This window comes from Chroicocephalus ridibundus, chromosome 7 (genome assembly GCF_963924245.1).
Source record: "Chroicocephalus ridibundus chromosome 7, bChrRid1.1, whole genome shotgun sequence".
NCBI classification, from domain to species: domain Eukaryota; kingdom Metazoa; phylum Chordata; class Aves; order Charadriiformes; family Laridae; genus Chroicocephalus; species Chroicocephalus ridibundus.
The window spans coordinates 12,623,398-12,749,938 of NC_086290.1; the positions used below are offsets into that span (position 1 = coordinate 12,623,398).

General features: G+C 42.9%; 1 protein-coding gene across 1 annotated transcript; it reads right to left on the reverse strand.

Moving 5' to 3' along the window:
* Positions 1-12,464: 12,464 nt before the first annotated feature.
* PDIA5 (protein disulfide isomerase family A member 5) lies at positions 12,465-115,593 on the reverse strand. The gene is made up of 17 exons (XM_063341875.1): positions 115,461-115,593; positions 103,687-103,813; positions 100,427-100,514; positions 86,466-86,549; positions 85,630-85,675; positions 79,373-79,465; positions 78,037-78,097; positions 74,140-74,207; positions 69,223-69,314; positions 69,047-69,118; positions 64,473-64,609; positions 46,429-46,499; positions 45,204-45,367; positions 42,533-42,663; positions 26,416-26,486; positions 17,607-17,741; positions 12,465-14,578 (listed from the first exon to the last, which is right to left on the reverse strand). Exons 1-17 carry the CDS (start codon positions 115,527-115,529, stop codon positions 14,498-14,500), a joined length of 1,590 nt encoding a protein of 529 aa, XP_063197945.1. The 5' UTR covers positions 115,530-115,593; the 3' UTR covers positions 12,465-14,497.
* Between the last annotated feature and the right edge of the window lie 10,948 nt (positions 115,594-126,541).

Sequence of the window (126,541 nt, forward strand, 5' to 3'; positions counted from 1 at the left end):
AACAGGGTATTCCATCCCCTCTGCATCGTGCACAGTATAAAAGCTGAGGGATCAAAGGGTCAGCCCTTTCTCTGTGGCTAGCATCCAAAGAGGACTCTCTGTTAGTCTACCTTTGCTCCCAATCCTTGTGTTCCTGAATCCACATCCAGAATCCCAAACCAGAACACCCCACCACCTTGAACAGGGCTGCCCAGCCAACATTCATCAGCTCTTTAAACTTCCTCCCTGCAGCCCAAAACGCCTGCTGGGTTCCTGGGGAGGTGGGTTGGGTTTGTGGCCTTTGGTCAAACCAGTTGAAGGGTCCTGGCACTGCTTATGTTGCAGAAAGCCCGCAGTGTGTCAGGGTGGGGAGGCTGCCTTGCCATTGCTGGTTTTCTGCTTCACGCATCTTTGGCTAATTCTTAATTAGCCTCATTTTCAAAAGAAATGAGGTTTGGTAATTATCCTCTTTGGGTTCTCGTGTGTAATAACTTTTAACTATAGTTGGCCAGTTTCCACCAGGTTTAATGAAAGCATATAGAACTTGGCATATGCTCGATGCTCTATCAATAACAATATACGTGTTATGTGTTTTCTGATGGGGCAGCAAACGTGGCTGCTGATGGGGAGGATGTACGATGGTGACCTAGTTGTCACCAGGACAAGGGCACTGAGATAACGCTGGCTGCTAGACTAATTTCACTCAAATCCAGACAAATCAACTGGGCATGTTTCGACAATAAATGACAATACAAGAATGCAAGTTTGCAAATCTCATTTCCAATCCCAAAGTGAGGTTCCTATTTTAGAACTACTTTCTTTACAGATACAAGAATAATTTTCAAGCTGTATTGCTCTTCAACTTTGCTGTTTTCCTACCATATCATACAGTTTTAGTCTGTTGGCTCAAATCTCAAATGAAAGCAGCTTATTTCCTCGCTAACGCCTTTTAATTTCTCCTTCCATCTGTTACTACTTCACTATCCAAGTGCTTGTAGCATTGCAAAGAGTGTTGGGGTAGAGGTAATATACCTCACACTTTTGGGCTCTACTGAGCTTCGCTCAGGAGCAAGGTAATCAGGAGGATGGTACTGAAGCACATTATTAGTCTCCAACCTCAAGTCTGCCTTCTCTAAGCAGCATAAGCTATTTTAAGTGGACACCTATAGTGACCCCAGATACGGGTGGAGTATTGCCTCACTCGCTACCCCTGAGATAGTATCTTTGAATGCCAGTGATCCAGGTGTGGTAAAATGATCTCTTGGACCTTACAACCAGGTGTAAATTGCTATCACTGGAAATTAATTTTGCCCTTTCAGCCTCCAGGCTTTCTCCTCCGTGCTTCAAGCAAAGCTCAGCCAAGCTGAGGAATTGAGCGCTCCGTGTCAAACGAGGCTGCAGCAAGGGCTACAAGGTTAATGGTGGCCATGGAGTTGAGTAACAGAGGTGGAGGGAAGACTAGCAAAAGGAGAAAAACTGTTTTCAGGGGAGACTCAAAATGAGACAGGGAAGTGGTGAGGCAGGGGGTCAGGAGACATGGGTGGCATGAGGATGTGGGAGAGGAAGGCAGGTGCAGGTGAGCAGAGGAGCCGCTGCCAGAGAGGTCACCTGCAGGTGCCTTGTGAGGTAGTTTTGCTCTGAATGTAAAAGCAGCAGGGAAAAAGTCATATCCTGGAGAGCACAGGGGAAGACCCTTTCCTGAGCAGCATTCTTGTGGTGAAAGCTGGTTGCTGGGGGGAGCTGCCAAAGACATGCACCACGACCAAGTCTTGCTTAAGCCTCGCAAGGGACGGAGGGTCTGCATGTTTGAATAAGAACCTTCGCATCTCCAAGTCAGTATCTTGGCCTGTCAAGAAGAAACTGTGTTCTCTGTCGGGCTTTTGTAGAGCTGAGCTTGGGAACATCTCAGTCCTGACTGACTAGCATACATTTGGAAGATGATACACTAATCTAAATAATTTCCAGAGAGTCCTTATCCTGTATAAACAGAGTGAACAGTATTACAAGCTGCTACACAATTTAACAGCTTATGATAGCATCTACTATAATGCTGAGAAGTAGTGATTACTTAATTAGAGGCTGCCTAAAGGTTTGTAGTAAGTGCATACGTGTGTAATTTTAATTTTTCTAGTTCTTCTGAACTGTTTATCTTTCAACCCTAAAATTCTCTTGACCTTTTGTAAATGTTTTGAAGGAAAAAAGTTAAGCATTTTGCATTTATATAAACAGGACTTCAAAAATTACATACACAACTATTAGTTAAGACTTACACATTCCTAGGGGAAAAAAATGTAATATTCTTTATTTTCAGGTGAACCTGGCCCCAGAAGGTTAAATAAATTGCACAAGGTCACTGAGGGAGGTAGTGGCAGAGTCAGAAGTAGGGTTACAGCTCCAGCACTCCAACCTCTCATGGTGAAGTTAATTCATACCCTTTATTCAAGAATTTGCATGGCTAACAAGCCAGTTACACTTAAAATAGCTTTTTTTCTTGTCCCATTGACTCCCCTAAGACACAAATGCAGTAAAACGTTGTTAGAGGGGCACACAGCGAATAAATTAGTGAAAGCTGCAGCCAGAGATAAAACTGAGATTTGTAAGAAGTAAATCCAGGAAAGGGAAACCAAAGTGGAGGAATGTAGGTGTTTCAAAAGGAGGAGAAGAGATGAGGAGATGAAGAGGAGTACGTTGAAGAGAGAGCTGGACGGGAAGGATTGGTGCTAAAGAAGTCCCTGTGGTGCCAAACCCCTCAGAGATGGCAGCGAGGTGCATCTTAATGAGTACAGCAAAATAATGAAGCCATGTGCTTGCTCAATATGTCATCAGCCAGCTGAAGGCAAAACCCAACAGTGAACACTCAGAGACAAGTTAGGACAGGGTTTAGCTCAGCAAAGTTTAATGATCTGGAACTTGCCCACTGTGAAGCAGCTCGTTGTTGCTGTTTCTCCTCAATCACTGCAGGGGGAGTAGACGTGTCCGGCCGCATTTATACGCCTCGGGTTTAGGTGAGTAAAGGTAGGGAAGATAATCCCTTAGGCTTTGTTCAGCGGATTTAAACACGACTTTTAAATCAAGTTTCCCCAAGGAAAAATGGCCAGCCTGAGGAGCTGGCAGTAGTTGTGCTTGTCGGCGATGGAGTCACAGGACTAGTGCAGAGGCAAAGGTCTGAAATGACCCTCAGAAGGGCATTCAGAAAATTCAACTTCAGTTTTCTTTGTAGCATATTAAACTGTGGAATATGTCAGACTGCTGATCCACTTTTAACCCATTTTTATGGGGAAAATGAAAACCTTCTCTGATTTAGACTAACTAAACCCAAAGCCTTTCATCTTTAAAAACAAAACAAAACAAAACAAAACAAAACAAACTTATGTTTACTAAATGCCTTTATAATTCTGTTGCTTCTTTCTCTGGACCTTTTTTTTTCCTATGTCTTTCTTAAAGTTTGGTGATTGAAGCTGGAGGTATTATTCAAGCTGGGACTTTAGCTGGAAACTAGACTAATAATCCATTAGTGTGCTTCCTGTTTCCTGAATGGTAATGCCAACTCACAGCTATGTTGAATCAGTGAATTTATGTTAAGTGCAGCCCAGCTTCATCACGAGGGCTTTCCACTCCGAATCAGGGTCCTGAAATCACAGCGCTGGCTAAGAACCTGTGACTTTCTAGCAATTCTGCACTCTAAAAAAAAATTGCATCTGATTTTAGAGGTTTTAGAGAAACCTGTGTCCATAATCACAAGACCTAAGATTATATTCACTGGAATGAACTGTTCTTGCTAACACAGCATCAGCAAAGTGTGAGGAAGGTCATAAAAATAATCAGCAGAATATTCAGTTTATTTCCTTGCTTGTCTTTTAAAAGCCTTTTCTGCCGATTCGCTCATACGGGCCTGAGGTGGGCAGAAGAGTTTCTTTCATGGAACAATAATGTTTAACTCTCAAGGGCTTTGCAAGTCTGAAGCCACCTCGTAATGTCACATAAAGTATCTCACTGGTAATAAATGCAGATATTAGAACAAAATACAGCATTATCCCAATGGCTCTTGATGCAGCAGGGCCCAGCATGATCTCCTGCATAAAGAACATCATATTTCTGAAAAGTAATCTTCACACTGCATCTCAATTAGTTTGAAAAGCAACATGTTGTTAATGCATTTTTTATTTACAGGGCCATCAGCAATGTGGGCTTATGGAAATAACGCAAGTGAGCTTCTCTGATGATCGTGTCCCAAGCCATTCCAACAGTAACGTTCTCTCTTTGGGGCTTTTCCTCTTGCTTTATTCCCTGTCTGGTAGAAGCCACATGAATATACTCCTAGTACGCATAATCCCTTTAGTTCCCTACATGACTGTAATTGAACATATTGGCAGACTTTGTTTGTATTTAAATATTTTCATAGAAGGGAAAGTCATTCCAAGCTGATCGCTTCATAAGGCCAAAAATTTCATTAGGAGCCATTTAAACAATTACAATAAATAAGAAAATCATTATTTGTAAGTACAGTTGTGCCATAAACACTATAATTTATATTCAAAGAAATCTTGGTCCCTGAAGAAATTTGTCTTATAATAATATATATTGTTTATAATAATAGCCACAACAAATTTACTTGAGTAAGAAAGAAGACACATATGGCTTTGTAATCCACAGATAGGATGTTCTATTTGAAAATTAATTCAGAAGGATAGAAAGGTTTCTTAGGACTGAAGGGATTATTAGGCGCTGTAATATCTAATAAGATTATAAGATGGAGGTGGTAGCTCACTGTAATAGAAACCTGCTAAGGCACAGGAATATACTCGGACATAGGGACAGGCAGGAGTTTCTGGGTTATCAAATCCAGTCCCCGGATACTGCACGCAACTGGATCACGTAATCCATTTCATACATTTTGTGAGCTTCACTTTAAAACTAGGTATGGTTTTGGCCCTGTAATTTTTAGACCCTCACTCTGCAGGTGGATAAAGAACATCTAATTGATAGTCTAAATTATTCACGGCCAATTTATACTCATGTGCTCATATGCCAAGATTGCCTGTCTTTAATATTTCCCCCACTTGATGTATTTACAGAGAGTAATCAAACCTCATCTCAGTCTTTAGCTGCTAGGCTAAACGAGTTGCGTACGTACACTTCCCTTTCATGAAGGGTTCTCCAGTCTCCTCCTCATCTTAGCAGCCCTTTTCTGTACCCTTTTCATTAAGAATCCAACTTGCTTTAACGTGATTGATCAGGATCATGCGTTTTATTCCAAACAAAATCTTATTGGGGTCTTATACAAGGGTGTTCGTGCTTCCCTTGCTTGTCTGGAAATGTCGTCTCTCCTATTGCATTTTAGAGCTTCAGTTGCCTTTTCCATGCCCACATTGCACTGGGATAAACCATTAGAAATCTTTCTGTGCCATTGCTGGTTTCCTGCAGAATTTTCTCTGCTGCCAGCTCTCTTACTACTTCTTTGGCCTCGCTCTTCAAGGACATTCTTCTTGCTGTGGGATGTTCTGAACTTCCTCTACACCAATGATACCCCCTAACGTTGTGACTTTGATACATTTTAAAGATCAGACACCTCTGTTTTCCAAATGGGTCATTAATGAAAATAATAATAATAATCAGTCTTAAGACTTACTTCTTAGGAGCTCTGAATAATTCCCTTTCAACACCGCTCAGCTTCTCTTCTTCTAACACCCTGTATGCCTTGCAGTTCCTCTATAAATCTCAGACTTCTCTAGGTAGCAGATACAATTTTATACACGGCTCCTCATCACTTACTTTATTGAAGTCCAGCCAGTCAGATTTCCCTTCTTTGTCTACCTAATTAATTACTGTATCAAAGAAAGCTATTGAATTAGTCTTGTATTATCCAGCCTTAGTAAATGCCAAATCCATTTTATTGTTTTCCACTGACTGTCATGACTTCTATAATTCTATCCTCCCACATTCTTTCCTAAAGCCCTACATAAAACGCTGATGTACGCAAAGCAGAATATATTGTGCCTTTTGAGTAAAATCCGTGTTTTATTTGTCTTTGGTATAGATTAGTTATTCACATCAATATGTATTTTTGACTAGCAGTTAGGGTTGAGCAGCAGTTATAAACGTATTGGATGCCTCACTTTATTCACTAGCAGAAATGTATATGCTTCCTTTTTTATTCTAAATATTGCTAGTACCACTTTTTAAAGGGACTGGAATATAAATTCAGCACGTTGCTCCGACTGAGACATGGCCCCACATGGAACAGGGTCTTTTCCTGAGCACGTTTGTTGTCCAACTCAAACATGATATACGTTGCAGAAAGTCAGAGGACAACATGCACAGTGACTTGACATGTAAGGCAATCACAGGTATTGGGCATGGAAGAAATACAGCTTTTGAAGAAACAGGGAAGAGTTGGGGAGGATTTGGCTGAGAAGTACTGGATGATTGTTCCAGATAGAGATAAATTACACATGGTATTGTCTTCTTTGTGCTTAATTTTTAATTATGTTGTGGGCAGTACACAAATTGAAAGAAGAGCTAGTGAGAAACTAAATGAGACTTGAATTTCAAGTCCAGCGCTGACCCGCAGACTTTGCGTGTCCTTGGGCAAAATGCTTTCTCTTTTTTTTTCCCTCTCACTGCCTCATCTGTAAAACGGAGATAACACTACTTCTTTTTTCCCAACCTGACTATTTACATAATAAAAGCCTTTCCATGCATGACAGTCTCTTATATATTTGTACAGCATCTAGCATAATGAGGACCTGGATCTTGGGACTACAATACAAACAATACACAACAATTAAGATTATACATCCATCCAAAATATACCTAACGCACCTAATACTGCGGTACCTCGCTGGAGAGACATGACTTTATTACAGGGTGAACTCTGCTGCTCTGACGTCTGCAGCCCCTCCTTTTGTTCTGCTCCATCGCCTACAGAAGGCTTTGGCAGAGAGGTGGGTTTTAGGGAAGTTAGGAGTCCTGATCCTTTTACTGTCTCCTGCAGGTGGAAGGAGTGATGGACCCCAAAGTCCGAAGGGACCTGCCAGGAGCTGGGCAGCATCACGCAGAGGCTCTGCAGAAAAGACTGAGAGGGGATCTCATCAATGCTTATAAATATCTAAAGGATGGGTGTCAAGAGGGGGGGTCCAGACTCTTTTCAGCGGTGCCTGGCGACAGGACAAGGGGCAACAGGCACAAACTGGATCAGAGAAAATTCCATCTCAATATGAGGAAAAACGCCTTTACTTTGAGGGTGGCAGAGCACTGGAACAGGCTGCCCAGAAAAGGTGTGGAGTCTCCTTCTCTGGAGGTATTCAAAACTTGCCTGGATGCGTTCCCGTGCAAGCTGCTCTAGGTGGCCCTGCTCTGGCAGCGGGGTTGGACTAGATGATCTCTGAAGGTTCCTTCTAACCCCTACCATTCCGTGATTCTCCATGGCTCCATTTCCTCCTGCTGTATCAGGGAAGGTCTACCTTGAAGGCAGCTTGTTCTTCTCTGGAAAGGGAAAAAAAGCCTCAACCCACAGTGTCTCATCCATGTTGCCACTGCAGAGGACTGCATACCAGCACTGCAGGACAGCCCAAGCACAGGGCTGTCCTTTCCCTATCTCTCCGTAAGCAAATCCTGCACTCTGGGACAGGTCTCGGTATGTTCTGGGGATGCAATAGGAAACGCTGGATCTGATCACCCTGCTCCACGCTCGTGGGGTGGGGTACAGTAATAAGTGTCCCCTCACCAGCAACCTGGAGGCTACAGGACGGGACCTTCATTATTATGCTGCACATTTTCCCAGAAAACGTTATATCGAGAATTTATGCTAAGCTTGGAGACAGACAGCTTACCATGCTGGAACTTTTGGGAAGTGGGAAGCTCTTTCCCCATCACCTGTATGGCCAGAAGGTAACGCCAAAATACTGCTCTTGTCGGAGATCAAGCTGGGCCTGCAGTTTCTCTGCGTGCCAAGAGAAAGTAAACCGGAGGGCGCTTGGCTGGCCTGAGCTGGGGAGTGCAAGCCTGGAGGCTGGGTTGGCTCTGCAGCTACTTGGCATGAAGGGGAGTAAAAGCACGCATAAATTAGAGGCTCTTAGGCCAATTTCCTTGTTTTGTCCCAGAGTAACTCACTGAGGACACTTAATGTTTGCAGCAGTAGACCAGACCCTTCCCACAGGCAGGTGACACCTTTTATGCTTCCCTAGTGCTGGTAGATACACTATTACATTCATTTAATTGTGTGACACTGCCCTAGCTAAGAAATACAGACATTAAAAAAAGCCCCCTAATTTCATCCCCCCCCCCCTTCTCTTCACAAGTTTTTTTACAAACAAAAAAAAGAAAAAGAAAAGTGACGGCAACCGGATTATTAATAATACATAGTAACTGATTAATTTGGTTTCACGTACTGTGCAAGGACGATTGCATTATGTGGTGGCTATTGTTGTTTTGTGGGAACAGAGACTAGATATCAGGTGTCTGTTACAAATGTTAGGCACAAAATTAAACACCCACACATACCGAAAGGACTATCAACACCACAGGAAGAATTACTCATTTTGCAAGCAGAAAAATGACAAAGCAGAGGAGTGACAAATGCTCTAGATAAATCCCGAGCTCCAATTTAATGCATGGGCTAAGGACCTTTTTTCCCAAGTAAAGACTCCCAACTTTGCAGCATTTCTTACTTCTCCATAATTTAGCTGTGCACATATTTGGCATTTAGACTGTGACGGATTTACACATTTGCTACCAAATGAGCTGCAAGAGCTAATCAGCTCGGGCAGAATTGCACATATTAATGAAGAAGGCTCTTCTGCATGCCTGCGATGTAGACACCCACTTAACTGGGGCACCAGAGACTAATTTGAAAAGATTTTTGTTCACGTAGAAGCTTTTTTGCTATGATGAATGCTTGCAGGGAATCATGTGTTGTAGAGAGGGAGGGAGTAGTATCTGCGAAATCTGACTAAATGGTTCTCATTACTGAGTGATGGAAAAGCAATAGGAAAGATAATTTATTAGTGGCTCAAAGCTAATGAGAATAATTAGCACTGTGATGCTTTCTAAGCAAACACAGAATAACTGTTCCTTAAGGAGCACCGCTGCCCTGCAAGAGCAGCAAGTGCCCTGGGCAGGGAACAGGTCGGGCAGCTGGGTGGAAATGCCCGGACATCCTCCTGGCTTTAATTATGGGCCAGCACTGGGGCTGTGGTTCCCTAAATTTTGGGCTAACAGACCATCATCTTGCAGACCTCAAAACCAGCTACAGTGGGCTGATGAATACAGAGTTCAGCTTAACTCCTCGGAAACCAGAGTCCAGAAATCGCTGCCTTAGATACTGAGATTTTTTTGCAACATTGCATCATACAGTGCCTGCCAAAACCTCGGAAAAGCCGAGTCAGTCGAGGGTGCTTCGCAGGGAGTATTTCAGCAGTGCTGGTCAGTCAGGCCTTCCAGGAGTCCTAGTTGCCAGCAGATAAAATGGTATTTGGAGTCCTTTCCTTTGTGCAAACACCCAGCTACCCTCCTTCCTTAATCGGTAAATAAAAGCAGGACGCACAGAGAAAGTGTAGCATCTTCTCACAACCGGCCAAATAAAATAGCGGGAGAAATTCTGGTTTCCAATCAGTTCCAGCACAGAGCAGTTACGTACACAATTGGATTAGCCGAAGGGCTGCACACCCGCGGTTCCAGCGGAGCCACAGAACGCTCAGGGATGCTGGGCTGCCAAAGGCAAAGGAAATGCCAGCCTTTGGCCCCGACGCTCAGCACCTGCTGATAAAAGCTAATGCCTCCCCTCCCCCCGCCTCAGTTTTCAGAATTTACTCCTGCAATCCCAGAGTACTGTTACAGACCCACTCCCACTAAAGCAAGCCTATTAAATTAAAATGAGGTGCACGTGGACAACAGTCCCCACTCCCCTGAGCGTTGTTTTGAGCGAATGGCTTGTTTCATAGTTCGTAAAACACAGTTGGCAGTGGTGTAGTATTATTCTAGGAAATCCATACAGGCAACGTTTCTTTCTCTTACTACAGCACCATAAAGAATACGGACAGTGATTTTGTTTTTTATTTTTAAAAGGAAAACAGACTATGAAAAGATCTGTAGACTAAGTCACCAGGTCTTGACTTTTCTTTTGAAAAGCAGTAAGCCTCTAAAATCAAAATCACCCATGAAGCAATTCCATCTGAAATGAGACTCTGGAGCATTCTCTTAGAGCTTACTCATGACGGGAGTTGCATCTGCTTTTTTACTCCCCAATTAAATGCTGTAAGGACATAAACCTTACCCCTCTAATCTTTTTTGACCGTTAATATCAATCTGTCTTTGTGGATGACTACTGAGAGAATTTTAAGTCAGCAAGATTCAGGGACCTAATTTAGTCTGGGTGGAAGTTTAGAGAAATTCCCAAGGCTGTTTTCACCCAACTGCACCAAGTTAAGGAGGGGCGTGGGGGTCAGTGGGGCTGTCATATCCAGAATGCAATTTTACAGGGGGAGGAAAGAAGAAATGGAGATTTGCTAGGCTGCTTTTCTTGATTCAGATTGGAAAGCAAGTTTCTTCCCGTCTCTGCTCTAGGAGTTCACAGAATCATAGAATCGTTTTCTTTGGAAGAGACCTTTAAGATCACTGAATCCAACCGTTAAGCCAGCACTGCCAAGTTATCACTAAACCATGTCCCTCAGCACCACGTCTACCCATCTTTTAAATACCTGCAGGGATGGCAACTCAAGCAGTTCCCTGGGCAGCCTGTTCCAATGCTTGACAACCCTTTTGGTGAAGAAATTTCTCCAAAAATCCAATCTAAACCTCCCCTGGCACAACTTGAGGCCGTTTCCTCTTGTCCTATCGCTTGTTACTTGAGAAAAGAGACTGACACCTACCTGGCTACAACCTCCTTTCAGGTAGTTGTAGAGAGCGATAAGGTCTCCCCTCAGGCTCCTTTTCTCCAGGCTGAACAACCCCAGTTCCCTCAGCTGCTCCTCACAAGACGTGTGCTCCAGAGAAGGACACAGTTATTGAACCAGAGGTAGATGGGTAACTCCTTTACAACAGAAGCCAAATTATCCTTGTGGGCTGCAAGGGACTGGGATACAAGCTCATGCTTATCTTCGGACTCCAACCTAGGTTTTCCATAACCCAGAGTATTCACTCTCCTGGGACATTGTCCGGGCTCCCTTTTCACTCCTTTTCGCGGATGAAACAAATCCAACATTTCAGGCTCTGTCATTAGATGGGGAAGCCATTTCCCATCCAGCGGCTGCTAGTCTGCACAAAACGCTTGGTCCTGCTACCAAGAGACTACCTGTAGTCTGACTACGCAATAGGACTCGGACTTGCGGGCTATTTATATCATGTTTAAGCCAACACTGGGGAACAAAGCGATACACAATCCCTGCTCAGCCTCTCTGCTATGTACACATTTTACGCCTTCTCAACAAGACTTAATCTGTTTAGGGTTAACGGTGTAGCGGATGAATCCCAGACCTTTGAATCACACCTTAAAAGGGACCCGTAATTGCAAGAGCAGAATCTCTGATTCACTGCAAGCCATTTGTTATCAGCAATTAAGTTTCTTGCTGATAAATGATTCACGATTTGAAAGCCCAAATTACTCACTCTTAACCATGGCAGAAATTCCTTTGTGGTTATCAACGCCTGGGCTACGCAGCTACTACGATGGGCTGGAAAGCCCGAATGTGTGAAATGCCCAACCATTTAAATACACAAAGTAAGAGCTCTTACATGTAAGATACTTTTCATTTGCAGTTTGCAGAAAAAAATTTTAAAGTATTTCAACTTGACTGAAGCAAATACAAACATAAACTGACTTCCCTAGCAAATATAAACACCAACTTCTGCTTTACCGGAGGCAACAGAATTACAACTGTGTAACTGAGGTCCAGACCTGGTCTACTAATTAAAAAGGCTTGGAAGCAAAGCTCACAGTACACTCTAGTTCACAGTACATAAGGCTTTTGTCAGCCATTTGATGTAATCGTTTATGGTGTTCAGAACTGTATTTTTCAAAAACCATTCAGACTATAAACCAGATGAGTCATGACCCTGTAACAGAAGGTAAATTATTCTCAAATATTTTATATTTGTGCATTAACACATGATTAGCCAAGAAAAAATGAATGCCCAAGTCCAAGAAGTAACTGACAAAAGACTGAAGGGAAAAATGAGAATCCTTAATTTTAATTTTATTATGGTGTAACCAGCTGTAAGGAATTACTGGTCTGAAGCACAGTGTGCAATTGTCCTATCCTAAACATTTAGTAAAGCCTATAATTCAGAATGATCCTGACAAGTGATGTCACCATTGGCAAGCTATGATTTTTTTTTTTTTTTTTTTTTTTTTAGGAAGTCTACATTTCTCAGCAATTAGCACTAACATTGTCACAGCCTATGCACAGAAATGCGCAAGCATTTCTGAAGATTGTATTTCTTTAACGCCAGCTGCTTTGACTCTGAGATCGAAAAAAAAATGCAGTAAGTTCTGGACTGATCATTCTTGATAGTTTGCTGATAAGCAAAAGAATTTCTGTTTCAAGTCAAATGGCATCAATATACATTATTTCTTAAATGCAGGGCAGTTTGCTACTGATAGCTTGAAAGAAAGAATTACCATGGTCTTATGCAAAAGCACTAAACACAACGTGAAATAACTATGCTAACAGAAAAGAAAAAAAAAAAACCAACCCACAGTAAGAGACTTTATAAATTAAGCTACTTTCACACTAGGATATTATGTACTACCAGGCAGCTGATTTTTTTAAGTGAAGGGACTCATCAGGTGCCTAATAAGAGAAGATACTTGGCACAGCTCCATTGCTGTTCAAACTGATGTCATGGTTAACAAGCTGGCTACCATACAAGGCCAATCAAGCTACCGGTATTCCAGATTACTCACTAATGGCTTCAGCAGCTTAACGAGTGCCAAACGTACTGTGCCATGAATTGGGCAAGAGAGAAAAAAGTATTGAGAAAAGAGGTAAGATGCCATTCACCTCCTGAGCAGCACAGCACCGAGTTGTCCATTAGCACGGCCTTCACCGAGGAACCAAACCACCAAAAGGAAATGAGATGGGCGGACTGAGGAGCAGGAAGAAGATTTGAGACCCAAAGCGCAGTTCTTCACTGTAAAAAGCTGTTTCGTCCGCCCGTTGAGTGCCAAGGCAGATGGAGGCCAACCCTTACGCTGCTGAACCCCCTGCCACAGCACCCAGCACACCTGGACACCGGGCTGTCCCCAGCGAAGGGGTGGTGGGCACCCGTCCTACATGCGCTGGCTCCTCCTAAACCACCACCAGCTGCAGTCATGCACCCAGCGGGGAAGAAGCTGAACAAGGCTGATTAATGATAAAAATACTTGTCTTTTTTAAAATTTATTTTTAGTTCAAAGTGAATCACAACTTCCTGCCCCTCCCTCTCCCCTCCTGTGAAGACATAAGTACCTCCAGATCAACATTTTTACATATTTTTTTTTTTAAAAGTATCAAGAGTGTAACACATTTCAACTGCTGCTAATACAGGTTTTACAGTGATGATTTTGTCAGAGAGAGATTGTTTATGCAACTCCTGAAAGAGCTAAAAGGAAAAATCCCACGTACAAATGCTGATCAACTTTTGGCATGTAAACACATAATATATATAGTTACTGCATTATCAAAAGTATTATGCATTTATCAAAGCAGTTGAACACTTTCCAACACGCATTTGATATGGGCCAATCGTAATTTGAAGGGAGACTATACCCTCTAATGGTGACTGTATACCCCGACAGGGTAATCACGCCTGCCATAACTCACAGAGGCATTTGACAATATTGATGCCAAAAAAGGAGGGTTTAGTTTAATTTTACCCATGCTCTGTTGCTTTTTGATACTTGGTTTAATTAACTCAATACATTCTATAAAGGTACGTAAACAGTCCTGATTTAAAGACCAGAGAGATTTAAATGAAATCAATAGATCTGGACTGGTCAATGTTAATGTCTTCATTAACTCAGATACTTATTTATCCCTGAGCACCTTAAAATTGTTCCCCCAAATCTCACTGAAGAACATGTAACTATTTCACAAGAATGTAAAACTGCATTTGGATAAATCTGTGTCTTACAAGTCCCACTTTCCTTCGCTGGTTTAAAAAACAAAACGAAAAACGTGAACCCTCCCCTTTGTTTTTTAACATGTACTGCAATACCTTTAAAAAAAAAAAATCACCCTATCAAACAACATCACCTACAGACACACTACAGACTACAAAAATATTGCATAGGAGTGTCAGTGGGCATAGTCTCACAACATGAGAGAAAATGCTAAGTTTTCTTTAAAACATTATGGCAACATTCTAATTTATTTTCCTTTTAAAAATCAAGTGGTTTCACTTTATTTCAAAATTGTACAAAATGGCCATGGCTGTTTATAAAAAAAAGTCTCTGTCTTGAGAATATGTGAAGTCTCAGGTGCATTAACAAAAGACCTGGAACCATTCACAGTGCAGCGGAAAGCTTCCTTTGAGGCAGAAACTACAATTCATCCTTCTTCTTTCCCACTCTTTCATGGTCTCTTTCTCTCAGGGTTCGCATGAAAGTGGTGAATCCAGACTCCTGGTTTTGAAGAAAGAAAAATATGGGTCATATTTTTACAAACAAGCCAAAACCATGCATCAAGAACACTTTTAGCTGCTGTATCCCATGGCAGAATATAAACTAAGGAACAGTTATTGCTTCTGCATTGCCTCATCATGTAGTGCTCTGGTCTGCAATTCCAAGGGGAAAATATCCACACAGATGCCACATGTCAAATTTTGAAGAGATCGGGCACAGAGAAAAAGGCCCTAAAGCTCACAGGACAATGTAAAATCTGTCCCTAGAAATGCCACCAATGCCTGTTCGTCAAAATCGCTCAAAGACATTTTCACGTCACATTTGTGTGCTACTTGTGTCATTTTGAAAGCAGTTACTGGTTGGCTATAGACACGTCTGCCACTGCTCCTCATTCCTTAGCAGTTTTGGTAATGACCTTCCTCCTTGTCTACACATTCAGATGAAGAGAACTACATTTTTTCAGGTTACTATCAAAATTATCGTCAAACAGTTTCAAACCTGGATGCCTAGATGCTGACCTCTGTATTTCAACAACTTACAGTTTCTGATTTCTAAGGCTGTCAGATGCCAGCAGTTTCCTTTTCCAAAGAAAGCTCTGGGCACAGAACACAACTCGCGGGCGTTTCAAAAGGTTTAAATAGGTGGAGGTGTGAGCACCTGTGCTGGAACACACTGTCCACTGGTACAAAAGCGCTGTAGTTGTCTGGGCAAATTACACCATTTTTACTGTTAAGCAATCCAAAACCAAGCCAATCAAAACTGGTGATAAAGATGGAAAATACAAAGAGGTAGAGAATAACAAACAGAAGCCAAAAACTGACTTTAAAAAAAACCCCAAAAAAACGAATTAAAGAAACTAAACCAAAAAGGCCCAGAGCTGGGAAGCTTTTGAGAAGGTTGAACAACAAAAAGACTTCTAAAACTACTCACTATTCTTCCATTGAAAAAAACCGAAGCGACAAGTCTTGGCCATACACCATCTGAAGACATCTGGCAATCACTAGGTCCCACTGGAGGACCCCAGTTTCACAGCTGTGTGTCTGGAAGTCATTTAAAGTACACTTGGATCAGAGGGTATCCTGACTCTTCCTTGCTTGAAATGCCTGGGGTGAAATGCCCTCAAATCTCTGCTGTGGAACTGCAATTCCCTTGGAGGTGTGGAGGACCACTTACAGGCTACCGCTGGGGGACATGCTCTTCCCCATAGACAGTGCTCCAGCGTGGGGTGGCAAGGAGCTGAGAGCTCCTTCTTCTCTACTGGCTATGGCTCCTGCTGCAGCAGGTCATGTTACTCCCATGGCAGCTGACATCGCCTCTGTTCTTCCCTGCCCACGTGAAACGACGATACAGCAGCTGGACCGCACTGAACTAAATGCTCATGGACATCTACTGATTTAGGGCCAGAATCAGGAACAGAAAACACGTCCCCTGGCTCCCACCGCTCTCTCCTGAGATTTGTTTTGCAAGGTAGGAGGTGGTTGGCCAAGGTGGTTCAAAAGGTGTTGTCATGCTGATGGTAAGTCCTTTAACAACGCAATCCCTTGTTGCCGAAACAGATGTGTGAACAGACCTGGAAACTCCATGGAAGGCACTGTGTTAAGCACTGCATCCAGTGTTACCACGATAGGAGATAACAAAACCTAATTTGATGCTGCACAAGCAGAAGACCATAGGTCCCAGGAGAGGTGGAGGAGGAACCGTTGCCAGCAGCAGAGATTGCGATGTTCCTGTTGGGTAATTTAATTCTACCCAAGAAAGGGTTGGCTGCATGCAAGGGATTAGTCAGTCCACTTTCCAGCACAGGGATAATCATCTCCCAACTGCTGTGGCCTCAGAGCACTCCTGTTTTGCTAAATTCTATTTATCAGCCACCACAGATCCTTCCTTTCATATATCATTTCTATAAGTATGGGTTAGAAATACAAAGATTGCAGCTGAGATTTTACTTAATTGTTGGCTACTACACCCATCTTTACTTTAAGAAAAGATCCACAATCGGAACTAAACACAGTATCCATAACAACGCCTGGATCGGCACCGCAAAATGGTAATTACGGGGGTCCTAATGCTGGAGAAAACTGGGGGGATGAAGCTTCGTGGAGACTTCCCTAAGATCCTTACTGACAAAGAACCTCAGAATTTGGCTTTTTCTTCATGCATCTCTGTAATTTGGTGAGCTGTAATAGCAGCAATAACTTTCAGGCAGGGTTCTTTTATCAAAATACTGGATGGCTTGAAGACCCCAAGTTTTCCTTGCATACCCTAGCTCCTCCGGGCAATCTATCACTGCTGAGAAGTAACCTCCCTCTAGGAAGCTATGACAGAGAACACACACAAACAATTGGATTGCTCCCTTATTTTCAGGCACTTTACAACCATGGAGGGCATTATGCCATTTCTGCCCCTTATAGCATATAATTAGCTGGCCACAGCAGGACAAGAGAATGAAACTTCAGCCCATGGGCTAGATGGCACAATTGGTCTTTCCATCCTGAGTTCCAGGAGCGAATCTGATTCAGGGAGAATGGGATATTTAGCTTCCCCCAGTCTCCAAAGGACAGCTTTGCCCCTGCTATAAAACCAATGGTCTGTCACCCTTTGGCAGCCCGGTGGACCCGTAACATGTTTGCAGTATACACGCTTTCCAGATCCAGGACTGACAGGAGCAAGCTCTGTGTTTTCTGGCATTTCTGCACCTAGCAGCAGCCCATGCAATAAACCCCTCACTTTCACTCGGTCCAAATTCACTTGCAGACTTCAGCTTAAAGAACAGAACAGACAACAAAGCATTACCGAATCTACTCCTTTTTCCTCTTCTCACATTCCTAAAATAGACCAAGTATGTTCCTCATGCAGAGATGTACAGGGGTGTGGTACACAATGATTCATCCATGTAAGACAGTAACAGAAGCAGTTAAACATCCTTCCAGCATGGTAAAAATTTACTCTGCAGTTTTTATTTGCAAGGCAGCGTAGGCAGAGGAGACCTTCCTCCCTGTAGCAGGTGATGATTCTTGCTTTCACTTACCCCTCTTTCTCCAGTATATTTTTCCACAAATTTCCCGTAGTTGTAATAGTTGAAGGTAGGGTAGCCGTCAACCCCCTCCTGCTTACACAGGTCATGATTCTGTTCTTTGGCACAGTCCACTGCAGCGTAGGCAATCTGAAACGAAAGAGATCGGCATGAGAAGACAAAGCAAGACTTCACAGTTATGCTGCTGCAGCTTAGATTTAACACTAGGAGAGACCCAAGTCTTCTGCCAAAAATGCAACGGCTTTTGTAATGGCTCAGCTGTGGAGGAAGATCGGAGGGTGGTCATCAGGTCAAGCCATGCGAATGGAAGAGCAGAAGCCGGTTCCCTCCCGATGAAATGCCGCTCACACAGCACCCGGCCCGCGCAGCTGTAAGGTGTGTTCAACTCACACAGCTGAAAATCACCTTCCCGGCCTCCCCGCTGAGTGCTCCGTTAGGCTCCAAATGGGAAATCCAGAGCCTGTGTTAGTAAAACCAAATCCAAGCACGGCGGTCACAGCTCTGTCACGCTGCAGTATTTTTCCCGCACTTTGGTTTTAAGTGATGAACAGTGACAGGGTGACTTTAGTAACAGTAATGACCCACCTAACCCAACCTCCTTCCTGTGCCATGGCTAATGCTCGGAGAAGTCACCTCTTCTGTTCTTGGACAAACATGGCTGGTCACCTATGCAGGCTATTAATAGATTAATGATTTCTACCCCAAATGGCTTTTGTAAACTCCATTCAGTTCTCCTAAGGTCAAACGGGGATGGGTGAGAGGCTGGAGCACTGTCATAGAGAAGAAGGTTGCTTGCGTGCCATCTCAGCCCGAGTTTATGTTTCCTTTCCTGTCTTTTTTCAGTCTATCCTTTCAGGTAGGGCCTGTATGTTATGTGCAGCCATTAGCCAAGCGGGCTTTAATTCCCTTTGAAACCTCTAGATGCTACTGTCACACAAACAAACCCCGAGCAGGAGAGCGGCTGCGTGCTCTCAGCCTGCCGGCAGCCCAGCAACACCCTCGGTGCCCGCCGGCTTTGGCACAGGCAGAGTGAGGAAGCGCAACCTCGCGGCCCCAGAGCATCCCTTCAGGCTAACCCTAGTTTAGACTATTTGACATTTGAAACCTGAATCTGTGGAGTACTAAGGAGGGGCTGCCCTCAACATTTCTGATAAGGAAACAAACCACAATTTATAAGCTTCCACTTAAAACTGCCAAGCCCTCTGCTGTGATTTCGCACTGACGGTTCCCGCGAGCGGCAGTTCTTGCTCTGAAAGTACAGGCTTGCCTTCACAGCCCTGTTACGTGCTTTGCTGAAGAGCAAGCAGGTTTAAGTACAAGCTATGTAAAAAACCCAAACAAATTAGAGGAACGATGTTTGCAATTGTGGGTTACAATGTATCAAGTGCTAATTTCGGAGCAGCCACATCTTAACTTGAAATTTCCGTTCCAGGAGCCTCCTTCAATCAATCTGATCAAAATACCTTTTGCTTGCATGACTTTAGGGTTGCAGTTGAACTGTTCTTCCGTAATTAAAAGATCACTTAATATTCCACAATGCCCTCCAGTTTCATGGTGACACTGTCAAAACGAGAAAACCTGATCTCATTATCCTAGCAGTAATTAAAGAGAGTGGCAAAGCCAACTTCAGTTAATTTGCTTGTTTTGTTTTGGCTTTGAAAGCCTGACAAGACAATACTTGGTAAGATCTCACTTGAGCCTACCTGCCAATGGAAAGCACTATATAAAGTGAGCAGCGTTCTTACCTTAATTACTTGGTTTCTGTTTCCCTATTTTAAACATTAATAAGGCCATTACAGAAACAGGGCTCTTGAGCTGTTAAAAACAGGTATGATCACAATTTTTTTTTTTTTCCCTTTTTGTAAACAGGAAGACTCCTACTCATTCAGGGCCAGTTAAAACGAAAGGTTAGGAATAATACACTGTAAAGGAGTTTCATCTAAGTATTTATGCCTTCCTGACCTTAGCAGCCAGCCAAAATTTAGAGCCCTGTTGGCTACTTTTGTGTAAAGGAAAGCTTACAATGGGGACAAACGTTTATTTCATGTCACGGTATTAATGTAGGAAGAATAGAGGAGGTCCTGGTTCCCTAAAACCAGGAAGAATAAATAAAACTGTTTTTTTCTCACTGCTCTAAATATCACGCAGGGAGAAATTACGGCCAGAAAAAGGGGAGGGTATATGTGCACTCATCCAGATCTTAGTAGCTAGCCTGATGCATGAAACTTTTGTGACTGATGACCCGTCTGTTCTTAGACAGTGTCTTGGAGATTAGGAAAAGTACACTGGATGGAAGAGAAGCCCTCTTTATCTGTACCTCTCTGGAAACATCTAGATTGGCTTTGGTTGGAGCAGAGAGCCCTATTTCACTTAAAAAGGCTTTTGTGGGAATAGCCCCCAGTGAGGAGAGGGCATGGAGGAACGCAATGCTATATGCTACTGTTAACCTTGTTAAAGCACATCTTCATTTGTTGCCTCAAAACAGATGACTGATGGAGGTGGCTTCTGAAAGGAATGCTTAGTAGTCAGCTTGAGATGCAGCTCTCCTCTACAGAACGTGGAAGTCTAAGCTGCGCATTTGTTGTGCACTGAATTAATTCACAAAGATCCCGGTCTAAGTGTGGCTGCAACAGTCACGTTAGCCTAACGCTATGCCTAATCTAACAGGTCTAATGACGAGGGACGTGTATATCTGGAGTAGCGTCTGGAGGATATGCCCATGGTCTGTCATTCTCTAAAATGCTCCTGATGCAAGCTCCCACACAGCCCCACGGACTCGTCGCCGCTCCTGCAAATGTCATTTTGAGCCCAGCTCTTCAGAACATACACTCCCGTTCAGTTATTTTTACAGCCAGTGAGAGAAGAGAAATGGCAATTTTCAAAAGCCTTGTAACTCATACAGACCCAAGAAAAATTTCATAGACCGGCATCTAATTCCCAAGACTGTATCTGAGGCTGCATTTCAAATGCCGGCTGCCAACAGTAGCTGAGTAAGAGTACTTAGGAGAGCTTGAGTGATTACTTCAGAGTGGAAATGTTAAGGCAGCCTAAATATAGAGCTTGCTACCATCTCTATGCACTCATTACCATAGCATCACAGTCCTAATTGTCTTGCCTGTCTCACAGCGGAAGATCAAATATAGCGCACTGCAAAAAGAGAAAAGTAATGCTGAAAAACACTTGTAGCAAAACACGCTTCCGGACTGAGGACCAATTCCAATCTCAGTTCTGTCAACTTCAGACAGCTGAACTCCGAGACGTACCAGAATTTCAGCAAACAGCACCAATGCCCTTTGGTTTGTTCTGTTTGTGTTACCATGGGCTGTGAATATTAACCTCCATTTTTGGTAGAGGAGTCTCCTACACTAGTTCCCAGTTAGGGTGAATCACTCCATGACTATACTGAAAGGCTGCACATAAAACGCAGCAGCCCACGAAAAGAAAAGCTTTGCTTGAGTCCTGGCTCAAGTTAGCGGTGATATATTGCAGAGAGGTTTTCCTCTCACTCTCAGTCTTCTTATCAATGATTGTTTTTTCTGCATCATTAAAGAAGAAAAATGAGTCAGGAAATATAACAATCAAAAAAGACTCTACCAAAATCTGGTTAAAGCTTTCTGGAGAATACTGCTCTCAGAAATGATCTTCATATTCAACTTCCAGCAAGAAGCTACATGAAGTTTACTGGAAAGCATAGGTTAGCAAGACCTATATATATGCTTTGCCTTGTAAAAACACTAACTTTATTCAACCAGAAATTTCAGACAGATTAAGCATAAGACATCCCTGAAACGTATCCAGAAGCCAAGACATAATCTCTCATTAATTCCCTCTCATTAAGAGGGAAAAAACCCTTTAAAAATCTGTGAGAGCAAGAATCTCTCCACTCTAGAAAAACCCAGAGTAACAGCTTTCAGAAGACAAGATTGATTTTATGGAGATTTTGATTGTTAGGGCTAAAATTTAATTTCTTGAGCTTTTCTAACTTTCCTATAACCGGGGGGAAAAATCCACTGAAAAAACATTATAGGAAGAAAAAAACCTTAAGTGCTATATCTGTGCTGCCTTACATATTGACAATACATCATTATATACAAGTTCCCTCTCCAGAGGCAATGCCGTTGAGGTTTATCACCATCCTGTTCAGAAGCTGTAGCAAGGATAGAATAGTTATCAAATGAAAAGACAGTCAATCAGAGACTGTGGACCCCAGAGGAAGTTCCTTGGAGCACATCCAGCCTTCCTGATGTTATTGGTAGTTCCTCATGACTACTATTCAGCTTATAATAATGAATAATACCAGGTTAGTATGCATAATAATAATGCATAAAAATTAATACCAAATTAGTATGCATGTCTCCTTTATTCCATAGTTGGTCTACTTTAACACAACTCTAACAACATCTGGGATGTGAAAATATCTTTATCTTAAAAGGGAAGTCCCACAACAATGTTTCATGGTTTTACCAAAGAAGTGGGAGCTTAACTATGGAGTTGCAAAGTTAACTCCACACGGCATTAGAATGTGAGCAATGTATGACCAGCTCTGAAGAGCTCTTAAAAAAGGAAATAGAGCACGGCATATTGTTCAGATGAAGTGGTCTGATGGTGAACGCTGACCTATTGCAAAAATCAGAACTTTTCATTTAGGTGCTTAAATAGAAGTGGAGCTATGCTGAAAGTGTGACCATTGATCTCCATGGGGCTCAACTGTAACAAAAGGATGATGCCTTATTTTTTACTGCTTAAGTTTTAGAAGGGAAAAGAAGTACTTACAGTATCATCTAATCATACATCAAGAATCACAGTTCCCTTCCAACAGAATTATGAAACAACTTTTTGCTCTAGAAGGATCTTGCAGGTAAGGAACACAATTACATCCAGCGGTTCAAACAGACGTGCAGAAAATTGAAAGTGGGATCCCTTGACCTTCCACGTAACTCCTCCTTTCTATTCTTAAACCTCTTTCACTTTAACAGTTTGTCTCTCAGTCACCATATGATGATATAGTAAAAATATCCCTGCAATCCTAGTTGCTCTCCTGTTAAAATATGTACTGCCATACACTGGTTTATTGATTCAAGGAAATAAATCTCTGCTGGAGCTAATATTGACTTTTGTTATGAAAATGGAAGTGAATAACTAACTGAATATTGATTTGAGAGAGGAATGATATATGATAAACTCAAAAAAAAATTAAAATAAAAGTAAAATTGCAGCATGAAAAAGAATGCTTCCAAACAACATTTTTAAGGTATAGTCAATTCCAGACAACAATTACCTGATTATTAGAAAAAAGTCTGTTGTTGCCAAATGTCTTAAAAGCACCTAGGAATGAGAGAGATGTGCATTCTTCTCTATGATTACTCCATAGGTTTCTGTTTATATTAGCTGTTCTGGATCCTAACGGCAGTTACGAGCTGTTCTGCTAAAGCTTGTTTCAATTCAGCTACTGTTCTCAACGTGAGAGGCTTTGCAAATGGAAGATTCATTATTAGCTGCCCCGATGTGCCACAGCAGCATTACCATAGCTGCAATTCATTAGCTGTTCTCGAAGCAGGCATATTTGCAAAGGGAAGATCCATTAGCAGGCACCATGACGTACAGCACTAACATCACCATATTTAATGAGGCTAATTAAAAAGAAATTCAACTCATGCTTTTTAAGCAAATAAGGATCAAATTCTTGGTCAAACTCAGATATTTAGCTCATTTGGATAACTCTGTACAGTGATTTGGTTGGTACCATGATTTTAAACCATGGTTCAAGCCCAGAAACACGCCGACAAAGCCAATGCACGATACACCCTGGGGACTCACCAGTGTCACTGCTGACTTGCACCCCCTGGCTACCACCCCAGCTCACCCCATCGGCTGCAACCTCTGCCATGGCTGTTTCTGTACAAGCTCACCAGAACCCAGCTGCAGTGCTCTGCTTTAGTCAGTGCATTTGTACAGGAATAGTCTTCTGTTAAAATGGAGAAGACTAGTCGAACACCAGCCCCCTGGGGGGAGTTCCAGAGATTTGTTACTGAGAGGCCTTGAGGAGTCAAGAGCTTTCCTTCAGCAATTCCAAGCTGGAGCATCACAAATCAGTTCCTTCAAGCTGAACTTTAGGATCAGCCAAAAGGCAGAATGCAGATTTTTTTTGAAGATTTAGCTGGTGCCCTTTCAAGAGTCTCTGGAGTAGCTAGTGAACACGCCTTCCTGCTCTTCAATCTGTTCAGCAAAGTGACAATCCTCACATTTGCATTTTCTGACGTACACTGGTCATTGCCAAAATTCAAGCTGCGGAGCACAGGCCAAAGGCAGCTGCATGCAAAGGCCACGATGCTTCAAGGCAAGAATGCTTCAGATAGCTTTTTTTTTTTTTCTCCTCATTTTTCTTCTTTTTAAATAACTGAAAGCAATATGCTAACTGCTTCGCTAGAGTAGCCTCTCCACTGATCTGGTCTTACTGGCACTGAATTTCTCCAGGTAGATGGAGAGATGCAGAGGCTCTGGTTTAGGGGTTACACCCAGAGCAGTGTTTCGCAATAGCCACACCACTGCCCCAGGCGAGCGTGCAGGCTCCGCATTTCTGCTCAAACCACCAGCAGTGATGTGGCCAACAAGAACTGACATTCGGGGCCGATGTTCCGAGCATTGTGTTTTTAAACTCTGACTCCAGCAGCGCAGATGATGAAAAAGTACACGGCATTACACACCACCCCGGGGCGGGGAGATGTCTTCTGCGCCAAAATCACCCCCTTGGAGCAAATCCGCAGAGCCAGAGACACGTATTTAACAGCTTCAAGCTCTGCTCATCTTCAAAATTCCAATGTAAAGACTCAAAGTCTCCCAAAGGATACCTTTTAAGATACCATTTATAACAAATCCAAGGCTGGAATGTTTTTGATTGTTCTTTGGCTTCTGCAGAATTAAATGTTTAATTAAAGGACCACCCCTATTGAAGATACAGTATAAATGCTACCATACTCTGTTAAAGCGAAAAAACCTTTCTCTGGGGGCGGGGGAGGAAGCGGGGGGCGGGGCGGGGGGGGGGGGGGGGGGGGGCGGGGAGGACAGACATTACTACAGATTAACAATGAAAATTAGTAATCTTTCCCTGTTTTTGAAAGTAATACTTCTTCCCTCTTAAGCAGCAATTTTACAGAAGTTTAAAACCATACAGAACTATGCATTAGCCAAAGTTCGAGGGCTCGGCCCAGTTTGAAACACGGTAATGTTCCCAGCGCTGCTTGTGGGAACAGGCATATGCCCTTCTGAAGTCTTAAACAGGTTTATTTTCTTTTCCACAAGGGCACAAACTGGCAGCAAGAAGCATCTTGGCAGATTATGGCTATACACAATTAAATAGGGCTCCCCGATAATCAATCCCTGGCACTTTCACAAGTCACCAGGGTGGAATAACATCATTTTCCCTAACTGCTCACACCTCTCTGAAACTGTACCAGCCTTAATAATCCCTACTGGCTCTCCTGTTTCAACTCATTACATTTTATACCTCCCCACTTCAGCCTTAAACTGAAGTCAAGAGTTGCAACCGTCAATCACTGCTCTGCTCTTGGAGTCCTTTCATAACCAGCAGTCTGAACCGAAAGCTGCACAACCCTGCATTTACCACCACGTCCAGTGAACTGCGCCATGATTCTGATTGCTTGTTAATACATCCTGGAGCTCTAATAAGCAAGTCTCACATTGTTTTGTACATTTGCTTCATCCCCTCTGAGTGAAATTTTAATGAGTTTAGGAAAGAGAGGTTTCACTGGGAACTACCAGAAAAGTGGAAAAACAAGGATAATTTTCTCAGAGATCTGAGCACACAAATTTCCAGCAGTAAGAGAACTGAAAGCTGCACGCCTCTAAACCGTCTGTGTGCCAGAGGGCATAAGTGATGGACTTCTAATTTTATGCAGTCAGTGATACAGAATGATTTGTTTCTTGTCAATCTGATGCATCGTCTGTGAGTTACAGAAAAGACAAGAGGAAAAGAAAAAAGAACACCACAGAAATTCTTCCCTTCTGGTAGCAGGCAAATTAATAGGGGCGTAACTGTTTCAAAATTACCTCTTCTAATTAAATTGCCAAATCTTTTCCATGCCACACCTAAACACGAAGCAACTGTGAAGTCAGAACAAATTTGGAGATCAGAATGAAATACAGTTCACTCAAAGATAATAAGCAGGTTTCTGACTAGTCATCTGGTTAAAGCCAGTAGCTCAGGTGAGTTTTTTTAAATCCCAGATATGCACAGACTCAGTTAAAAAGGTTCGGCTGATGCAAGGAAATTAACTGGTGTGCTTCAGCCATCAGATGTATTTTCAAGGCGGAAGCACGAGGGTCCTAGAAGGGCCCAACATCCCGGCCTCAAGTCAGCCAACTTACAGAAATATATTATATTTATGCTATGCAAGCAAAGATTAGTTACACGATTGAGGTCTTCAGGACTGTCACACAACTTGTGGTTTCTCCACACGCGCCCCACTTATGGCTGACAAAAGCTGAAGGGGAATGGAGATGTCGTAAATTAACTTTTATTAATCTTCCAATGAGAAAGAATGTGTTTTGCTTCCCAGAAAAGAACTCTTCCACAAAGAATTACAAAGAAAAGACAACAAGTAGTAGAAAACAGAGTAACTCAGTTTGACCAAAACCATACAATGCCTAAGATGCGGATACATTTCTATTAGCATAACAGCAATTTTATCTACAAGCCTAACACCCGATCAATAAGCAAAGCCTGTAAAGTACAAGTGGTAGAAAACGTTCTTAAGTATCTCTGAAATTATTAACAGCAAGTTACCTTTCGATCTTCTTTAAAGACTTCAGCAGCAGTTGTAAAATGCGGAATGGCATTTTTACAGTGTGGGCACCCTGTTTGACATGGGAAGAAAGAAACGGCATAAACATTAGTTGTAAATAAGATACTGGGACAAACTCAAGACACAAGGTGAATTAATGGAAAATTTGTATCGAAAATAATTCTAGCCAAGGTTCTTCAGTTCTGGGAAGAGCAGGACAAGGCATCTGTAGACCATGTGTCAGCTACATGAACTTAAGCACGCCTTTAAAATCCCTCTCACTTCAAGCAGTTTAAGTGTATACTCTTAGTTCAGTGACATCCCACAGAGGGACCACGGTGCAGGGGACTTTGCTCTACCGCCTGTCCCATAAGAGCACTGACAGATCACCAGCCACAAACCAACGAAATGTTTCCCTGCTGCTGTACCTCCTCATGGGCATTACCATGTGGGTTATTACTGCTGTTGCTTCAGAAACAAGCTGCGTTTGGACACAGGAATTAAGATGGCGCAGTTGCGGACAGGAGACTGGAATTTGGAACGCAAGTCACCGGATGAAAAACTCCAAGTTGAAGACCAAGGGGAGTGTTTAGAAGAGTTTGGCAACTGTCTGCATTAAGGCTAAGCCATTGGGATCACAAGGGAGGGGAAGACGAGCAAGTCCAACAGGCCACACATCTTTCACGTATGCAGAGCAGATGTCCAGTCCTGGGTTAGGCTGGCTGCTGCTGGCCTTCCTGGAGACCTTCCTCCCGTCCACCACAAAACAGGCAGCCCCAGAAGACTTTTACAGATGCAGCACACAAGAACCCCACAGCTTTGTGTGGGAGACGGGCTGACGCTGTTTGTTACCACCACAGCACTGAACAAAAGGCCAGTTCATCGCTCCCTTAAACATACACTAAATTCAGTCAAACATTTTAGAAGCAGCCACAGAAGGGGAACAAGAACTGATCTCTTGATTCAGGATTCAGATGTGGGCGCTTTTAATTCAGAAGTAACGTTTATTGTCTGGGATTAATCTAAACTGCTCTCAAAATATCAATACTAAGTAAGGCTTTGAAGAGGAATGTACCTGCCTACTTTTTTCAAACATAGCATAAAGAGGTTTTTCCTAAGCAAAGACTCGGGAGACTGTTTTTTGCTTAGATGCCAGGAAAAAAGGAAGAGACACACTTCTGTCAATCCTGTAAAATGCTAGCAAAGGCAAAAGAGTTCATCCCACTATTATTTCTGGATAGGAACAGAACAGAGCACAGATGAGTTGCTCACAGGCTCCAATTACAGCTTATGCTACTGCTGTTCATCATTGTAAAATACTGGTAAACAAGTGGCTGTGTTACTTCTAAGTCAGTACTGAACAAATGCCCTCTTAGGAGGCTTGCAGCCACCCTCTCATAAACTGTACTCACTCTTTTAGCTGACAAGAAAAACCCGTATCTGTGCATAAACACTGCACGCTCCTTTTCACAAAGGAAAAGCTGCACACCCCTTTCATCTTCACGAAAAGGCAATTTCATTGCTTACATGCACAGCTTTGAATTTTTTTTTTTTCTTTCTTCAGAATGGGATTTTGAAAGCACTGCAATGACAGACACATGTCTAAATACAAGGAGAATCTATGCAGTAACTAACAATACCGAAAAGTCAAGGGGATGTTTCCTGGGAAACTGAGGCACTTCTGCAAATCCATCTTAATGGCTTTAAACTCTTTACGCAGCATAATGGCAGTCTATCTTGATGGCAGCCGTGTTCCACAGGGCGACAGTGCAGGTCCTCTACAGCTTATGAACTATTAACTTTGTTGAGCAGTTTGGTATTTGCCTGGGAGAAAAAGGTCAAGAGAAGGAGGAGGCGGTGATGGCGGCCAGGGCTCCAGGCTGCTCGCGTGTCCATCAGCCCACTTCGATGACCCATTTTCTTTCTCACCACTTGCCTGTCCTGTCTGCCTGATACTGAAACGCCTTCGGGTCGGGCCTGTCTCTTGACGAATTTTAGATAATGTCCTGTACTGTGGGGTGACTGCCTCGGTTGACTTGTTAACGCTGTTCTACACAAATAAATCAGAACTGGTGACATCATCTAAAAAGAATTCCAGAGACAAGAAATGAGAAAAATCAGGCACCCCTAGAACAAGAACACTTGTTCTAGTCCACATGCTTACACGCTGTGGTTTACTCGAAAGCACTTCCAACTCTTGAACCAAAACATAAAGGCTCCTAAAACACTTAAACCTTCCAGGTTCCCCTTTCTGCTTATGATCTTGAGCTTAAAATTTAGATTTCACCAAACAGTAACTTTCAGACCCTCAACAAAAGATATTTCAAGAGAAATACGAGACTTCATGGCTTCTTTTTCCCCTCTAACACCTTTATGATACATCAGTCAATGTGTTTCCCACCTCGCAGATGCTGGGCATTCAGTAAAGCCTCTCTCCAAGACCCCACTAAAGTAGCAGCACGTAAGAGCTCTCCATAAGCCACGCTCTTCACGAAAACCAGAACATGATTCAACAAATGACAAGCATATTCTTTCAGACACAGAAAAGTCCAATGATTATTAAAAATGCAAGCTGCCATTTTACAGGGGCCAGTAGATGGCTGGTAAGAAAAGAGCTGTTTAGCTGATAACGACTCAGAGAAGCACCAGTGATGTCCCTTCCAACCCAGCGAGCCACTGCTGCACACGCTGCTGCACTGCGTTCTATAGGTGGCATTGAGAAGGCATGGTGGCATGGTTCTCAGAAAAGATGCACACCTTGTAAGGCCAAAAGAGAGCATCCGATTATCTAGACTGTTATGGAATTTTGGAAAAGACAGGCAAAATCAAACATGCTTTGAGGTTACGGCCAACAACAGCACACAGAGGAGTGCCATGTAATCCAAAACAATGGGCAGAGGAACTTAAGCCCACAGCTTTTATTTCCTCTTCTTTGTGACCTCATCTTTTCACTCCAATACTAAACGACAAAAAGTTACCTTCATTTACTGAACTGAAGCTCCATCCCTCCTCCCCTCAATTCTCTCTTGGCCCAACCTCCTTTCTTTACTGCACTGTGCTTGCAAAACTAAAACACAACCATATGGCTTTTGGCAGAGCTGACTCCAAGTCCAGTAGGCATTTTGTTAGCCTTGGACATCCATCCATGGAACAGATGTGAACGCTGTGCTGAATTCCCAAGGAGTTTCAAGGAGTCACCGAAAAAGGGGAAGGAGCACATCATATGGAATAGCAGAACTTCATCTGTTACAACTTAGAAGGATTGCCAAATGCAGCAAACACTTGGAAGTCACCCAACCCAGTCATTCTATTTAAAGCACACATGCCAAAAAAAATAAAAGCAGAGGTTGATGTCTTCATTTTGACAGACGGAAAACTTGTTCTCCCCATTCCCTCTTCACACCCACTATCACACGTTTATTTTAAGTGTTAACACTATCTTCCAGATTGGAAAGTGCAAAGAAAGGAAATGTACTGAGCACTTTACATGAGGATAGGAAGTGTGCAGGCTCCATACAAAGGATTTTCCAGATGGGCTGCAATGGAAAGAGATTAAACTAGTGGCATCTGAAGCTGCGGGTAAGGTGTCAAGAACCAAAAGGTCCTGCCCCCTTCTCAGTAGTATTTATAGGACAGTAAGTTACTATGGACTAAAGAAGTGGGAAGATTCATTCTATTTCATTTCAATAGAAAAATCTGGGTAGTATGGTAGGCGCACAGACTTCCTACAAAGCCAAGAGGTGGACTTTCAATTGAGCAGCATTGGAAGCAGCACTTCTGGGAGCAGAGCCTTCTAACGTAGGTGCAGGGCTTTGCTTTACCAATCTGGTTTCTTTGTTTTTACATCATTGTCAAATTTGATCTTAACAAGGTTAACAGCAGATGTGAACTGAACAGTAATTTCCTGTCCCTGACTTGAGAAATCTGAAAGAAATCTGCTCCTGGAACATCCAGCCTTTCCACAGGATCCCAGCACTGGCGCTCAAAACCTCTAATCACTTCTGCAAATCTTGAGCTAACTTCATTTCCCAATGCAGAAACACACTGGCACCACCTGGCAGGAAAGCAAGAGAGCTTGACGTCTGATCCGCGTGCGGTAGTGTGTGTTAAGGCCACTCTCCGTTCACAATCAGCAAACGATACACCTTTATTACAGCTCTGGCCAGACATCCTCACCTCTCCGTGCTCGGAATTTTGCACTTCAGAGGCCCCCCCATGCAGCCCGGGGTGGTATCTGCTCTGCCTGACCGCTGAAGCCTGCCAATGCCAGGGTACCAGGGCTGCCTGCTTAAACCACAAGTCTGTGGATCCATATGGTAACACATCTGCAATACAGGAGTTTTAAGCTCGCTTTGCCTTTGCACTACAAATTTAAAGTTTTACAGGAACCCAGTATTCTCTACGGAGTTTTTCACATTGCGAAGTTGGTAAGGGCTGGGAAAGCACACTAGAGAACAGTCACGGCAGGCACCGTCACATTCCTCACCTTGAAAACCAGGTAGTTCTCAACTGATCCAGTACCTGAAAAATATGGTTTCCGTGGGTAAAAAATTCAAGAGGAATGGCTGATGAACAACAGACGAGGGAAATCAAGCAAGCAGGCTTCATTCAGACCCATTAGCACTGAGGGGCTGGAGAGGGAGTCAGATTAAATCTCCTCTAATTAGAGAGGCATTTAAAGGAAAGATAGTGGGTCTTTTGGGAGATGAAGTGATGGAAAATATATAGCCCAGCTTATTTCCTGTGGACTGAATTTACTGATAGCAGGAACAACCGCATGGTACAGCGTCTTCTCTGGGTGTCTTTGAGGAAAGAACCAACAAAGCTGGCTTTGATTTGGGCACAGAAAGGTGTGGAAGAGGCCAGCACAGAAGCTGGATTCATCCTCATGGAAACACAGGTTTAAGGATTCTGAAGAATTTCAGAAGAAATAAAGAAATGAAGAAATAAAGAAGAAATAAAGGTTGAGCTAGATGTGGTTTCCAATGGAATGCCACAAAAAGTTTGAATACATGATGTAAAACGAAGACGATATCACATAGGGAAATAGAAAAACTTCCTAAGTGCTCATATCACTTTGCAAACTGCCTTTTTTTTTTTTTTTTTTAAAAACGAAGATCAGACTGAGGAAAAAACAATACAAACCCATTTGTCAAGTAAGGTAAGAAAGACACAAAACTGATATTAAAAACCAAGTGCACGTTGCCCCAAACATAAGAGTAATCAAGCATACATTGTGGTAACAATTCAATAAATCCACAGAAATATCATCCTCTATTCAGAACTGTAAACATTTCCCATGATTGCAGGGTCCCAAGGGATGCAGAAGGGATACAAAGAGGATTTCAAAGCCACGGAACAATCAAGTGAATAACTTACTTATCTTTATTACATTCACATGGAGAATTTTTCATTGGACAGAGTTTCTTTTTTTAACCAAGTGAATTGTTTAGAGATGATAGCAAGTCAAAAGAAAAACGTAGAGATTCTTAAAACTCCAGTGTACAAAAGTAATAGAACCAGATGGCAATTATAAAGATGTCTCCAGAGTAGTGCATGAAATAGATGCACCCTGTTGGACAACAGTCACCTTATTACGTTTAAAATAAAATTGTGTGAAATTTTCAGAATTGCCCAAAGGAATCAAATTCTCTTTCCAAAAGACACAGGTTTCTACTTGCTTAAATATGAAAAACGTCCTGTAAGTTACTTCATGCTTTGTTTAATTTGAAACTACAAAGCCCGGTGATATAATATAACCTCTCTACAGCTGAAAAGTACAAGGTTAATTCAGTTTTCTTAGAGGAGTGGAAGCTGTATTAGCATAGCACATAGAAGAAAGGTGAAGCTGTTTTTAATGAATATAAATCAAAAGCTAACAATTTGTATAAAATAGATAAAGGAAGCAAATGGACATCAAAGCAGTATCTACAGTCAGCAGAGGTAATAATGATGTTTAAGTATAGAAGGGGCTTTAAATGTATTAGAAGCAAAAGAAATCCAAACAATATAGCTTTGAAAGAAAATGATGGAGTTGTCAAAAGGAAATTCACTGAATATATAAATGAAAATATTAAGTGGGTGTGGAGAGGGCCTCTATGTCTGGCACCTCCAAAACGCTGTTTGCACTTCTGGGTCAACAGATGAAGAATGAGTTCAAACTGGAGGGGGCTCAGAAGACCCACAAGAAAAATAACAGGACTGGAAGGCACGTTTCATGGCAAAGGGAGTCAGGAAGCTCCGTGTGCCAATAGCTTAACTCCAAAGATTAAGAAGTGCTAGAAATCAAAAAGAGTCAGTCTAGTTTTCATTCTAACAAGCTATCCAAGCTGGGTGCCAAAGGCTAAGTAACCTCCAGAGCCGGCTGAGAGCTGAAGCCTGTCAAATTCAGGCAGGGAATTCACACTCCCCATCACTAGTCATTTTTAGTCTGAAAGGAAACTGTTTTCTAAAAAAGATGCTTTCACACAGTGGTTCTCCACCCTGTCCTTGACTCCCATCGCTGAGCTGATGCTTCCACAGAGGTGATACGGTTTTGCTGTCCTTGTATCGTCCCCTGAGCAGCTGGGGGCTGCATCGTGCCAGCCCCTGGGTCAGGAGAGGACAGCCCCCACTGACCCTAACGTCAGCTTCCCAACCGAAGTGGCTCTATGTGCAGATCAGGCATTTTGACTTCAGAAAGCGCTACCTGATACTTTTTGCCCACTGCTAATACAGAATGATGTATAACCCCTCCCATGTTTTTTCTGTGTGTGCTTTTAGCATCTTGTACATAATAAAATCCAATAAGTAATGTAACAAAGTGGCGTGCATGTATTTTATGTGAGATTTTTCAAAGAGAGACTTTAAACATGCATATATTGTAATGTTGTAGGCTGTTTCCATATCAAATATGCTAACTTAAACTATCAGTATTTTCATAGTAAGTCCTGGCAAATCCTTAGAGATTTGAAAGCCCAGTGATTTGTGAGACCGTGGCATTTGTGCTGTCTGTGCTCTACCCTCAGCATGAGGAAGGGCTTTACTCCTCCTTCAGCCCCCAGCTTCCTTTAGTACCTCTCAACGGGTGATCTCAAACGCTTTAACTAATATCAATTAATTATGCTTCAAATTGCCCCTAAGAGAGACAGACACAATTATCCCCCTCTGCCATTACACCCAAGGTTAAATGGAGTCAGGAAGAGGTTAAGCGACTCCCGGGGAGCACGGCGGCAAAGTGCTGACTCCATTCACTCAACTGCAAAAGCATCGGGGACCCCGAGGGCTCAGCACATGGCAGGATGGAGCCCTCGGCGTGCAAAGTGCAGAGCAGGGAATGACTTTCCGACTCCCCATCTCTGCTTGAAATCATCGCCGTCTAAATAACAGGGGTAGATGCTGCCCTCCGCTATTGGTTTTTAAATGACTGCAATTCTAAGCAAGTGAAAGCAGCGCATCGCACAGCTATCAAAGCCAGCCCGGGAGCTTGTAGACCGCAGAGTAAAGCAAAGCTTGTTTCTACTTCAAGAGTCCCAAGCGATTAACTAGAATTAAAACAAGAATATTACTTGGTCAATCAAGGAAAGACAGGCCACAGACAGTAATTGCTCAGATAAGAGCTGAAAATGGGTATACTGCTTAAACCAACACAATTCGTGTAGCTACAGAAGTTTTTGAATCCATAGGCAGATTTGAGAAAGGCATTTGGAGATGTTACTGAAAGGTTAATTCGCTTTTGTTCTACCAGTAGAGAACTGGAGGACCTTTTAATTGAATATCTGGAACCAAAGCTCATTTTATGACATGACCTGACACATAGCATAATCATATTTTCAAGACACGAGATATTAGTAATTGAAAGGAGGGGGATTTGTTCTTTGATTTGAAAAAGGTCATGAAATTTTCAGTTAAGCATCAGGTCAACCAGGGCTTGCCTTGCTACTCTTAACAGCAACAGGCAACCTACTGCCAATTTCACAGGGGTTTGTTGGTTTGTTTTTTTTTCCCAAGCTATCTGAACTCTCATTTTGTAACACTTTAGGGGTATACTGAGGAGACAAGGGATACATAAAACCAAATCTTTGTAAACCGCAGCCTTAGACATGAACAATTGCAACAGCAGCAACAAAGTCATCAGAACAGGCCAAATTGTGAAGGTGAGAAGCGGAGAAAGCACAAAACTCCCAGACTGTTTTATCCACTACAAAAGGCAAGGATACGACTGACCGCAGTGAATTATAGAGGACATGACAGCACTTGGCATTTGGCAACAAGCAATCCTTTAAGATGGAAAGCTGTACAGCAAGCCACCTCTGGACAGGAAGGGTTAAAGAGCAATAGTTACATCCAGGACCAGACTGAAGTGTCAGTTCCAGCAGACCTGGATTTTCTAGATAAACTCTCACTGCCCGTGTGGCACAAGCAAAGCTGGTAACAGCAGTTAACCAAGTCAGCATCAGCTTTGGTTAACTGCAAAAATAGTTAAAGAGCAAGTAAAATTATTTTGCCATCTAACATCCTAGTGGATGCAACTGGTAACCAGGAGATAAACCCCTGAGTTAGCAGGGGGCCGGCAGAGCACCATGGAGGCACCATGGAGTAACACCTGCGCTAAGCGAGGCTCAAAAAGAGCCCCTGTTATGATAACACTGCATCACCAGGAACAGCATCTGTCTCATTGGAAATGGGTTTGACAACAATGCACAAGGACTGGGTGGCATATTCGTAGTCAAATGTCTCCTAATGTACCCCACAGAGACTTTACATGGCATTGCACCACCAGACAGCTGTGTGTCCGCGTGGAGAGAATTCCACGGGGCAAGGGCATGCGATTCCCTCCTCCTCCCCTTCTGATGAGCCTGAGCTGTGCATTCAGGTAATATTCTTCACACCAGTTCAAGCAGCTGTGACGTTTCAGGGTTCCAGAGTTAAAGCACACGTGCCGTTTTACAAAACAAAGGGAGCTGGATCACCCTGACAATTTTAAGTTTAGTGCCACGGCTCCATGACAACCCTGTCAGGGCTACCGCAGTCCTGTGAAGTGCCTCAACTTCTGAGTTGAGAGCAGTTAAAACTGTTCTCTCAGTGCTAATTAATATCCTCAACACAAGCAGTGGGGCTAAGAGCAGTTCTGACAGCCTGATTGCAGAGACCACTCTATAAATTCGTCCTTTATCAAAACCAGCCTGTTAATGTGCTCTGTGGCATCAGCACTATTTACACCGACAGGAAGGCACCTCGCTAACGTGAGCCTGTAGCAAGAGCACCGCTAACGCGTGAGAGAAACCAGTTAGCGGCAGAGCTAACATATCAAAATTCTGCAGTGCCAGCCCACGCAGGATTTAAAGCCTCATTATCAGAGGGTCCAGACCTCGCTGCTGCCTCAGTCAACAACCAGAAAATCCTTCCTGCAAGGGTTTTTGCCTTGAAATGGATTCTTTCTGTTCAGCATGTTTTTAATAATTTTTTTTGATAGCTTAAGCTTCATTTACAAACATGCACATTTTGTTCAGGCTCTTTGATACAGCCTCCTAATGAAAACTTAACAAGATGTGCTTGCAAGGGATGGGAAAACCTCTTGGTGGGGGCCAATCCGAGGCCATCGTGGGACACTGAACTCATCTGTGCTGCCGTTTGCGTGGTGCATCTGGACCCATAAACTGCTGAGTGTTTTAGCCCCCTCTGGGCATCCTGCCTACAGAACTATGTCACCCAGGTCTGCTCAGCGCCGAGATCCAGGACCGGGCATCCCACACCCAGCAGCCACAGGCTGAAGCCTCACGGTCGGTCAAAATTGCCATGTTTTGTTACCGCAGTCCAGTTTAGCCAGAGCACAGCAATATCTCACCAAACCTTCCTGCGCAAAGGCTGAGATACGGTGCAACCAGCTTTGTCCCAGCTTACTTCAAGAAACGGTAGGGATGAAAAGAAAATATTACTGCTTTCCTAAGAACAGCTTTTTGACAACAGCTTGGGTCCCACGAGCAAGCTAGGAGGGCTGGGGGAGCAGACTGCCCCTGGCTGTCAGTATTAGTAGCCAAAACACAGCCTGCACCCACTGTGGCAAGCGCTCTCAGCTCAGCACTTTTTTGTCATTGTATATTCCTTGATGCATAACTTGGACAGAGGAAACTGGGCAGTTTCTATTGCAAAAGGACAGAGAAGGAGCACACCAGGATACAGAACGATTATTATTTTGAACAAAGCCTATGGGTAAAATTAATACAAGTTTGCTTTAGCTCTCACCATTTTACGTACTGCTGAGGAACCACAAAGGAATGGGCAGGACTAATTTAGTCAGAACTGAAAAATAGGTGTTTCCCATCATCTGATCTCTTACCTCTGAAGAAATGCCTATCTGATTTCTTATTTACTACTTACTGATGGCCAGGAGATGACCCATCAGACAGCAATGATGTCAAGATTTCTCCTTGATTTGGAAGCCAAAGAAGTTTTTGTTTTACATCAGGACAATACCCAGGTACCATCTTCCACCAACAGCTTAGAACAACAGCTTTTAATGGCTCAAACATCATCCCAAAGCCTTCAGTGATTTTATCAGATGCAACACAGATTAAGCACCCTCATTCACTTCTTCCTGCCCTGAAAGAAAACCCTACAAAAAATTTAAGTGAAGAGCCAAGGCTGCTGATGTCTCTTAATTGCACATCCTCTTGTCTCAGCACAGCCACTTACTCAATACAAAAATACCTCATTAAAATCATCCTCAGTAAGTTTTATTTCTGGGTGTTCTTTGGGTAACCCCTGTGGGTCAGGCTTCACCAGAAAATAACCTTTTCCAACTGACAAAAATAATTTCCAGTGAAGTGAAAGTTTCACTGCTGAACAGAGGACCGGAAACCAGCTTCCAGCAAAGTATTTATTAAAAATAACCATTCTGTGAACCCTGTTGAGTCCCACAAATTGAGGCCATTTGGTAAATTAATAACACTGGCAACTGCCGCCCTTACAAACCATTAAAAGGGAGCATTTCCCCCCTATTATTTCTCATTGCTGCTGAAAGCCTTTATTTTTTAAGAACGCTTATTACCTTGTGTTTTCATAAAAGTAGGAACTGAATGAATTTGCTCAGTGCCGAGCCCTTCCACTAAAAGTGATTGACCTAAAAAAAAAAAAGAAGTGCCACCCCCCCATCTGGATCTGTTAATGACTGGTCTATTATATATAATTCCTGTTTCTGACACAGTTGATTCCTTTGTAGTCTCTTTGGAGGCAGCAATCTCAACCAAAAAATGATACAAATGTGTTTTCATGTGTTGGTCTCTCATTCTTATGAGCCACAAGTGGACAGCTTCTGTTTCTGTGCAAGAATTAGTAGCGGGTGTTATTAAATCCTTCCTATTTAGCAAAAATCCAAACTCAATGGGAAGGTTAAAAAAAACCCCAAAACCCAAACCACAACCAACCAATGAAAAACAAACCCCCGAACAAAATGAAAAACAACTGTGTATTTCAAACTCGTGTCACTATTCCTAGAAACGCAGCATTGCTGTGGCTGGAAGGCACTTCTGGAGATCTCCTAGTCCAGCTCCCCTCCTCAAAACAGGGTCAACTAGAGCAGGTTGCCCAACACTGTGTCCAGTTCGGTTTTGAGCATCTCCAAGGATGAAGACTCCACTCCCTCTTTGGTCAACCTGTTCCAGTGTTCAACCGTCCCCACAATAAAAATAAAACACAAACAAAAAACCATTTCCTCTTATGTTTAAGCAAATTTTTCCTGTGTTTTAATTTGTGCCCATTGCCTCTTGTCCTGTCCCTGGGCACTGCAAAGAAGAGTCCGGCTCTGTCTTCTTTGCCCCCCAGGTCAGGCACTTACGCATCCTAAGATCCTCCTGAGCCTCCTCTTCTCCAGGCTGAACAGTCCCAGCTCTCCCAGCCTCTCTCCTCATACGTCAGATGCTCCAGACCCTTAATCACCATCATGGCCCTTCACTGGATTCACTCCAGTACGTCAACGTCCTTTCTGTACTGGGGAGTCCAGAACTAGACACAGCAATCCCACTGTGTTGCAGCAGTGCTGAGTGGAGGGAAAGGATCAGCTCCCTTGACCTGCAGGTGATGCTCTAACGCAATCGACGATGCCCATCTATGCAGTCTGTGTCCCCAGCTCTGAATTGCTTCTACAAGAGCAGAAAAGACCTAGCAGAAGTTTGAGGGAGCATCCCCCAAGAATAGCTAAAACTTGACGGTCACATCACCAAATAATGACATTGAAGAGGCATATTAAATCCCAGGGATAAACAAGGCAGAAGACGGAACCATGTGACTTTTAGTTAGAGAATATGATGGTCATTAATCTGCTATGGGTCTTTGCATTGTTCGACAAGAAATTCCATATAGGATTCCAAGGGCTTCTCCAGACAGAGGTTTGGGTTAAAAAAACACAGTACAGTCCTGAAGCACTACCTGCATCTCCCTATTTCATTGAAAAATACGCACCTAGCTTCAATCACATTTTTTTCCCCCTTAATTCAGTTTGAGTAATGCAGCAAAACCATTTCCAACTGAGAAGACGTGTTTTTTACTGAAACTTTGTTGCCCTTTGTGATTCTGACAACTAATCGCAACCAACTGCTTCTATTTTGCACAGTTTTCAGTGCTATAGTAGGAGGAGGTTAAAATTTAATGCATTGGCAAAGTCAAATCTCAATTATCTAGGATAACGGAGTGGAGAGAGCACATAAAAGTAAAAATGCAGATAAAACACATTCAGATAAGCTATATGAACAAACAGCGAGGACATATGAGAAAGAAGAAAGAAAAGTCAGTGCGCTGATCCCAGAAGAGGCACTGATGCAAACTGGTCAATGCAGGGCACTAGGTATTTAATGCTCCAAGTCTTGAAACAAGCTCTGGACGTAGACCACAGACATGCAGCTGGTGTACTTCTGTCCATAGCTAGTTAGCACTGCAGTCTAACTGGGGTAGGATGGATCTACTCTTGCCCATTTGGCTAACTTCCCCATTTGGTCCACAGCCCCCCAAAATCCTGATCATCCACATACCAGGCTATGTGTGTACCGTAACACTGTCCTCCTCTTATTTAAGGCATTTTGAACTCAGAGATAAGGGAGCGGGACAACATTTTAGGACCACTAGAGCCCCGCAAGGGTCCAGACAGGAGCCGGGCCAGGTGCTGTGCCAGCAGCCTGCTCCAAGTGCTAGCCCTGAGAAGCACCAACAAGGCCCAGCCGGCGCCACAAGTCTGTGTGGCGTGGTGGCCACAGAGGGTACACATCTACCCAATGGACACCCAGATGAAGGATCAGATCCAAGGCAGTTATTGGCACAAGTAGCATTGGCTTTTCTGCACCTGCCCTACTGCTGCCTCCTGCCCCAAATCAGTCACGACAGTGCGCAGAGGTACCACCAGCGAGGAACAGGAATGTGAAATCAAGAACATCATTCCCTGTGGGTGTCAAGTCCACAGGAACGGATTTTCTTCCCAGTCATTTCAAGAGTTTGGTTCTAATTCTCAGTCCTTAAAACATTCCATGGGCACCAGGAATAACCTTTATGTTTCACCCACGTTCAGGGTGATGGAGTAGTGAGTTCCCCATCTTTTCCTTGTGGATGTTGCAGCCTTCTCTTCCGGAGTTAGATCACTGTGAAGCACCGCTCAGTACCATTAAAGCATTGCTCAGCTCAGTCCAGAGTTATCGGCACAGCAGCAGATTGATGGTTCTCCTATACATATTAAGTAATTTGGACTGGAAGCTGCCACAGGAAATCCACATCCCCTTTTAATTTGCATGTAAGATATGTATCTGTGGCCTTTGCCTAAAGGTTTGTCACTCTAGCTGAAAGCTTTACAAAGGTCAGAATATTCAACTTGCTGCTTTAAATTCTAATGACAGATGAGAGATACATTTCTTAGCATAAATATTTATATATAAACATACTTTATATATACATGTATACACACACCCCCGATCTTAAAATATCCCAGCATATGTGTAAGTGTAACAAATACTGTCATAGAGTCACAAGTGAATGGAGTAACATGCTGTGAGTCTGCACTGACCTAAGATGTGGATCTGAATAGAAAAAGAAAATTATTTGAGATAATGGGGCCTGGCAATTTTAGCAGCGTTCCTTCTGCACTAAAATAAGCAAGTTAAGACTAATTGGCAATGTAAGCTCTAAGAGGTCTCAAGATTGAGGAAATGGTAAACAAAAGCTAATCTATCAAATTTAGCAGAAGGCACATTATCACTGCACAAAAGCAGAAAAATAGGATGATTTGTACCGTTCCATTGCATTAATGATTATTTCACAGAAATCAAGGATTTAAAATATTCATCTGCTACTTGCCCCTGCACCAACAAAGGGCAGGCTCGTTGCACTCCCTTTGTGCACCTGCTTTCTGCTTTGCACAGAGACACTTCCACTTTTAGAGAAAACAAATTGACAAATCAGAAACTGTGTGTGACTCACATACTGACAACACAACAGCAACGCTGACTGCCTTAGGAGTCATAGGAAGGCCAGAAGTGGTTCCAGGTAACATCTCCCTGTCCCATACATAGATGGTCTCATGCAGCACTGTATCCAAAACAGTGCAAGAACGTGTCTGAAGGGCAGCCCTGAAGGACCCAACAGTCTCACATCATGCAAGCCTTGCTTTTACAGGGCCCCGGTGATCTTCATTCATCCCTCCCGGTGTAAGGGCAGAAGTCAACCCGCAAACAACAGTATCATAGTTAGCCCATCAGGCAAGTAGCCTCATGCTTTCAACCCCGAGACACACTCATTGCACGTAGTGTCTTAGCTTTAAACATGGCCTTAAAAAAGACCAAGAATTTAAGTGCCTTAAAAAAACGCAGCTAAAAACCGAAATGAAAATAAATCTCTCTCTTCCACAGAAAGTCACTCATCGAATAAAGGGAACTCAAGAGACAGCAAAGTCCTAAATCTTACCATTTTGTGTGCGATCATTTGATTTTAAAGTTACGGCTTGCTCTTAACCAGTTGAGGTCCCTCAATCAGAAATTCCTGGCACATGGGCCATTTTTAGTCAATAGGTGGTGGGAACTGGAGTTGAGAAGGGATTAAGTCCCCTTCCCTTTTCTTTTACAACCTTCCAGAAATCTCCCTTGTGAATTGCACCCCTCCCTTCTCCCACATCCAGCAGGGCTTCGCGGGAGCCCAAAAGCATTCATGTTTAATTCTCTAACAGAAAAGCAAAATAAGGGGCTGCCTGATTAAACATTAAGGACCTGAGCTTTTTCTCCCTTTCTGGAAAATACCTTCAGTTTAATGGGGACAAGTTAGTAACTGCTTATCTGAAGTTCATCCATGAATGGCAGGGCTGGCCACGTGATAGGGAAGAATTTTTCTTGCATCTGGGGGGGCTGAGTCATGGTGCTGTAAAAGCAAGTTAATGCTATCTAATATTAAAGTGCCAGGATTACCTTCTCCCTTTTAGAGGCCCTTCAAAAGTTAAGAACCTGTACCAAGTCTGCCTGTCTCTGGGACAACACAGGAAAACAGAAGAGGTCCCTCCCATTCACCTAACTTATAAAGGGCCTGATTCAAAACTTCTCTAGAACCATTCTCAGGAAAACATTCTCTAGAAACACTCTCATTCTTCAGAAAGAAAGTATGTGTGTGATGCACGCAAAACAATCTGGGAAGAGGGAGCTATGCCCATATTCCCAGTGGAGATTTAAATGTAGATGTATTACAGACAAAATTTATTCCATCAAAATTTGTTCTCAGCCTCTGGGGACTGATTCCTCCTACACCACTATATTGATTTCACTACTGAAGTGCTGCACTAATGAGTCAGGCTCTCCATGTCCATTATGCTACTATAAAGGATCACATTTTGTTATATGGACCATAAAATGCAGCAGAGGAAAATAAATCTGTTTTGTTTTTGTACCCCTGCCTGCTTTAGTGTCTGCATTAACGCAGTAACTCTTTAAATAAACACTGTATACTGTTTTGTTTCCATTTATAAAGATACAAGTGATGGTGCCAACAACGGACCCATGTATTTATATTCAGAATCAGCTCTTTACCCTTAAAAGCCTGGGGACAGTGAGGGAATTAATTCAGGATTTCATAAACTGTAGGGTTTATACAGCCCATCCACGTAGAGAAGTATTTACTTACATGGTGCATAGAACATGACAAGGGTGTGCTTCTTCTTCTTCAAGGACTCCCTGAAGTCTTCTCCAGCAAGGTGGATAACGCTAGTCTGTTTTTCTTCCCACGCAGGCTCAGGTGGAGGTGGTGCTTCAGGACTAGAAAAGAAAGGAAAAGAGTTCAGTTTGAAAATGCTTCTGGAAGCAGGCAAAGGGGTATCACTGGTCATAAATACCATGAGGGAACTAAGGTCAAACAATCCTGCAGGGTGCCTGTGCGGCAGAAAAACGCGCTCGATGTTTCCAACACTAGATAACAAAAGTGATGCAAGTTAATTTCTGTAACTCAATAAAAACATAATTTAAGTGATCTTACTCAGGTATATGAGTAGAAATGCAGAATAAAGATATCCTACATTGCATCCAACATCTGGGTGGAAAGAACATTGCTCCTGTATCACTGTGTCATCCATAGGCATGAATTGAGAAGAACAGCAAGCAGCTGGAATCAAAAGGCAACCGATATAGAACAACATCTTCCATTCAAACATCCTTTTTGTACTCTTTATCGCTATCATGCAAACTTCTATAAAGAATTTCGTGACCTTCTCTTGAATTCAGATATTAAAGCCAGGATGCAATAATCAGCATCGTTCCGCTTGGAAGACTGGGGGTGACCGAACTGGAATATTTTACCTTGATAAAGAGAATGTCAGGTTTCAATTATGACTGCACATACTGACTAGATCAGAGCAATCCCGCACATCTAGAGCGCCTCTAACAAAACTTTTGCTATTCACCAGCTCACAGACTTCTCAGACTCATTAAATTCATTCCTGCTGTATCTTAAATAGTGATTACTTATATAAAATCATCAGAATGGTGCCACAGTGTAAAGACCTTCATATGTCGCCTTGGTAATAAATTAGCTTTTCAGACTTTCCTGTCACTTTGAATGACACCATTTTAAGTTGTATCAGGTACATAAAATCTAAGTGGAGAAAAACTTGATTTTTAAAGTCCTACTCAAGGTCACTTGGTGGACATTAATTGCATTTCCATCGATACTGATTTGCCAGTTGTTAGCGAAAGAATTAGGGCAGCTGGTCTGAATTTTCACACGAACACAGTAGGTGTGAGCTATCATTGATTACACTTACCGTCAGAGGTGTGACTTCATCTCACACAGACCTTCCCATGCTGACCTGAAATAAGCTACCCAGATACTGGTAACAGCCTAGTGTGGCAGCACTGACTACAGTCACCACAAAGGGACTGGGGATGAAACCCACATGGCTGCGACTAGACCACCCATTGGGGTAGGTTTACACAAGCTGTACTTTTGTCTCCAGCCTGCACCCCAGATGCATCCTTATTTCCACCAACTTCAGTGCAGCTGTGACAATTTTATCCCCGGTCAGCAAACAAGGATCTTCCTCTATTGTGTCTCTAGTTGGGAGAACATCCAGCAGTCAAGAGCAGGACACAAGCTGTCTGGGTTTCCCCTGTGCTGCTGACTACCTGAGGCTGCAGACAAAAGTCTTCCAGAGGCACAGCAGGATCCAGAAGGGCTTGACACCTCTTCCCTCTTCCTCACTGCCTAGTCACCTGCCAATATGTACAGGCGGTGTCAACCTGTCTAACTCAATATAAATTGCGTTGCACTCAAAATACTCCAGCAAACTGGTGAAACTAGTACAGTGATTTAACATACAGTATTGACACAGCAGCCGGGAGCCTGAGTATGCAGGGAGGTCAAGGGAGTTCTGTGTCTAAATGTAAAATACAGATAAAACTTCCCAACATGCTACAAAGATGCTGCCAGACCATATCTGTCACCTAATTCGAAGCACTCAGAGATGTAATTTAAAAAAAAAGAAAAAAAAGAAAGAAAAAACAACCGAAAAAACCCAACACAACTCCCCTCCCCCCACCAAATAAGAGGGGAAAAATTAAAATTACATTCCTCATGCCAACTGCACTTAGCAGTTAAATGATTTAAAAACTTCACAAAACACTGGCAGTTTTTTTTTTCCCCATTGAATAATGCAGAAAATACATTAGGCTTACAGCACCTAAAGGACATGCATTTTTTATTCCAGAATACTTAAAGAGAGAATTGTACCAGCAATTTACTACTTTGAAATGAAATTATTTTCATCATACATCAAACTTAATTCTGCATATTTTAGCACACCACCCAAGAAAAGTTGGTTAGTGCAGACAAAGGTGCTGTTTTTGCTGTCTCACTGGCTTTCCTTCAGCCCCACATAGCTGGTATTCTAAGCACTGGCTCTGAAATGCTGGAAAGAGAAAAGTGCAACTGCAGAAATTCAGTTACCAACAGTGAAATATACTGCTTAGAGAGGGAACAACAAATGTTCTGTTTATTTTTCATAGCCATTGCTATTCCTTCTCCGGTGAGAGGCTTCGGGTATATTCAAAAAATATTTACTTTGGGAAAGAATTATCGGGACAACTATGAAAAACCCAGCAGCAAATAAAGGATTTGGTGTATTAGAGACCATAATTAACATACATGTTTGTATGGCTTTGAACACTGGAATTCAATTTGGTTTTGTTAGCAAGGGATTTAGGCAGTCGATGAAGCTAGGTTTAAGATTTACTTCCTCACCAAAGCAGCCTTCAGGAGCCACTAACCAGGAACCCAAATACTGTCTCAGATCCTCAAAACTTACTTTAGCAGCCAGTCAATGATCTTCTTTTTCGTTCTGAGGTGTGGCAGAGTGTATTTCTCCTCTCCATCCTTAAAGTACTTCAAAGTAGGAAACCCTGAGATGTGATATCTTTCTGCCAGCGCCTTGTTGACGGTAGCGTCGACTGCTGCAAGGACACCTGGACTCTAAAAGAGAGACCACCAACTGTAACTCCCAGCAACATACACACCCCGCTTTGGCATGAAACAGTAGATTTGGGGGCAATTGCTCGCCATCTAGGTGCCTTCACTGTCTCAGGTACTCAGCACAGACACACAGAAAGACACAGAGGACTGATGCAAAAATCAGGAAGGGACATCTTATGCGCTAAATGTAACCAGAGTGTTACCTGTTCTCCTCTCATTTCCGACAGGATTCCCTGTATATAGCTCACTTTATAATGCTTAAGAGCTGTTCCCAGGAATGGCATTTCCTCCTACAAATCCCAGTTTCTCACAGAAGAAATGAGCATTGTTGCTCCTTCAAGTTCAAGTCAAATTCATCCTTCCCTAACTTGCCCTAACAGGCATCTTTACATGGACCACCTTTAGAGTCACAGGAGAACAGACACTTGTAGAGTGTGATTCATCTGATCTTTGTTTTTCTCATCTCCTCCTCCTTCTCCAGCTACAAAGGGACTCTAGATGTCTCCACTGAAGATGCTTAATGTATGGGGGAGACTAATCCTACTTCTCTTCTTGCATGGCCTACACAGCAGGAGACTGAATCAATAACACTAATACTTATATTATTGGATCTCTCTTCTCCAGCCATGCTGATGGAGCACTTAAGATGAAGCTAATGGAGTGATGCAACCATAAAATCAGGGCATTCAAAAGAGGGATCACCCCCCTTTGTTTTTTTCCAAATCTAATTCATAAATAAAAGCCTATGTTTCTTCATATTCGATGCCTTTAAGTAAGGGAAAAAAAAAATCCAGTTTGGATTTGATCATATTATGTATAAGGCCTACAGCAGAATACATAAACATTTTTCGATTTTGTTTTCGTTCAAGACAGAATGTTCTTTCTAAGACTTTGGCAGGGCTCATGCATTAGCGATGAGACTGTACTTTGGAAGCACATTTTGAAGGGTCCTGTGGGAGGATGAGAACAGCTGAATTTGTTGTAGGGAGAAAAGTCACTTTTATTACTCCAGTTATTTATTACTGATAATTTGAAGGATATAATAAAGGAAATTAGCTTACATCATTGGCTACATGGAGAAACTCTGCAGCCTTCTCATATTCTGGCTTCATTTTCTTACAGTGCCCACACCCTGCCAAAAAAAAAATAATATAAAATTAAGTTGTACACGCCATAGTTATTCATCGACCCATTTAGCCATCATCCAAATCCAAAACCATGTGGTAGAGATTTACCAGAATTTAGACTGCATTTTACATAATTTATTTGTAAAGCCTTAGTATGATTTAGAATCTTTTCCAAAGTGGTCACTATGGCATAAACAGTTTCATCTATTAAAAAAATAACAACAAACCCCCTGAATTTGCACCCGTACGTCTTTCCTCCCAGAAAGTACTATAAACACAGTATTTGTCAAGCCCATTGCTTCTAGCATGCTCCTAGGCGAGGCACAACCTCACCCATTTCGGTTTCCAAATCTTTATCTGCTCTAAAAAGAAACAACGCAGGCCCCCACGTGACTTCCCGACTTTAAGCCGAGGCTTATACTAGCACAGCTTAATTGAGTAATGTAATTTGAATTCAACTGCACTGATAATAAGCCCCGCTTTACACTGGTGCAGCATGTCCCTCTAGCAAGGACTTGCACTGATTTAATCACATCAGTGTAATTACACCACCACATATGTTCTCAACATAAGCAGGGCCTGTAAAACCGAGATAATGGTGTTTTCTCGCTCGTGTGAAGTTCTCCAGAGATCTGCCATTACTTCACTGCTAAGTGCTGACATTACAATAACGTAAAATGAACGCATGAGCGAGAAAAGCAGATTTAAAATAAATTATTTGGGTGTAAATTAAACTGCTTTCAGCCGGTGTAATGTCTTCTGGGCAAGCTGAACTTCCAGGACCAGGTGAGGTTCCTGACGCGACAAAGTTAACGCTTCAGCTCCTACGGCGCAATGCTGGGCCTCCAGGACGGCCCCTTCCTCGCCCCCGTGGGGCCAGCCCAACCGCAGACCCCGCAGGGTGAGAGCCAAGGGACGGAGAGGCAGAGAGGGACACCCGGGCAGGGCGAGGGCCGGCTCCTGGGCGCAGACCGGGGATGCGGAGAGGGGTAATGAAGCGCATGGCATGGCTCCGACGCACCGCACTCGCCTGCCCTGGTGCCATGTAATCTCAATGCAATCCCTCGCCGCGCTTTTCCCTCTTGTTTGCAGCAGCAGCCAGCTTGTCTTTCTTCGGCTGTTATTGTTGGAACGGGCACTTGAAAGCCCAGACTTTGCTGAGCTTTTGAAAACTGTATGAGAAAATACGGCTAGAAATCTGTTTCAATGCAGCTTCAGCAAAAGCCATCTCTGAAGTGTACGGGCAACAGGGCTGGGCTATTTTTACACCACTGTCTAAAGGAAAATAAACCAAGGATTCTGAATCTCAGTGCTGCTTTGATTCCCTCTAATGGGACAACTGCCGGAGCCAGCAGACACAAACCTAAGCTTGAACTCAACCAGACAACCATGTTTTATATAGCACAAGTCAAAGGGCATTCGCAGTCAAGAACCGATAGGACATCCAGGTGTAGCTTCACCACAGCAAAGAGGGACTTCAGCAGAGCTCCAACCATCGCAGCACACCACGAAATGCTTTCAGGGCACATATAGCACCAGTTGGATACATTTGAATAAAGACCACAAATCCCACCTGAGAATTATGGCAAATACCCAAATGGTTGATCCCAGACTGAACTGCAGTTCAAACACTACCAAAGGTCTACATTGCTTAGTCATTTGCATAGCAATCGCAGCATTAAAAAGCTCCATGTCCTTCTTTTGAGCAAAATAATGTTTTAATGTAGTAGGAGCAGCAGAACAAGGGGATCTCAGGAAGAGGAGGAAGCTTTGCTTTGGTCTTAGATGGTGGTGGGAGCACATGCGACCAAGCTGGGAGCCTGATGTGACAGCTTCAGAGGTGAATTCAGGAAGAAGCTGGAAAAGGCTGAGGAAGAGTTACTGTCTCAGCACTGCTTGTCTTAGTTAAGAGCACGAAAGAGGCTGGCAAAATGATTTATTTGCCACCCACAGAAAACTTGCAGGCATATGGCTTTGTGGAAGGGGCTGACGGTTCCCTTTGACACCTGCCCGAGTTGATTTATTTCTCCTTTTAGGAGCAGAGAACTTTATTCATTTTGTGCTCTTCCTCAGTTCTAAATAAAGGGCATCTCGAGTCCCAGCTCAGATACCTGGGAATGTCTCCGAATTAGCTAGCTCAAATTTGCACAAAAAGATTCCTTTTTGTAGGGGTAACTTCACCTTGGTAGGCTTTACACAGCATGTCCTCCTGCCAGACAAAGCTTCATACTGTGCTCTAGATACAGTATCCACGCAATCTACACTCTATTCCACAATCATTAATATTGGATCTGATCAACCAAAAGCATCAAACAACCTGAGTTTTCACAAACATATGCAGAGGGAAAAAAACCACATACTCAAACAACAAGCTAGGCATACTTTGCCCAGGAAATACAAAACAATTTGAAGCATCTGAAATTCATGTAAGTAGTATTTTGGAGAAAGATATCCAGACTATGAAATGTCACTGTTGTGGGTTCTTTCATGAACATCACACAGACACAGCACTACTGACTGCCACAAAGCTAACTCACTCATGCTTAAAATAAAGGGGAAGCGGGATCAGGTCTTTAAAGGCACTTAAATGCAAACTGAAGTCTTGAAATCTTTATCATGCAACGCTTGTTCTAGCCCTGACAAAGGACAGCATGATATGCCAGCCTCAAAAAAAAGCCACCACATTAAAATGAATATGAAAAAGGGACAACAAATCTCAAGAGCTTCTCCCACGATAAACGATGCTTCTCTGGCCATCTTTATGAGAATTTTGCTATTGCGTGCTACAGTCTCCTTCCACCTACCATTGCAGAAAAGTGGAGGTATGAATTACAAGTCAGACCTACACACTGCAAATCAATTAATCTCTCCTATGATTATTTATCCTACCTCTCAATAATCCTGTGAGGATTGCCATTAAATTCTCAAGGCCAATGAAAAAGTCATTTAAATGAATTCCAAGGTCACTGCCTCTCCTTTGATTGCTACACTAGGTTGTTCAGCAGCAGCTGTATCCCTCTGCGCTAAGCTCCTCTAGTTTTAGACATTTTCTGTTCATAAAATGAATGGGAAAACAACAACAACCCTACAGGCCCTTAACCCAGATGCTCCAATGTCCTACATAAGGTCTGCTAGGATGGTGGAAGGAAGCCCACAGGCCTGTGGTGGCCATCTGTGATAGATGTGCTCTTAGAAGATGCACCGTCATGCCAAGTGTACACTGACATTAAAACTAAAAGACTAAGCAAGGGAAGCAACTCATTCAATCTCAGGTAAGACGAGAAAGGTCACAGTCGACACAAGGATGCCCCGCAGCCTACTCCAAGCACTGACATCCTCTGAGCCTGTCTGGGTCATGGCTGGTGGAAACACCCAAGGGACTTGTAGGTGTCTACACAAGAGGACTCCCACAGCCTCAGTGTTTTCTTGCAGAAGACAGTAGCTCCCCTGGAGGTGCAAGTCCAAGTTACTCTCCATCCAGCAGCAGTCAGGGTTTGGTCCCTGGCTCTGCGGAACAGCTCTGGACAAGCCCTTTGACTTCTCAACACCGCATCTTGCTCCTCCGGCACAAAAGGAGCTCCACGCTGCAAGGGCCAAGGCTCGAATAGAAAAGAGCACACAGAGTAAACGTAAAGGAGGAGACAGGAAAAAGAAGTTAAAGCTTACAAAACTCAGTGCTAGGACTGAGTGCTGGTACAAGACAGGCCCTTGCTAACCATTTTTAAAAGAGATGTCTAAACGAAGCAAGGATTCTGTTTTCCCAGTTTATTTATAATCAATCTTATTTGCATCATGCAGCCATGCAGATAAACAGCTCCTTCCTTCAGGGCAGCTGCTGTCACACAGCTGCACCCCCAGAACGACAGCAATCAAAGGTCTCCCCATCACCCCAGTGCAGATAAGTCACTTCCCTCCGGAATCCCACCGCAGGGCAGAAGACAACTCTCGCTCAGCACTTCATCCTTCCCAGTGTGACTGTATGCAAGCGTAGAGGCAAAGGCCAGGGGGGACCGAGCAATGCTAACTAACGTTCAAAGGCAAGCAGAGCATGGACAAAGCGAAGGTTAACAACTGTACCAAGCAAATACAAATATTTACTTGGAAAATAAGTTGCTTACAGCACCTTGTTTGGAACCACAGCAAAGGCTCACAATACAGAGCACAGTTGCTCCAAACATTTTCAGAAGTGAACTAACGCAAATACTTCTACTGTTAAAACCAAGTTTTGCCTGCAGAAGACAGGCAGAAAACCAGTCAGGCAGCTTCAGCTAAGCTCCTGCATGTGCTGTCTTAGTGCCATCCCCAGAACCGAAATCTCTGTTTCTCTCTGTCATTCACTGTTTGCTTCTTTCAGGTTATTATGGCTATATAAATAAACACCATGCTTTTGGTCACGTCCTCTCATTTCAAGACAACACTGTCTGAGGATCTTAAGTGCATGCGACAAGCAAGAGATAAAAACCAACATCCAGGCAGTTGTGGACAAGGAATTTCTGACATGAAAAACCCTAGAGATAAATTAAATTGCAAATAAAGATTTAAAAGAATCATTACATTTCTGCCATTGACAGACTGCTTGCATACTGTTATTGCGAGCCAGCTATTTATTGTATTATGCTCCACATCCATCTATAGCCGCATACCAAAAATACCTCCATTAGCCTGATGAGAAAACAAATTTGAAGCACAAAGCATGTCCTGCTTTCAAGCAAGTTCATCACTGGCAGTTCGGACTACACTCACGGAAGATTTACACACAACTTCAAGGAAAAAAACATCTCAAAAAATTCAGATGCACCTTTGCTCTCTAAACATTTAACACCTGGGTATACAACTTTGGTTTCTCTATTCCTAATCCCAGAGGAGCAGTGACCTCTCAACACAGCAGAACAGCCAGCCCTTATGCATGCCCTGTTGTTAACGTTGAACGTACACCCGTATACATAAAAACAAGGGTATGTACATGGGAGGGAGACACAAGCCTTGGAGCCAGGGCAAGGACACACACAAGTCCCAGCTCTCTTATCACCTATGCGAGAACACAAATGTATCCTCTTCTGCCATGGAAGTCTTCAATAGGCAAAGATTTCTTATGCATCATGTTAAAGAGTAGGTCTAAGGTTTGACATGGGGCAGCTTACAGTTCTTTCACCGCTGTAGGAGAGCGTAAACTACAACAGCTGCAGATTCCCTTGCATAATTTAGCCGTCTGCATTGCAGACATCTGACAGGAAATCATCCATAAATTTGACAGGGAGGGAGGACGACAGAAGCAGCTGTTTCTCCCCATAATCACAGGTACACATTTGCAACCATGTTGGTTGCATGTTTACTTAATAGTCATAATGGTCATAGACATCAGGACATGCCCAGATCTCCAGGTTTCTGCTCTAAAAAAAAAAAATAAAAAAAATAAAACAATCACCTTATGAAGGATCAGGAGCTCATGAAATTTTATGCATCCTTTTCCCTCTGGGTACTTACTCCCACCAAACCATCAGCACTGCTCACCAAGGTAAAATTCCAGACAAAGATGTTTCAAGGTTTGATGCTTTCTTACAAGATCAGCAGGTGAAGCTTCAACATCTTTAACATGATACAGAATTCAAGTTTTCGACAGCCAGAAATGTGTGCATGCACAAATTCAGACCGCCCACCTCACTACTGTACTTTTAAAGGTAGGTTTGATTTGACCAAGTATGACATTGCTTAGGGATCAATGACAAGAAAACAGCTTTATGGCTTTACAAAAGACAAAGCCTTTGAAAGGTCAGCCTGGAAAAGACTCTGAGGCACTAGAAACATAGAATTTGAAGGAAAATACTTCAGCAGTTTGGATTACTGCAGTCATGCTACTTTTATGCGGTTGAAGCCTAACGCCTCGGCTGCGTGGGCTGCACAGTTCATCCCAGTGACAGGAGAGCAGCACAGCATTACAGTCCCCAACACTATCACCATCTCACGGGCATTGCCACAAACTCACAGTGCAGTCAATCTGTGCGTGCAATGATCTGTGCAAATCCAATCCCAGCACGTACACACAGAAGAAAGTCCCTGCCTGCCTTCAGCAGCTCTTCAGCGTGAAGTCGGGGCACAAAATGACTACAAATCCATCACCCCTCCTCCTATCCACATGACTAGCTGAGGCGGTGGTGACCCCACCACAGCCACCATCTCTCTCGGGAGCACCTAGTGCATGTGCTGCAGAGCACACATGGCAGGCACAGATGTCCCTGCAGGAAAGCCTGAGGGCACTGAGAAGGACAGAGTAGCACAGCGCAGGTCACTACCAAACTATTCTGACCGACACCAAGGAACTCCTAGCCACAGGAGCAGGCCAACGCTACACAAACTACCTGACACTAGGGGATGCGTGCTGAGGCAGCCGAGCCTCACCTCCCTACCTTAATCACCTTGGTTGTAGAGGTGAAAGCATTTGAAATCCAATTCTTGATGGTCTTTTGTATGCTGGCATAACTGTTTCCTCCCAGCATTGCTGAAACTGCTCAGCAGAAGAAGATTCAGAACAGCCTTAGACAGTTACAGTATGAGTTTGGATTATTTATTTATTTTTAAAAAAGACAGTCAGATCACTGCATTACATAAGATAAATCAGATCAAACTGAGAAGTGAACTAAACCAAACATATCCTCCAGGAACCCTGTCTGCACCCATGCCAAATTCACAGCTCCTACAGAAGGGCTACCTTCAGCCAGCAGGCTACCTTCAGCCAGCAACAGACCTCGACAGGGGAAGGCTCAGCACAGAGAGAGAGAGAAACACCGAGCGGGTCCTGCAGGCTGCCTCCACGGGATGTAAAAGACAACGGCTCTGATGAACTGTATAACACATGTTTCTGCTTTCATTTCTGGTCATGCTGAACCATATCTTCTTTTAACATAAAGGCTCAGGAGAGAGGGTGAATATTCTCCAAGGCTAACCTCAGCCACAGGCTGCTACCTGCCAGGGGTCCCCGAGAGTCAAGCAGGGAGAGAGATTTCTGCTCTATCTTGCCCTCAGACTGAACTCTCACTGCTTTTAACCTCACAGGGACCCCTGGCCGAGACAGGCTCCTGAAATTAGCCTTTGAAAAATATACCCCCATCTTCAATGGCACAGACCCCAGCACATGTCCAGGAACGATCTTTAAGCTAATCACCGTCTTTATTTAAAATAAACTAACAACAAAAATCACATGGTTCCTTATTTCCAGTTCAAATCTGGCTTCAGCTTCCAGCTATTGGAGATTACGCTGCATGTACATACCCTCCCAGTCTAAACTATATGGTGCAACTGGTAGAAATCAATGTTGGGAGACGATGGTGCCTCCTATCATCCCTCCTGGGTGGGAAAAGAAGTGAAGGAAGGTGGATCAGCCGGCAACGGGAGATATGAATTACACTTCCTACACCAGCTTGGAGGAACATGGCCCTGAGTAGGTGTTGAAAATTAATCTTCCCCTATTGAAATGTGAGAGAGACAGACACAACAGCATGGCTGCCTTAAGGTGAAATTGTTGAGAGTTTATGAAAAATACCACCAGAAGGTTTCCTTCTCAATTAAACCATAATTATTCCACATCCAAAAAAGATCCCCCCTGCTTCTCCACTGCCAGATGATCAAGAAAATTTCACCCCACTGTGAAAGACTTTATACTTCGTATATAGCAATGGAAATGCCAGAAAACAGAGACTAGATGAAACGGCTTTGAATGTCCATCTCATGAAAATAACATAGCAAATAAATGATTTCCTAGGATGCAATTCACATAAAACATCAGCAAAATGGATGCAATGCAAAGACATGTTCTTAAGAAAGGTACATCCCAAAGCACTTACTCTTATGGGGCAGGTGTGTTAAAAGCAATGGTGACATTGGCTATTACCATGAAGTTACCTATAAAAGTCAAGTACCAGGAAGGGATACTATGCAGAATGCACACTTCTTGTCCAAGAGCAAAAGCGGTTACCAGCTGAGATGCATTCACCTACTTAGGAGAAGTACGCTGGGATGCTCGCTAAACCCAAGTGGTCAGGACCCCAGAAGACACACCTCTACCATCAGCACAATACCTCAGTCTCAAAGCCATGGATTCATTTATTAATAACTCAGAAAGACAGCATCACTTGCCAACTCACCACCTGAAAGGGCACAAGGATCAGACAGGCAGGCAAGCAATTTTTCACTGTAGGCTTCTCTTCTCATTATTTGCCCTTTAAAATAAGTTCTCTACACTACCTTTCACAGGATAATAAAAATTGAAGCCATAAAGTATTTAGGAAGATAAACTTGATAATGAAAACTCTGCTGGTAATGATTCAAGTAGCAGAGATACTGTAAGGCACTTTCCAGATGAGAGCCCTGCACCATATATTAAGCTTATCCAGGCAAGGAAATTAATTTATTTCAGAAGAAATAAACCTGGTGCTTAATTCTTAAAGCTAATTCCTACTGTTAACCCATCATTAGAGACAAGCGAAGTAAACCTATAAAAATAAGTTACGCTTCACTCCTATCAGAACTTCCCACAAGAGCATTAAGGGCTTATATGTACACCAGGGTCAAGCTTGCAGAAGGACATTCTCCCACTCTGCACGCTCAGATAAGGACTTTCACTGGACAAAAAGGGTCAACTAAAACTACAGAAGTCCTTTAATAGACCATTCTGAATAACTAAATCTACAACAGATACGCAGAGGAGGCGAGAATGGGGCGAGTCTCCCTTCAGCTGTCACCTCTCAGCTGCCCCTTGGCTCTCCGGCAGCCATAGCTACTCCTTTGCTGTAGTCTCAGTTCGTAGAATTATAGACTATCAGGTTGGAAGGGACCTCAAGGATCATCTGGTCCAACCTTTCTTGGCAAAAGCACGGTCTTAGACAAGATGGTCCAGCACCATCTCCAGCTGAATCTTAAAAGTGTCCAGTGAAGGGGGAATCCACCACTTCCCTGGGGAGACTATTCCAATGGCTGATTGTTCTCGTTGTGAAAAATTTCCTGCTTGTGTCCAATCAGAATCTCCCCAGGAGTAACTTGTACTCATTACCCCTTGTCTTTTCCATGTGACTCCTTGTAAAAAGGGAGTCTCCATCTTCTTTGTAGCCACCCTTTAAATACTGGAACATGGTGATAAGGTCTACCCTAAGCCTTCTTTTCTCAAGGCTGAACAAACCCATTTCTCTCAGCCTCAGTTAGTCGGTAAGGACTTTTTAGGAGAGAGGGAACGCAACAGTAATGTGAGAAATGAGGCAGCAAACCCCCAAGGAAACTAATGTTCCCTTCACACCACCTGCCACGCATTCACAGGAAGATTTTTTTTTTTTTCTGATTGGAATAACCTTCACAAATATCTTCTTTAATAGAGAAAATAATTGCTCCCTATTGGAGGCGAGCATACAGTGATGCATTTTGAACAAATCCCCCAAATTTCACAAAACCGAAGTATCTACAGTTCAGCTCCTTTCTTTCCTCTCTTACTACTGCCCTGCACACTGCTCTTGATACCCACAACTGCTAGCAAGTAAATTATTTAAAGTACACACTGTGTCCCCAGAACAGCACCAAGGCACAGAGCAAGCTGAGATCCAGCCTGAAAGGCAGAGCAGCCACAAATGCCCCAAAAGTCTGGTTTTGCTGCTCTTTCTGTTATGAAGCTGAAAAAGAGCAAGACAAGGCTTCTCCCTTCAAGTCCTGGCACGGGCTCTAACCAGGCTGTGAGTCATCACCTCTACCTGTGACAACCTTGTTTGATTTGTGCACTCTCCTGGTCACAAACCTGAGGGCCAAAAGCCTGATTGTCTGCCAGAAGCCAAGGAATGCTGAAGGCAGAATCCTACTTCCTTTGTGTTAATCAGGTCTTTGCTATGTTCGTATGCCTTCTGTACCCCAGTGCTTGCAATACTGGAGCATCTTACAGCCTGGACATGCCTCACTAGATAAAACCCCCCCACAAAGTGAAATGTTATCTCCACTTCACAGATTAGAAACCGAGACAAGTATTTAGCAACTTGGGTCTGGACTGCACAAATCAAAGCAAGGCAAGGAACTAAACTTTTACATCTCCAGGCCAAGGCTATTGCTTTTATCACTGTATCATCCTTTTTTTATGACTTTACTCTGCTCAAAGAGCACAAACTGCTTCAAAAAGACAATAATCTTATACGAACTGTATGCTCTAGTGTCAAAAGACCAACACAAAAGAGACAGTGGACTCCATCATTACTGTCTTCACCCTTTTCATTAGGTATCCTCTCAAATTTTACTGCCGAAGCTAGTTATTAGGATTTTTATACTCTCCACATTCCTATTTATATTAAGTACCACTAAAACCCATATTGATTTTTATTTTTAAACCCTCAAGAAACGTAAGTGGGATGGTCATTAAAGGAAAAATCCATGTCAAGTTGTTCATTTTCCAGGTTTACTGCATTTTCAAGAACTCCTGTTTAAATGTGTGATTAAATCTCCACTGAAAATCATTGCTTTAATTAGTTTAATGAGGCAGGTCATTGCACTGAAATGTTTACACTCCCTGAGACTTTTGGCGATATTAAAATATATGTAATATCAAGCAACATCCTGTTGTAGACCTACATGCTTTTTTAAATCCTAGTCTGAGCGTCCCAGTCCTCCTCTTTCTGAAATCAACAGTCAGAATCTTGTTCACCTCAGTGGAAGCAGATTCAGGAGCCAAGAATTTACCTGTTTCTAACTGGTTCATATGAAGAATACATCTCTTCCAGGAGCCTGCCAGTAACGTACAGCTAAAAAGTGCCTACATGCAATGAACTGAAAGTTGGCACAATTTATGCTTGTCCAGGGAAGCATTTTATTATACATGCCATTAAAAATGCATTAAGGCAACATTAAAGTTAGGCACCTAAGGGATGCAACGAGTCAGGAAATGCGATGCCGAAACCGAAGCAGATCTCCTCTCTTCACCTATCTATCCAGACTCTTGAACAGCAACATTCATCATCCAAGTGCCCTCGCGCAACAATTCAATCTTTCAGTGATTAGGGCATTGCGACAGCCCATCCTGACATCTGCAGTGCTTCACCAAGAAACCCAACAGAGCTAGGTACTGCCTGTGACCTACATAATGGTCCAGAAAGTTTACCTTATTCAAAGCACTAATTACTCTAGAACAAAGAGAGCATTTTCACCGGCTGTAGTAGGAACAGCTCACAGCACAGATCTTGACAAATGGGCTAGTAAGCACAGCTCTATCAGGTGGATATGGCATCTGCCAAGCTTCCAAATACATGACCTGACTTACACACTACAAACTTACAGTAATCCATTCAGGCTGCAGCCGATGCAGCACAGAATTGCTTGCCTTCCTTTTCTTCTCTGACAACAGCATCACTGAATAATGGGCATAGCTGTTTTTAAAGTACTGCCCATATGGAAAGTCCAATTTAAAAAGTAGAGTTCATTTGTCAGGTTGGGTCGTGAAAGCTTATAAAAACCTTTCAGGAAACTCTAAATAAACCCCTGACCGAGGGGCTACATCCTGCCAAGCTTTCAGCTTCCAACTGCCTGCCGTTTTGCACAGAGAACGTGCATTTTGAAAATACGTCTCTTCTCTCCAACTTCTGCCATTCAATAAGCCCTTCTCACACACAGTTATCTCCCACCATGGACCGATGAATATTATACAACCGGAAACAATGGCACAGAGTGCAGACATGGACGGACACTGGAGTAGATGCTATTATTGCTGCTGCTGATCCTCCTCCTGGGGAGCTACCCGAGACCCCCCCACGCAGCCACTAGTCAGATGCATGACTTTTGCTCCAAAGCAATTTGGCTGGTGCCAAGGCTGAAACCAGAAGGCAGACCTTTGGTGATGAAAGACTATTTTCCACTCAAACTAAACTGATGCCATCAACAGAGACAGGCTGAAGCTTCTTTTGAAGAGCTACTGCTATAAGATGTCAAATAAATTAAAGGGGCTCCTAGCACAGGTCAAACAGGGACAGCTTCCCGGCTACCTCCTGTTTGTCTTCATCCTAGAGGCTGTACATCTGAAGGCAGGCGCCAAAAGCTCTCTATCTAGCCACCGAACACAGACAATATTTTATTTTAAAAGTCACAAATGCCAGATATTACACGGACAAGTACAAATTAAAGGATATTTCCATTCATTCCACATTCAGTGTTGCTTGCTGTTTGGATAACCCACAAACCTTTAACTTCTAGTTTGCCAGTTTAAATTTAAAAAAAAAATCCTTAATTGAATCATGAATAAGCATGGAAAATCATAAGATTTTATTTATTTCTTTATCACAGGCTGCCAATGTTAGGCTGCTGCTGACCTGTGCTGGAAAAGCTATTTTTTCTGGCTCCGCAGTAAATTAATTCTTCAGCCTTTTCAATTCATGGCCTTTCTGTTGAGGCTGCCAACAGATGTACCAATTAGTGCTCACTGCAATGGTAGCTTGCTTTCATAAGGAGCTTTCATAAGGAACCAGTGGAGGTCTGAAAGGGACACTTATTTATTTATAGTTGTAAAACCCAGTTTGAAAAAAACAGATTTGATTTTGTGCGCACATTTTGGGTTTGCTTTACTTTAAATATCAAGTGAGCAATGGATTCCTTCACCCTAATCTCACCACATGCAGCAGGAAGAAACAAAACCAAGACCACTGAAACCAATGATGGTGCGCTGGCAGGGAGAGATCCAAGTCCGCTGTTTGGTTAGAAGCTGGAGGCCTTCAACTTGTATTGGGCTAATTGGCTGGCATTCTTAATAATGAGTCCACAAAGTGGCTTAAAACCTTGTGGTTTAATGCACCAGAGGGAGGAGGGAAGGAGGAAAGGGTGTGAAAAGCTGTTTTTCAAAGCTAAATTGATAAAGCAGCTCCCTGTGCAATTAAAAACCTGCAAGGCTGAATAGTTGGCTTTGGAAAGCACTAACTGTGCAATTTATTGGGCTGGTTTATAAACGGAGAGAAAATATCTGAGGACAGGAAAGGAATTTCACAGACATTTCAACAACACATCAAAACTATAGCGCATTTTATCATCTCAAGATTTATTTTTGCCCTCCCTTCCATTAGGAGGGAACAAGAAAAGGTATATCAGGGCTGCACCTCCATAGCAGTTTCCAAGAACAAATTAAGGAGGGGAAATAAAAAAAAAAAAAGCACAAAAAAAAAAAAGCACTGCATTTTCCCTGCCTTCCCTCCTTTATCAAGGGAGGAAAACATGATGGCTTCAATATCCCCCCAAAGAGCACTGACATTTTTCCTAACCTAAAATCCTGCAACTACAGCTTATATAAAGTCTCTGAAGAAGTCCTATGAAGAGGGCTGGGAAAAAGACAGGTTTAACATGAATTTAAGCTCATGTGCAAGGAAGAAATGTGGCAGGAAGAACATTGTAATAGTTTAATCCTTTAAAAATCAAACACCCGCTCACACCAACAGTACAGTCTAAGTGCCTTTTTCCCCTCTGTTACCTCTGGCACCAGTACTGGGCCATGGACTTTGCTACGGCCGATGGGGTATGAGGAGGGAAAAGCAACTTCAAGCAATCATCAGAGGTGACTGACAACCACCACTAATTAGGAGCACAGACTCAGATCTGTGCTTGCTGAAGGTACCCAGGGAGGCTACAGCTCGTGGTGGCGCCAGGACATTATTGTACATGAGGCTGCAGGAACAGGTACGCTTTAAAACGTTGGCAATGTCATCTGTGTTAACAAAACATAATGAAAAGTAACTCCTGTGCATGAAAAGCAGACACTTTTAGAACCCATTTCTGAATTGACTTTAATTTCAATCCTAGACTTTAAACACCATTCAGTAGCATTTGAATTGACTTATCAGTGACTTGGTTAGGTTTATTTTGTGAAAGACACTGAGATTGTGCTTTGAAGAAAAACGCTGAGAAAAATGTAGAAAGGGAAATTTGTGGGGTTTTATTCCTTTGACAAAACCAAGTCTGAAAGACTGCAAGCCTCACTAATTTGGCTAATATTTTGGGCAGAATTATTTTTAAAATTGCCTTTGACACCTTGTCTGACGGGGACAAATGAAAACAGAAACAGGGCCTTTCTTGTACCCAAGCAATTCAGGAGCACTTTAAGTTCTAGCAAGTCCCTATGCCACTAAAGCATTTAACAACACTTGACCGGCAGTATAACTCAAATTTACAAACATTCAGAACCCAGCTGTCATCTTAGGCACCTAAGTATGTTGATCAGCTGCAGGCTTAGATATCAAGCAGCAAATACAGACATGGAGTCTATATTCTCATTGCTAACACAAGACTACCATAAACTGCATAGGTGCCTTTATGTTGTGGTACAGAAACTGCTTGGTTGGTGTAATACCTCTTCTGTTACAGACTTGGAAATAGGCTCACTAACATAACTGTGCTATCTTGTGTTAGCAAATATGATCAACCCAAGCAAAAACTCCAAATCCTTTGGGTGAAAGGGCCATTTATTTGTTCTTTTGTATAGTGCAGCAGATCTCAGTTCACAACTAAAGTTCCTGGGTACAACAGCAACACATAGAAAAAACACTTCAGGTGTTTTTTCACTGCAAGACTCCAGTCTGACTATATCCAGGATAACACTACGCTCACCACCAGCAATTACAAAATTTCAGCAAAATGCCTGAATAAGGAACACAATGCTGCACACCCTTCGCAGAGGGCTGGGGAGGGAGAGTGCCTTCAGACTCCTGGCTGTTTGGGTCGCTGCTTACCTATGCTACATATTCAGATTTATTGAACATCCTCTTAAGGGCTTCACAAAGGAGTTTCAGAAGGTTAAAAATCCTGCTTTGTGTCCCTAGCGACCTGCAAAACGAAAGCAGGATGGACTTATCCTGCCCACCCACGCTCACCCATGTTTCTCAGGGCCAGCAGTAAGGACTCGAAACAGCACATCTTCTGTTCAGCGCTTGTGCTAAATTATTCCGGAAAAGGTAAAAGGTATTTGATAGCAAGAGGTGCAAGTTGCACGCTGCAGACCTTCCTGGTGTGTCTAAATCACACATAGCTGCTCCAGTTGAACTTACTTATGCTAGGCTGCACTTAACCCAAAATGCTGTGACGCCTTTAATTGGGCTAGTAAGTTCAACTGATTGTAAGTAATTATAGTGTGATCCTCAGGGATGATCATTAGTAGTCACAGGCATGGAGACCCAATTGGCCACGTTCATCACAGCGCCTAATTCTGCAGTTCACAGGTAGGTAGCAGGGATGCGTTTGGTTCAGCTGTATCTTCAGCACTTGGAGGAGCGGGGAGAGAGTAACAAGCTTCCAATTCCCCACACATCTTTTAATATTACGCTCTGTTAATGCGCTGGCCATCTGACTATGTAATTAAAGTATCACTGAAATGATTCTCTCTCTAGTAAAAAAGCGTCTCATGAACACAAGATTGATAGTGTGCTAGAAAAACACCAAGTCACATGTATGCTGCATGGTGACACAGGGGCTTAAGTACTTGCTAATTCCAGGCCAGTGTTGAAATCCTCTTGCTTATTCTTAGTTACACAGAAGTATATCCTGAGTTCTGGGCCTATTTTGTATATCTGTTTTAACAATTTTTTTTATTAATACATAATTTGTAGAAGAAACTTTCTCATCCTAAGCTACCAAGATTAAAACAAATAAGATGTTCTCCATTTTTACCGCTTCTTCTACTGGAGTAATTTATTTCCTAATATTCATAAGGTGACTCCATTAGCACATTTTAGAAGTGCTAGGAGAAGATCTTTTAATCATGGAGATAACTGTTTATGATAGTTGTGTGTCATTAATTAGTTTGCAAACCTTACCTTCTCTGCTGAGGATGCCCAGAGAGGATTCTCACTAGCACAGATCCTTTACGCGTGTACAAGCTGGATTCTGCATGTAGGCATACCACTACCACCTGACTGTAAATAAAATGCCCCAAATACTCAAGTTGCATTTAAAATGGAGTTGTTCTGGTTTGGAACATTCTTTATCCCAATCCTGAGCAACTGGAATGTGTTATCAGGAGATTGCAACAGCCTGATTCAGGCATTTGGTTTACTTTCAAAACAGCATTTGCCAAAGTACTGCTGTACCTTAGCACAGAATGCCCCTTAGAACAAAACATACCTAGCTAGAAGTTCTCCTCCTCTCCAAATGGGTCATGCAATATTGTTACCACTAAAATTGTATTATTTGTGTTTGAAAAAGTATTAAAAAAAATTAAAAAATGAACAGAGCCCTGTTCAGATTTGTAACTAACTTGAATTTACTATAAAATTTGATTGTAGTTGTGCGCATTCATCTATTTTTAATCAGACTTCCTAAAGGAATAAGGTTTGCAGGGCCAAACTGTCGATTTCTTCCCTCTCTTCCTCCTCACAAATACATGACTGGTCTCCTTTCCCATTTCACAGAATCATAGAATCTTCATGGTTGGAAAGGACCTTTGAGATCATAGAGTCCAACCATACAAACTCAGAAATTTACAAACTCAGAAAACAGAAATGCTTTTAAATACGACTAAATCTCTGTAAACATACAGAGATCTGGGGCTGGAGAGAGAGGACATTTATCCCAAGCCATTGTGCACAGAGAGGGAAAGGAGGGAAATTCAGCAGTTACATTTTTGTTTGGCAGCTGTTGTTGAGCCAAACCAGCGAGCATGCAGCTCCCGAGGAGCAGCAGCCTGTGCCGTCGCTTGCATGCTGGGGTGCATGGAAATCTGGGGAAGGAAGGATTTGGGTAACGAAGGATAACTCCTGAGCAAATCAGGCTTCATCAGTTCTGCTACTTGTGTTTTGGTTTTTAGACCGGGCATTAATCTCCGGTCCCACTTTCATTAGTGCAAATAACCCAGTGAACACAGTGACAAAGCAGCAGCCAGTCACCCGCTTCAGTGGATCAAATCCCTAGTCATTTCATCAGGCAAAGGAAATTCATTATGGTACGCTTTTCAAATGAGTCTTATGAGCAGACCTTCAAAAAAGGTATTTTGGAGCTAACTCCTGCTGATTTAAAGGGAAGCAAGACTTCAGCCTCCGTGCCAAGACCCTCCGTTGTTCAGCTGTGAGCACACAGCCCTCCTCCAGAGCCCTAACCTTCAAATCTATACCCATCAAAATGAACACCTCACTCAAGTGCAACTGCCAGCACGGCAGCAAGAGGAGACAGAGGCTGTGTATCACCCAACATAGCAGATTTGAGGCTGAACCTTCCATCGCAGACACAAAGAATTGGTAGAACCAGCTATGGAGCTGAAATAACTTACATCATAAGTGAACAAAGTGTTTAACACACTATTACCCTACAGCGTACAGGAGGACGATGTGGCTGGAAGAGCTTTCTGAGGGCAACCCCACTGCATTTTATTGCTCAAGCTAAAACCTCAGGTCGTGAAAAAAAAAAAAAAGTCAGCCTCATGCATTCTCAAACAGTAAGCGGCATCACTACCAGCAGTGTATTAGTTCTCAAAAGTCCTGGGGACTTTCTGAACTTAGATCAAGTTTTACCATTACTTCAGCACAATACGCAATGACCACCCCCCCACACATTGCAAGAGAACAAACTGCAGCAGAGGAGTGAAAATACTCAAAATGACACACCAGCAGCCATGAACAAGAACTCAGGAGCTCGCAATTCTCGAGTTGCATAATCCACCAGAGCTCTGCTTTGAAAGCAAGCACCACGCAAAACAAGCTGAAAATGGGAAGTCATGCTGTAAAATTATGAGTCTCAGACTATTTAAGCATCATTACACTCTTCAGCTATGTTTTGACTCAGCCTACAAAGTGTCTCTTCCAGCAGCACATCTCTGTCCTAAACTTGAAGTCATCAACTTCACAAACATTTCATGCCTTGTGTATTTAACAATCATCACAAACAAGAAAAGCCTGGACTTTGAGTTCACGGCTCTGTGAAACCTTCACGGAAAATTATCACTGGTTTTGTTAGCAAACATTTGGCTCAGGGTGCAGAATAGAAAAAAAACCCAACAAACTCACATGGTGCATGGAACATCACTAGCACAGAAGAATGATCTTTTATAAACTTGTCGAAGTCCTCATCAGTCAGGTGATAAACTACATTTTCTTCATCTGCCCAGGGAGTCTCCGGAGCCTGTGGCTGAGGTGCCTGTGGGCTACAAGACAAACAGACACAGCTGAAAACCAGCTCTCTGGTGCTAAGCAGTCATTTTGGCAAGTCAGACTGCAAGGAACCACTTTGTGCAGATGTCCGTACGACACACTAACCCTACCGAACAGCTTCCACAATTGTACCCACCCAGAACTCATAAGCACGGAAACTCAGATAAAACTGGAGGAGGAATAAAAAAAAAAAATCCACAAGAAGCTCAAGAGCACAGACCAGCAACGGAAGGAGACTGAGAGAGGAGATAACCAGGCTGCTTGGATATTACATTATAGAAATCAGATGCATTTTCCGTTACTCTTTTACCCTCCTCAGCAGGATGCTCCTTTTCCCCACAGCATTCACACTTTGTAGTTCACAGGAGCCATTGCAAACGAAAGAAAAAAGTAGCAAGCAGAAAGCGCCAATCTAACCAGTCACCTTGAACACTGACAGCATGATTAGGGCTGACAGGGAAAGAAGGAGGTGGGGTGTTGCGACCAGTAGCTCGCTACACAGACTGTTTCCCCCGGAATATACGGTTGTACCCTGAACAACCCCATGAGGCCTGGGGAAGCATCGTTATGTCCTCACTCAGCAGTAAGCTTGTAGGCCTAATTCAGCAAAGCTACTCAACTGCATTCTTAACCTAAAAGATAAATGACACGTTCTACTGACTTTGCTATCACTGTACATGAGTTTAACCATCTTCGATGGATGAGGGCCAGAGAGACTGCTCAAAGACATGGTGGCAAATCTGGAAACCGAACCCAAGCTGCTCTGGACCAGTTCAGTACCCATCATCTGGCAGACAATTGTTCTTGGCTTTTATTAACCTACATTAAAAAGAGAATTTGGCAGATGTGAACTAAACTATGTTAATTGACATTTTATTTATTAAAGCAGTGTTCACATAAAGGACACCCAAACATATGAACATTTGGAGCCAGACTTTGAAGCTATCTTATCCTTGCCAGTTGTAGTAATGAGTTCCAAATACCCCCCAAATTCCCCACATTTTTTGGCAAAATACAGATCTGGATGTGACCCCATTGCTGGCGAAAAGAGATTTACTATTTTTGATTAAAATGTATCATTGTGTTAGCTGCCTGGAACAAGGAATGGCAAACGGATGATAACTCATTTATCCTGCCTTGCTCATTTTTAGGCTGAAAGCCTAGTTTGATAAAAAAAAAAAGCAGTGGAGATACACAGATTCAGATAGCAAATTCTGTTGATGTAAGCAATGGGTATGATCCAAGAATATTAAGCAACCCATGCAAAACTGCGATGCACACCTCTGCTGCTGCTGCTTATATGATAAACAAACCAAGAAACAAACATCAAAGCAAAGATGGGAGCTGCACTCAGCCAAGCAGCTGAGAAAGAAAGAGAGGCAGGTCCCCATCCACAAAAGTTTACTCTCTAAAAGCTTAGCAGATAATCAGTTTGCTTGTTGCTAAACCTGTAAGGGAGCAATAATCTGCAGGTATCCTGACAGAGTGAAGGCTTTCCAGAAAATACCATGACGTTTAGGAATTTGGAAGGGGAGTTGGGTTGAGTAGGCAGAGCACGATGAACATGGACACAGTGGCTACAAAGCACTGGGAGAATGCTGTGTTTAGCGGGGCCTGGCATGACCTATTTCAGTAAGGAATTAGTAAAGCAAGGCACAGGATGTTTATTCAAATGGCCCAATTAAAAATGCTGTGTATGCTAATAAGCCTACACAGGAGTTGGTAAGAAGCACCTCAAGGCCTAGAGGAAGCAACAAGCAAATTCTAAAGTGTCATTTAAAACTGAGACGAGGCATATCCAATGCCTGAAGACCAAAAATAGGATGACAGAAGCCTGGAAGAGTTATCAAGAGCTAATTCAATTAAGAACATGTTCTTGATTTAACTGCGTAGATGGTGTTATGGAAGGGCCCGAGAGAAGTCCATAAAAACAGCAAGACAAAGTAAGCAGCTATTGAAGACAGCAAGAAGCTGTCTGGCTTGCCTACCATCCAAGCTGATAAGCAGCGTATCAGATTAAAAAAAAGGAATTGTGGTATGTACAAGATAGCATCTCTGCATTAATAATGCTGCATGTTGCAGTAAGGCTGTATGATGGTTTCTCTCTATCAACTCATAAAAACATCTGAAACTCCATAAGATAGTAGCCAGTGCCTATTAGGGAGATAAGAGAGGTTAAGTATCTGTAAGACTGATGCATTAGCACACTTCAGCATAAGAAAGAAGCATCTTCGATAAGAAGTAAAAGAAAAGGTGTTGGAGCCCTCCAAACTAGCAGCTCTTGTTCTGAGAGGAAAGAACATGGAAAACATTCTTTCAATAATTTAAATAATTCTAACCTTCATGAAGTTATATCATGCCCTCCTCAAAACATTAGCGTAGATAACCACTTTCAGCACTTTACCAGTGCTAAAAACATTTAAAGGGAAAAAGCAGAGAAGGAGGAGAGGGAAAACAGTTCCTCTTCTGCTGTGCGTACCTAGTGTCCACAAAAAAATAGGTCATTTCATGCGGCTCAATATCTGCTGGATTCTCTTTTGAGAATCTGCAATGACAGCACACACGTGCACAGTATAAAAACACATTGGCTTTCCTCAACATGGGCTGCCACGTACACTCTGGCACTGCTGTGCCACTGCTCTGCAATGTCTTGCATCAGAGTGACTTCCTGACGTGATTTTAATATTATACTATTCTGAAATATACCCTATACACCCTGCAGCTACCTAATTACACTATTTGGCTTTCCTAAAAAGCCCTCGCCATACCATTTGACTACTAGTACTGCAGATTCCTCAGAGTAATATAATATTATTCATGTAACAGATTTACCTCGTATATCGGTTTAATTGCAACATCCATTACTGGCAAAATTCAAGTATGTATAATTTCTCAATGTAGTTTCCTTAAAAGTTGTACTTATCATAGAAAACAGGGGCAAGAAGGCTACTGCTCAGATCATCTTTGGGGAAACTAATAAGCATGCACTAACACTAAGTGAGGCCGAACAGCTGTCTTTAGCTCTGGACTGCTGAAATATCAGCCAAAGCCCACAGTGGCTTGTTAGCAGAGATTATCATTGGAAAGAGCTTGCAGCTGTTCTGTTTTGCCTCCAGTAGCTGTGTTCACTTGCTGTCACAGCACTGATATAAAGGCCCTGCATATTACAGGGATTATCTGGATATTATGTGGGCAGACAAGGGAAAAAACCCACCCCAAACATCTAATGTTTCACATGTGGTAGCCAAGAGATAACCACATCCTTGCAAAACTGAAAAGCATAATAAAGTGCAGGTGATGGAGTCATATCCTTGCTGATCGTCTCCTCAGCATTGCTGCAGTTGCCATCTTGATTATTCATACCTGAAGGCTTAATGGACTAAATGAGGCTTAAAGAGTACGGCTAAATTCCTGCTCTTGGATCCACTGTGCCGTACTTGCCTGCAGTATTTATACCTCCTGATGCTAACAGGAACGCTGCTGTCACTTCATTTGTGGGTTCCCAATGCTGAAGCACCTAGCCTACCACTGCTGAAGACCCTGGGCTGCCTGCAACCATACCTGTGTCCCCAGCACAGCCCCGCTGGTACAGCAGGACAGTTATGATAAGCCATATTATCACAGCAGTTTGCAACTTTCTATTCTTTCCCATGCGTTCATTTCCTTTATTAGCTTCATTTCAAGATTATACCTGTGGCTGCAGCAAACAAGGGAGGGTTACAAAGATGACATAATGCCCAAGGGCCGAGGGCTAACTGGTATTTCTCCATCACCAGCTCTCTCCAGCTGCTCTATCAGCTTCGCTGGCAACATGCCAATTTGCACCAGCTGAAGAGCAACTATGCACACACTCACACACTCTTCTGTCTCTCTCTCAACGGCTAGTCCCATAGGCTCATTCAGCTCCCAAAATATTTATGACTGCAAATAGCTCTTTTTAGGTAGAACAAGATGCTTTCAACGCCACTTCATGACATGACAGGAAACACAGACTTTGTAAAAACAACTAGCAATCTGGGGTGCCTTGATCTCCGGGTTGTCTCTGCGAGACCCTCTAAAGGCTACAGCTAAAGGTTGAAGAACCAATGAGTACTGCAGACTTGGCATACACATTTTTCAGGCACCCAAGACCACTGGAAATGTTAAGTTGGCATTTTTAAGGAAGCTGAGATCTGTGTATCTGCGTTTATTTTGGTCCACAGATGGTCTCCTATAACAGACAAAATGCAATTGTAAAATGCAAGGCATGCATGCTAAAAACCAAACATTAGGCAATCTCTCTGTACTAGTTTATCCAGTCTCAGTGGGGTAGTTTTATTTGCTCTTCTGAGCAGAGGGAATGAGGGAGAGATGGCTGTTCCTAAATCATTACATTCTGTAAATAATGAAGAGTACATAAAAGGTGGAGTGTATGAAGTTCAATGCCTTACTTTTTCAGCCACTCTGCTATATCTGCTGCGGTAGCACCGTAGTTCTCAAAGTGGAACAGGAACTTTCCTTTCCTGTTAAAGCAACAAAACAACGTTTAGTTCTTGCCCTGGAAGATAAGAACATGCAATTATAGTTGAGTGTATGATTTCTAAACTAGTAGCAAAACATAACTGACTCAAAATAGCAGATTGTAGGATATCCCCGGACATTGTATTCTTCCTTTATCCTTTCAAATTCAGCAGCGTAAACATTCATCCCCGCAAGAACCTGAAAAAACAGAGCATAATCATATTGATTCTTACAATACAGCAGGAACATTACTACTTTTTTTAAAGACTTAAGTAAAAACAACTAAGTTCTGTGCAGATTCTGATTTCTTGCTGTAAAGCAAGGAGATCTCTGTAAAAGGCAGTGAAGTTTTTCTCATTTTGTGCAAGGGGGGACAGAGCAATATTTCAGTCCAGTCCACAGAAAGCAAACGCCAATCAACTTGTCACCTCCTCCTTGCTCTGGAAGTGTCTCTGTTTCTTTTTATTCACCCACTAACAGAAATATCTAAAGGGAATTCTCTCAGTCACACTACTTGTGCTCCTCTGTGTGTTTGGATTTTAATCTACAAGCCTGAGTACATACCTTAGTTTGCATCCAAGCATTAGCTAGGACGCAAGAATTTCCACTCTCATCTCTCTGGTTTCCACTACAGCAATGAATTTACAGTCTCAGCTACTGTCCAGAACCAACCAAGCACTGGCATTATCCCATTTCAAAAATGCACTTACTGAATGGCAAGAGGAAATCAGCATTACTTTGATGTGAAAGTAAAACGTGCCATATTTATTTCCATGAGCCCAGGAAATACCATAGAGCATTTATATGCTTTAAATATGTTAACTGAGCTGACCGGTAGGGTATAATGAGAGTTAAGAATTAACCTTGTCCTACAGATATCACAAGAGGGGCACAAAAGCATAGTAGCTTTTCAAGCTAACATGTGAAACAAAAAGCTTCTCCTCTTTCCTTACCTCTGTCCTAACCCACCCTCCACCTCAAGAGCCCTTCATCCTGAGCTTCAGGCTCGCCTGAAGTCACACCTGCGACTTATCCTGCGCCCCGTCCAACTGTCTTCCAAAAATTTCTGACTTGAGAATTTGAACATGGGACCGATTCTGAGTTTCTGTGGGTGTGGGATTCACGCAGAGGCTGTCAAACCTTCAACCAGGGAGTTGCTGAGATACCACTTCATGATTAGCTTAGTTTAATGGCATTGATGGCTTAAGTCATTTTAGCAGAAGGATCTTAATCCAAACCCCTCCTCCCTCCCCCTCCAAAAACCAGGATTTTCTCCTTCTAGCTGAAACACCACATCAGAATTTAATGCCGAGTTCCTGACTGCAGCAAACTGCACAAACCAACCAAATGTGCTCAGAGCCAGCATGAAATAAATCTAAAAGCAGAAAATCCTCATTTGAAGGTCAACCTTTTCCTTTCCAAGAATGTGCTGGAAAGTCACAAAAAGATAGTTTGTTTTGTCTCCCCTATCCTGAGAAAGGACAAAGGAAAGATAACTGAGAAGAGTACAGCAATAGGGTTTATACTGGCTGGCCAAGTATCTTTGAATTTTCCTTGTAGTTCCAACAACCAGATTGACTTAATTCACATGAGATCATCTAGACCCAATTCTCCCCTTCCCTCATCCTCTGTGTCACCACTTGAGGGTAGGTAAATGCAACAGACAGTGGCTGCTTTATAAAGTGAGAACCAGGTTTGTCAACTAATTGCCTCATAAACCATCAGTCTAACAGATTTCGTGATCGCCGTGAACCTTCAGAGGATTTACTAGGTTTTAAATGGACATTCCCAGCCATTTCAGATACTCTGCCATATTTCACTGCGCCCACTCACCCTGCAGTGACTGACACAAGTCAATAACTTGGATTCATTCTGATGTTCATACATCATACGAAGCATACTTAGCAAAAAGCCTATTACAATGGGATTCAATTTTAATGACAAAAGTTAACGGCTTTAGCTGGCCTATAATCACAGAATTATGTAACGTCAGGCTGTCAGGGACCATCAAAACACACCTACTACCCAAAGTTAGGATCCTCCCTCTATACCTAAGCTGCTCCTGCCAGATGTTTAGCTAATTTGCTTTTAGTAAATGACTGAATGACCCTAACTTCAATTTAAGTCCATTACCTCTTGTAGCAGCCACAGCAGACGCGAAGATTAGTTTATTCCTTTCACCTCTGCAATTTGACATATTTCAACACTTCTCTGCTCTCCACCAAGCTACCTATAACCTAAAGCAACTCTGAGCATTTCCTAGCTGGCCATGTCTTCTGGGCTTCTGACCATTCCTGTTCTACTGTGACACACCCCTCTGACCTTGACTCATAGTTTTCTTGATGGGATTGCTCCAAAACTGGTACCTCTCACCACTACTTGAAACCTTCCTAGAGCCAAGTTTAATGAACAGATTAAACAAAGGCTTCCTCTGTCTGGTATCTGAAATAAGTGTAGGAACTTTATGCGTCTCAATTTTCATGTTTTTACCAAAAAAAAAAAAAAAGACAAGCATTAAAGGAAAAAAGCACTCAAAGCATACACTCAAGCCAGTCTTTACTGAGTATAACACCGGCACACTCATGAAGTCCGTGGGCATTAAGGAGATGCTGAAGTGCTTTGCTGACCACCAGTTCCTCCCTGCACCGGGGCCATAGTGTATTGGTGACAGTCACCCGCCTGAGCTCACCTTACCCACAAACCATGGGAATCTCTCGTGCTAAGGACAAAATAAGCCAACTTCTGATTTGGAGCCCCTTTTTCCCTTCTGCCCTGGGTGGAGTGGAATTGCAAGATCTAAACCCAATGTAACACTGAAAATGCCACCCTGCCTTCTTCTCAGTAACAGTTCTGGGACAAGAAGCAACCAGTCCCAAGAGAACACAGCAACCAGTGACAGGTACAGGTCACCTTTTCATTAATATGACCTATTAAATAGCCAATACTGTACTTCATTTTCCTGCTATATAATAGCAATAATCACTTTTGAGCCTGGCATATCCTGGCAGCTAATGACAGGTCAGATTAAAAGGCCAAAACTTCACCTCATCCAAACCAATCATAAACTTTCCAGCAAAGTCTGATCTGGAGGTCAACATCGCTCTAAAGGTATCCCATGGATAATTTATTATGGGTACAGCGCAGTTAATTTTAGGGGCAGCAAACTGTGTACACATCCCACTCAGGAAGCTAATTAGGTCAAATTTAGATGAACGGACCGGTTTTTGTGAAAGACACGGGTAGCAGTGGCACAACCGGACTTTCCTCTGAACTAATCCTGCACTAAAAACACTCAAGTGCAAAACCCAACCCTGAGCCGAGCTGCATCAAGCACAGGCACTGCCAGCCTCAGTGCTGTGCCACAGCCCTGACACTCAGCTGTGCAGGATTAGCCCAGATCTACAGAAACCATTTCCAAGTGAGGAAGGAAATAATCAAACTAGAATAGATTTAGAGTTTAAATTCTCCGGTCTGAATTTAATAAAACGAGCTGGGCATGGACAAGGAAGGGATAACTGCAGGAGAAGACAGCGCTCTGCAGCATGCCTCCTCTCTGGCATGATCTCTGTAGGTGATTCTTTACATTCCTAATTCCTGCCCACCCTATGCCTCGCGATCTACCCGCTGTGAACGACAGGACTGCCTTCCCAAAGACCGCAGCACACACTCCACCGAGGGGAGATGGCATTAGAGTGCTGCCTGGCTGGATGAAAACCCACTTGAAAATATCTTCAAGGGTTGTACCATGTCCTAAATAAATCTGAACAACTCCCACTCATTTCAGCCCTAAGCAAACAAGGATTTAGAGAAAACACTTCTGAAAAACAACTTGTTGGGAGAACGTGGGGGAGTCTGACAGCACTCAATGCTTGTGAGCAGCACCGGCCAGAGCCGCCCCAGCAATGCCAGAACCGCAGTGCTTCACCTCCTCAAATTGTGCCAGGGGAGGTTTGGATTGGGTATTAGGAAAAATTTCTTCACCCAAAGGGTTATCAAGCACTGGAACAGACTGCCCGGGGAAGTGGTTGAATCACCATCCTTGGAGGCATTTAAAAGACATGTACATGTAGCACTTGGTTTAGTGGTGGACTTGTCAGTGTTAGGTTTATGGTTGGACTCGATCATCTTAAAGGTCTTTTCCAACCTAAATCACTTTATGATCTTTTCTCCTAATCATATGCCACCTCTCCTGAGGAAACCTGTAAACTTGACAGTGAATGATCCAACAGGTAGGATCAGACCAAATCCAGCTAAAGCCATGAAAAAATACTCATGTATTATTGGTATCATATAAATTATACATTAAGCACATTATAAAACCTTGACTAGAGGAGTGCCTTTGACTTGCTTAGAGAGATCAATACACCTTATTAGTACAAACAGGTAACTAAATTATGGTGACTGCTGTTGATGGATTTTGTTATGGTCAAAACTTATTTTCATCTCCATCTGGTATGAATGCTAACTTTGTTGACAGAGCTATAACCATAAGATCTTATTAATGCTTATGCTTAACAGCTAGGTAGGATGATCAGTAGCTAACATAGTGAAATCCCCCTCCCATTACACTGTGATTCTCCACTAAAAAAGTGGGTTAATTGTCACTAAAAGGGCATCCATCCTTGATCCCTCAGTAAAGCATCAGGCCAAAAATCTTATCAAATGCATTACAGCAAACATTTCTTTATTTATCGTTACCAACATGAGCTCAACAGGACTACAGACTCACAAATTATAAGCTAAACATGAAACTACACAGTATCAGAGCCTGTTTTTCTATGTCAAGAACTACACTGGAGCTAAAGGGTAAATGAGTTAACATCTCATTCTCCAAAGTTTTAAAAAGAATAAAAAGCAAGAGAGAATCCTGAAGGGATCTGGAACCAAATCATTCATTTTTGTTTTGTTTCAACTTGCTTAAAAAATTCCCCAGTTTGATAACTATTTGTGGTTTTAAATACTAAAAAAAAAAAGCGTTAAAATAATTTTTTAAGTTTTATATAAATCTTATCTTCTTACTTACATATTTACCCTTCAGTTCTGTGGCTGCCTGCTGGTAAGATGGCATCATTCTCTTACAAACTCCACACCCTGATAAAAAAGAAATTGTCTAAGTAATATGCCAACAATTCTATTCAGATTGTTCTACAGGATCTATGTTCCAAAGCATATGAAACTGCATTTTTTTTTATACAATAAATTTTAAACCAAAATTCCTTGTCTATTTCATGGAATAATTATTAGATTACTAGTTTCTAAGCATGTTACTTCTTGTTACATGCAGCTGGTTTTGCATGTTTTTCAATCTATTCATTTTCATACTCATTTCTCATCCCAGTTTTGTAAAGTGTAACACCATCTTGTATTCCTCAGGCTCTGAGCTGAGACCAGAGGGGAACTTAAGATGAACCTCACATTTCAAAAGTCAATGGAAGATGTCACACTTGTGAACTCAAACAAAAAGCTTTGTGCGTTTCTGGTCTTTAAGGGGGGTGTGGGGGGTTGGGATGTACTTCAGATTCATCCCAGCTTAACAAGTCTTTGAAATTCATTTGAGAGATATTTCCTAAACACATTAAACAGACATCAAAAGTTAAACAGTGCTCTGTTAATTGGGAAGACATAACTCAGAAGAAGCAACAGCCCTTGAAGGATACAATAACTTTATGTGCAGAGAAAAATACAAACAGCAAGTGAGGAAGACTACCAATGTATAGCTGGAGTGTGCTAAGAGCTGTTTGATGACGCTCTGGAGTGCTAAGCAGATTAGCACTAAATCACCTTGTAAGCAGCAGGTTTCATCCTTGCCAAGTAAAATACGTGCCTGCACATGGGAAGGGGCAGGAGGAAGAGGCAGCATGAAAGAAAGGAAGCTGCGGCCAAGCACTTCAGACACTCTTTGTGGAAACTCTTGGGTCCACCATGGGATAGTAGTCAACATTTTTATTCTGGTGAAGAGACCACAGTTTTGAAAATATCTTCCAGAAAGGAGGAACAGATTTTGCAGCCACTGGTTTCGGATCACATCAGCATGCCTCGGAGGAACATCTTTTAATCAGAGGAAAGAGAGCTCTTGTTTCTGTGGTCTTTCCACCTTTGATCTCTCTGCTCAAATTGCCAGTGAGGTTGTTAAATTAGGGCTGGTCAAAATGACGATTTCTTGGTGGGTGCAGACCACTCATTTGAGCCCCCCTGAGATCTTGCGGCTTCCTCCAAACCACCGGACAGACATCAAAAGATGCAAGTTGTTAACACCATCTTCTGGATCTTCTGTTTCTTCTCTCTTCAGCAGCCTCAGGCCCCAAACTTCCCCAGTTATTGATCTATCTCTCTCCAACCCCATGCCACTCCCTGGACGCCCTTCTGGGGCACAGGCACGTACCAGCCTCCTCCACCCAGCCATCACCCCTATAGTCTTTGCCTTCCCAGCTCTGCCACTGCTCCCAAACCCACTTCAGTACAATCTCTCCTGCCTACGTGTTTCTGGGTTATACTGTTCAGGATGCTGTCAAGCCACATATATCCCTATACAGGCATAAAAGGGTAACCTCAAAAAAGTCATTTTCTTCTGCTCTTTTTACTTGTATTTTAACTCAAAAGGAGGGGCTTAATAAACACACATTAGTTTTTCCACTAATAAACACTCCATTTTTATAACATAATTGAAAACAGGGCTTTAAACAGCTCCTTTTTGTTGCCAAATCCAGGCCATCTCCTGCAGGAGTCTTCTTTGACAGTTAACTACAAATAAACCTAAATGCCTATAAGTATACCTAATTTTTCATGTTTAGTGTTGTCTGACTTTATAATATAGGTCCGAAAGTACAGTGAATGGTCTCTGAATGACAGGTAATATCTTCTAAGGAAAGCATGCCATTGCTCCGAGTCATTTTACCCAGACCAAGCATTCCTGAAATATTAAAGAAACTACATTTAAGTTTGCAGTGGCTTTCATCTCCCTCTGCACTGGTACGTAATGAAAGAGCCCATTTCCTATGAACCTGCCACAATGAATCTAAAGCCCCTGCTTCCAACAAAGCAGAGAAATAATGCAGCTGTCTTCGCTATAGCTCCCCAGACAAAGTCTCTGATGTCCTCTCGTGCCAAAGACCTCCCTGACTCACCCCTTACAAGTAAAGAAAAGCAGAATTTCCTTTAGTGACCAGCCTTGATTTGCCGCTCCCAGTTATGAAAGGTAACACCTGTATGTAACCAGTAACTTCAGCTGCCCAAAGCCAGTATCTTAATGCAACTGCAGGATGTATTCTGTCTTCAGTAACAGGAGTAAGAAAAGAAAAATTGGACAAGAACCAAGTCTGAAGGTCTCGTGTGTTAAATAAAAGATGAGGGAGTTAAGAACTGTGAAATCAGAGGGGAGAAAAAAAAAACTTACAAGTAGGCTTCCTTCACAGCAGTTTAGAAAGCAGCAAAAGTATTACAGCACTGAAGACTAGCAGGTGTTTTGCCACTTCAAAAGAAGAGAAACTGGAAGGAGGAGGGTTTCTGGGGGAATTGTTCAAAGAGAACGAAGGGTTAGATAAGGCACATTTCAGGAAGAGACTCAGTTGCGGAAAACAATCACTCATGATACAGGTAAACTGTGAAAGCACTCTGCAGCTGAACTCTCCCTGAAGGGGTGATTTACAGGCACAGCAGGCATATCGTCTCCTGCTGATGCTAAGGCAGCAGCGACTGGGAGCGACCATGCACCGTGCCAGGCTACGTAGGACCATCCTGCTGCAGAATCTGAAGGCATGGAGCTGCAACTAATTTTAATAAAGGAAAAAACATTGTCTTAGAGATGCATCAAACTAAGTCTTGGGCAATTCTGGCCACCTTGGCAGTACTCAGATGAGACTAAAAAGGCAGAATGGCGTTTCAGGCAGTAATTACAAGAGAACATACACCGAGAAATATCAGATAATGCTGCCATGGGATACAGTTTTGAAGAGAATCAGAGAACAAATTGCTAGTGGTCCCTAACATCAATTTTCCTATCAGGGCAGTGCTGGGAGGCTTCTCTAGCTTAGGCCACACGTTCATTTCTGTCTCATGGCTCCCCTCCTTTCCAGCCAAACAACAACTCCAGTGCAACACCAGCTTGTTTTGAAGAGCTGGAAAGCCCCTCACATACCAGTCACCAGGAAACATAAAAAAAGCAGCTGTAAGTCTGCAAAATCAAGGAATGAGCGGCCAACACAATGACAAGATTGCAGCAATATAAAGTCAAGGTCACAAAAGAAATGGAATGACTGCAATGTGCTCTTCTCTTTCCTTGCTGTCCCCCTGCCCTGAAGTTCCACTTGTATTCAGGTTAATCCTGCCCATGTGGGTAGGAACACCCAGGCTGCCTCCTGGATGGAGTAGGAAAGATGCAGTGGTGGGGAGCAGGAACACTGTTCCCTCTGCTTGCAGTTACGAAGAACAAATATGTTGGCTTTTTTCAACTCCACAGTCTCCTCTAGAGATCTTTTGCTTGTGTTGAACCAGCTTGTCTTATGCTATGTCCCAAACTGCAAAAGTAAAAAGCGTGTGCGATACCCATTTGCACTTACAGCTCTGTACAGGCCAGAGAGTTAGGCACTCTTAGACAGATGTATTAACACTTACGCACTCAGTGTACAGCGTTCCTGTCTTGTACAACACAAATCTAGAAAGGACATTGGGTAAGAAATTACAGAAAGCAGCTACTTAAAAGAACAACAAGCAAGGGTCATCACCACAAGAGAAAGAGGCAAGACTAGGATACAAGCAATGGACAGCTAGGGGAAAACTGAGGACAAACAGGCACAACAACACAAGGAGCTGAATGATTAAGATGCGACAAGACAGTATTAGTGAAGCACAGGTGAGGCTTCTACTCGGACATCTCTCAGTAGAGAAGCGAGAAAGAGGTAACAGGACATGCTGGGTTACTTACATGGGGCATAGAACATCATCAGAAGGGGTTTGTCTTCCTTCTTCAGAAGCCGTCTCAATTCCTAGCGAATGAACCAAAGAAAATAAAAACAGACCTATACCCAAGAACACTTCTTATTACTTGTGTTACAAATTTAAAAATGTATATATTGAGAGAATATAGGCTCATTTATCTTAGGGAAGAGGAGTCATCTTTCCTAACAGACAGGACTTGAGTTTCTTCTCCTTGCTCAATTTTAACTTGAAAGATGGCAAAATTTATTATAGACTCGAATATCTGCTAAATACCCTAGACCAATAACTTCACTGTTGAGACGTGGAAGTTGCATGGCTTGGTTTATTCTCACTGCAGAATCTCTGACTGGAAACTTTTTCTTCCCTGACCCACCCAAAAAGCCATACTCTAATTCAGAAAGTCAGACTCGATAATAAACAAACCAAATGCAGTTACCACACTATGAAACCTTGTCAGAGCTATGAGAAGCCATAAGAATAGATTTTTCAGTACCAGCATGACACAGAAACTAGATGAAGTTTTGAAATTGAATGCAACCCTTGGAAGGCTTCTAATAGAGTACAGAGGGTGAACATTAAATATTAATCTTCCTACAAAAACTGAATGTCAAAATAACTGTTTCTAATATTAAAAATGAAAGCTAGAAAATTGAAGAGGCCCTTTACGAAACACCAGCTAGAGTCCAATCAATTAAAGTTTTAAAAATCTATAGACTAGAAAACTAATAGAAAAGACCAAGCTGATTACATTGGAGAGAAAATAATGGGTAGCTCTGTGGTGGCACTGGCCTTCTTAAGGTAGTTTCATCGTATTTGCTGCTTTCCCACTTCACACTGAGAGGACAGTTACTGTACCAGGTTAAATCACTCAAGATCTGGATTCTGTTCCTTCCTGCTCCAGACTTCCTGAGACACCCTCAGGCACGTGAGGGAACCCAAGGTTTAATGAAAACCTGCAGTTTTAAGAGCAGCATTTTACCTCCTACTTGCATCCTGCAGTGACTGCATCTTGCAAGCCGCTACACTTTCCTTAAGACAAACAGGTCTCTTTTGCCACACCATCCACAATACTTTGATACTTGCCACGCAGCTGGTAGATTAGTATCACGACCAAATGAGACGAAGGTGGGAAGTGAGAGACTTTATAGTTATCACAAACCACAAACTTTGTCAAGTCACTTAAAACAGTTTGGGTCCTTTAGACTTCCCTTCCAAAGAAAGGAAATAATGATGCTTCTTCATTAATAATTAACACAAACACAGACACTCCCTTCATCCCATCTATTTATAAAACACATAGAAAAATCTATCTGCTAATGTACCTTTTCACTGTCAACATGCACAACATCTTTGGCTTCCGGATCCTCCTCCCACAGTGGTGCACCTTCTGGATCCTTGAGAAAGGCCACCATGGACTGTAATAAGCAGAGGAAAAAAGCTTTTAAAGCAAAATGAATGGAAACCATGAGACATCCAATCTCAAATCTATGCTGTCATGCAAACCTCATCTAATTAGTGCAGTGCCTTTGCTCTTCTGTACACGTATTCATCTGCTCTAATGCAAATGAACACAAATCTACTGCAGAACCAAGTGATACATGGGTGTGCACCTTCCTCAAAAACGGTATCCCAACTTACCAGTTCACATCTCCACTACAAAACTGGGTAAAACAGCGTGGAAGTACACCAGCACACAGGCAGTAGCTTCAAGGATCCTTCAGAGAGTTCTTTCGATGGTACTAGATCTGCAATACTTCCACAGTTACTCCCTGGCTTAGCAGGAAAGATTTCTCTTTATATAGAGGTCAGGTTCTCATGCCCTTCACCATATCTCAGTAACCTTTGAATCCAATAGGACTAGTTGGAGTGCACACTGATACTCGCTGTGAGCAAAAGCAATGAACTCCACACTTACAGATCAAACTGCTTATTTGGTCAAAGGAAGAATAATCCACCAATAGTTCCCTCTATGACCCACCTACCTAGAAACTGCACTCCATGGACTTTTAAGTTGGACAGTAAGAAGTAAACGTGACAAGAGAAGTGGGAAATATGAGACCCTGATTCTGCAGCTCCCATATTCAACAAACTGAGTACACATGCCTACTTTACAACTGCTTTACCCAACTGACACACAACCAACAATCCATTTCAGCAGACCACAGATATTCTCTTTATTGTAAGGAAATACTCTCTGATGGTTCTGATTTTAGCCTGAGGGAAACTCCAGCCCTCCAAAGTCAATCAGATGCTCTTCATGGATTCCAACAGAATCGTACTGCCCCCCATTTCCAGTTGTACATGGAAGCACAGGCTTGATCACTGTTATCTTTGGATGTCTGTGCTCTAGGACACATAATACTTGGTTTTCTGTGTTTGTTCACCAGATTGACCTCATTCCTTTCCCTGTGGCATTCATTGTAGGTATGTGTCTACTCCCAGACAAGATCTCTGCCACACTAGTAATGTAGTGAGGTCCCTGAGGTGCGTCCTTCAATGTCAGAGTGAGTGGATGATGCTGCCACAGCACTAAGTGAACTTTCTTGCAGTTGGAGCAAAGAAAAGCTTCATCAAAGCCTTTTTCAGCCCATGGGATATTTTGCCAAAGCAGCTCATGATGGAAGAGCAGAGCTGGGTATGTACTAACACATGCCAAGAGCACCTAAAAGCCTAGGTTTGTACTCCACCTCCTCAAGAGCAGGTTAGCAGCATGCCTGGTGACACATGCCACTGAAACAGTCTCAGAGACACTTTTGCCATCTCTCTGCCTTTGATAGGGTTGCTCTGGTACAACATCAACAGATAGTGGAGTTCAGCCCATTTTCCTGCATCTCAGTTGGTACTGGAAGGCTTGAGAGGATTCAGAGCTTACGGCAGGATCCATTTATTGCATTTATGTTTCTGTCTACTTGCACAGCTAATATTGAAGAGATTTGCCTTATCACAAGAGACAGCATGTATTAGTCACTAGACAGCATGCAAAGCACTTAATGTACACAGTAAGAAGACCTAAGGAGTGAGGTAGTAGTGTTTGGACCACAAACACTTCAAGGAGAAGAAATTTGTTTTAACGTGGCATTAACAGAGAAAGAAACTAGCTAGGAAAAAAAAAATAAAATCAAGTAATTTATAATGGTGTTATAGTTGTAAAAATCTCTAAAACTAGAGGCATTAACATCCCAAATGATGCCCTAAGAAGACTTACTAATATATGGGGAGAGAAGAGAAAGGGGCAAACCAGGGGAGATGTTCTACATTTAGGAAAGCTACATCACATTCTGCTCACCCTCATTTTGCATAGACCTCAACTGTACACTGGAGGGGAGGAGAGAGGGGTCAACATTTCAAATGGCTAATGAGTGCGATTGACTCTGCTAGTTTCAGGAATTCCTGTGTGCCAAGTTCAGTCATGTAGAAACAGATGTGGTTAGAGGATGGGGGATTAAAGAGATTTAATTCATCCAGCCTCTCCCTCTCAGCCAAGAAAGAAAAAAATTAGATGCGTAATGTCTTCTGGCAGGAGCAGGCAGCACGTTGCCTTGCACTCATTACTCCATGTGGTGAAGAGAACTTCCTGTACGCCTTTAAATAGGCAAGAACCCCCCCAGCAAACCAGCACTTTCTAAACAAAGAAAAGCAGTGGTCCCCAGGCTGCTGCGTTAGAGATCAGAGCAAGGTCCAGGCCACAGCAACCCCATGTTGAAGAATCAGCTACGCTCCTGTCCTGCCATGACGTGATTGGGACCCACTTTGACCCTGTAGCACCGACACAGCCATGCTGGGCTGTAACCCGCTGCCCGGACCCCTGTGACAGCTTTGAACCTTAAACACGGATTCAGCAGAATACAGGACATGGCTTTCATCCAGCCTATGCTGCTAAAAGCTAGCAAGTTTTAACAGCACAATAGCTGGCTATCATATACAGACCTGGGTTTTAATCTGAAAAAAAATAAAAATACATATATACAGAAACATATCCCTCTACTTTTCACTCCTTTGAAGTATAATGCAGTAGGGATGCTAATAAAAAGCCTTTCCTTGATTTCACACACACACTCCTTACAACAGCAAACTTGAAAAGGATTCAGATTTTAGAGCAGGACCGATTTATTGGGTTAGTCTATTCCCTTTGCAAGTACTGAACAGATTTCTACTTTAATGAGTTTTCTCCATTTTAGAAGGAGACTAAAACTCTCCCTGTACTGTATCCTCCAGAAAAGGCTTCATCATGTAATAAACACAGCCTGGATATTGGCCTTATGGCACTACCGAGGATTAGGACATGGCATGGCTAAAGCAACATCCAGACATACTAGTTAAGATCAAAGACTGATCTAAGCTTAGGTCTCCAACAGCAGCTCATTACAGATACTTGGGGAAAAACTATACCGGTACCATTCTTACATGGCATACACTGGTATACGCTCTCAATTTCTGGCAAAAAGTAATTAAGTTTATGGACTCTGCACCAGCTGTTGTATCTGGACCTCTGTGCTTGCTAATTATCAATGGATCTATCCTTTACGGCTAGTTAAAACTGTTCTTAAGGCTCCTAAACTCCTGGCTTTCACAACACGTAGCTATGAGTTCCACAACTGTTTGGGGTTTTTTTAAACATAGCAGTTATTTGTTTCAAATCAACTGCCCCAAATGCCACTATTTTCACCCAGATTTGGAGGAAAAAAAATAGGTAATCATTCCCTTTTTCAAGCTCCTCACAGTTACACAAGTATCTACCATGGTCTCTTCCGGGTGTCCGTTTTTCAAAGCCCAAGAACCTTCATATAAATATTCAAGCCATCTGTGCCTCTGATGATCCTTCTCTGCCCTGCTGCAGTACTTCTACACCTTTCACTTGACAGGGCAACCAGAATCACATACAAGACACAAGATGAAGGAACCCAATGGACTCAGATGGTAGAATAACAATTCCTCTTCCATTCTTTGTTCCTTTCCTAATCATTTGACTTTTAAATATTGTTAAGTACAGGGCCAATATTTTCAAGCCAACAGCTGTTCTGACTGGTAATTCAAAACCTATTACACTAGCCCGCATTACTCCAGCATCATTGGAGCTGTGTCCTTTCCTTCCTTTTCATGTTCATTACCCAACAGGTTCCTACTTTCATACTGACAAGCCACTTGGTATTGCGAGAACCTAAGCCCTTCTGCAAAGAGCCAGAAATATTTTTTTAAAACTATTCCTAATAATATTGCATCACCGAACTTTGTTATCTTGCAGTCCTCCTCCCTTTACCAGATAGCCCAAAGAGCTCCGATCCTAAAACAGGTCTCAGCAGCAGGAGGTTCTGACTGCTAACTAACTTCCCCCCCCACTGTGAACACTGAGCTATCCTTTATTCCTCATTTTTCTAACAGTAAACCCACAAGGGCATCTCTGCTAATTACATAAGGATTTAGTTACTTTAAGAAATGAAAAGCTTTTCTTAAAAACCCAAGTACACTATCAGCTGGATCAGCCACATCTATGAAATTGCCGATTACTTCGGAAGAATCCTTTTACAGTTCTTCAGAGCTGTGTCCATCATTCTCCAAAATGTCATACATATATTAATATGTCTACTGGATGCCTGGAAAGAAGATCCGAGTTTTATTGCCACAAGCTTGCTGAATGATATGATACAAATCCTTTAATCTCCCTGTTCTTCAGTGTGTCCACCTGTCCATAAAATGAGTATGATACCCTACATAATTGTGTTGCTCTGCTGCTCACTGTTTGTAACGTACTGGGAGATTCCTGACAAACACAGCTGCGAGAGAAAGGTCACTGCCTCAACAGAAGAAAACAGGGAGAAGTAGTAGTACAGAGGGAGAAATACAGAAAATATTCAGGCAGCTGTAAGCAGGAGAACAAGCAAACACTCAGCTGAGTTATTTGACCACTGCCCAGCTCTGATGCACCATCCAATCTGTAAATCATTAGCAGCTGGTTTCACAGGGGCAGTTAAATTAAGAAAGACTGGAGGTCCTAGAATGGGGGAGCTTCAAAACCCCTCTTCCACCTGCACTGGAATCCCACATCTCCGTCCACGGGATGTTACCTCCTTCTCCCCAGCAGGCAGGGCAAAAGTGAAGGGGGAAGTGTTCATCACAAGACAGTGACTGAAGGAATAAACGGTATGGTTCCCGTTGTGCTATGACTGCCTCTCAGCCCTACGCTCCCTGGGGCTCTGCAGCAGGTGCTTTCCAGTTGATTCAATCTGTAAGGAAGAGTCACAGCACTAATTCCTGGTTGCAGCAATTTATGAAGGGCAGGAAAAACACATCATGTGTTGTTCAAACCACCCAAATTTAGGCAACTAACAAGTCTCCCTCACCCCACCACCCACCAAGAGGGAAAAAAATTCACCAGGTGCATTTCCTCACTAAGTACAGAAGAAGCTTCGGGCACTTGCCAACTAGGCGGGTATCTAACATTGCCCTTCCTAGTGCCAGGCAAGATTTCTACTGCAGGAGATGGGAAGATACACAGTCCTACTCTCCCCACCTCAGGCAAATCCTGCATGATGATCCCAAGTGCAGGCTGAACGGATGATTCAGTGCAGGCAAACACTTCCAAGTGAGTCCCCGCCAACAGCCGCTCCATAACAACTGCGGCTGTAAAAGGAAGGTCCAGAGCAAGTGCGCTTAGGAACGGCCACTCTGACAGACTTGGGTTCATGTAGCATCACACACAAGCTCTCCTCTATCCCAGGCCAAACCCCTGAACAAGCCAGAAAGGGGAAGTAAAAGTAATGATGTCAGCCTGGGGAGGTGTCATCAAGCCTCCATAAGACCAACGATGGTGCAGAGCCTGGGTTTGCTGGAGAGGGAAGAGAAATGGGAACTGGGCATCAAAGCTGTACAGAAGTCACTTCTGGAAGCCAAGTCATCTCAGGACTGCAGCCTCACGTGAGGATACTCCCAGTGTTTCACCAGCGCTTCGCAGAGGAAGGCTGCACACTTTCGGGCTGCTTACTGTGCTTTTAGTCCACCATTTCCACAATCATCAAGAGCTACACATCCGTTTCACACTTCATGTCTTCTTCCTTCCATTGCCCATTGCTGCTTTGTGTCAAGGTTTGCAGGAGAAGGAAGATTATTTTATCCGTGCTGCACTCATGGCACATCCATAGAAACTGTGGTTTCATAATCCAATAAAAGATAAGACTACTCAGCTGTCTTTAAAGTTTATAAACACAGAACCTAAAAACCTCAGAGAACTCCTTATCAAAACGCAGTATCAAATAATACTTAGTTACACTGCCATTAATAGCACCTTGTAATCTAAACAAGAAAATCCCTATTTGTTGCCAGCCTGCAAGGTAACTTACAATTTACATCAGAGTTCAACATGGCTTCAATCTTCCTAATACACAGATTTTCCTGGATCTGTGGTTGGCAGACACAAACATGCACAAAAACCTTCAGGTCATTCTGACAGCTGTTTATGAAGATTAACCCCCTCCCTTTCATGCCTTCAGCATGAAAACCAGTACCAACACCTGGTTTTAATCTACGAATGTCTCCCCTGTATCTAGCAAAACCAAAAGAATAACAATCAAATATTTAAATTTACCTTCAATGTGACCGCTCTGTTATATTCAGTATGAAATGCACCGTCCCTGTTGAACAAGGAGTGGGGAATAGTGTTAACTTACAGTACTGTTGCTGGATATCATATAGCTGCTCTTTCTCACTTCTCACTAACCACAATTAACATTACCCGGCTGAAGCCACAGAATTAAGAATTCTGTGTAGAGTAGAATTTACAGTACAGTAATTTAAGGGGGAAAAAAAGAGTAAGGAAAAAGGGAGAGTGCAAAACAGAGTGTAAAGCAAACAGGTTTCTAGTAAATAATTTCCTTCCTGACACTTTAACAAGAATATTTACTAAGGCATGATCTTTGGAGATGGAGCTGCAGCTGCTTGGTGTCTCTTACACTTAACAGTACTCCCACTCCTATTATTTCCAGGAAGAAAATCTCCTGCTGTCTCACAACGCTTGCCTTTCTCCACTTACTTTACAAAGTACTATCTCAAAGCAGAAAAGCAAGCACAGAGAGGTGAAGCAACTTGCCCAAGGCACATGCCAGTGGGCACGTGCCAGCAAAAGTAAGACAGCTTAAATCTCAGGCATCAGCCCTGTGCATTGGGCAGTTTTAGTCCATTGGGCATCTCTTACAGGTCCCACTCATGCTTTTAGTGTAGTCTATTCAACAGCAAAATAAAATTATCTCAACTTCTGTCACCACACATGCTTGAAAACTGAAGAAACAGCAAGCAATTTCACATGTCAAAGGATTAAGAAAAAAAAAGTGTCCATGCTGCAGCAATATGGAGCTGCTAGGAGAACAAAGGGTCCTAACAGGGGCATCAACAATTAGGAACTACAAATCCCAGCCCAGCACTCACTTATAATGGAGTAATTCCACTCCTTTCTCCTTTGAATTAGGATCTACTTTCATCTTCTTGCATAATTTTCGGCTTTCAGTATCACTGCAAAAAACACATATTGGAAGAAAAATGGTTACAAGAAAGGAAATCAAATGCATTCAGTTCTGAAAACTCATTGCTGTGCTTCCTCATCAAGCAGTTAGCTGCAACTAACAGTAATTTGGAAGCTGTTCGGCTAAGTTTGTGGGACAAGCATTGTGGAAAGCTCCGTTAGCCAATTTAATTTCTGCATTTGCTTGATCAGGACACAGTGAACTGTGTTAAAACCACACGCCAAAGCCAGGCCCTAACCAGTAGAAAGCAGCCCATTCCAGCATGTCCGAGTACCCCAGCAGACCTTCTGTCCACAGGATTAACATAAAATTTAGGAAGTCAAGTTTTCAAGAAGACCGTGCTACTGTTAGGGTGGCGGTCAAAGAGCACTCTTCGTGAAAAGATTCAAAGAGAAAGAGCAGGTCTGTTTTTATATCTGTCAGAAGATAACTCGAAACCAAAAAGAAACATCTTCATGGTATCTCCAAGCCCAGATCACAAGTGGCTAGCCTTAAAAATGTCCTACAGAAAACAAAAACGAATTCAAATTTTGGAGCCCCAAGCCCAGCAACCCCATTCACTCTAGCTATAAGGGATGTGTCCTGGAGCCACACCCGGGAAGTGAAGATAACGACCATCTGCCACAGGTCCTGAATGAAAGAGGAGGCATGTAACAGCAAACAGACCCCTCAGAGGTGGTTTTCAAACCTAACGAGAGTGAATCGCTTCCAGCATCACATTAGGCTGAGCTGAAGAGGGAAAGGTCACAGGAAAAAACCGCATGTACATTTGCTTTGGGGACAGGTAAAGGGTCTTCATGGCCTAACTGCTGTCCTAAACAATGTAGAAGTGAAGCTATAAGGATACTTCAAGCTGAAGTGAATATGAAGTTAGTCAAAGACCTGGGGAGATGAGTGACACTGTACAACTACAAAGAAAAGAGGATGATTCACACCGACAAGACTATTCTTTGCATTGACAAACTGCAAGATTAAAAAGCTTGGAAACTTGTTCCCAGCAGAGGACAACTTGTACCTTTTACGCAGATAAATCAATTTAGAAAATGAAAACACTGAAAAGCCATCAAGTTTAAACTGATTAGAGACTCATTAGAGACCAAGATGCAAGGGTTGCAAGAGCCCCACCAAATTAAGTGCTGCTGCCAGCACTGGTGCTAGTTCTCCCAATGTTCTCCAGCTGCCTTTCTGCAAATGTGAGGAACCACAAACAGTAAATTCATAGTGTGCTGCACATAAGAGTGTGCCTTTGTGGAAATTTCCCAAATGCTTACTGTAGATGGAAATGAGGAGGGGGTGCTACAGACACACGCTTCAGAATCAGAATATTATGCTGAAGAAGGAAATGAGGATTTTAAGTAACTAACAAAGCACGCAACTACCTCACCAGGAAGGTGCACCTGTAATCCCAGTTGTACAGAAGCATGTTCATCTGAAGACTCTTATTGAATTCATGTTGGTTCTACATTTTCAGATTCATAGCCAAAGCTAGTCATTGTAACTCTCAAACTCTTTCTTTGCTTCTCCAGGAGGCTGGAGATCTGAGCCTGAGAGGACAGTTATTTTCACATTGCCTGCCACTTCTTTGTTTTCCCCAGAGTGCAGTGGAAGGTATAGCTAAATCAAATCACAGAATAACATGAACATCTCTCCTTGTAACAAAACTAGATTATGAAACAAATAGCTGGATTGGATTTTTGCTGAGAAGGCGGTTTGCCCCGTGCAGTTTGTACAGAAAGTCTGCAGCAACATCAAACCCTGGGGCCAGAAACATGTTGTCTCTCACCTGCAGTCCTCCAACAGTCCCATGGGCTAAACCCTAAGTGACTCGAAGGTCAGGGAATCTCAGCACACAGCACCAGTTTCAGATTATCCCCCTGTTTTACCCCAGACAGACCTAGAGGCACCGCAAAGCCCTTGTGGCCCTGCTGGAGCTGACTGACCTCCAGACAGATAACTAAAGTCAGCCCGAACCACAGTCAACATTTATAAATGCTCAGCTAGACACTCCCAAATGTTTCCAGGATACACATATATTAGTGGCCATCTCATCCTCGCTAAGACAAATGTTAGGTGGTTGATGCGAACAAGTGTAATGCTGAAACCTCTCTCCAGCTACAAGGTCTGTCAAACCCCAACAGGCGCAGACTATTGTTCTGGCATCAACAGAGGACCAAAATGGGTATCAAGACAATTCTGTTGCCAGTTTCCGCCACCAATTTGATGTCCTTCAAACTATATAGGGGAAAAAACTGTAATTGTTCCTTATATGTCACTTAGAGATCCAGGTACTCATCTCAGAAAAGTTCTGCAAAGTTTATAGTTGAAAAACACTACAAAACATTACTACTGGGATGTACCTGTAAGCAAGCAGCTAGCAACTCCTACCACTCCAGCTACTACCAATTCATTTTCTGTTTGCATGAGTTTCTATTCAAAAAAAGAAAGATAAGAACAGCTGTTTCATTGGAAGGAAACAAGATCCAAGCCTGCCCTGCTATCAGGATTGCTCCATTTGTAGAGATGCACGTAGCTGCTTGAATGCACATCCATTATCACAGGAAAGAAAGCAGCAGTTTACTCCAGTATGTGTCTTACCATTTAGTGGGCAGATTCTCTGCACCGCTGCATTGGGAGTTTAGTATGTTTATGCAAGCTATCTGCACTGATGCAAGGGATGAAAGAGGAGCAAATTCCCAGAATAGGAAGCGTCTAAATATGTATCAGTAATTTTTTCATGCATCAGTGCAGATTTTTGCACGTCAGACACACCAACTCAGATGCTATACTAATGATTCTTTGGAAAAAGCAGAAAATGAGACATACAGAAATGGCAGAGATCCTGCATTTCCTTCTGCTTTCACTTACAGCCAGACAAAAATAACCTGCAAAGAGCAACCTGCTCTGGTATCACTTGGTAATGACCATTATCCTTAATAAGAGTAAATATCAACACAGATGCAGTGTCTGCTCTGAGATTTGTCTCTTTTGGATCTCAGCCAACAGCCTCTCTCTGAAGATGAGCTCCTCAACTCTCACATGGGAGAGGTAATTCGGACTCTGGTTTTTGCAATTTTATTATAGCACTTGAAGAGGCAGTGTAAGAGTTAGTTACGAAGACTAGAAAAAAAAAAAAAGGAAAAGGAAAAAACAGAACTAAAACCCAAAACCTAAAAAGACAGAAACCACCCCCAAAATCGGCACTCTACCACCCAGGCCAAGACACTCCAGACAAGGCACCAGGCGCAGGAAATACTGGTTGGAGGATGAGGTCAGTAACGTCCCCCAGCAGCCATCCTTGGCTGCTTTGCGCCATTTCTGTCCAGAGCAATTGATATCCTCCAGGTCCCTGTGCTACTGCTGAAGGGACCTCTGCTTTGACTGCAGGAAGCCCTACAAATCATCCAGCTTTATCTCCATGGAAAATAATCCAAACATCAACGTGTGTGCAATACCACAAAGGACCTTAACCAGCAGTTGTCTATGTGGTAGTAAGGCCAAACCATAAGTAGCACAATGGCACAGGTTCCTTCCACTCCCACTAGCGTGTTCCTCACGCTCCCCCTTCCCACAAAACCAAACCAGGGTCCAAAATGCTCCTTTGTTGGAGAAGCAAAGACATATAGCAGCTTGGTAAAAACAAAATGAAAGATCCACGTTCACCTAACTAAGCAAGAAGTCTAAACAACAAAGACAGCAGGCATCACAGGAATACTTCACCCCTTTCCATTCACATCCCCACCTCCTCTACTGGGAGACAATTCTGTCATTTGGGGTTACAATGGAGCTGTCAGGAAGCCCGACTGTAGTGCTCCCTCTAAACCTCTGGGGTCCCTTGTCAGCGTTAGCATGCATGAATAATCACTTTGCACAGGCAGCCAGCTGTTACGAGGGCAGGAGGAGTGTGAGGGGCTTGTGAAGGAGATGTGATCTCCTTTGGATCACCACCATTGAAGCCAGCACCTGAAGGGGACATGCTGCAGGTATTCCTCAGGGGTGGTGCAGGATGCTGTCCACAGGCCATGGAGCTCATGAGCATAAGGATGGAGAAGCAGTGATACATACCGATAGCAGTCCCCAGTGGCAAGAGCAACCCAGAGAAAGGCTTTTGCAGCAATGTGTCAAGGTAATTTGAAGAGAGAAAGAACAGAGGACAAAGCCAGACAGACAGGAGGAACATAAGATCCAGGAGTTTGGCTGCAGTAAGTACACATTGGTTTATAAAAACAAAATAAGTCTGAGCTGGATGGATCCTGAGTAAGATCACGGTGCGTGGAGGTGGCAGTGCAAAACATCCTCCTTGGGGTGAATTCAAATATTGCCCAGGCAAGTCCTGAAGGCAGCAGACTAAGACTAAGATCCTCAGCACCATCCCCTCTCACGAGCACAAATAAGATCTTCTGCAGCTCCCTAATTATTTCCCTTATCACATAATGCTGCCCGTTGGCTTCTCATCAAGAAGGGCAAACAGCCTTACAACCACATCAGCCTCTGGGGAGGAAGACTCTGGAACCACTGTCAAATCCCCTCTTAGGAAATGACAAAAATGCCATCCAAAAAAAGTTCACGTCCCCAGTTGCCAATGTAATTGCAGTGTGTGCTGTGTGGCCACACCACTTCAATGCCACAGTGCTGGCATTTACTAACACTTTGCAACACAGACTGGACACAGTCTTCTTTTTCATCCATACCTACAGTGTTTCCAGACACAAGAGAAGTCGTTAATAAAAACAGACAGCACCAATTTAAGTAACCGGGTCAGTAAATCTGTCTGCACAAAAACTCACAACTCTATCAGCATATCATGTAACCACATGTGAACCACAGACCTCACAATCTGTAAACGGATTTTCTCTCTCCTATCTCTACATCTCTCCGTCTGAACAATCCACATAAATTATACTTCAGCAGTCCCTTATATCGCAGTTGCGCCTGTAAACCCCAGCGCAATGGAGGCTCTATTGTATCGGTGGCTGCACAGACAAACACTATCACTGTCCCAGCAGCTGGAAGAGACAAGACTGAGCAGGTAAGGAGGAAGAACGGGCTCTGAGAGCAGGGCGATATGGCAGAGCAGGAACAAGGCTGCCTACAAAACAAACTCCCCAACACTGGAAAAAGCTTTGCAAGGTACCAGTCAAAGCTGTCACCTTGTTACCAGCATGCTCTCTCGTTATTGTGTCTGTTGTTTAATTGCTTTCATTCTTTTATATTAGGGTGAAAACCATTGTACAGAGAACAACTCCAGTTAAACTTGAGGGCAGTGCAACTGCAATTTCAGACCAGCCCTCAGAAGTGAATTATCAAACAGGGTTTTCCAGCCCAATGCGCAGCCTCTGCACATGCCCGCTGGCTACCTTCCATAGAATACCCTCTCCAGACAACAGACCGATGAACATCTGAGAAAGCACGGAGTTGAGATCCTGCCAAACAACTAATTGAGCTTGTGACCCAAAAAGCAGCAAAAGGGGTGTCAACGCCAGAAATTTCCTCAAGCCACCTAAAAATAAAAACCACATTTGCACTTGCAAAACCAATCTGAAAGAGGAAGTCATTAATAGTCAGTTGTAGTTAGATGTGCTCCTACACGGTTTCGAAATCAAAAATGCAATTCATCGGCCATTGTTGGGGCCAATATGGGATTTTGACTACGCTCCTCGCAGTCACCAATCCCACCCTCCAGCAAGGGCTGTGTGATCCATTTACACTACAGCAGTTTGTGTCCTTTGCTGACCAAACGGAAACAGACCGGCCCCAGCAAAACCCTCCTTCTCTCAGACTGCGGGCATCGCCTCCCCATCATCCTCACTCCTCCCTCTCAGCCCCAGGTGGCTGCTGCCACAACTACTGCTGCTGACAGAATGTCACATTTGTAAGGCTCCTCATATTCTCTAATGATCCCAGACCTTTCTGGATCACTCTCAAAGACAGAACTGAAATCAAGAGAAGAAAAAAAAAAAATTAAGAAAAATCACTTCTCAAACCATCAGCCTAGCTTGCAAGAGCACTTCTCCAAAGAGCTGTGCTAAGCAGCCTCTGGATGGTAATGGCTTACATCTACTGGAACAGAAAGCCCATACGCAGCCCTCCACGCAGACAGGCACTTTGATACTATGCTCCTGAGTGGGGTTTAAGAACCTGCAGTCACCAAAATAGGAACAGGACCCAGGAGAGACAGACGCAGAAGTAACCAGCACAGGAAGCAGAAAACATAAGGTTCATCTTTGAAAACAAAGCAACACTGTTCTAGGTTCCTGATGGAAATTATCATATAAAAGAAGTAACAATAGCAACAGGTTTCTATAGCACAGAACAAATGAGCTGCTCAAACAACGCACTGGATGAAAAACTTGATTTTTTTTTAAGGGATAGGAGAGCATGAAAACCAAAACTAGAAAACATGCTGCTGGAAAGAATTAAAGATCAGGATTAGCAGACTGACAGGACAAAGTCTCATCTGAATTTAGGTCCTTATTTTCCCCCTTAGAACACAGCAAAAAGCCTCCCTGTGACCCACAAGGCAATCGCAGCCTTCTGCTCCAAATGCTCCCCTGGAACGTGCCAGGAATGCAAACAGAATAATCCATGTGCTGTGGAGACCCAGCGCCACTCTTCACCCAGTACAAACGACTCCCTGTGCCCATTAGTCAATTACAGAGGCCACGAATCTATAGGAATGAGATTAAAAAGAAGTATTTTCCGAAAATTAAAACCCATGAAATTAATTCTCACTGCAAGCAAGAGCGAGCCAAAGAGCAGAAAGAAACCCAAGACAAAAAGGTAATGGGTATCGTCAAGCAAAAACAATTAAAGGAAAAAATTATAAGCTCCAGCCCTGCAGAAAGTCAAGAAGTTATAATGAATGGTACTTTCCATGGAAATATAAATGAGTAAGAGGCACTAGGCAGCCCACATAGCTGCAGAGAAATAAGGTGAACACATTCACAGGAGCTACGAAAGGCTCTGCAGGAACTTCTAGAAATGCCAAACATTTGAACTCTCTTTACAAAGCAGTAGCTTTCCTCACCAGATGCATCCACACCTCCTGTAACCCACACAACCTGACAGAGGGGGACACTGTCCTAACCCCGGACACAAGACAACTACCACTCTCCTTTGAGTTCACCCTAATCTAAGATCCCCCCATGAAGGCAGGTTTTGAATGTATCACCCACGGACACAGACCCTGCAGCACATTGTCCTGTTCCCTTGGCGCCTGTGTTATGACCTTTAACTGCACTATGGGCCTGGTGAGGATGTTAGAGGATGTTTTAAATGAAGTATTGAATGTAGGGAAAATATAGGTAACTTTACACTAAATCATAGCTCGCTTGCTCTTGATTTTAGTCGGAATAGCAGCAACATTGAAGTGTCACAGTTAATGAGCAATTCTAGGCAAAACCCATGGTTAGGATGAAACAGACACGAGCAGAAGCACTACAGTGGATTTTAGTTAAACGCTCTGGATTTCTGAATTAATGCAATACACCAGACCAAATGGGTTTATGTTAGGAACCGAGAGCTTACTTTAACAAGGATTTTTTTTTCAGATTGGCATAGCACTTCCTGCATGGTCATTCTTACGGTAAAATAAAAGGGCTTTAATGTGAATTAGCATTAACCACGCAGACAGGTTACAATAGAGACAGGAGGAAGGTACTGAGAATCTATGCTGCAAATGCACGGTTTGCCCATATAAATAGCACCCACACAAGGACCACGTTGCCAGTATAACTACACTTGCAAAGCGTTCCTGATGGACACCCGGCCTACCTGCCCTGGACCAGCTGCAGATGGAGCCCCCACTACTTCCCCCAGGCTGGTATCTAACACTACATGCCATCCGCTCCTGAGCTGCCATCACCCTTTACCTTCAAGACAACTGTAGAAAAAGGCAGAAATCCCAGACACTGCAAATCTACTTGGATGGAAGAGGTCACATCAGTCCAAGAGCAGCACTCCTTTCTTCTTCCTTTTTTCTCTCTCCATTAGATGTGGTCATTTTTATTTGCAATTTCAAAGCTTTTCATCATCTTTAAAATTCAACTACAAGGAAGGAAGATGAGTAGACTTATTCTGTTAAATAAATCCTACTTCTGACCAGCTTTATAGGAGCGAAGGTAAAAACTAAAGAGCAAAATTACACTTAAAGCCATCTGTACCAGTAGCCTTCTTTCTGAAATTCCTCCCTGCTACTTCAAGGCATTAAACAAATTAATTTATGATTGCGTATATGGGTAAAGCCTTTCTGTATCAAAGCATTAGGAAATTAGAAATTTGGGAAGGAAGATTTCATCTAAAAGGCAGATAAACACAGAAATTGGGGGGAATCCCAGAAAAGACAACTACTCATTCAATTTGGCTCTCTCATGAACCGGCACATTTAGATGCATAGCCTTGAAAGGGCTGCTCTACCAGCCAGATTATGGTTTTACCTTTATGCCAAATGCCATGGGATTGCAACAGTAACAAGTAATTGTTGGGGATGGGGAGTACAAGAATGATGCACAGGACACAAAAACGGAACTACAAGAATGACACACAAAAGCAGAAAGAGTGGGATTAAAACCAACCAAAAATTAGTCAGACATTTTAACCAGATGGCATTTCCTCTTCCTAGCAGTCTGATGTGCTAAAGCCAAGCACACGCGCTATGACAGCAGATGGAAATTACACAGCTTTGTTTATGTTTGGGACCTACAGTAAAGGGAACCATGCAAGTTTGAGCAGAGAATAATTACCCAGAGCCAAGGAAATGGGTGCTTTTTTGAAAATACCAGTCCAAAATTGGGCAGGAGTTATAGTCAATAAAAAACTCGAGACAATTCAGTAACAGGAAAACTCAGGAGCGTTCTCTAAATCACATTCAGGATGGAAAGAGCTAGTTTCAACCTCTTCTGCTACCTCCTCAAAGCTGCACCTGACCACAATGCATTTTATAACCTGCCAAACATTTTCTTCTCTTCAACAAAGCCATTTTACTTTCTTTCCACTTCACCCAAACTAGTTACACTCCTCCAAGTAACATCAGTCCTTGGCCACACCATCATATATCACAAAACCTACTGAAGAAGGCTAGAAGATAACTTTATAATGATTACTCTTCAAAACCAGACCTCAGGGCATCAAAAACTGGGATTGGAGCTTTGTCTGCTTTAAAGACAAGCAACAAAAACTTCATCTTTCACTCAAGCAGTAATTCTGTCTTATTGCATTCCCAGGCACATCATCACTTTGTACCTTTTACTTGCCCCCCTAAGGATTTGCCAGGAGTTTCTATTTTTCACAGAACTCCTCTTTTACTTGACCACATCAGCGTTGTACTACGCCTCCAAAGACTGAAGTTTAGGGGGCTGAGGTGGGACGCAGAGACTCTGCGGCACGCACACTGACTGTCCGCCTGCAGCTCCACTGCACCCAAACCTGCGGTTACAGCTACCAGCAGCCAGACTCTGAGACTGCACAAAACGACACGACATTTTCTTTTCTGCAGACACCTTGAGCTTTCAACTCCCTATGAAGCCCTTCCATTTTCAAAATTTCTATCAGCCTGCTACTAAAAATAATTCAATAAATAACCCAACCCTCTCCTTGCTTACGTGCCCATCCCAATAGCATCTGAACAACACTAAATGAAGAGCACTCATTCGTGCTGCTGTAGCATTTTTCCTTTTAAAGTTCTCAAAACTCTTTATAAACACTGACTAATGAATCAGGCAATATTTACCCAGCTGCCTGGAAGACAGATAGACCTTTTTTAACAGCACGAAGTAACAAGTGAATCATTCGCAGAGCCAGGAACAGAAGGTGGGACTCTCAGCACCTATTAGTGTGGCATCTCCCCAAATAAAAGTCTCCAAACACTTGCTCATAAGATGACTGAGCCACCTCTGGGACGCTCTGAGGATTTACCAACCTGCAACGTTGTGCTCTACCCCTGAGACCAGTTAGCCTCAACTCAGAAACAAAACACCAGGTATTACAGGAAGGAAATAAATAAATAAAAGTTAGCAGAATGCACTCTGTTCAAACCGACAGCAACAAGAAGTAGCCATCGCACAGAAGACTGCACTTTACCAGGCATTATTAATTCAATATTCTGTCATCTCTCACACCACTGTTCATTCAACATCAAACGCCTCAGCAAGGACTTTTAATTAAAACACAGAAAGGCTAGAATAAAACATATTTTTGTCACATCATTTGTGGGTCTTTTATTCACAATTGAAATAGCTTCATGTTTAATTGCGTACAGAGCCACATATGCTATCTCAGCTCACAGCAGCAAACAGTGACCACTTCAATGCTGCAAGCAATTGTCGTGCTGCCCCTTCATTTCTAATCACGAAGCGTCTATCTGCCTGCACAAACTGATTGAAATCTCCTGTGAATGAGGACCTTATCTGCAAATACTGCATGCAGAGGTGTCCCTGGGTGCGTTGTGCTCAGCGTGGCCCTACTCCAGCATGGCACTTAACACAAGTGAGCCTAATTGTGCAGGAAAGACAGGTACCTGGCACTTCCCAGCCTTTCATCTCCGAAGCTCAGGCACTCTGGGGATCTGTACTATCCTGCTGCAAAGTGACAAACTAATTGGCAACCTCTTCTACTCCACACTAACAGTCCCAGCGAGAAACCAAGTATTTCCCCACATTATGCTGAAAAACTAACCTCCCTGGTCTCCCTGAGACCACTCAACCTGGAACTGAAAGCTCAAACCTAACCTCTGCCTCGTACCACAGACCTAACAAAAGCCGAGGTCACGTAAGCCAGCAATTCAGGCAGCCCGCTTCCAGCTGCAAACCCGCACACTCCCCTCCGCTGTACGAAATACAGAACATACTGCCGAGACCGAACAACCCATAACGATTTCCATCAGTGGAGTGATATGTCCTGAAAATGAAGGGAAGAAGGGGAATGACAAGAAACAAAAAAAAGCACCGCCAATAAAGAAGAAGAAAAGAAAGAGACTGCTGTCATCGCCACAGGGAAGCAGAGACAAACCACAACTCCGCATGTATGCCAGCCTTGCCAATGCTTGGATCTGAAGGCAAAGAAGTCCGCTACAGCGGGATGTAAAGAGCAAAGCCAAAATTCCCTGCTAAATATTGCTGCCAAACAAGCCATTTCTTGTCAATATTTGTAAAACAAATTGAGCCTGTGCTGTAAATATCGCTGCATCTGTGCGCTGTTTGTTTCGGCATGAAGACTTGCAAATAAGCTTCACAGCATACTTGCAGTGGGAGAAGAGCTAGAGCAATTCCGGTAGGACTCAGCTGTTCCGTCCCTACAATTGGCCCTTTATGACCAGTGGCAGACAGCACTGCCACCTCCTTCATGTTATCACTGCAACCAGGTGGGCAGCAGTTTGCAGCCACCTATATACACACACATGAAAAAAGCAATAAGCAAAGGAAAAAAGATTTCTAGGGAAAAAAAAATTGTTTAAAAGTTACCTCAACACTACGAGATCAATTTCAGAATGCTTTAAGGGTTTAACAGGCAAATCAACCACAAAACTTGGTTCAGGCTCAAACTATTTGTTTGCAGGGGTTTGTTTGGGTTTTTTGCACACATCAAGACCTCCTTCGCCACAAGCCAGTCTTCCAGCTCACCTTGCTCCACGAAGCAAGTTCACAAACTCTGTTATGACATCCCTCTGCAGGAGGGAGGAACAGAAGAGACATCTCTGACAAATATTCAACTACAGTTGGACAGATCATCTATTTTTTTCCAGGCTCTTCCCAAATGAGTGATCTGAAAGGAAGCGCTGCTCAACCCTCAAAGAGAATTATGACTATTGCCATGTTACAGCACCCTGTCCATTGCCTGTCACTCGGCAAGTGTCAATCTGATTGTGATATTACTGGCATTAAAGCTAATTCTGGGAACCTACAAATCTATTTCCCAGGTCTCCCAACCTCTTACAGCATGATCTTCATCAGGCTGCTTCACACTCTGGGAATAACCCACCTTTCATTACGAATAGGAAGCTCAAATATTTCCCCACCACAGTCAGAGGAAAGGCACTGCAAGTACCAAGCTACCCACAAAATGTATTAAAGCACGACCTGGAGACTTTAAAATATATTTCTTGCAAGTAACTTCCATAACAAAGTTCGGTTTAGATGACAATGTTTGGAGAGGGAGAGCATATTAGGGTTTGATGAATTAAAGTTTGTTTTACAGCAAAAACCAACCAACACATTTCCCTCCCCATCACCATCACTTACAAACTCAGCAGCAGAGACTTCTCCGTTGAACTAAGTGCCAAAACCTCCCCGGACTTCAAATTGAAGTCCTAAACACTGAATCTTTCCTTCCCCAACCCAGAACTGAAATAAATCCCGGAGATGGTTATTGCTTAGCTGTATTATAGCAGCATTTTGAAAGGCCAGATGAACAGCCTCATCATTCCAGCAGTTGTACACACGTGCCACATACACAGGCACGGTAAGCATTAAGTCCCCCAACACAGATGTAGCCTAAAACAAGAAGGAAACAGAAGACACAAAAAGGTAGTGACCACTCCACATTCACAAACAGGGACGATCAGAAACTGAAGCCAAGAAGCTGGCCCAGTATCCTATTTGCTAGCCATCATTACTGACAACCAAAAATTGTTTATATGTGCTTTCATTGGAAAAGGTGACTGAATTGCAGAGGTATGCCTGATCTTCTCCACTCAACCTTCTTTTCATCAGGGTCAATGTAATTAATTTGCTGGCTTTTCAGCAGGTGGGAAATGGTACAGGCTTCACTGAGCTCTGAGGAGCAGCCCTGCTTTCTGCCAGCGGGTGACTTGGAACACTGTCCCCATCAGTTGGGCAGAGATGAAAGTGTCTGTGTACTTGGACAAGTCCAGCAGAATGCAAACAGAAGGCAGAAGCAGAGGACTCCATGGGAGAGATACCTGCCTGGTGGCAGCGGGAGAGAAAGACAGGTTAACCAATAACAAAAACACGTTAAATTTGACTTACCAATGATTTATTCTGGGTCATTGATTGACGGATGGAGGTTGGTTTCAAAAGTATAATTTTAAGGGAGCCACATGATTTTTCAGAGCTGACTTAGGTTTGTACACAGTGTACAATTTGTTCATACCATGGCAATCCACCCAAACACACAGGTAGGCAGCAAGCTGTTCCTCTGCAGCACAGGAAGGGGAATTTGCCACCTGCAGGCAAAGCTCTCGAAGCTGCATAGGCAGAGAGGCACTACGATACACACGCTAAAACCACAGGCAACGTGTTATTGAGCAGAACCACAGCAGAGGCTTTCGCATCTGCAAACCAGAAAGTACACACCTGTTCATTCCTCCTCACGCAAGCAACCACTTACAAAAACAAGTTTTCCTGCCTTCACATTAAAAATTGCCATGAACCTACATAAGCACAGAGGAAGTTCTTTAAAAGAAAGCACTTTTATTGAGAAATGCAAACAGGTTAATGCTTCAAAACCAAGCAAACAGCCCTACTGCTCGTGCAACATTTGCTGTAGGAGCAGAACCACGTTGCCCTCCAGCTGAAGTACAACATGCGAGGTTCCTCCCCTTGTGGGAAAGCCAGAGCAGTCAGAATTTCTATGTCCCATGAAAGGGCAACGCTAGCTGGGGTCTCCAGCTTCACGCTGAAAAACATGCTGTCAGAGAAGAAGTGACAACAGCCATAAGGAAAAAATGATTCCCCACCACTGGTACAAAGGAAGAGAAGATGGTAAGATGTAGGCTCCCTACAGCTATGACCAAACTACACAGAACAATGTGGGTTCAGTTACAGGCAAAAAGTTTCAGAGCTATCAAAAAAGCTAAGTCAGCAATAAAAGCCAAAAGAGGAGAGGGAAGAAAAGGAGAAAAACAGTGAGACATACCCGCAGTCTATCCAGCTTATAGTACCTCGTCCTTTCACCTCCTGGGCCACACTGGACAGTAACCTGAGCGAGCTTTCTGCAGCAGCAGCTGGAAAACAAAACAAAATAATAATAAAAATAAATCAACAGCAGCATTATTATTCCACATAGAAAAACACAACGGTGCATTCCTTTGTTCTGAAGCACTGGAAGAACATTTTTTCTAATTTGAAGAAACCAGTATGAGAGGGATCAGTAAAATCTTCTGTAAACTAGAAGGAATGCTGGCTGCAGCTGAAGTTGGATGGCTCCTTCCCTCCACCCCCCTGAAACAACACACTGAAATTCATACCTCCAGGCACGCTCCCTGACCTACATTGATGGAGCTATACTGTGTCCTCTCCTGCAAACCGGTTTCCATCCCAACACTGCCTTTTTCCTGTGGCTGAGCATTAACCAGTTTACACCACTGCCTGCTAATTAGAGCAACTTTACTTAGGATCTTCATTAGCTGTAAGGGCAAGTCATTCAGCATCTCTGCCTGCCTCAATTCTACCCATCACACGCAGAAAAAAACCCACACTGTTATTCTCATAATAACCCTGGGACATATCCAAACCAACAGTCATGAGGAGCTCAAATCTATCAGCCGAAAGCACCCAGAAAAGGTTCTTCCAAGAACTGGCTGTATTATAAATACCCAGCTGAGATTTTTATAATGCCATGCCACATGTGTAGATTTTGCAAAGCACTTTCATTCCAAAACAGTCTTTAAATGGTATTAAAAATAAACACAGAAGAAAAATGGGAGAAGAGCTCGGGAGAGAAAAATACAGAGGTTTCAAACAAGTATCAATTCCCCCCCAAAAAATCTAACAGAAACTGTTTCCTGCCTTAATAAACAGAAAACAAACCAGAACCTCTTCTAGATCTATTTAAACTGCTGCTGCTCTACAATTACTTCAACTAATTGAATATAAGAACAGCTATACTGGGTCAGATCGAATGCCTCTATAGACCAATATCTTGTCTCCAACATTTGAGAAAGTGAAGGCTATATAGGTCAGAGTAGACAAGTAGAGCCAGCGGGCAGTGATAGCCCCCTCAAATAATGTCTAAGCCTTCACAGTTTCTATCTCAACAATCTCCTGAGCCAGAAACAGCTTCTTTGTATTCAACAGCCTTTGCTTGGGCCTGATGCCATCAGAGACGCCAGCCCACACACGTTAGCTCTCAAGAAACGCTCCTACCCCCAATACTGATAACATGCAACTGCCACCTCTCTCCAACACAGGGATGCAGACACATGGGAAAATCTCCGCATGTACTTAGAGTGAAACAGTTTGACAAACACCCTTTAAAAAAAATAAGCGTTCAGGATAGGAGACTTGTCCCAGAAGACTCACCAGTTGAGCAGCCTTGGCAGGATACCCAGCCAATAGGGTGAACTAAACATCTCCTGTAAATGAGGACATGTCCTGAAACCAGTGAATTTTCTGCATGAGCTAGAAATACTCATCTATTTTTGCTCAGCTGAGAAGCAAAACCTTTGTTCCAGCAGTACGATCAGATGCTGGCCAACATCTCATCACAGCTGGGGGACATATATCTGGGATTAGAATCACACCTCCAAATTCCTGTCTCCTTTTTCCCCTCCCCTCTTTCTGGGTGACAGTTAAGCAAGAGATTTCTAATTGTGCAAGGATCACTGTACTAGGAAGAAACATTAATCCCACACTCAGCTCTGCATGCAATGCTTTAGACTGCTAAAACCAACCAATTAAATAACAAAAACAGGAAAAAAGAAATCTCCACAACACGACTTTTGAACAATGCCCATAGGGCAACATTTATTTGATGAGTGTCAGAGCTGAAGTGCTCTGGTCGTGCTTCCAAAAATGAAAGCAACCACCCCTTAAAATATTAAGCATAAAAAGAAATTTTTCCCCTTTAAAAAGCTGAATAATACAGATGTCTTTTTTATCTAAAGTGTTCCTTTCAAAATCAAAAAGCATTAGAAACTCTTTTATGACTTTCACTTTGAACCTGTTACTACAAAACCATTTGGCCAAGTTCGAGCGCTCAAAGTTCCTCACTCTAGCAAAACACAAATATTTTAACAAAAATTAAGGCACATATATCATTTTAACTGTTTCAGAATAAGCATATCTTTAGGAAACAAAGTTAATTATCCCAGCACCTGCACACTTTTGTCTGCAGAATTCTCTGATACCCCAGGGGGAGGTAGAGGGATGATATTGGGTCACCCCATACTGCTCCAGAGCAACTCTACATATATCATTGCATTTAACTAAGATAAGACCCTTGCAACAGGTCAGAAAGGGAGGACCCAACCCCCAGACAAAGCATTATCTTGTATTGCTTGTCTGCAGGAAGGAAAAGGAAGCAACAACAAAAACAATACCGCACGAAGGAAACTCATCTTAGTAACACATTTTACTTCTTGCTGTCCAATGACTTCCACATCCACAACATTCTGCACTTGTGTATGGAGCTTAAAGGTTGTTTCTTCATTTTCCATGGTGTGTCACAAAACAACACACCAAAAGAAAAAAAGGCTACAAAGGAGAAAAAGGTACAGCAGAAGCAGAACAGAGCAAAAGGAAGAGCAGACAGGTAAGAGCAGGCGCGAACAGCCAGAAAGGAGAGCCTGAATGAGAGAGAAGACAGCAAAGAGATTCAAGGGGACAGGTGGCATGACGTGAAATGAGTCATTTCTCCCTCTTACACAAGCAGCTCACTTTTTATTTTTATATTTTGTTACTTAAAGTTGAAAGACAACCATGGCACACACAAAGCTGTCAGAAGCAAAGATGGATTGATTTCAGTACTATAACTATTCATTAAGCCTTTCAGTGTCACCAGAAAATCGAAACTTGCAAACTACTGTGATAAACACACCAGAAAAGCTCTAGCTGATAGCTATTATGAGCAGCCAGTTCTGGAGACAAAGCCAGAATAAAGTACATTTTTGCCACCGTGACAGAACAATTAGAAAACCAAATTAAGAAGACGCCAATCTTGAAACATCAGGAGCCTCAGAGTTAGAACAAAGGACACCGGTCCTGAAGAAGCCCTTGTAGTCGTGTAGAAGCATCTCGCAGCCACATAAGGCAACACCGAACAGAGAGCACGTAAGGGCGAAGAGCTTAGTCATCTGAAAATGCACACAGATGTTCAAATGCACACACCTTCTGGGCACAAAGAGCTGCGACATTAAAAAAAAAAAAAAAGAAAAAAAAGGAGGAAGGAGGACTTACCAGACTTGGAATACAGCGCTAGTACGTTATTCCGTGTCCTGAGAAGCTTCTTAAAATCCTTGTGGTCACTTATTTTTTCTATAAGTGGAGACACCTTCAACGAGTACACGAACACTGGCAAGAATGCCTACAGAAACACAAAGGCAGAAACATGAGTAACAGCTTCCATGCTGAGAAATAAAATACAAAGACAAACTGCTTTTGAAATTGCCTTGACCTTTTTCCATAATCTTGAGACACGCTGCCTTAAATAAACTATCATATCGATTTGATCAGCAAAAGCCAAAAAAAAAAAAAAAGCCATACGCATGCCTTATTGAAACTGGACCAATACAACTCCCAGCAAGCATCCTTAAGTGGAAAGATGAGATAAGCACATCAAGAAATATGGGTTTAGTTAAGAAGCCACCCCCTTTAAAAGTTTGTTCCCTAGTCAGATAATCAGATAAAAATTCTTATGTAAATTTAACATGCTGTAACAAGAGAAGCAACAAATTACCACTTCGAGAGCACTCTTGTCACTAGATCACAGAATACGCTGCAAACTTAATTGAGTACTTTGATATCCCAAAGAAGACAGTGAGAGCCATGAAGTTAAAATAACTAACCCACACTAACACAGAGTAAACCAAGGAAACGAAAACAGAATTTGCAAGTAATCCAGCATCTGCATTACAGCACTAACCACAACCTTCTCCCACCCGCCCTTCCAAAGCGGAACGGGGCTTATGTTTCCCACTGGCCGTACTGTACCGCACACACACACACCAGTGCCTTTGCCACAAGATCAAGCTTGGCTTCCACTGGCCACATGGAAGGCATGGCATTTTATCTCTCTGCACCTCAGTTCTGTATCTATGCAAATAAATTATTTTTTTGTTGCGTCTTTTGGTCTATTTAAATCACAACTGCTTCAGAGCAGAGCCTTTATTTTATCCTACCATAAAGTAAAACTCCTATCAAAATATGACCATAACCTCAGCTGGGGTCTCTACCGCTCATTTTTACTGCGATAATCTTCAATAATAATAATAATAATCTTAACCATCAGGCTATGCTGCCTCCCTTCTGCACTGTACTGAATTCATACTAATGGAATGATTATGGGAAGCTTAACTAGAGAAATTATCTAGTTTACATTCACCTTACAGTAAAACCTTAACACTTAATTGCTTGGCTAAAAGCTTTAGCTCATTTGCCTAACATACACAAGAGGTTCAACATTTTCTTAATTACAGAACTAATTTTGATCATGTCTCACTCCAACTGGGCTGGAAAATGCGTCCAGGATGGATGTGAAGTAGTAAGAGGCTGTTCTTCTTGCATCCCATGTATTACAGATTGCAGCATTCAAAACAAGGCACCAAGCCAATCAAAGTCAGAACACGCAGCCCCAGGCACTACGCTTCATTACAAATTTAGCTATTTGCAAACACCACGTCACTGAGGCACAGAAACAAAACCTGCACCTACGAAACATACTTTGTAAGTGCCAGAAGTTTTTACATGGAAAGGGGGGAGGGAGCTTTGGGACGCATGAGGTAGAGGAAAGAAGCCGAGCCAAAACGGGGGTCATCCTCAAAACAACCCCAGGACATGTTCAGGAATTTAAAGTTACTAGAAGATACACCTATATAACGTAAAATATAAAAGCACGACAGGCTGCACAGGCTTAGAGCAAACAAGTTATCCCACTCCGCAGGCAGGATTCCCACCACTGAGCCCTGCTGACCAGATGGTCTAACTGTGAGAAACGAAAAAGCACGTTTGCAAGTCAGCCCCTACCTTCAGCATAAATGTCCTTGGTGCTTTAATTCAACCAACAGACTCACATTCTTCTAAATCCAGATGTCCAGAGCTCAGCCTTCCTACTTCAGGCTGATGTATGTGAATCATTTCTGTATTTTCTGAGATAAATACATGGTGTTGCCAATCAAAGTAGACAAATATAGTTGTGCTAAGTGAGGTGACACAGACATGCAAATTCCTGCTCAAAACTCATCGCAATCAGAGGCTGTACAGGAGGGATTAATCTAACACTGACTTATGAGCAGATCTCTTTAATCCTAAGTATTTAAAAAAAAAAACAAAACAAACCAACCTTTTTCCTTCACCTCAATTTTGTGTAACTATCCAAGTGTCTTGAAGTTTTATTTATGCCTCGAGTTACAGAAGACTAAAATTAAACTTTACTGAAACTACGGCTGAACACAGAGCAAAAAGGTGAAACTACAGGTTGCTTCTTTGGTTTAAAAAAAACTGGACTCAATTAAGGATATTCTAGTCTATGAACTCACTGCCAAAAAGAAATAATTGGACTAAAGCCACAAAGACCACTTTCAACGTGACACCAAATGGTATTATGAACTTTGTTTAAAGCATCTGTACAGTTTTACCAATCGCTGAGAAGTACATGTATGTCATGTCTTTTCCAGATGCAAAGGCTGTTTAGCCAATTTCAGTGAATTTTTTTTTTTTATTTTTTTTTTTTTTTATTTTTTTTTTTTTACACACACACACCCACCCCCCCCCACACCCACCCCTTATAATGGCAGAGCTATAAACCTCTTGAAAAATTGGATTCTGGAAACAGTGACAGCTTTAACTACTGCCTTGTCGGTGTTGCCACTAACAGAAAACTCGCTGCGCTGGTGGAACAGCAGGCACTTGGAAGGAGAGGCACGTCGCATTGCATACAGCAACTGCTACTTTGCCCAATTCCTCCCCAGGTATCAAATCAATACACATTACTCGGATTTCCTGCTGTTTTACTACAGCAGCTCTCTCTGATCCTATGGTTTACACCAAAACCCACTGGGAAAGGCATTGCGCACGCAAGCGCACCAATCGGCCCTGCCGAATAAATCATCATCTCCCTTTAATTAAGATTAATGTTGCAGCCTTTCCTGCTTATAAAACCCAAAAGGTCCAAGCTGAAGGCATTGAGTTGGAGAGAAACACCCTGCCTGCACATCTAAGGCAGCCGCAGCAATACTGGGAGGTTATCGGCTGAGCTCAAAAATTCTCCATCTCCCAAGAAGCATTTGCACTACATGGTGTTTGCAAACTGGTAAGAATTAAGTAGTTCCATAGCCTTCAGCTTTCTCCTGCTGAAATTAATGAAGACCCTACCCAGGAATGAATGAGAGGCTGGCTTTTTGTCAAAACTCCTGAAGAACCCCTGCCTGAAGGTAAGCAACGTGCAGCAGACATTTTTACCCAAACCCAGTCCCAGCCACGGGGCCACTTTGCCCTGCTCCAGAGCCAACACTGTGATGAGATGACCATACCAGCAGCTACAGCCCCACCAGGGCAGCTACAGCCACTAGTTCTGGCAAGAGTGTGAAATTAAGAGGATGGGAAAAGAGAATCCTATGGAAGCAGTTACACACTCCTCTTCTTCACGGAAAACCAGGCTCATATTCCTGCACAGCCCACAGGCAAAGCGGCAGCAAAGACAAGGCTCATTTGCATGTACTGTGCGATATGACTTCAATTGTGAGATATGACTCAGGTAGATTTACTCCAGACATTTTGCCGAAATCTTTGCAGGAGAGCTCATCAGGCAGGCGCTGCCCGATCAAGCACACTGCTTCTTGTTTAAATCCAGGGCAGAAGAGGAGATGAGCTCATATTAAAAAAAGAAGAGGTCAAGAAAGGTGACAGTCCCTCCTAGGCAGGAAGCCTCTTTTCATATGCTTCAGGAAGTGCTACATTCACACATATGGAACTCTATAAATAAGAAACAAGCTAAACTCTCTTGTCACTTGAGCATCCTAAAGCTTTAAAATCTATTCACAACCACCGCTGAAAAGCTAAGAAACACTCCGAACGTTTTTCTCAAGAAGCTGCCTACCTTGGTACCCGTTAAAGGCAATTAGGACCAACACATGCAGTATCTGTGCCACCCCTGCCCTGTGACAGTTATGCTGACAAGAACTTGCAATAAAATTGAGGGAAAGTCTATTTTATTTCATGCTGTGTTTGCACAGTGCTTAGCACAACGGGTCCTCATCCACGGCTGGCTCGGTGAGCTGGGACCAACACAACAGTCACCTGGTGTCCTCGGATGCAGGAAACTTTGGTGGAGACCTTCAGTGAAAGGCAGGCTACACGCGGCAGACTATGAAATGCAAGTCTGGTAGCACTTCTAGTCTGCAGATTTTTCCCCCGCTCAAGATCTGAATTTATTTTCACAGAATTTTTTATGGCGCAGGTCGCACATCAGTCATGTGACTGTAGTGTCTGATCTAAGATGCATGAAGGATTCTCAAGTAAAACATAAGTGAACCCAAACCCTCAAGACAGTCAACTCAAAACTGCTGAGAGACACTGCTATTTGAGTACAAGGTACAAAAACACACGTGCTCTAGCGCTGCCTCTGCTCTTCAAATCAAAGTATGTATTTAAATATATAATCTTGCAAGGAAGAAGTCTGATCAGTCAAAAAGGTTTAATTTTCCATTTTTTCCCCACTCTTCAGCAATTCCTTGCAGAGCTGCCGAAGATATGCAAGTGTTACAGAGCAGCGAAGCACTTCACAACTCCACTCCCTTAGAATTGGGACCCAAGAAACATCTGAGCCTTCAGAAACCCAGAGGCAAAGAGAGTTACAGGCAAATAACTATTTGCTAATTATACTTCCAGGACTGACACTATTGAAAAATGTGGTCATCCCTCAGGCCGCATTTTCTCTAAAATCATCAAGGATCTGAGAAAGCAGAGTTTACTTCTCAAGTTTTCACTCTTCTCTGAATCTCATTTCAGAACGAAAAAAGGGAATATCTTTCAAGCAGCCACAAAAATGTATTTTCATATTTTACATTTATTATTCAAATTAAATATGATAAATGCTTAACTGCTGTTCCCACAGAACCCAGTTCAATTTATGAGTTGCTCCCCACAAAAGCTTCGTGACAGCACAGTCTTTTGCTAAGGATAATGAGCATGTCTGGAGAATAATTTTTTATTTCTTTATTTAAAATCGAGGGCAATGAAAACATATGGTTTTAAAAACAAGAAAATACAAATCAAAATTAAACAAGGAGGCACTATCAGAGGAGTAGCATTGCACACTGGACAAAAAAACCCAAAAAACTATTTCCTGCTCAAGAGCATGAAAAAAACATATTTCCCTGGACAGAAATTATGCATTAAAAGATATAAATGGATAGGCAGCTGAAAATAGTGCTTAGGTGCCTTTGTCCATACGTCAACATACAATTTTTATGTGCACACTAACACATGTATAATTAGGCAGACAATTTGCACACTATTCATCAAGAATAGCTGGGGCTGACACTAACAAGGCTGATTCCAGCACAACTGCCGCTTGGCAGGACGCAATCTTACACTCAACCACAATTTCAAAAGCCCATTTTTCAGCAAGACATTGACTTTGATTTCTGTCTTAGCTTAACCGCCCACTGATGTCATCCTCATTTTGGGACAACAGCATTCAACCCACTGTAAATATGATCAATGAGCGACCCTGCACATATGAAACAGATTGCGTCTGACAAGGCATTTTATGGGAATCCAGCTGAAGAGCAAACCTGCCTCAAAATTCCAAGCAGCAATGGAGATGACTGAATTTAATTTCATAATTAATTTCTTTAGGAGGGAACTTCTTCAGATCCTAAACAAGGGTCTCCTCTGCCCCATTAAAATGGGGAGCAGGAGGGAGGCAACAGGCAAGAAATCCCAAGAAAAAGACCACATCTCATCCTCCCTTTCCTACCCAGTTCCCAGAATGAACCCTGTGGCGGAGCGCACACTCAACTTCATAAGGCAGACTTGAAAGAACATCTCTGTTCTGCAGTGATGGAGGTTTGTAAAGCTGCAGATCAGCTGGTGGCACGGCCAGGTCTTAGGGTGCAGGCAGCATGCACGTATGGAAAATACCAGGTCTAAGTCATCTCTGGGCAAGCACAAGAGAGAAGCAGATCTCTTGCTCCCTTCCCCCCATTTGTTCTCGCTTAAAAATACAAGATGTTCAAATCCAAAGCCCCCTTGTTTACAAGAATCACAGTTTGACTGCAGATGTTTTATCTTCCTTGTTCATCATACAAACCACTCTTGACCTTGTGCAATAATTGCTTGCTTTTCACTCACAAGCCCTCCCTCTGCTGCTATTTACATTCAGGGTTGTGCTGCTTTGATCACTGAGCCATTTGTAACAAATGCCTTCCAAGATGGATAGTGATAAGTAGGACAGTCCCCTGTTTTCATTCACGATTAATATCCAAAATAGCTGTAGAAACGTTTTAATCAAATCACAGGAGGGGAAACGGGTTATCTCTGTTACCCAAAGGTGCCTCAAGGAAGCCTCCTCAGACTTCATTATTTCAATGAGGCAGGGGAAGAGACAGGGTAGCAGTTGGGTCTCAGACTTCAGGGGTCACAACTGACATAGCCCCTGCAATCCTCCCGGGATCACAACACAACCACAAACAGCAACCTGCTGAGGACCCCCAGCTCAGGGGCTACAGCGCGTTACCTGCGACAGATCCAAAAAGCCATCTACGGGCTCAGTGGGGAGCAGTGACCAACAGCATTAGAAAACCATGTTTTTGCCTGACTTACTGTTGCAGACACTCCCATTGGACACTTCTTTTGTTCATTTCCCATGAGTTCTGTGGAAGAACGCATTCCTACGCTGTGTATAATCCAGATCAATTAACTCTCACCTCAAGCCATTCAAGGAATAAAAAACCCAAGCACTGATGACATTTTATCATGGTGGGTCATATCTGCAAGAGGCAAGTGTCATATCTTCTTCTGTTCATGAAGGAAAGCAAATTAAAATCCTGACACACAGTGTCTTGGTATTCTTTAACTTGGGCTGAAGAATGCTAGAAATAAGGCATTCTCCTTAATGTGGTGCTTGCTATGTTCACTTTCCAAATATAGAAGATAGCAAAAAATACCATGGAGACGTCAAGATTTGACTAGACTCTACTGTTCATATTGTTCTTAAACACTGGGTTTTAAGGAACATAAGCTACAGGCATAATAGTCTATACTAAAGGTTGCTCTTAAGGGCTCTGTGTAGCCAATTAATTGTATGGTTTTCAAATGCTTAGTGAAGGAAAACCTGTGCAACTATTTACTAATTAACAACTGACTGTAATAGGGTCAATTACTAATGCTGACAAAGAACTTTCTCCTCACTATGAATGTGAAGCTTGCTCTCCCAAGTCAGGCATTGGTGCAATATATATTAAACAAGCTGTTGATGAAATAATGTTTCAGATATCACTTCTGAACGAGCACATTTGGATGACATCAGAAGCTAAGGGCATGAGCAAAGCATATGCCACACAATCCCCCACTAAAAATTGCGTTTTGAAGAAGTTTAAAGAAGTATCACCTACTCAAGAAGCACGAAGGGGATGCTATAAAAAGAAGACAAAACCACTATTAATGGGACTTACAAAGAAGAGAGGGCAAAAAGTGACACCTGAAAATCCTTAGCGCTTTATATGGCACTTGTTATCTTCAAAGCATTGCACAAATATTAACTAATTAATCCTCACATTTTTCTGCCAGGTGATAAGAGACGAAGCTTAATTTAAATAGTTGGAGTAAGATTCATACAGAAAAGCAATCTGCAAGAGGCAAAAGGGAGGCAGCATCGGAGCACACCAGCACCAGCTGATCCTACAGCAGCACACAACCACACACTCATGATGTGCCATCTCCTGAAAACTGAGAAGGGGGAGAGGAAGAGTCTGTTTGCAGTCACCCAGCAAATATGCTATATGACCATAAACTCAAAAAGACAACAGACAAGGTATCATCAAGGCAGCCACAAATGAGACTACCTTTGTTATCTGTGTTCTGCAAGCACAAAAAATCACAGTGCCCCACACCAACACTACCAACTACTCTCAGCTAGCAAGTGCCAAAACTTAAGACCTGCTTTGCTATCACAATTTTTTGCCATTCACAAGCTTGAAATAGTGGCAAGGTAAAGGTAAAACATAACTAACTTCCAAAGTAAACCCTGTCCACCTCAAGAAATTTAAGGCAATGCTGGTGATTAAGGTGATTCTGGTTCCAATTGCATTGAGTTTTTTCATTCATGGGCCTCCAAACACAACTCTGAAGACAGGTAAGTCTCATTACGTCTATTTTACCGAAATGAAGGAACTCAAGGAACTGCACCACCAAGAAGTAAAAGAAATGGTCAACAACAGAATAAACACCTCTTACACCACCAATTGCTCACAACATTGTGAACACACCACTGGGCAAAAACACCACTTGTGATGACCACACCACACTTATGGCAACAACCCTGGTCCTCTGAAGTAAACAGGAGCTCTGGCACCAAAGCCAAAGTATTCAAAACATCACTCCATAAGGTACAGAGTTGAGTAATAAAACCAGTCCTGAAAGCCAAGGTTTGATTTGGGAAGGGCATGTGAGGACACAGAATGTAGCCCATGTCACAAGTTTTACAAATCCATGCTTTGAAGAGGGAACAGAAATGACGTAGGAATTGGGCAGGGGAGACAGCAAGTAGAGGATTTGCCTCTGCAATACCCTCCCTCTGACTGCAGCAAAACACTTCCCAAAGCAGCTCCCGTAGTACAAACATTAACTGGAAGGGAAGAGGCACTCCTGAATTCAAGCCCAAATGCCACCTCGAGAAACAGCATCCGAGCGCTGCAGAGGAGAAGCAGTGCTCACACCCTGCCTGCAAACTCACCAGAGGCAAACTGCTGCCACGCTGCAGGGCTACCTGCAACACAAAGAGTGAGCCACATCCAAGTCCTCCCCGCAGACCTGGATTCACAAGCCCATGTCAGTGCTCACCAGTGCACTTCCATGATGTTACTGGGACTTGAGGAGCTGGAAGCCTGAAATGTTCCTTTGAAGCCTTTCTTTGAAGGCACCGGGTTTGAATGGCATCAGGTCAAGACGCCTGCTTCCCAACGCGTTCAGACTCTCTTGACTCAGTTTCTCTGTCATTAAGCCAACACTCAGAAGACAAACTGATCTTTGCCACGTTTGCTTGAGATAACATTCACCAGTGTTTGCAAAGCAAACGGATCCCAGATGCGTAATCCTGGTAGAAGCAGAGGCTGGCCTCTGCTAGGCAAAGGACAGTACCCGATACACCAGAGGAAATGCAAATCCACCTTGGTGTGAAACTCCTTCCCAATGCCTTTAATAGTCAATTCAGTCATTCGAGTGTGAAATATAGTCAACCACTTGACATACCAAATAGGGAATTATCTCTAAAGTTAAACCACAACTTCCCCATGACTCTACGACTCATTCAAGAAATAAAACTTTACAGCAGGCGGAGATCATTGCAGTATCTTCCTCACGTGTGTGTCACATATTCACAGTGATGCAGAAGATAACAACTTAACATCTTCCATTAGAAGACAGTGAAGTGTTTTCTTCATCCAGTTTTGTAGTTTTCCTTTTACGAATGCAGGAAGTCTTACAGAGATAAGGATTTCAATTCTCGGAAGCCATCTCCAATTTTGGGTCGTACTTTAAAAATTAGTCCTATTTTTCAGGAGTGCTATTACACGCACGACTCTAGCTGCTGTCCCAGGGGCATTGCAAGCACTCAGCACTTCCAGGGGGAAAAAAAAATTAAAAAAAAATCACGTTTGGGAACATAAAAAAGGATGGTCTGGAAGGAAAGACAATGTTCTCATTAACCTCTGTCCTATTAAACAGCTGGCATTACCTTTGCTTTAACTTTACACGCTGAGAACCTGCCGATTTAACAGCCTCACTGACTTTGCAAACATTGACTCAAGAAAAATTTAAAAGCAGGTTTTGCAATGTCACAGCTGTAGGCTAGTTTTTTAATCCTGGCATACAGCGAGTTACATATTTCAAGATGAAAAATCGCACCTTCAAGTGCAAGATAATGCAAATTGGAAGAAATAATTTAAACTACTTGTACACAGCAAAGGGGAAAGAATTAGCTGAATCAACAGCTCCATGAAGACATCTGCTCAGCATGCAGCATCACAGAGCAAATAAAATGCTGGGGCAAATTAAGAAGGGGAAGAGAGAATAATGTGGATAAATTATAATGGCTTCATATAATTTCACTGACAACGGCAGGCCCACTCTGCTCATCTCAAAGACACCAGCTCTGCAATACAAAAGGTCCAAAGAAGGACAACTAGAATAGTTAGAAAAAAAGAGATTCACGTGAAGAAAGCCGGAAAAAAATATGATCTTTTCATCTACAAAAAGAAATCACAGCAAAATACTTACATTAACTTGAAATGAATGTTACGGTAAGATAAGATCTGACAGTCACAGTGGATATAGAAGGAGATACCACAAATAACTCCACGTGTTCAGTTATTTTAAATGAAGAGAAAATTCAGTCCACTTGTAACTCCACTTGGTCCTCAGCATATACTTAATCCGAGGAATACACTGCCGCAAGTATCATTAAGAGAAGTAGTGTGCATATTAAGGATGAGCCACATGGGAAAAAAAGCCACACTAAGACCTCTTCAACATTTTAGAAAGAGTTCAGCCTGACTTCAGTTTCACTTGAAATCAATAAATAAATTGCAGATAGCAGAGGTCTGTGCTTCTAGACCAAGCTTAGAATAAAACAAACACTGTGCACAATGCACAGCATTTCTTTTCCCTCCTCCTGAAAGAGCTGACAGCCCTGCCCCTGCCCGGGGCAAAAGGCTACATCACACATGGCCGATGCTTTCTATCCCACAATGACAATTCTAATATTAGTACAGAACAAGCACAGGGCAATTAGCAATTCCACACTTGATTTGTATGAATTAGATGAGCACTCCTAGGTCATACATTTCCAAATACATTTCAGATGACGCGTGCGTAAAAAAATTAATGTAATTTTTCATTAATTATTAACCCTATTTGTCCAGGCAGAAGGAAGAACTGTAGTTCATGCCAATAAAGTAAATAAAGGAATGCTTTAAAGCATACCTTCGCCAGTCTTTTGAGCTATTTATGCTAAATTCTGTGGATAAGAAAAGAAAAATCAGACTTTAAAATATTTCTGTAAGTAGGAGCCTCCCTGAGGTAAGGAGTGCTCTATTTAGTGTAATTGCAATGAAACATACCCAGGTCCTCCGGAATGCACCGAGATAGAGAGCGCCACATCCGAGGGGCGCAGAGGCAGGGCCGGCACGGCTGCCCCACGGGAGGCACCGGCTGCCCCACGGGAGGCACCGGCTGCCCCACGGGAGGCACCGGCTGCCCCACGGGAGGCACCGGCTGCCCCACGGGAGGCACCGGCTGCGCACAGGTGCACAAAGCCGAGCGAGGCAGCTTGGCTTTGGCAGAGCCACCGCCGAGGGAAAGCCTGTGCCGCCGCGGCACCGATTGTCACACCAAACTTAGGAACGAACGAAGCGCCCGCCGCTCCGAGCCCCCGGGGCCGGTACCGGACGGGGGCTGCAGCCCGCAGCCGCTCGGGGAGACGCCGCGGCACGCCGGGGTGGGTTTTTGAGAGGAGGGAGGGAGGGAAGCAGGAAAGCAGCGCACGGGCTGGGCAAACACCCGGGAGGAGAGCTGCCGGAGCCCAGCCACGCCGGGCCGTGCCGTGCCGAGCCCAGCCCGCCCGGGGCGGCGGGGGCAGCCGCCGCGCCCAGCCCGAGGGGCCCGTCCCACTCCCAACTTTCCCCCAACTCCGCCGGCCGCGCCGAGCGCCGCACCCCGGCCCGGGGAAAGGGGGGACACCCCGCGCCCGCCCGCCCGCCCGCCTGCCGCCCCGGGGCGCGGCCGCCGCCACTCACCGCCAGGCCCAGCAGCAGCAGCCGCCCGCGGCGCCGCGCAGCCCCCGCGCCCTGCCCCGGCACAACCATCGCCGCCGCCGAGCCGGACCCGCCGCCGCCGCTGCGGGCTGCTGCCACGTCTGGCGGCGCAGGCGCGCCCCAGCCGCTACCGCCCGCCCGCCCAGCGGCATGACGGGGCTTGTAGTCCGCCCCGCGCCTCCGTCCCGAGGGCGTGTGCGGCTCCCACAGCGATCCGGCACATGGCAACCGAAAAACCCACCCAAAGCACTGCCAGCAATCACAATTAAAAAGGCAATCTCCGTCCAGTTTGTTTCAACAGAGGATAAAAAGGGAAAAGTTCCAGCTCTTCTTCTCTGATGTCCCACTGGCCTTCCCTCTAGAATTAGTTTTTTGTGTGTTCACTTCTCTCCCAGTGTGTACCTCACTCTAGGGAGACTTCTGGCAAATAACCTCCTTCTTGATGCTTTTTTGTCAGAGTCTTTATAAGCTTCTACTGGTCTAGAGGGGTCTGCAGGACAAGTCTTGTGAGGACTGAGGGTCCTCACTGAGGGAGCTGGGGTTGTTCAGCCTGGAGAAAAGGAGGCTGAGGGGAGACCTTATCCCTCTCTGCAACTGCCTGAAAGGAGCAAGGTGGGGTTGGTCTCTTCTGTCGAATAACAGGCGACAGGCTTCAAGTTGTGCCAGGGAGGCTCACATTGGATATTAGGAAAAATTTCTACACCAACAGGGTTATCAAGCATTGGAACAGGCGGCCCAGGGAAGTGGTAGAATTTCCATCCCTGGACCTATTTAAAAGATGTGTAGACGTGGTGCTGAGGGGCATGGTTTAGTGATGGTTTTGTCAGTGTTAGGTTGATGGTTGGACTCGATGATCTGAAAGGCCCCTTCCAACCTAGATGATTCTGATTCTTAGACGTGGGGCAAAAGGTGAATAAGGGAACCAAAAAAAAAAGGAAAGGGGAGAGAGAGTCAACCGGAAGAGAAGCTTAGAAACTAGGCCCTATTCTCCTTGTAAGTTGTTCCCACTTGTTATCATTAAATCCTAAAGGAGAACCCTGCTTTATCTTCACGTGTTGGCAATGATGCCAAAGTGCAAGCAAATAAATACACTGAGCCTGACCGTGATCAATTTGTGCAGCCTCCATTATAATCACGCTATTTGAATGATTGCTGCATCCAGACGAACAAATCGGTCTGTACCCTTGGTTAGGGACATGCAGTGAGCCAGCTCTGCCTCGCAAGGACATCCCAAATGTTCTGCCAGTAATCTTAAGGTCAAAGCGGGTCAGCCGCGTTATAATTGGCTTCCCACAAACAGAAGGGATCTTCACCTACCGCCCAGTGGCCGTGTGAAATTCTTCCTTGGCTCAGAAACATCAAAGGAAAATCAAAGGCATCTTTTTGAGTCTGATCCTTACAGCTGACTGTCGCCTGAGCATTACACTAAGAGGCTGGCTGCAAGGGAGCAATTTGTAGATCCATACAGCTGACTGATCACTTCAAGCGGTGATCATGAAAACTGAATGCCGTTGACATTAACAAGTCCCCTGGTGGAGATGTAATTTTGCAAAGCAGAAACACACGTAGAGAAAGTTATTACTATTAACATTTACACTTTTGTGGCATCTTTTGCGGCAGAAGCAGAGCACACTTTTCTCAGTCACAGCTGGGTAACCTTTAGCAAATCATTTCACAGTGCTATGCCTCGCTTCCCATTTGCAGGCGGCCTCAGTTAGCCTGCCTTAAAATGGGAAATTGGCACTCAAAAATGAGAGCCATCAGACGAGTTTGGGATGAGGAAGGACACATGGCTGGAGAGGGACTTAGAGAAGGGAGGAAAAGGTAGGAATCTTTTCACTCTACAGTGGAAGGACCCCAAACAAAACATCCTTTGCGTCAAATATCTGTACCCCTAAAGTATATGTTATCTGCACTGCCACTTCTCACCCGCAGTGCCACTTCTCACCTGCAGTCCTTACTGACTGCCCTGAGATGGATGGATGGACGGACGGACGGACAGATGGATGGATGAAGGGCTGCACTGTACTAGTCACCACCAGCACTGGGGCCAGCTTCCCAATCTCTAATAATCAGCCTGCTAGCAAAAGGCTCCAGATCCCCAGTTGAAACACATTTGAAATAAGCTATCAAAACCTCCAGGAAAAGGTAACCTCTTCCAGATCCTGATCACCTTCAGATCCTCAGCCTAGAGCTGAAAGGCTTCTGCACACAACTGCCCTGACTCATCCAGACCTCTAATCTCAGTCGGATATCCAGGTCCTCAAAGACTGTTTGAATCCTCCTGTGACTCTTTTGTGTAGAAAACTGTTATATCTTCTGACATATCACATCACAGTTACCAGTATCAGGCAATGCAAAAGTAACTTCAATGTGGTGGAATTTCTGTGCTGTGTCATCACCATATGGGATGTGCTGCCATTGTGGTAGGAAAGGATAAAATCCTGGGACGTGGTTGTTTTGTACATTTTTATCATGATGGCAAGAGGAAGGAAGAAAAGAAGGAAGAAAGAAAAAAAAAGAAGACAAGCTATTTCAAACTGTGCTTCTGAGAGGTTATATAAAAAACCCAGTTTGGGAAGCTGCAATTCTTATATACAGAACAATATAAAAAGGGTATCCATGTGGCAACTACAGCTTCTTTCTTTCAGTTCAGCTCAATAATTTGTATCGACATGACAGGCATTGCCAAAACTTAAGAGACAAGATCATTGAGCATCTGTCTCAGGTCAAAAAAATATATCAAGTATCAGCTCTAGACAAGGCTTTACACAGTGGCAACTACTTAATCAATCCAGTCGTGCATTACTAATGAAGTCATTACAGTTGTATCTGAGTGCACTGCTATCCAGCATCCTAAGTTTTACCCTGTATCTCTTTGGCATTAATATCATATGCTGCTTGCTTTTCTGTAAATGTAATATTTGTATATGGCACCACAAAACACTGTGAAAACATTCATTAATTCACCACTGAGAAGCAAGAAAGAATTACTGCCCTTGGATTATAGATCAGAAAACAGTAGCAGAGAGATTATATGATCTGCCCAAGGCTATAAAACCAGACAGTTTCAGATCATGTTCATTTCCAAAGTCTGCACTGGGTCTGCTAATCCTTACTTGTCTATCTATATTCAAACACCTCTTCTACCAAGAATAAAATACAAAACTGGACTGACAGTAAGTATGTCTGTAAGGAATTACACCTTCCGCATTTGCTATATGTTGCTGCTTTATTTGACAAGCTTTAGTCTTTGTTCTCTTTTTAACCTGAAAAAGTCTCTGGTGGCCTCTGACAAAAGGTAAAATGAGTCACCTTTGCCACAAAAAATGACAGCAGAGCAGACCAAAAAAGATACAAGCACTTTGCAAGCCATACTGAATCCAGGGGCAACATGGTCTACACTGGGACTACATAGCATTTGCCCAAAATTAAAACAGGATTTGCTCACTGCCTTAACTACATCAAGTTTTCCTCCTTCCTTCCAGCAACATCTCTTCCTTCTTTAGTTCAGCTTCAGCCAACTGGTTTTGATCTGCGGGCCTATCTCCTATAAGTTTTGTGACATCTGTGTCATGGCACTGATTGCATCAGCTGAAAAGAGACATACGAGCTGGTTGCCATCAACAGATTGATAGTATTGTAGCCCTCGGCTCCTCGTGACCTTTCCTACAGCTCTTCAGCACATGATGAAAAGGAGAAGAGACAGGACCAGCCCCTGTAGGACTTTACATGGGAGTGGCCTCAGAGAAGTGGCACAACTGTACATCACTTTTCTCCAGCTGACATCTGTCAGAGGGGAGAGTCTGAAGGCGGCTTTCCACTCCTGCTGCCTCCTCAGCACCCGATAGCAGGGCTGCAGATGCAGCATATCCATACACATCAGCTAACAAGTTCCATGGAAGATCATGAGCACGCCAAAATAAGGGGTACAAAGGTTCAGCTGTTACATAAAGGATCGTTTCTTAGGTCAAACATTCCGGTTTCATACTTTTGCATGACCTTTTTTTAACACTATTTTGTTAATGATGGAAATACATCATGAGTCTCAAGGGACTGCTTTGTGCTATTCAGCTGTGGCACATCTGCGCGTTTCACCTGGTTCACTCGCTGCAGTCAATGGGAATGGCACGGAGGCAAGTCAGGGTGGAGTTTAGTCCGAATCTTTTATCTCAATGCTCTGCAAGGATGCTGTATGCAATCATGTAACTCAGTGCCTCCATTTTCTGCATCATACCCCTTTACATTTCTAGTCTAGAAGGACTGTGAACTTTTTGTACAGACCTTGCACAGCACAAAGGAAAAATACACACATGCTGTGTGCTTTCATGGGAATTTTACTTTTGTACTTTATTGTTGTTGTTTCCTTCATTCTAGAATAAAAGTACTTTTGGACCACAGGTAGACAGATGCTCTTTATATATGAGAGGGAAAAAACAGTAGGTACTGCAGGAGTCAGTTAAAAGTTGAGCATAGATATTTTCCAAATATTTCTTCCTAGAAATTTTCCATTACAGTTTTTATTGCTTTCTTTAAGTCTGAGGTCTGCATGCCCCTTTACATTTAAGTGGCCCTACTGTTAAGAACACTGTCGTTTCTTTCACTGAATCTCCAAAGCTGGATATAATGCGTTCCTGAGTAACATAAAAACCTTCTACAGTACAGGCACCTTGCTGGCAGGTAGTAGATAATTTATGTCTCTCAGTTACCTGCTGAGAGAACAGTTTAAACAAGATTAAAACAACCACTGGAGTCTAGCTGTTGTGCACTGGCTGCAGCACTACTGCATGTTACCAAAGTACTGCAGTCAAGACAGTTTTCCAGTGATTTGCAGAAGCTTTATAAAATATTTGCAGGTTGTTTTACCTTTACTGCATCATCAGAAAAGTGTTGAACAAGGAGCTTGTGAAGACGGCTGAGATCGGAATCTGAATTCAATGCACAGCCCAACCACAGGTTTCCTGCATGAGGATTTACATGTCACATGATCTAGCGGGGGCTGATGTCTCCACCTGTAAATCAGAAATACGTGCATAAGTGGGGTTTAGCGAACACCCATTGGATTGTGATGGTGCCTACATACCCTAGTAACAGGAGCCCAAGTGGTTATTTTAGAACAATATAGGTCTCTATTCTGCTGGCAAAATGCTCGACTTTAATACGCAAGTTCACATACCGAGACTGATTCTGCCGTGCTGCTCAGGGGTAGCCTCACGCTAACAGCTGACAACAGGGAAGTAGATGACTTCTGCGAGTACAGTTGTTAGGCCTCTGGTCTGGGTACACAAAATATTAATCTATACAAAGGACTGAATATAAAGATAGGACTATAAATATACGACCAAAATACTGTTCAGTGTAAAACTGTTTGCATTACTGGCCTCCATCTTCAATGGAATTGTATCCATCCACAGTAGCTGAGCATCTGTCTCTGTATTATATCCAAAAATGTATTAGCATTCAACCATCAGCATATATTTGCTGCAGACAATGTTCTACTGAAATATTTTTTGTATATCTATCCTATGAGAATATATCCAATGCATCCAATATATACATATTCAGTACTTTTTCCTCTCCGTATATAGATAGATAATTTTATATCTGCTATTTTTACACGTGTATGCACACACACGCGTGCAAACACATACATGGCAAGGGCCACTACTCACAGCTGTATGAAAAAAGCTGTGCTGTGATGAAGGTAGCACAAAAAAACCCAACCTTATGACCAAATCCCTTGGCTTTCTGCAGTTGTGCAGTCAGAGTAGCAATTTAGCATTTCAGTAAAGAATTTACTAGGACCTTAGGATTTTCTCTCTCTAAACCTGCTTCCTTCCCAGCATATTGCAGTAACCCATCTTTCAGTAGAGAAACACCACAGAGAATACTGCATGGGAAAAGAGATTGTAGAAGAAGCAGGGAAGCAAGCAGGAATAAGACCTTGATCCTAAACTCTTTGAAGGTAATGGATTGACTTCAGCAGGCTTTGGCGCAATCCTCAGCTGTCAGGGAGAAAACTCAGTAAAGGAAGGAGGAAAACCAGCTGAGAAACAACAGGAAACAAAGGAGGCAGAAAGAAAAAAAATAGCGAAGATAAAAGGAAGAAATCGGAAAGGGTAAAAGGTAGAGTGCCAAGGGAAGAGAGGCTGAGGAGAGCAGTAGTGGACACCGCTAAAACATAAATAGAGAAGAGTGAGATAAAAACAACAGTGAACAATCCGTGAAATGGAAGCTGATTTGCTCCTAGTTTTTAAGCTGGCTGTCCACATAGCACAACCTCAACATGCCATGACTGAGGCTGCAACTACATTGACCTTTTGATGTGCTCTGTGGCATGCCCTGTGTCCCAGCTCCTGTGGTCACGCAGGCCACCACTTCTTTAGAGAGCACCATGGCTCCCAACTGCTGTATGCATCTAGGTTTCCTATGCAATGAGGAGTCTGGTGTGCATCTGGATCTCAGCTTGAGCATGGAGTTGAGTCCTGCGGAAGTCAATGGGAATGGAAGGAGCTCAGTGTGAGAGAAATATGAAGTCTTGCTTCTAGCTTCCACTGCAGCAATGAACAGATCATTTACAGTGGATCTTATAAGCACAAGATTGTTTTGCGGGCCAAAACCAGGAGTTAGGAGACGTAAATTCTGCTTCAGAGCCCTGTCATGAGGGTCTGGCAACTGTTAATAACTCTATAAAGTATTATTTTTCTCATTTTCTCCTCTTGAAATATGCATAAGCCTGGTGACAGGTGGTTACTCAGCTGCTGCTTGTGAAACAGTGAGATTTGCAAACAGGTTCCACTGTGAAACCCTCTGCTAAGGTCTGTGTTGAGAATGCACCATCATAGTAAGTTTTGGTTGTTCTCCCAAGTCTTCCTTTAAGAATACATTCAAATTTTTAAGATATTTAGCAATACCTCTGCATGGCTCTAGGTACCATAACACAATAATGAAATCCTTGCAGCATTATAACAACACTGGGAGAGAACTCTGACAGCCAGGTGAATTCCCGTCTATATCTTCATTGTCAAGGATATCCTCATGCCTGCCTTCTCAAAAAACCTTATCAGACAGATATTTGATAAAGCTGAAAAATATTTCTCTCCTCCTAGGATTCATCCTAAGCCTCTGGAATTGCAATATTGCCCCGGAACAGCCAGACAACACAGTTCCCTGGGATCCAGAAGACTGAACAGTAGCTCCAGAGGGCATCTCTCCTCCCCTTGCCTCCCTGTGCCTTTGGGAAAATGCTGAGTAGAAGAGCCAGCCTGAGACTCCAGCCAGATGCAACCAAAGCCAGGATCTCTGCACATGCAGGTAATGGTTTGGATTTCAGACAGTCACACCTTTGCTTTGATTTCATTTTTGGCCTTTTGGGAGCGTGTAAGCTGAGAATTACCCCCAGGATCAGATGAGAACTAGAGTGAATCTGTGGGAGAGCAGGTTGAGCAAGGAAACACAACCAGGAAATAGTGTGAAGGGCAGATCTAAGAGGGACTGTGTAGAGATACAGCTAGGGATGGTGGCCAAAACTCATGGGTGGATGAGGAGTCTGTGTTCGTGTGAGGATATTGGGGGCAGAGTCTAGCACTGAATGGTGGGTTGAATGAGGAAGACTCAACTGAAATTTCAAAATTGGTGGATGAAGCTTAAGGTAACAAGACAGGAGCTAGAGGGACAGAAAAGCTGTAGCCACACTCTCCCCCACAGCCATTAGATTCATGGATTTCTGCTCTCAGTAAGTGCCTCCACACACTCTGATCTACAGATGACAATTTGCTATTTCTATGAGTTAACTCTGGTGTCTCAGCTACCAGGATGGGAATGCTGAATTTTACTGATGTCAAAATATAATGTAACCTACAAAATGGAAATTGTTTTTCTCTGGATTTGTTTTTAAAACAAAGTAGGAAATCACACACACACAAACTCTGTTCAGAGGGAACAAAGTCACTCAAGAATTAGGAGATGCTAGATTAAGAATGCCTTAAAACCTGTACTATCCTCCTTGAATATGGGTTGTGAGATGGAGGTTTTTAACTACATAATTATTTTGTGTCCCACAGATTGCCTAACCTGTTTGTTGCAATAGTTGGGAGATGTATAATTAAAGGCAGGAGATAAATGGAAGGGAAAAGATGGTCTTATCATTAATGCAACGTAACCTCTATAACACTGGGCAAACTGCTTAAATGAAAATTTTCCCACGTTATCTCTAAATGTTCATATCTGTTTTTGAGTATCCAACTTGGTACCTGATCAAATTTGCCAAAATGCTGAGCACTCAAAAGAGAAACTGAAGTCAATAGAGGCAGTGCAGTGAGTACTTAACACTCTGTACAGCTGACTATTCTGAAATAGGAGATCTTAGACAGGCTGTACACTCAGAATAGGAAGCTCAACCTTATGTTCCCTATCTATGAAGTAGAAGGGTATCCTCTTTTGTCCTACTATGTGTTGGAAAGACAAACTTATCAACAGGCATGAAGCACTCAGGCTCTTTAATGATAAACAACATACAGAAGACCCCGTGATAAAGAATATAACTGACATCAAAGGGAAGTCTGAGTAGTATACAGTAAAGGAGGCAAGGGATGTACATGGATCATAGAAGTTAAATCAAAACATGAAGAGCTACGCGTGTCCTGAGCACCATCTATCCTGTGCACTGAAAGAGGAAGGGGATTGTGGGAAAAAGATATGGTCAAATATTAACAGATGCCTGTTTATCTAAGAAATCAGTTTTGGAGGAAACGAGCAGTGACAAGACAAGAATGTGTTCAAAAACACTCTGTCAAGCCTATGCAAAAATGTGTTAAGGACCTATAAAATGGAGATAATGATACTTTTCCTTGCTAGTGAAGTGCTTTGAGAACTGCTGGCAAAATCTGCTACAAGACTTAATGCATTTTTCTTTTCACAGGAACTATAAGATCTTACCAAGTGCCTCCAGGATAGCTCAAAGGATGGATCTGAAGACAATTGCAGTCAGTGGGAAGTTAGTTAATTTCAGGGGTTTTGGAGCAAAATCCATGAGCCATCAAATCCACTTTTATTTTACGAAGTGACTTGATGTCATGAGCTGTAGACCCTAGAGACAAAACGGTGGAGCTGAGGTTATTAGGGTGACATAAGCCAGGATCTGGGTTTGGTTTATTTTTTAAACAAGTTGCGTCTTGGCAGCAACCCAGAAAAAAAGCAATATATATAAAAAAATAAGAGGAAGGATAGCATGATAATAAAATAGCTACTGAAACTAGATCTGTGCAGACAGTGAAGTCTGTAAAATATAAGAGGGGGACAGCATTGAGACACTAACAAGGTATTGTCCAGCTGAACTAGTAAAAAGCAATAGAATGAGGTTTAGCTGAGGCTGACGGGGTCATCTCAAGCTCATTTCCCCACGTTCGCTGCAGAAGGAACATAACCGAAACAGCCGCTTTTTTTTCCCTTCTGTCAGTTATACAGCAGAAAAACTGAGCACCTGCTGAAGGCCCTTGTCAATGACAAGCAGCAAATGGTAGCACTAAAAGTGCAAGCCAATGCAGCAAATGTGACCTAAGAAATACAGACTGACAGTGAAAAATGCTGCAGACTTGAAGTGCGCCATAGCTCTCTGAGTTTATGAAGGCAGTACATCTGGGCAGCTAGCATGGGAAAAAATGACAGGACACATATCTGAGATGTTATTATGGAAAGACAGAAAGTACAAGGTCCTTAGCATCATTTAGAAATGGGGTCTTAAGACTATAGTGAAAAAAAGAACTAGATTCACAATTTTTAACCTCTTGTTGCCAAATTCCTGGGGCCTGGTCTAAGTCTTTGTTGTGGTTTAGTGTCTTGTCCCAGCTCCTTGTGAAAATTAACGTTATCCTTGCCAGAACCAGGAGAGTCTTCAGGTGGACACACTGTTGCCAGCACTGTCAAAATACTCCCTAACAGGCCAAGGAAGGGGAATCCCCTTTTCATTAGCGAGCATCTAGCACCATGGTGTTCTGATCTGATTAGAAGCCCTTCATGCTAGTGTATTCCAATGTCATTATAGTAATATGTATTTTCCATTTCTCCTTGATTCAGTCTTGAGATAGTCAGAAAAGACAGAAATGGAAATGTTCAAGTATGTGTGATCTATGGATTCTTCCTTAACACAAATCTCTTGGGTTGTGCTTTTTCCCGTCACATTAATATCCGATTGGTTTTCATAAATGCCAGATTTTTAAGTGGGAACGGACTTGTTTTAATATTGTCTACTTACAGGAAGAGGTTAAGGGCAAGCACCTTTTCTCTAATTGGCATATAGACATAATTTCTCCATAAGGAACATGGATCTATTTGGGTTACATAAATCAAAACCCTCAGCCGTCTGTACCGCAGGGGGGACAATACGACTTATGCAAAGGAAAATCATGACTCTCAAATCTGCTGGAATTATAAACCCACAACTTTAACTAAAGCTGTTGGTTATCTGCTGTGTTAATACTTAAATACTACAATACGTGCAAACAAGATTACATACATTCACAAAATAAGTGAATTTTTCTGCAAAGTGAATTTTGGTTAAAGCACGTTGTGTGGAAAAAGCACAGCTGACTTCTGATACAGTTTTGCTATTGTAATTGTATTTACATACTGTAGTAAAATGCCCTTTTAAATTTCCTTCTTTTTAAAGCTGTTTAACATTTTTCTCTTGTCATAGGGACAATACTACCACAGGCCTATTTGATTTATAATTGCATTTTGGCAGATGAATTAGTTAACATAAATATGAGATTTATTTGCCCACTTTGATAGTAATATATTTAAAATCATTTAAAAATCCATTTGACCTTTCAGTTTTGATGAGTTGGTGAGTTCTGAGTTTTCTCATACACTTCACCAAGTGTATGAGTAAAACAGCTTCCTTCCTTTGGAGTAATTTTATGGTTTGTGTAATAAGCAATGCAGAGAAAGTAAATGTTCTTTGTTTACAAACAACAGAATCCCATTCAAGTGTTAAACAACTGTTATTATTAATTATTTACATTGTGATAGCTCTGCAGAGACACCATCATGGAGCATGGCTCTAT

Coding starts and splice junctions, on each gene's coding strand:
- PDIA5 (XM_063341875.1), bottom strand. CDS start 115,529: ATGGTTGTGCCGGGGCAGGGCGCGGGGGCTGCGCGGCGCCGCGGGCGG. Junction 64,610..69,046: donor ATAGCAGAGTGGCTGAAAAA/GTAAGGCATTGA, acceptor TTTGTCTTGTAG/CCCACAGGCACCTCAGCCAC. Junction 45,368..46,428: donor TTCTCCATGTAGCCAATGAT/GTAAGCTAATTT, acceptor TCTCTCTTTTAG/AGTCCAGGTGTCCTTGCAGC.